Below are 123,141 nucleotides of genomic sequence, written 5' to 3'. Positions count from 1 at the left end.
ACATATTCTTTCCCTGTCAACTTTGTGCTGGGCGGGCACGAAGGGACAGAAGTCGCAAGGTCTACTGACATTATGTGCCTCCTTCTCCTCCTGCCCCGACAGGAAGAAATCATGGGGCCTGGGATTTTGTAAACATGAGGTTCTTGCTCAATGCCCTAGGGAAGGTAAACCCGAGCCCTGGCGGAGGGAAGACTCCTCCCAGTTTCCAAAACTGGACAGTCAGGCCTAGTTTGAACCACAGGATCCAGCTGCCCCAGAGTGAGCCTGGGTGGCCACGCTGTGGCCACATCAAAGCAAAACACACCAGCAGTTTGGGGACATTTCTCCTGCAAGTTTTGGGTGGAAATGTGAGCAGGAGGAAAGGCTGTGACGGCCCCAACCCTTACCCTCCAGGTTCCTGGTCACCTTAGGGTTCCAGGATAATCTGTCCCCCTACCCCCCTCTGTGGTTTCAAATTGGCTGTTGGAGACAAAGGGTGTGTTCAGCTTCACGCATGAATGAAGAGCATATGGAGAAGCAAGCCTCACTGACCGCTGGGAGCCTCACTTCCCCAAGCGATCTCTCCCACGCCCCTCACAGAAAGCCCTCCACCGAAAAATCAATCTCCTGGTCTTTAAGTCAGAGGTTGCCAAGCGTGAGCCATGACGGGGGCTCCAATCAGCAAACAGGGTCTGAGCAGCCGGAAGGAGAGAGCTGCTCTTTAAAAGCTTTTAAATGCTGTTATATTTTTAAAACCACTTACTGAAGAGGTGAGTTATTTCCTACTCCTCCTTCCCCAGAAGCACAGCCATTAAGGTTACCTGGAAACCTGTCCAGGAAGCATGTGGCAAACAGCAACCATGCAATGGAAACATCCCGATCCGTCCTCTAACAGGAGATGCTATCAGCAAGGTCACATGTGGGGGGAGGTGGGACAGGACTGTGAATCAGTGCCTGGCCTGGCTGGCTACTTGTGCATTTGGGAAGGGGCACCTTGTTGGTCGGAGTTGGAAATGAGAGAGAGAGCTGAAGACCACCCCATGGGAGAGGAGTCACGCGGCTGAGAAGGCACTGCATCTGCTCCGGGGGAGCTTCTCATCTGGTGGGCATGTGGTGTCCTCGGACAATGACATGAGAACAGTTTTGGGGGTTTTTGTTTTTAAGTTTCAGAAGCACAGTAATGTACCATGAAGAAATGTGTGGTAGGGAGACAAGAAGAGCTCACCGTGAAGGTAATTTTGAGTAAGGTCTTGAGAGACAATGAGAACAGCAAAGAGGACATGAAACAAAATAACTAGAAGATGCGTGTTGGTAGGGTGGGAAATTTAGTGTTGTTTATTTTGATATTTTAATTTGTGTGACTATACGAGTGGGAAGGGGAGATGACTTCTCTGTTCTCTTCATAACCTTAGCTCCAGACTTTTGAAAAAAAACCCTTCATGTTAGGAAAGCATTTTCTGCTGGGTTTGCTTTTTTTTTCTGTTTCTAATGTGTATTTCCAACCAACACCCTTTCTATGTCAGATGAGGTGATAAACTTTGTAATTATAGAGGAGATGCAAAGCTGTGACTCAGCTGTTTCACCGGCAGCTTTGCCACAGACGCAGGGCTCCAGGGCTCCAGCTGGCATGAAAGAAGCAGCCGGAGAGAAAACGGTGCATGAATATTGGCTGCGCCCATTCCCTTTTGCTTTACCCCAGAACACATCCTTTTCCTGATTCAGCACGAAGAAAGGTAACTAATGAAACACCTGTAATTCTGGAAGCTAAGCTATCTGCAGAACTTGTGAAAATCAGCTGCAGCCAATAAGGCAATCTGGGACAATTCCCGGGCTTTCCACTCAACAGTCACCAGTCCTACCGGGGCATCAGGGCGTCTGCGTGAGTCAGTAAAACATGGTCACAGATACTTGAGCAAACATGGAGAATTAGACACTAAAAATATAGACAGGAAATCGCCACAGTGCAAACAACCCCCAGGAAGGGGAGAGGGGTGTGTGATAAAGCCTGGCTGGCATGCCAGACGCCTCTCAAATTACGTAAAACCAATGCTGTCAACTGAGAATATTGAGCAATATTCTAGCCAGTCTCCCTGCCTGCGTGTTTCACAATTGCCAGATTCATCAGGCACCATCACCCCGGAAGCACACTCACCGAGCACTGGGGATCGTGCCGTGGTCTTGGCAAGCCTTCTCGAACCGTCGGAGGTACTCGGCCTGAGCATCTCTGAAAATGGAATAAGGCATTTATCAGACCTGCACCTGATCGTTCCCAGTTACCTCATCAAGGATAAGAGGCAGGAGTTTAAAGACATGAATTGGAAGTCAAAAACCTTAGTTGCACCCCCGACATGCTATGGTCTTAGAAAATTTACTGAAGTCCTCTGTGAGTCTCAGTTTTCCCATCTCCAAAATGATGTAAATCTGCCTTAACTCTTCTACAAAGTCAGATATTAAAAGTGCCCACCAAAGCAAGTTTCCTCATGTACTAGTGTCCTGTACAGATAACAGTTTGGTGGGGAGTTGTTCTTCCTGCGGGTTTTGCTTCACTGTCCCCTACCACCCTAATACGTTGGAGTCAGCCAGGGTCTGCTACTTAGCAAAGTTTCCATTTGCATTTGTTTCCTCTCTCACCTAAAACATATTACACGCAAACATACACACTCGTAAAGAAGCAGAATTGATTTCTTTAATCCCTGTATTGCTCCGAGTGAGGAAGAAGAGGATAGAATTTACATCACATGCCAAGAATTACTCATAACATTTCATACATCCACGAGGATATATTGCACATATGAGCATCATTCTTCCTGTGTGACCTGAGGGGTGGGGATGGGGACAGGGATGAGTTTAGTGGGACAAAGCTAAACTCTGCTAGACTTCGTTTTCAAAGTGTTTGGGGTTTTTTGTTTGTTTCTTTGTTTACTTGCTCAGCCACCTGAAACGTCCCTATCCTTGTGTCTGAAAGGTACTCAGTGCTCGTCAGTCCTGCTGGCCCCCATCCAGTTCCACTAAAGCAAGAGGTCAGCAGGGCAGCTGAGATCAACCCCCACCCGGGGGCTGGAAGGAAAAGAGGCCGCAAACAGTTTCCTCCCTCCCCTTCTTCAGGACCAAGACCAAAAGAGAAATGAAAGCACAAAAATGTCAAGCAGGCATTGGGATTTCTGGAGGAGAACTTTGCGGGGACAAGGTTTGAGATGTCACAAGGTGAGAAAGGGTAGTGGCTGTCAGAGGAAAGAACTCCTGGGGAAACAATTAGCTGAAACTAGGAATGGGAATGCGGGGAGCTGCTCCTGGGCCCGTTTCCCTCTAAAAGTGGCAGAGAAGAGTCGGGAGCAGCACATCAGACAAAGGCAGGTAAGAGAATCACCTTGTCGGGCCCAGGGACGCTCCCGCTGTGCCTTCCAGCTCAGGCCGGCCGCCATTCTCTTCCCTCTCTGCGGACGAACGAACGGACAGACGGAAAGCTTTCCCAGGCCCCCTTCCTCCTCCCAAGTGAATTCTCTTCAGGGGCTTCACCTGGTGGGAATCCAGGTTTATTCAGCCTCCTTCTTGCTCTCTCGCTCAAACCCTTCCAACCCCTCCTAGGACCCTGTTCCTTCCCAGTTCTAACTCCCCCGCATCGTCTCCCCCCAATATCAACGTTTTGACACAATTCTCAGAACAGATGGACTCCGGTCACCTACAGTGTTTTTTTTCTGTATAAAAAACTCTTGGCCTGGGCCAGTCTCCATTCACTTCCTCTTCACCTTCATGTCTTGCTCCCTTGACTGGTCCAGTCATCCTTTCCATGAATAATCCCCTCCGAGGCTTCCTGCCAGAGAAGTATTTTGCAAGTTTCACTTGTAAAAAAAAAAAAAAAATACATTTCTACACAGCATCGGTTTAAACATGTAAATAATACATACGGTTAACCAATGTTTACAGCCAAGAGCAGCACAAATCTCAAAGAATAAATCTGCCCCAAAGTGCTTGCGAAATGCTCCAGTCCCTTCAGTTTGCACACACACTTGGGCGACCTGACAGCTGGAGGAATGGCCCACAGGGAGGGGAAGGACAGTGCTGACGCTGGTTTACAGAAAGTGAATCTGAGTCACGGCAAAATCCTGAAATTTCACATGAACTCATTCTGCCTCTAAAGACCCCAGAATCAATGGGGAGGAAATGCGAACTCTCCAGGCAGGCAGAAGCCCTTGGCTTCCCAGGGTGCGGTGACGCCAGAGCCCCGCTGCTTCCGACAAAGACCCCCGTCAAGCCGGTGTGTCACCGCTGGCGTTCGCCTGGGCTCCGGCCCCGCGGGGGTGCGCGCGGCCGCTGCCCACTTCCCAGCAACCGGCCTCCTCGGGGACAAAGGCGGAGGGGCGCGGTCCACGTGGGGGCGCAGCGCCACCTGCTGGACGCCGAGCGACAGAGCAGCCGCCTGGAATGGCCCTCGGAGGCCAAGAAGTCCCAACAGGGAGTGCCCTGTTTGCTTTCGGGCAACACCAGGCCTGACTGGAAAAACAAAAGCAGTAGCAGATATATGCATCCTTTGTCCAAAACCGTCCGCAGCGCCGCACGCGGTGTGGTGTGTGTGCCCGTGCATGTGTGTGGAGGTGGTTGTGAAGTGGGGTGTGTCTGTATGTAACCTCTCAAAGGTAGGAAAAGGGACGCCCTTGTCATCCTCCTTGTGGGATGGGTAAGGAATTCTACAGTTGGCAGACTTGCACATCAATGATGCCGCTGAATTAAACCCCCCCTACTCTGTCCAAGTAGAGAAAACAGCCTCCACCAAATGAACTGGCAGCACCTTAGCTCTCCCAGAAGAATTACTCATAACCTCACCACCTTGGAGAATGACAACTAACTAATGAACTTTCCCCCTTTTTCAAAAGACTTCACCCGCAAGGAAACAGAGCCGGTCACAACCCCCAGCCAGGCAGACGGGCCATCGGTGTGGAGACGAAGGCTGTGTCTGCGATGAAGACAACGCCAGCCAGCCAGCTGTGGGAAGAGAAGTCTGAGATCAAACCTCGGTGGCTGCCTAGCAGCTGTCGTGGGCATGCCAGAGAACACACGAGCAGGCGTGTGTCGGTATTTGCCAGAACCTCCTTGGCTCTTTAGAGAGGCGCTCACGTGCGTCACAATCACGAGGTGACGTTCCCTGCCTGAGAGGCTACTAACCTACCACCAGGGACATTTCTGAAGCAGGAGGCTCCGGTGTTCAGTGAGAGGCACCACCGCTTTGTCCGCGTGGAAGTGTTTGCTGACAGTTCTAGGAACACCAGTGGATTTCCCTGACGATTGAGTAATAAAAACTACCATACGTGCCCTGACCGGTTTGACTCAGTGGATAGAGCGTAGGCCTGTGGACTGAAAGGTCCCAGGTTCGATTCCGGTCAAGGGCATGCGCCTTGGTTGTGGGCACATCCCCAATAGGGGGCGTGCAGGAGGCAGCTGATCGATGTTTCTCTCTCTCAATGTTTCTAACTCTCTATCCCTCGCCCTTCCTCTCTGTAAAAAAATCAATAAAATATATATGTATATATTTTAAAAAACACTACCATATGGCGAGGGCTTACTTTGCTAGGCAGTAGGCTAAGTGCTTTCCCTTTTTCTTTTTTTCATGTAATCCTCACAGCTGCTCCAGAAGATACGCCGTGTGATCAGCCTTCTTTACCGGCGAGGAAGCTATAGCCCAGGGAGGCTAAGGCCTGCCTGAGGATACACAGCTCAGCGGAATGCAACCAGGACTCAAGCCCAGGTCTCTTTGGCCCGAAGACTGTGCTCCTGATGTTTACTGCTTCCCACTTGTTTGTACCCTGCTAGGCCCTGACCTATGGTATATTTTACTGTTTATTTCAGGGCCCAAGTGACTCATCAGCCACATGACACCAGTTATTTTCACTGACCCCCTGAGTAGGAAAGCAAGGCTTCAGGACAGAGCTTTCCTTCACTTTGTTTTGAGCTAGGACAACAGGCGGGGAGTGGTTGGAACACACAGTTCTGGGTCAGAGGTCAGGGGACAGCCTGGACAATGACAGCAAAAACAAACAAGACCTGCACTACAGTAGCTCTCAGTGCTGCGTGGGGGCCCGCAGGCTGAGGCTGGTGCACGTGTCTCTGAATGGGGCGACGAGGTCTGAGGGCGGCCTGGCCCATCAGTGGGCAGCTGGGGAGGATGAGGAAAGCACGGTCCTGGATTCAGCTTCCGGTTCTGCCACATACCAGCTGTGGGACTGTGGGCAGACACAGGGAGCAGCCGACAGCAGCGTCATCTCTGAGATTGCCGGGCTTCTCCCTGCAAAGTGGCAAAAATGACACCTAGTACGCTGAGCTGTTGCGGGCAGCATGAACCAACATAGGGGAAAGTGCTGCCATGCTCCGCAGCTCTGCAGAGATTGAGCTGCATGGTTATCAGTTCCACGGAGAATAAAGGTGCTATTATCCTCTTTAATTCTGGGCTGTACTCACATGAGACATGACAAGGGGATATTATCCTCGCAGTCTTGCCCTCTCGTGAACGCTTTCTCAACAGATTTACATAGTTTGAAGTTTCCACGAGGCAGTTGACCTGAGCGGGTAATCAGTGACATGCTCAGCCAGCTGTCCTGTGCAGCCCAAAGTCATGCTCACCAACACCAGCGCTCTTCTCCCCAGTAAGCCAGCCGTTCTGAGGGCAAAGGGAACTCCAGGAGTGCCCCATGGTCCATGGAGGATAGGTTCCCAGTGGATCCCTGAAACCAGAGAGTACTGGGCCCTGTGAAACACAGAGTTTATTCTTATATTCTTATTTATTAACTAGTGGCCCAGTGCATGAAATTCATGCACAGGGCGGGGGCGGGGGGATGTCCCTCAGCCCGGCCTGCACCCTCTCCAATCTGGGACCTCTTGGGGGATGTCCGACTGCCAGTTTAGGCCCGATCCCATAGGACCGGCAGTCGGACATCCCTCTCGCAATCCAGGACCGCTGGCTCCTAACCACTCACCTGTCTGCCTGTCTGATCATCCCTAACCACTCTGCATGCTGGCCTGCTCACCCCCAATTGTTCCCCCCGCCAACCTCTTCACCCCCAGCTGCCCCCCTGCCAGTCTGCTCATTCCCAACTGCTCCCCTTGCCGGCCTGCTCACCCCCAACTGCCCCCCCCATGGGCCTGATTACCCCCAACTGCCCTCCCCTCCTGGCCTGATCGCCCCTAACCACCTCTGCCTCGGCCCTGCCACCATGGCTTTGTCCAGAAGGACGTCCGGAAGGTCTCCCGGAAGGTCTCCTGGTCTAATTAGCATATTACCCTTTTATTATTATAGATTATTGTGTTATTTCCATAGGAACAACTGTAAACCTAGTTTTGCCCCACCCTGTATATACTATTTTTCCTATGCATATGTATCTTCTTCAATAAAGTTTAATATGTTAGGCACAGTAAAAGATTAACAACAATAACTAATAATAAGATAGAACAATTATAACAATATGCTATAATAAAAATTATGAGAGGTTTCTATCTCTCTCAAAATATCTTACTTTACTATATTCATCCTTGTGATGTGAGATGACAGAGTGCCCATGTGGTGAGACGCAGCGAGGCGAATGCCGTAGGATTGTGACCTAGCGTTAGGATGGCCCTGACGTGACTAACGGGTCAGGGCACACAGCATGGAAACGCCAACACAGCGGTGGCTCAGGTCATGGGCAGGATGGAGCAGATGCCGCAAGATTTTATCAGGCCACTGTGACCAGCACACAATTTAAACCTTACAAATTGTGCGTTTCTGGAATTCTTTTTCATTTACTAATTTTCAGACCACAGTTGACCAAGGGTAACTGAAACCTCAGAACGTGAAACTTCAGAGAAGGGGGACTACTGTGGTACCCGGTTTACCTCTAAGGCCCTGAGGGGCACTGGATGGATGCAAGTCAGCCGGAGTCTCCCTGTAGGAGCAGAGACGCTATACCCCAGCCAACCTCTCTGGTCCCTGGCCCCCAGGGAGAGCTAGCCCCAGGGAAACTGGCACTTGCTGGGTGACACAAGCCTCAGCCTTCAGACAAAAGCCTTTTGTCTGGGAGGTGCTGGGGGGACACCACACGCTGCTTCTTCCTAAACTGATTTTTTCCTTAATGGAATCTAGACCCTCGAAAGCTATTTCAACTGATTTTAAAATATCCTGTATGACAGGTGAAAAAGCAGCCAGTCATATGAATGTCCATCATTAGGGCAATGGTCAAGTATAGGCTAGTGTATCTATGATGCTCATGAGTTTACCAGCATGTGCAGGAAGAGTGCAATAACGTAAAGGAAGGCTTGTGTGAGGCTTTGGCGTGAAAAATAGAGATGAAAGCTGCATGCTGAAGTGTAGGATCTGACAATAGAAAAGATAAATGGTAACCCTAACCAGTATGATACTGTAATGGTGGATGCATGGTCTTATTTATGCATTTGACAAAGCCTACAGAACTATACCACACAAAGAGTGAACCTTAAAATAAATGATGAGCTTTAGTTAATAATAGTGTTTCAATATTGATTCATCAATTGTAACAACTGTACCAACAAACTCAGGATCTTAATAACAGGATAAACTGTGTGCAGGAAATGAGGGTATATGACTAATATTTGTACTGTCTGATCAATTTTTCTATAAACCCAAAGCTGTTTTAAAATAGGAAGTCTATGCCGAAACCGGTTTGGCTCAGTGGATAGAGCGTCGGCCTGCGGACTGGAGGGTCCCGGGTTCGATTCCGGTCAAGGTCATGTACCTGGGTCGCAGGCATATCCCCAGTGGGAGATGTGCAGGAGGCGGCTGATCGATGTTTCTCTCTCATCGATGTTTCTGACTCTGTCTCTCTCCCTTCCTCTCTGTGAAAGATCAATAAAATATATTAAAAAAAAAAATTTTAAATAGGAAGTCTATTACTTTTGTTAACTAAAAATAAGTAAACAAACAGGAGGAAATAAATCAAAATGTTAATAGTACTATTTTTGGATGAGAGATTATGGCTAATTTTTTTTCTCTTTCAATTTCCTACATTTTAACTTTGTTTATGTTTATGTGTCACTTGATCAATCGGATCAAACAAATGTACAGTTTTATGTATATATTTTTAAATAATTTTTAAAATATATTTTTATTGATTTCAGAGAGGAAGGGAGAGGGAAGGAGAGATAGAAACATCAATGAGAGAGAACATTCATCGGCTGCCTCCTGCACACCCCTACTGGGGATCAAGCCTGCAACCCAGGCATGTGCCTGGGAATCAAACTGATGACCTTTTGGTTCATGGGTTGATGCTCAACCACTGAGCCACACCAGCTGGGCAAATGTATGGTTTTAAAATCTCGTCTGGGTGACTATTCTCCGAGGCAAAAACTGTATATGCTCACAGTGCTCAGCTGCCTAGTCCTTTACATACAGTAGGAACTTAATAAATTTGGGGAAGAAAACATTAGCACCTTTAAATGTCTTCAACTCCTGATCTGAAAATTAATTGCCTCATGGCTCAGGTGAAGGCAGCAGATTAAAGTAATAATTGTGAGAGGAAGGAAACAGAACCTTCAAGGAGTAGCTGGGTGCATCATTGTATATTGAAAAATCTCTTAAGTAGAGGCCTGTGTGAGCACCTTGACAAGCATCTATTAAATGGCATCGATAAGCAGAGGGTGATGGGTGCTGACATAAAATAAGAAGCATTGATTCTACTGTGTTCTACTGTGAAGAAGTTGCGGCAGCAGAGTTGGTTTGAGAATTGGGGATGAGAATTGTGCCTCAGCCCTGCAGCAGGAAGTGGGGCCTGTGTCCAACTCCTGGCGCCACCCACAGGCCCCGGAGCAGCACAGGTGGAGGCACTGGAACTCGCTAGACCAAGTGGCCTTGGGTGCCTCAGACTCATCAGAGGAGGGAGAAACTCTGAGCCGAGAGACCCTTCAAACATTCTCGTGGCAGCGATGTGAGCGTGTTTCCCTCTTGATTCTCTAGTTTCTTCAGTATTGGTTTGGGGAAGGAGCTGCAGCCATGCCAGCTGGACAGTTGGCAAGAAGTGAGATTCCAAGTGAACAATTAATTTCAACTAAAAGTACAGTTGGCAAAGGAGTAAGTCGCATGGGAAGCAGAGCTGGTCCCCAGCTTGTGTGGCCTGGACGCTGGCTCTACCTGAGTGACCCGCCCACCACCTTTGTCGTACAGTCCCCGGCGGTCTCCCACCCGACCTGCAGGAGCAGGTGCTCTGACCACGGAGCAGTGGCCACTACGGTCCCGAGCTCACCGACCCCATCCATGTCTGTTTAAAGTTTCTGCGGCATTTGGCGGCTAATTCAAAATTGCCCAGGACCTTTCTGAATTGCTCGGTTGAAACATGTGCTATGATTTCCCAGGCAAGTAGAAAGAGAGAGTGAATATCAGCTGTGGGCTAAGCTCCCCCGGGAAAGCCTGGAGCGGCTGCTGCCAGTGTCGCCCTGGTTGACCAGGTGAGCAGGCGCAGGACCAGAGCTTCAGGTTACACCCAGCAGCAGGTCTAGGAAACAAAAGGGCCTTGTTCTGTATCACCTACTGAGAAGTGTCCTCAATATGGTTGGGAACAAGGGCCCACTCTGTGTGCTGTGCTGGGAGTTTGCAGTGCGAGACTAAGGCTCTAAGCTTTTGAAACAGGCCTCGCAGACACTCATAGACCAACAAGCGACTTTTTAACCCTGTTTGCTTAGAGAGTTATAATTTTCAAAAGTCCATAAATTAGAGAGAATCAGAATGAAGTCTTTCAAACTTCAAAGTGTCTGATCCTGAACTTAGACTTGAATATATCAACCTCTTTCCCACTGGGAGGTTCAGAATCCTCCCAGCCATTCCTCTACATGCCAAATGAGGTGTTCCTAACCACCACACCCTTCTTACAGGCTGGGGTTAGAAACTCTATCATCTGAAGTCCATATATTGCCATATATGCATACTTTTATAGAGATATAATTTATAATTTTCAGTGACATGTTGTTCTTATAATGCACACAAGATACCAGTGAGTGAATAAGATAATAGCTATCACATATCAGTGCTTTACATATACTCATTTATTTATGCCCATTAACAAATAAAACAAAGACCACCAGAGCTAATCAGTGAAGAGATTGGATGGATGATGGATAGATAGATGGATGGATGGATGAGTGGGTAGATGGATAGATAGTTAGATAGAAATAAAAAGCTATTGATTTGCCAGATAAAGGAACATCAGCTAGTGAAGAAATTCACTAAGTAGAAGTTCATGACAGGGAAGAGTCAGAGTTTTCAAAGTGCTAGCTTGGGGGGTAGTGTTTTCTGCACTCAGCTTTTCTAGAAAGAAGATAAAAATGAAAATATTATGACTATTGTGACTACTGCTACTACAAATAATAATAATAATGGCTGCTTCTCATTGATAAGTACTATTAAGCACTTTATCTATATTTATAATTTTTATTTGTTTGAATATATAACACATTACTTGTCAGAATTCAAAGGGTATAAAAGCAACACAGAAGTAATACATTATATGTGTATGTACATATGTATGTATGTATGTATGTATATGGTAGTTTTCTTTCCCTAGGCCCTTGGTTCTCCCCAAAGGCCACCATTATTATTAGCTTCTTAGGTACTCATTCAAAGTAACAAAACAAACATGTAGTTATATACTGTAAATAACATAGGTAGATAGAGATATAATCACAGATAGATATTTTCTAATGTTTTTCTCACACAAATTGTAGGGTCCTATGATACTATTCTATATCTTACTTCTTTCAGCCAGTTACATACTTAAACCTCCTTCTCCCATCCAAGTACTAACCAGGCCCGACCCTGCTTAGCTTCCGAGATCAGACGAGATCGGGCGCGTTCAGGGTGGTATGGCCGTAGACACCTCCTTCTTCTTAATGGTTACACGGTATATATTTCTGGATGTACCAAATTTTTAAAAAATGGGATAGGAAGTTTCTTACAGATTTTTTCCAATCTCCTATATTTGTAGCACCCTGTAATAATAACCAGTGTTCATTATGATGACACTGACATGTCTTTAGAATCATTAAGAAGGGACTAAAAATTATTTTGTATAATTTTGCTTTATTTTCAATGGAACTGCTTTTGGAGATTGAAGATTCCTGAGTGCTTTTTATCTTACTAGCCACCCTTTGGAAAGATTCCCGACATTCATCACACGCACTCTCAATTGCTGCCGCTAGATGGTGCTCCAACCATGACATCTCTACCTGAGCCTTAGGAGCCTGCTTGTAGCATAGCATCCTCGGTCAGGCCCCACTGGATCAAGGCCAGTCTTGAATAAAATCTCACCACAAGAAGCATGTCTCTAAGCCCACCAAAGTTTACACAGAACCCCGGAGTGAGCATGACTGGCAAAGCGCTCTATTCAGGAAAGTAGAACTCTGCCTACGGAGGTAAGACCAACACAAGTGGAGGCGAGGGACGGGCCCAGTCTTTTCCTCTTGCTGAGGCTTTTAATAGTAACTTGATCTCCGAATCCAGGGGCTGGCCCAGTGATGCTGAAAGATGAGGTCATGATCCAGTTCACACAGATATCTTCCATGACTGTCCAGTCACCACGGCCTGGCAGCATGTGCACGAGGAAAAGAAGGCCAGTGGGGAAGGACCAAAGTGGGGCGTAGGCCTGCGCTGGCCCTGCCTGGTCTGTGCTCTGGGGTAGCAGCTCAGCCTGTCAGCACGGGCGACTTGCTGCAGATGCAGAGATCCAGACTCCCCCAGTCTCTGAACAAAGTTTCTCTCCCATTTCTGAGAGTCCGTTTAATTACTTTAAGTTTCCCAAGTAAGCTTGGAGCCACTTCCCCAAAGAAGCACATGGATGTGCACGCTTCAAAGGAAGACAAATGCATATCTAAGTCCATTTGCGAACATGGTGGGGCGGGTGATATGCTCACAAATGCTACAACGTACAGAAGAAGAAGCAATCCATGTGGGCCAGGGTAGTAGACAGGTTTCATGAAAGAGGAGGCACTTAGAATAACAGACTGTAACATCTGGAGCTGGAAAGGGCCATGGGGAAAACTGGGCAGGATGTTTAAAATGGCCCCTCGGAGTCCAAGTGTTTGGGGAGCTACCTCAGGAGCCACCCTGCAGTCTGAGCCAGGAGGAGGCCAGCCTGCCACCCTGCTTTCAGCCAAAATAACTCCAGTTTGGTGGGCTTCTGCACAAGCTATGTTTGAACAAGGAATCCTGATGCTTTGCTTTTTTTATTTTATTTTTTTAAACTGGAACCACTGATCTAGTCCAAACTGCTCATTTTGCAGTTGAGAACAGAGAAGCACACTAGGGACCTTCCCAAAGCCACACACAGTGGGGGACCATCTGGACATGCTGAAGAAGGGAGAGCAGTGTGTCCACACGGGAACATGGAAGAACCACATCTCATCACACCCACAGGTTAGCACAGAAACGCTTGTCAAACCAGTGAAACTAAAGAGTTTATGTTTGCCTCCCAGGTTTAATTAAGGAAGTCATTTTCTCTCACCAACGACACAGACATGGATCCTCACACCTATTGAACACTTACTAAATCCCAAACCCATATCCACAGAACTTGGCCCCAAATCCATTCTCATTGTACAACATGTATATTCTTCTCACTAACATTTGTTTCCTCCTTATTTTACAAAATGTGGAATTACTTTCAGACTAGCTTCAGGAGCTCAAGTCAGATGAGTTGGGAAAACCACGAGTGAGCAAGAAGAGATGAACTCTTAAAAAGCAGCAGAAAATGTATAAACCCAGCCACACGGAAAAGGACCCTGCTGCTTTTCTACTCAGCTGGTGAGAAGGAAGCTGGTGTCCCCTCAGTGTCATGCTGTATGGAGGCGAAAGAAGCTCACCTCTTGAGCAAACAGGAGAATGCAGCGGCCCCCGCAGCGGAGAAGTGCAGGCTGCCTCCCGCTCAGCCAGAGGCAGGTGCTGCGTATGGTGTCAGCAGGCCTCTCTCCCTCCCTCTCTTGCCTCCACTTCATTCTGATCGACTTCATCCTCACTGATCTCTCCTGAAAGGAAAGCAAAACTCCAACAGTTGCAGGCAAACAAACTCAAAGCCCTCCAGGAAGGCAGCCCCTGGGTCCCTGCAGCGCCAGGTGTTGGGGGCAGTGTCTCAATGGCTTGGGAGGTAGCATATGCTCCTCCTTTAATAGATCGATTCGGTTCTGATTGCTCAGCCTGTGCCACATGCCCAACCCGGGCACTGGGAGCTGAGAACTTACCAGAGGTCACATCCTGCTAGAACCGAGCCGTCAAAGATGGACCCAAAGCAAGGGCTAAGAGTAGGGGAGGAGTGGGCCCCCAAAAGGAAAAGATCGGTTCTGCTGCTCAAAGAAGGGCTGTTGAGACAGCAAAAACACGACTGTGGAATCCCCTCGTCTGCCCAGCAATGCCTCTCTCTGTGCTGATCGGATAACGCACACCTGAAGTCTTCAGTGGGCTGGAGAACAGCTAACAGAAACTACTAGTGAGCTGGCCTGCCCATTCAGCCGTGTGTTCATTAAACTAATGTTTATTTGAGGTAAGCCACACACTTGGACTGAGCCCATGGGTGGGGCTGGGGCGGGGGGGGGGGGGGTGTTATTGGGTAAACTGGCTTCCAGGAGTCACTGTGTCAGGAAGTACCACAGGCATGGGGCTGGTCACGTCCTCAGGGCCATAGTTTGAGCTTTGGCTGGTTGCCAGCTGCTTTCCTGCAGGACCCGGGTACCAGCATTTTTTTCTGTTTCCTGGGAGCTCCTCTTTTCCTAACTCTGGCTAGGCCTAGGACATGTCTTCCCAGCTACATTTGATACTCTTGAAAACAAGGAAGAAGATTTTCTTTCTAATTAGAACTGGAGATACACTGAGGATTGGAAAAACTTCAAAGATTCAGAAACCTTACAGTTCTCTTATGGCCATTATTCCTGATCATTACCCTTCTCAGGTTCCTAAACATAGGGGTTCCTGGACCCATGACATGAGGTGAGACTCCCCGAACCGCGATCCCACCATGGTGAATGGGCAGCACTGGCCACCACCTGGGGCGCCCACTTGGGGCCAGGCACCATGGGAAATGCCTCCGCGTTAGCTCATGTCACCCCCACCTCTCCTCGGCGGGAGGCTCCAATACCAAATACCACCCACCGAAGAGGAAACTGGGGGCTGGAGAGATGAAGTCACTGGCTGATGTCACACAGCCAGTCACTAGTGACCAGAGACTAGAACCAGGCCTGCCTGACCGAGGCCGTGCTTTGAGCTACGACACCGTGTCCTCCGTGGACCTCTGCTTCCAGCGTGGAAGCCTGAGGCACAGAATGATAACGACAAACAAGGTGCACCAGACACAGGCCCCCAAAGGCACAGGCAGGCCATGGGCACCCCTGACGACCACAGAGCTGAGGGATTTCAAAATGTCTGGCAACGCACGTCTCCAACCAACATACACAGAAGGGGCTACGATGGGGTTTTCTTCATGTGTTACCCCCAGTGGTACCTAACCGGAACCACCTCTCTGTTATGTAGTTGAGTGTCTCTCAACCTTATTCCATCCACGTGCCCTCTGATAAGAGCAAAATTCTTACCACCACCTCCAGAACCCTGGTTTGGTCCCAGTGGTTTCTTCTCTCCTGTTCTGCCTTTTGCGTTTCTCCATTTTGCCGAGTTTCGCTTCCTGTAGTTTGAATTACCAAAGAAACTCCTTTTTATTTTCCATATATAAAATTATTGTGTAATATTGAATATGATTTGCAGAACACATCCAAACATATTTAAAACATTCGACACCTCGGATGGCACAGTGCCAGCCAATCGAAACACTGCTGGCCCTGACAGCCTGATGCAAATACCAGCAGAACAGCGGTCCTGCCCGTACCCCAGCTAGGAGCCCAGCGGTACCTCCTGAGGCCCCTCCCACCCTTACCCCCCTGCCCCTCCACCTTCGCCTCAGCTGAGAATGAATGAAATTAAGTCTTAGGGTTCCTGCTGTTACTACAGAGCTCCACTGGGGAAGGAAGAAACAAAGATAGGAACTATGTAATTCTCTTTCTCCTTTCTTTTACATAAGCCTTCCTTCCTAACCGATTTATTCTTGTACAAGGGAGGGCGTTATCAAAGGTGAGTAACAACAGCCAGGTGTGTTGCTGTGTGTCAGAATGAGGTCCTGTACTCCATCAAGTTGCTATCAGGTGGCATCGCCCTACTGCCGAGTTTCTTAATGGTACTCAACTATTAGGAAACTCAGCAGAAATCTAGACATCAGCCACTCATGCATTCCTCCCAAAGGAATTTGCATTTGCTTTTCAGGTCACGAGGAAATGATGAGCTTGGTTTCGTAATCCCTGAACATCGACCCAGTCCTGGACGAAGAAGCCAACACCCACGCTTGACCGTTTCTGCCCTTGCGTGGGTGAGGAGCACGGGGACATGGCAGGAAACCAGCGCCGCTTCGTGGAACAGGGCACACAGCACAGAGCTCGGGTGGGATTAAAGGTGAGGTGCACCGCTCAGCCGGAAAAACAGCAGCAGGGCCACAAGGAGATGGAGCCGCATGTGGCTCGCGAGCCTCGGTTTGCCGACCACGGCTCTAGGCCAACTGTTACCTGAGCAGGCGAGGGCAGGACAGTGGGCAGATATTCTACTGTTTAGGAAAAAAGTACATAAACCATCTCCGTAAGTAAGAACCAGGGAACCATGGTTGCATGTGGAGAGAGGAACTTGAGGGGTCAGGAGTAAGAGGAAGCACAACTTTTCAGTACAGGTATCATCTTTTGTAACAATGACTCAGAGTTACTCCGAAAACATTTCCAATGAGGAAGCAGGGGGAGGAGAAGCCACCCACCCACAGCAGTCGGGAACAAGTGAGCCTCACTGAGGGTGTCCGCGGGAGGCAGAGGGGGCTTCCCATCCTCACCCACAGAAAGCCCAGAGATTTCTGTTCCCCAAAACCCTTCTTAACATCTGCTTCTAGGAGCTCCTCTGCTGGCCTTCCCCCATCACACCCTCAGCTCTGCTGTCTCTTTCCATGTGTTCTCTTTCTCCACACAACCCCATCCCCTCCCTTAAAGCCATTAGGTGGACACTCCCTTCCTCAATGTCTAGCAACAAGTCTCGCTGCGTGGTGGGAATCACTCCACTACCTGAGAGCATAGGACCGACCAGAGTTCTTAGTGTCTCCAAAGAAAATTCAATCTGACCCAGTCCCCAGCCACCTGGCCCCAGGGCCTCCTTTGGGGTCATGAAGAATTCTACAGTTTCCAGGCACAGGGGCCAGGGGCATGGGTGCATCCCAGTCATCATCCCATCTCCCTGCTCATGGCGGGGCCCTGGCTTCCCCTGCAGGCTCCTCTGAGAACCTCCACATCTGCCCGGCCAGCCAGGCCCAGGGCTCCCTGGTTCTCAGTGCTCACTCCCAGGTCTCCCTCACCTCCTTCACTCACTTCACCCCAGGTGTGGCCCAGCTTGGGGTGCTGGGTAATGAGAGGCACACAGAATCCGCTACTCAAGATCTGTCACCCTTTCTCTGCCATTGGAACCTGGCCATTCCCTCCTTCCCCCTCAAAACTCACATCCCATCCCCTCCTCTCTCAGCTCCTCCTTACATTTCAATTAATGTTTCCATTCTAAAGTGCAAAATAGCACAACGCTGGCCCCTTCCCCATCCCGGACAAGGGGATCCAGAACTCAGAACACGAAGGCCTGTTCATCTTGCCTGTATGGGGGAAGTTTCTGGCACCACAATAAACTCCACACAGGAGCCAGCAACCCACTGCTCTGGTACACACCCCTCAACAAAGCTTTGTGCTTCATAAGGGGAAATACGTCCCATAAATAATAGGGAGACTTTCAAAGAGAGGCAAGGGCCCTGCTTACCCAGGGACCTGAGCCCATTTGTGGGCTTAATGTCACTGTGAAAAGGCACCTCTTGGGATCAGTGAGCTCCCCCAGGTTGGCAGATGAGTCTGAGCACAAAGGGAATGTCCTGCTCTGGGCAAGAACAGAGAGGACAACTTGGGGTGGGTCTTCCTAAGGTGTTCAGCGGGAGCATGCATCCCAGGGGTTCTGATTCAGTGGGTCCAGGGTGGGGCCCAGGCAGGTATTTTTTTTTTAAATATGTTTTTATTGATTTCAGAGAGGGAGAGGGAGAGGGAGAGGGAGAGGGAGAGGGAGAGGGAGAGGGAGAGGGAGAGGGAGAGGGAGAGGGAGAGGGAGAGGGAGAGGGAGAGGGAGAGGGAGAGGGAGAGGGAGAGGGAGAGGGAGAAACATCACCGATTAGAAACATTGATCTGCACACCCCCTACTGGGGATTGAGCCTGCAGCTCGGGCATGTGCCCTGACAGGGAATTGAGCTGGGACCTCCTGATTCATGGGTTGATGCTCAACCACTGAGCCATCCCGGCTGGGCATACTCCTCCCCTTCTTCCTTCTTCTTCTCCTTCTCCTTCTCCTCCTCCTCCTCCTCCTCCTCCTCCTCCTCTCTCCTCTTCTTCTTCTTCTCTTCTTCTTCTTCTTCTTCTTCTTCTTCTTCTTCTTCTTCTTCTCCTTCCTCCTCCTCCTCCTCCTCCTCCTCCTCCTCCTCCTCCTTCTTCTTCTTCTTCTTCCTTCTCCTTCTTCTTCTTCTTCTTCTTCTTCTTCTTCTCTTCTTCTTCTTCTTCTTCTTCTTCCTCTCCTCCTCCTCCTCCTCCTCCTCCTCCTCTCCGTCTCCTCCTCTTCTTCTTCTTCTTCTTCTTCTTCTTCTTCTTCTTCTTCTTCTTCTTCTTCTTCCTTCTCCTCCTCCTTCTCCTCCTCCTCCTTCTCTTCCTCCTCCTCCTCCTCCTCCTCCTTTTTTCTTCTTCTTTTTCTTCTTCTTTCTTCTTCTTCCCTAGACTCAGCACATTCTTCTCTCTCTTGTTATCATTAACAACTACATCCTCTTTCATCCTTTGGATATCCAAAATTTATTAACCAGAAGCCCACTGAAGGAGATTTTTGTTACAAGTACACTTCGCATCTATAATTGAACCTCATATTCTGGAGGAATCATGGAACCTGAGAGCTGTTATGCAGGTAAAGGATGCTGGACACAAAGAAATGGAGGGAAAATTCACAGGCTAAGGGTATGGTGTCTCCTCTTGATTCATCACGTAACCCTGCTGGTGATGGTGTTCAGTTGTTACCGTCAGCTCAGATCTTTATTTCCCAGTTTTAGCTTCTTCCCGTTTTACCTCCAGCACTTGGGACAAGTCATTCCAAATGCCAGCTGCATACACACGTGCCCAGTGGCTGTCTCTGGGTGGGACAAGCTGTTCTTTTCCATTAAAGCTGTTCTGTCCCTGAGTGAATCACTTCCTTCGAGCATCTCAGCTCACATGTGAGGAATTTTTTTCACAACCAGCTGGGCGTACATGTGGCTCCCACTTCTGCATGAGGCACACTGCACGCCTGACGATCCAGAAGCGTGAGTGTCAAGTTCTGACTCGCGGGAACTCATTGGCCCGGGTGGGTGGCTCCTTGCTTAGTTGCAGGGTCATTTTAGCTAAAGTTCTGTTTCCCAAGAAAGGCCTGCGGCGGCTTTATGTTTTTCAGCCGTTGGTGCGTTCTTCAGAGCCCTGACCCCGCTGCTCATGTGTAGTCTTGCAGCCAAGCAGCCACCGAGGGCTTGGCTTGCTTAAGAGCCTGCATTGCCGTTCGTCGAGTGTAACTGCTTTCATTATCGTTTTTTTTTTTTTTTAATATATTTTATTGATTTTTTTACAGAGAGGAAGGGAGAGAGATAGAGAGTTAGAAACATCGATGAGAGAGAATCATCGATCAGCTGCCTCCTGCACATCTCCCACTGGGGATATGCCCGCAACCCAGGTACATGCCCTTGACCGGAATCGAACCCGGGACCTCTCAGTCTGCAGGCCGACGCTCTATCCACCGAGCCAAACCGGTTTCGGCTCATTATCGTTTTTTAATACCAACCACTGAGCCAGTTTTTCAGCTTAATTTTTTTTTAATATATTTTATTAATTTTTCACAGAGCAGAAGGAGAGGGGTAGAGAGTTAGAAACATCACTGAGAGAGGAACATCGACCAGCTGCCTCCTGCACACCCCCTACTGGGGATGTGCCCACAACCAAGGTACATGCCCTTGGCCGGAATCGAACCTGGGACCTTTCAGTCCGCAGGCCGACGCTCAATCTACTGAGCCAAACTGGTCAGGGCATTAATTTTGACATGAACCTCTCCCCCTTCTCTTTCATCTTCTGCTGCTTCACCTGCCTCCTCTCCAGCTTGGCGCTCACATGTGGCTGTTACAGCCACGAGTCAGAGTCTAGAGTCCTCTGTCTCCTGGCTTGTCCTCCTCAGCCCCAGAAGCCCCTTTCCACGTGTCCCGGCCACCCCAACCCTCCCTCTGAAGATGTTCTCCTCCTTCTCGCCAAGGTCAACACCGTGCCTGACCTGCTCTCTGTCCCCCACCCTCGGCTCTCTGTGACCTCACTCCATCAGGCTTCCTCTCTCCCACTTGTGTTTTCCTCCTTCACGTGGTTGCTACCCTTGCAAATAAAAAGTGCTCATGCTCCCTCATGCCACAGACCCTTTCTCAGCCTACCGCGGCCCCTTCTCCTGCCAAAGTTCTTTAGAGGCTGCTCTGCACTGGTTTCCTCCACCTCCTTGCGGCCCAATCACTACTTCAAATAAGTAAACAATTACATGCAAAACTCATACATGTACATGATAAAAATACACTAGAGAACGTACAACATGGGAAAGTGAAACCTCTTCCTGGGAGGGAGAGCTGAGTAAGCAGAGCGCAGAGGATTCTGAGGGCAGCCGCTGTGCAGTGTGGCACATGCCATCACACATGTGTTCAAACCCATAGCATGGTCTCCATTGAGAGAGAACCCTAACGTAAACTGTGGACGCTGGGTGATGGTGTGTCAATGTAGGTTCACCGATTATAACAAGTGTGCTGTCTGGTCTTGCTGGTCCAGAGAACCCAGGGATCAAGCACCCATCCATATGCTTCGGGGAGGGAGACCCCGGCCTCGGGGTGAGCATGTGAACCAGGTACAGCCCAGGAATATCAGGGGAATCTGCCAGGAAAAAGCATGGAGGAGGAACGCCCTGCTTGTGCCCGCCTCTGCCCACTTACTACCTTACAACACAGTGTGTGAGGACGGATGCTCAGCGCGGCTGCGGCCAGCCTGCAACCCCGAGGGAAGACCGGGAGAATCTCAGAGACACTCGCCCCGAGCCCTGGGCCACTGAGCCTCTCCCCACCTCCAGCCTCCCGACAGCCAGGAAAAGCAAACCCCTCTAATCACAACCAGTTCCTTTCTACCTAAGATATTTGAATCAATAAGTATGGTTAGAGGCTGGAGCAACAAAAACGGGTATTATAAGATGCTTGTTCACACGATGCTCTGACATGTAGGTCCAAGTGCTTTCCCTCGAAACACCCCAGGACCCCACCGGGGAAATCCAATCGCAGGCCCAGGGGAATCCTTCACCCTCCATCTCCCCCAACCATGCCCATCCCAAAGAAGACTGTCTGATGCCTGTGAGATGTCCTACCGAGGGGTGGGAGAGAGAACATATGCCACTTTCTTTGTGATGCCCCCAATAAAGAGGTTCCTAACAAATTCAAACTAAACAAAGGGCTTAGTTTGGTTTGCCTGATGTGATTAGGTGAAGGAGAGAAGAGGAATAGGGATTATTCCCTCCCATGCACCAAGAGCAAGAATAAGATCTGCGTGTGGTGGGACACCTAGAGAGCTCAAGGACACAGGCTCGAACTTATGTGACAGCAAGAAACCTCAGAGGGACCTGGGGACTTCAGGTCACCAGCATTAGTGGGTGACACACCACATCAAAACTGAGTTAGGACCTTAGGAAAGGAGGCAACAAGAAAGCCCTTCACGCCGAAACCGGTTTGGCTCAGTGGATAGAGCGTCGGCCTGCAGACCGAAGGGTCCCGGGTTCGATTCTGGTCAAGGGCATGTACCTGGGTTGCGGGCACATTCCCAGTGGGAGATGTGCAGGAGGCAGCTGATCGATGTTTCTCTCTCATCGATGTTTCTAACTCTCTATCTCTCTCCCTTCCTCTCTGTAAAAAAATCAATAAAATATATTTAAAAAAGAAAGCCCTTCAGGTATATGGGGGGCTCACTGGAAAGCAGCCTCCACCCCGACCTTGGTTGAATTTCGGGTCCTTCAAGTCAGGGACCCTCTCTCCTCATTCCTCTGGTCAGTTTGGGACCTAAAGTATCTACCATTCCAAGATGCCGTGAGGCGGAGAGAGGACGTGTGTAAGGCTCCTGGCCCTGACCCGGCACTCGGTGGGTGCAGAGTAAATGGTAGCTGTCAGTGCCAATGCGTTCGGCATGGAGCTCTCCCACCTAAAGGTGGGAGGTGAGGAAACAGTCTGACCAGAGTTACTACACCTGGGGTCATAGTCAGAAGTCCTCTGTGGTCGAATCCAGAGTTCAAATCTACAGGTAGGGTTGGGGTGGGCTCCTGGTCAAATCTGGAGAGGTCCAGAGAGAGAGCCTCAAGCAAGACCAGACTGAAAATAGACACAGCCACCAGCCAGCATCTTCCTGCGTCTGAAGGCTGCTGGCAACGCAGCTCATTCACTTATAGCAGCCTGCCTAAAAGGAAGAAATGGCCGCGATCATGCTAGAAAATCCTTAATTCATCTAACGTTAAATAGACTACAATCTCCTAATGACTGGACTGCGTGTGATTGATTGATCTTTGTGTCTGGCCCAGAATGGTGGGTTAGTAAGTGTGTGGGGGGTGGATGCATGGGTGGATGGATAAGGGCTGGTGTGTATCTGGCCTCTGATAATACCGGAATGAAAGTCCTTTCCCTGCCCTCAAGGAGCTCCGTGTATGTGCAAGAAAGGGAGTAAGAAAGAGCAATGGTATGGAATGAGTCAGGCACAGCATGCTGTGTGAGCTCAGCTGAGGGGCACCCCATCCAACAAGGAAAAGACATATGTATGCAGGGGTCCTTCCTAGAGGAGTCTGGATCCTGATGCACCAGCACGTCTTTGATGGGCCCAAGCCATCAACCCTCGCTATGCCAATACAGCAGGGCAGTCTACACTCTGAATTCTCCACGCAGCGGAAGCCACAGCATTTTCTGAGAAACGGAGCAGACACCCCGTCTGTTTGTGTTCCATGTCTCACATAGTCCCTCATGAAAAGTCCTTCTGCAGTGGTGTCCTGTGGCCCTCCACACCCAGCCTCTGTCCCAGGTACCCAAACCCTCAAGGGACCCTGTGCAAACACTCTTTGGAGGTTCACTCCGCCAGTTTACCAGGAACTCCACACCTACACTTCTGAGCTCGTCTGAGTCAGCACACTTGACTACAGGGTGATTTAGCATGATGGACGCTGGCCACAGGGATCCCAGCAGGAAGCATGAAAAGAATGACAGGCTGCACTGAGGGGAGGCGCGAGCGGGAAGCGAGGGAAGGCCAGAGAGCAAACACAATAGCCAACTTCATGAAACGTGTCTGTTAAGAAAAAAGAATGGAGGCAGGAAAGCAGGGCCCAATGAGATAGAAGGTGGTGTTTGTGGGTTTTAACAAGGGAGAGACTTGAGCAGTCACATGCTGAGGAAAAAGATCCAACAGAGAGGAAGACGTGAACCCAGACACTGAGGAGAGCAAGGCTCAGAGGGGCAGCCAGATACAAGGTGTGCTGATGACCGTGGCGGAGCGAGCAGGAGGAGGCAGCTCCGGGGGTCCTGAAGAGACCCTGGCCTCAGGGAGGGATTGGCCACAGGAGTCCAAGCTAAAGGGAGAAAAAGAAGAGGGAAGGCCAGACTCTCCCAAGAGCTTATTCAGGAGGGAGATGAAGCTAAGGGGTGAGAAGTCCCAAGCCCTGACCAAGAAGTGCCCTGGGCCTGCTGGCCCCACATGCTCGTTTTGTTAACAGAGATCTCGCTTCTTAGCGCCCTCTCTGTGATTCGGAACCGGCGTTTCCCATTTTTCCAGGTAATTCCAGTGATAATTAGAGCGGCTTGCAGGAGTCACTTTTCTTCCCTGGAGCAATCACACCAGGCTTGGGAGTCCACAGACAGGGCAGTCCGTGGAGAAGTCAGGTCGACCCACCACACCTCTCTGAAGATACTCTAGTTCTCAGTGTGAAACTGTTACTGGATGGGGACTGGGCCAGCCGGCAGGAAAGATTCCACAACACGAGTCCAGCTGGATTTAAGAGTATATTTCTTAAAGCTGGGGACAGTGAGAATTTCGGAGGAAGAACATAAAAGTTCACACCTGAGCTAAGGCCTGGCCCTGCTCCAGAGAGACCCCCAGCTGACATCCTTTGTCTTAAGGGCCTTTCTCTCTCTTGCAGGTGGGAAGGTTTCAGCAGCATATTCATCAGCTTCCTAGGCATGGTTTTTAATATGTTAATATACCAAAATGAGTGTGTAGAGGGACTAGGGTCATTTTCTGGTCAGCTTTGCCTGATCTTGGATTTATTTTAGTCTGATTGTTTTTGTTGTTGTTTATTCTAATGACACTAATGGGGTCTCTGTTATCTATCTCCGGGACCAGCTGTGACTTAAGCTATTTACTCTCTTGTTAGGGAGGAGAGGTGTAAATTATTTGCTCCCAGCGTCCTTGGTTAGGGAAAATAAGATCTATGATTTACTAGCTCAGCTGTAAATTGCTTAGCTTGTTTGTCTCTAACCATATGCCTCAGTTACCCTTTTCCCACTTGTAAAAAAAAAAAATTCTAACATCTAACTATTCTGCCTCAAAACTTCCTGTGGAAAAAGATGACTCACTTTGAAAGGAGATGGCTATTCTTCAGTTTGCTTATGTAACTTACCCCAAACAGAGAGGGGGTCAGAACTTACCTGGGCCAGGAGCCTCTGGCCCCCCTACCGGGGAGCATGGGCAGGCACCCCAGGGCAGAGCACTATCCTGCCCAATGTGGACAACAGCTACTCGGCACAGCTACTGCCACAAAGGAATGCAAGCTGTTTCGTCAGACCTGACTTCTCAGAGAACTATAAGACCAGACTCTTTTATGAAATCTCCAGATTTTTTAAATGTTGTAAATCATTCCATCGAAACACTCACCACAACAAAACACCCTGTGCAGGCTAAGAAAACAGCCCCGGGAGCAACCTCAAGACCAGTCACAATTTTAGTTTCACTTCCTGTAAGGAGATTTCAACCCGTCCTATTTCTTGAATGATTCTGTTTGCTCACTCGTTTTTAAAACCATCTGTCCCGCACGGCAAACAAAGATTTTACAGGAGGAGGGCACTGCCAGGAGGTCACTGGGGGCTCAGACGCCTCCCCGGGGCTGGTCTGTGCTGTGGGAGTGTTCTGACCCTGCTTCCTGCCAAAGAGCGGGCGCCACGAAAGCTCTGAGACAATGACACCCCGAGCCCAGCCACTGATGAAACGCAAGTATGCATTCCTTGGATTCACTGGCCGGTGAATCACCCCAGGGTGTAATGACTGTGGGGCTGTCCCTTTAAAATCAAGCAGGCTAGGCTAATTGGGCAAACTCCTCCTCCAGGGAGGTTCCTTTAAATGAGGGCCAGCTAGCTGCCTGGGCCTCCGTTCTTGCTCCGGAGCGGTACCTGCCAGGAGGCTCCCCGCCAGGATGCAGCCCACCTGCACGGCCCAGGAGTTTGTGGACAGCCACATCAAGCCTGGGAGGATGGTGCTGTTCATGAAGCCCACCTGCCCCTACTGCAGGCGGGCCGAGGAGCTCCTCTGCCAGTACCCCTTCAAAAGAGAGTCGTTGGTAATTGTGGATATCACCGTCACCAGGAACACAGAGAGGATTCAAGATTATTTCCAACAGCTCACAGGAGCCAGAACGGTGAGTCTGGGGTGTTGTTCTAAAAGGTCAGGTGGTGGGGGGCGGGGGGGCGGGGGGAGAATACCCAATTCCTTTTTCTTGTTAGGGCCCTGAAAGGGTATGCCTGTGCTTTTCTCTAGGACACCGCTAGGGCTCCGTCAGTTGCTTAAGGCTCCGGGAGGGGCACGGGGGTGGGGGCGGGCGGGGCGGAGAGAAGAAGACACTGCTCCCTTGAATGGGCAGCGGGACTGCAGCCAAGGGCCCAGTGTGCTGGGCGCCGGGTCCGTGGGTCCAGCAGCTGTGCTGAGTGTGAGGAGGGAGCCAGAGTCTTTGTTTCAAGCATGCTGCTAAGAGTTTCCAGCTTGCAGGGCTGGGGTGGGCAGTGGGGTGAAGGGGCCAAGTGTGATCTGTACATTTCTGTTGTCCACATGAAGATCTTACGCCCTCTTCTGTTTTCATGTGGCCAAGTGGGATTTGCTGCCCTTCGGTCTTTACTCTAGGCTCTCGTTAACATTAGCCTAACTTGCTCATTCTCCCTTATCTAACTCCACCCACTGGAAAAAATCTAATTCATAAAAATGGCTTATTATTTGCCCCTTGTTCTACATTATGGGGTGTTTTTAAGCCTCTCAGAGGAGCAAGTCCAGAGGCCAGAGTTCTGGCCGGGCCCTCTCAGTGGCTTGCTGTGTGATCCTGGGCAGGTTACCACCTCTGTGGTCAAGGACCTCCTCGCTGCAAGGCTAGAGCAGCCAACCTCTACAGTTCCTTTGCTATCAGTGGACTGAGGGGCCCTCTAAGACAGCGGTTCTCAATCTGTGGGTTGCGACCCCTTTGGCGGTCGAACGACCCTTTCACAGGGGTCGCCTAAGACCATCCTGCATATCAGATACTTACATTACGATTCATAACAGTAGCAACATTACAGTTATGAAGTAGCAACACAAATAATTTTATGGTTGGGTCACAACATGAGGAACTGTATTTAAAGGGCCAGAAGGTTGAGAACCACTGCAAGAATTGCTGTCCTCTATCTGAAAAGGCTTCTTGTGGGGTGCCCACCCAACCAGGCTGCCTATCTCAGTCCTGGTGCTGGCTGGGATGAATGGTGTCCCACCAGCTCACCCAATTCCCTTTCCAGATGCACATTCTAGGGCTCAGGGTTGCAGAAGCACATAGCCTAGTTCCATGTGAGTTTGGCTTACTGGGTTTTCTCTGGGCTCTCAGTGAAAATACGGAGGCCTCCTCCCTGCCTCTCCAGTGAGAAACCAGCGCTCTGGTGCAGAGGGAGGCGACCTGGGTTCCCCCTTGCTTCCAGGACCCCAGCTGTGGGCTGAAGACTCCCGTCTCTGGGAGGTCCTGGGGCACAGAGACTTGCTGCTTGGCTGCCTCCCTCCCCTCCCCCCTGCCCCCTAGCTGTCTAGGCAGCTGGGCTGTGAGAGGAAAGAGTCAGGCAAATACTGCCAAGGCCCTCTCTGTGCTGGGTTGCTCTTGGCCAGTGGTTCCCAAATGTTGCTACACAGTAGAATCACCTCAGGAGCTTTAATAAATAAAATCCCCGTGCCCACATTGTATCCCAAACCAATGAAATCACCGTGTCGGGCCTCAGTCGTTTTAAAGGTCCCTAAGTCAAAGGGTACAAGCTTTTAGTTATGAGTAAGTTCTAGGAATCTAATGTTCAGCAGGGTGACAAGTTAATAATACTGTATGTATGCTTGAAATTTGAAAGGAGATCTCACTGCACACACAAAAATGATAGCCGTGTGAGGTGATGGGTGTGTTGTAATCATTGTAGTGTCGACATAAGCAAACCATGACATTTCATACCTTAATATATACAATTTGTCAATTGCACTTCATGAAAGCTGGGGGAAAGTTTTCTTTTTCTAGCCAAAGAAAAGATCCCCAGGTAATTCCAATCTGCAACAAGTTTTGGGAGCTACGGCTCTCAGCTGGGCAGCATCTGTTCTTTACAGGAGAAACAAACCTCTTCAGGCATGCACCAGTACTTTTTTCACTTCTTCGTAATGCAATGGTTTTTCTCCTAGTGGTCTTTTACATTTGTTTTTCAATTAAAACAGTTTCTCACTGCTTCCTCCAAGGGGAAGAGCAAATCCCTCAGATTATGTGCTTTCTGATCCCCCACAGCGATGGGTCTGTGCTGGGAGAGATTGAAATCTTGGTAGCAGTTGCTATCTGACCCTGTACTGGCCCCAGGTGCTGTGCATTCAGGAAGAGCCCAGCAGGACTTGATTGAGTCCAGAAGTGTATGCCTTCAATCAGGCATGCACCTGGAGAAACCCATTTTGGTTTTGCTACAGCCCCTTCTCCTGGATCAGTGCCTTCATTTAGTCCTTCTCTGAAACTCTTCTTCACGTAGATTCAAGTTTCTGACCTCTGTCATTTTCCTTCTCTCTGAAGAACTTTAAACATGTCTTGCAAGGCAGGTCTACTGTCAACAAATCCCCTCAATTTTCATTTGTGTGAGAGAGTCTTTATTTCTCCTTCACTTTTGAAAGATAATTTTTGCTGGACACAACAAATATTTTAAAGCACCCATTACATACGAGGCACCTTTCTGGCCATTGGAAACACCTCCATGCACAGAACAAACAAAAACTTCACCCGTGTGGAACTTACACTCTAGTAAATACAATAAATAAAAGAGTATGTTGGAAGGTGATAGGTGGTAAGTGGTAAGTAGGAAAGGTAAGGAGGCTGGGAGCAGTAAGGTAAAGTTTTAAATGGAGCTGTTTTGACTAGATCTCTGAAGAAGGTGAGGGGGCAAGGCTCACAGAAATGTAGGAGTAAGAGTGATTCAGGCGGGGGGAATAGCAAATGCAAAGGCCCTGCCTAGGCCAGAGGTGTGCCTGATAGGGAGGCCTGTGTGGCTGGAGCACTGGTAGCTGTTGAGGCAGTAGGAGGAGCTGAGGTCTGAGAGGTAGTAATGACCCAGGCTAGTGGTGTGAGATGAGCAGAGGGGTGCCGGGGTCCGCCTTAGTTTTGGAAGAGCCGCTCTGGTGACCGTGAGGAAGAGACTGGAGGAGGGCCAGGCTGGAAGTTGAAATGCAGACATCTGGAGGCTACAGCTTTAATTCAGATGAGACATGACGGTGGCTTGTACCAAGGACAGCCTAGTAGGTGAGTGACTTTGGCTGCATCTGAGTAACCTTACAGCACAGACAGTACCTCCTAGCTGAGGCTGGTGGCTGGAGACACTTACTCCTCGTACCAAGCTTGCTTATGGTAGGAGTTGTCTTTCTCCTTCTTGACAGTAACAGACTCAAGTTCCCCAGAAACGGGAATGGGGCCAGGACGGGCTGGCACTGAGGGTGCCTCTTCCTTCCTCAGCTGAATCAAGTTTCCTGTTTTGCCACCACAGACGCACACACATACACACAGGTGCAGCCTGTAATTCAGCTCTTTTGGAGGTGCTGGTACTGGTGCTTTAAGGTGGTTTGGGGGCTGCGGACACTAGAGGGTGGGTGTAAGAGCAAGGGGGCCTTTTGGCTCTCAGGCCCACCAGCTCCCTTGCCAGAGGGTGGGCACAGAGCTCCACCCTGGAGACAGCTGATCGGGTTTCAGGCCTGTCTTGGACATCTGGAGGCTGCTGGAGGCCTGGGTGTTTTGAAGTCTCAGTTACCCTGGGAGGAAGGAACAGATGTTGTGTCAACCAGTCATTGCAAACACGATCCCTGCAGCAGCAGCAGCGTCAGCATCTCCTGGGAACTTATCAAAAAAGCAAATTCCTGGGCCCCAACTCAGATCTCCTGTATCAGAAATTGGGGGTAGGGGGTGTAGAGATCTGTGTTTCCACAAGCCTGTTGGCAGGTCAGGTGCACGTTCCACTGTCTGAAAAGAGGACTCCTGGTTTCTCAGGACTCCTACTGACTTAGCTCACACCCTTCTGGCCCACACCCCACTCAAAGGTGGAGAGGTGGTAAGCTGCAGGAGTGGTGACAACTGCTCACTTGTTTTTGCAAAGACAGAAAAACTCCAGAATGCCTACATCTCTTATACAATATAAAATAATCTAATATAAAAATCAGGCAATTTGTATTTCATTAGGCCCTGCCTGCCATGGGAGTTCTGCAATATATTAGAACTACATTAGGATTCTGTTCTATTTACTGTTACAACTGACCACAGCCGAGTTTTCCTGGGGAGACAGAAGCCAAAAGGCCCCAACAATTTGTGAGGGAAGCTTTATTTTCTCTGAAATAATGGTAGGTCCTAGGGGAACACTTAGGCTTCTGATCTCAACTCTCTGCGGCTATTCTTCTCTCAGCCTCAGAAAAGCAATGCTGCCTGGATGACACTGTCCACCTGCAAAGCCCCACCCAGGCTGTGCTGCAGGTGGAGCAGGCAGCACCCTCAGAGGCTTAAGAAGACAGCACCAGGCTTTCTCCCGGGAACACAGCTCTGAGTGCTCTTGCCCACTCTTGGGGCACAGGAAATATCTGGACTTCTTAAAAAATATTTGGCCTTAATTTTTAAAGCCCACTTCCACCCAGACTCCCTGCCCCCTTTATTATTTCCTCAAAAAAATTTTTTTTACTGTAATTTTATTGATTTCAGAGAGGAAGGGAGACAGGGAGAGAGCTGGAAACATCAATGATGAGAGATAATCATTGATTGGCTACCTCCTGCAGGCCCAGGTATCGAACTGTGACCTCCTGGTTCATAGGTCGACACTCAACTATTGAACCACATTGGCTGGGCCAGATCCCTTCTTAATAAACATCATGTAAGGACTTACCGGAAGTAACTCGGCCCCTTTTCTCATCTCTCTCACTTTTTAGAAAGTTTACTTGAATTACTATGGCTTCCGAGGAAAGCCGAAAGCTTTGAAAATATTCTTACTGCTTCTTGTCTGTCGCCTGTCCTGGCGTGTTCCTGGTGCTCAGGAAGAGGGCCACCACGCAGGTGGCCGATACAGTGCTCACTGCTTCACGGCCAGGCAGCCTTTCTGTAGCGGTGCCCTTGGCCTGGAAGTTGTCCAGGCCACAGTGAGAGGACTTCTCCCCCCTTCAGGATCCCCAAAGCCCTCTGGAATTCTGGAGCGTGCTGCTCCTAGCAGCAGGGAGGGAGCCTGCATGTGACTGGAGATGAACGAACTCATCAGGTGTAATGGCTGCATCAGTGTGGCTTGCCTTGTGTGACTCCCCGCTGCAGGTGTGAAACTAAAGCAGAGGAATGGCCTTGGCTCCCAGGATAGCAGCACTTACACATCCTAGGATGGGCCAGGAATTGAAGGAGACTTGACACCACCATGCCTTCCCCAGCTGAGGACAGAGCTCACAAAGGAGAGAGCTAATAAATGGTGGATCTAAAAATGAGGGGCAAAGACCTAATGCAAAGACTTTGCCAGCTGTATTTAGAAACAAATTCCTTCCTGCTTGCCATGCTCACATTAACGGCTCAGAAGTGGTCCCAGCTGCACAGACACCAGAATTCAATCACGGTGGTGGTCTAGCTGTAGCCAATCAAAATTCCCTCCCAGAAATGTGTTTCTGTTGAGTGAAAATTTTATTTCATTTTTAAAAAATATATTTTTATTGCTTTAAGAGAGGGAGGGAAAGGGAGAGATAGAAACATCAATGATGAGAGAGAATCATTGATCTGCTGCCTCCTGCCTGCCCCACACTGGGGATCGAGCCCGCAACCAGGACATATGCCCTGATCTGGAATCAAACCATGACCTCCTGGTTCATAGGTCAACACTCAACCACTGAGCCATGCCAGCTGGGTTGTAGAGTGAAACTTTTAAATCACTGACAAATTAGACAATCTCATGCACAGCATATTCAATCTGAAAGATATCGTGGTTTAAAAACATTCTTTAATGGATAATTTTATCCTCAGAATAAAATTTTGTCCTGTAAGAATACACTTGAGGAGATTGTAAAGTGATTTGAAAAGGTGGGATTGTGGGAAATATTTAGAGGGAGGGTAACATGTCATTCTCGCTAAGCTAATAATTAAGTTCCTTAAATGTCCTGGCTTGTTTGCTTTTTTTTAGGTACCTCGAATCTTTATTGGTAAAGAGTGTATAGGTGGATGCAGTGAACTACAAGAGATGGATAGAAGTGGGGAACTGATGGTGCGGCTAATAGAAATGGGAGCTCTAACGCCGTAATTACAGGTGAGTCACAGGTAGGATGCTGGACCGGGAACACTAAGAGATGGTGGAATTCTACTGCCATGTTTTATCATAATCTAGGAAGGCTAGGGAAAGGATGGTTTGGAGTGATCTGAGGAACTGTAATGTCATTTATTAACTTCCCTTTTTACAAAGGGATTGTGCCAACGGGAGATATCCTTTCACTCAACCTTCATTTCACAAATATTTTTTGAGCATTTACTCTGTGCGAGACACTATACAATGCAGTGGGAATATAGTGATGAACAAAAAGATAACATGAACCTTATATTCTAGAGAGGTGGGCAGATTAAAAATAAGTAAATAATTCCTGAAACAAATGAACAGACTACTGTGATAGAACATGGCAGGGGTGGGGGAGCTAATTTAGCTAATATGGTGAGGGAAGGTCTTTCTGAGAAGGGCTGGTTGGGTTGAGCTCTTGTGACCGTCATGTAAAGATGAAGCAGGAGAGCTTTTCGACAGAGGAAACAGCAAAAGCCAAGGCCCTGAGGTGATCAGTATAGAAAATTCAAGAACGAGAAAGCAAGGAAGAGCAGACTGAGTACAGTGCAGAGAAGGGAGAGTAGTAACAAATGTGGGCAGGGGCCAGAGCTCACAGGCCGTGGTAAGCAGTTCAGATGATAATAACTGCAATGTGAAACGAAGGTAATGTTTGCATCATCTGTGTTCACACTGCAACTCAATTTCAATCAAAGGGCTTCCCAAACACCAAAATGAAGTTTTCTAAAATGGTAGCCTAAAGCAGGGGTCGCCAACCGGTGGTCCGCAGACTACTGGTGGTTCATGAGGTCTGAAAGGTTGGCCACCACTGGCCTAAAGGATATTCTTGGCTGAACAGAAAACCATAGGGCAGTGAACCCTTTAGAAAGGAACCAGGATACTTCTGGGGTCTGATGAGCCCCCTTCCTCCTCAGCTCTTCTTAGTGCTAGCTGGCCTCCAACTAGTCCAGTTCACAGACTCAGACACAGACCTGGGGGTTGTTTTTTAGTCAAAGGAGACATTTATGGTTCTTAAACCAAAATGTTCTTTGAGGGGTATTTATTGCCCAGTAATTAATAACTTAGCCTTGAGCAATAAGTATATATACTTTGTGGTGGTTACTCAGAATAGCAACTACAACAAAAAGAGTTCTGAAAAAATACAAATGAAATCCTTTGAAATAAAAATCACTATTATAAACTTTCTAGACAATTCTTTGACATCATCACAGCAGGTGAATACTATGTTAGCTTTTCAGCCAAACCCCATATACTAAAGCTCTCAAAACTCAATTAATTGGGGTGCCAAATGTTTTCTATTCTAGAACACTTTTCTTTTTGTTTTGTTTTTTTTAGCAGTGTAGGCTTAAGAATGGAAGAAAACAAATGACTTTCCTGGGAATATGGGAAATACCATTTCCCCAACTATTAGGGTCCCCATATTCACAAGGCCTCTTTATGTGCATTGCTCTTCAGCGAGATATGCTCTCAGTATTTTGCTGACAGATGCTTTCAAGGCCACCTGTAATGGATTGTGTTTGAATAACAGGAGTACGTGCTCTGGTGATGAAAGAGAACTGAGGGGAAATCACCTTTCCAAGGAAATGTAATTCTTTGTATTTTTTTTTTCCTGGCAGAGCAGACCCAGGCTGATGTCTCCCTTGAGAGCTAGATGGCATTGTGAATGGTGGCAGCACTTCTGGTGAATGGATCTGGGGTGACCTTTACCCAGCAACTCATTACTTAATCTTCTGAAATATCTAAACCAAAAAAATGGGAGAGTTCTCAGCAAAAACAGGCTTTTCTTCTTTCAACTCTTGAAAGTGGACCCACTTGCCACAAACCACAGGTCTGAGATAGTGGATGGACATCTCGGGTTCCTTCCGGATTGGCCCGTGGGTTTCAATAGACAGCGAAAAGTTATAGCTCAGGATTCCCTCATGGACCCAAAAAAGTTCCTTCTCTTTGGCACGTGGTTCTCACTATCGTTCGTGTGCCAGGACTCCTACCTCTAAGCCAGTGTTTCCCAACCAGTTTATCCCAGGCTCCCTAGGATGAACTGATAGTTAATTTTATGCTACTGCCCAAAAATTATTTTGTGGAGTTTGAATTTGTAGTTTGTATTTTGAAGTCAGTAGGTATTTTGAATGTGCTTTTCCAAACTCCATGTGTCTCCCCCATCCTATCTTGAGAATCACTGCTCTGAACTTGTGTTCTTAAACTTGACAACTCACAGACGTCATAGGAAATGCCCAACAATTCTGGGAAAGGTCTGAGGGCCAATGTGAGAAGTGCCACATGAAACGTTAAGCACAGTGCGTCTTTACTTGGTCTACAGAGCTCAGAGGTACACGTGCAGATGCTGTGATCATGTGGCAACACTGTTTGGTGAGATGATCGCCCAGGTACTCCTGCATAAGTGTGTATGAATTTGTTTAGATGATGAACAAAAGTTAAATTTAAAACATTACCATAAAAATTTTGCAACCCCCCCCCCAAGAATGTCTATGAAAGTAGCTCTAATTGAGAAACACTGTCTTAAATGATTTTATCACCTTTTATCCCACACTCTACGAAAACTTAAGAATCCCTTATTATGAAATTTGTTCTAGAATTACAAGATTAACAACATCCTTTTGCAGTCTCTAGGGTGAAAGGTTAATATGTTTTGGTAATAAAAAAGCAGTTACAGATGACTGACTTTTTTTGTCCAATTCTATGTTCTCAAGTCCTTAAGGAATGATATTATTGTGAACACGTCAATTTGAAGCTTTATTCATGTTTGTCCCCTGCCATTATAAATAAAGGTACATGCTATTCACTGAGAACAAATGGTTGATGTGATTTTTAAAATTCATACTGAAATGACAAATAATTTGAGTATGTCAACACTAGCCTATTGAATAATGTTTAGGCTTCAATAATTCTTTTTCCATTTCACATTCCATGTTTCAATTTCTCACCAAATGTCCGTGTTCTTTTGGCTTCCCCTCCCTTCCCTTATGGGCCCTGGCCACTCCCTTCGACAAGACTGTGGTGGGAGGTGCACACTGTGCCGGTTACTCACTGTGCAGCTATGAATGCCACCCCCTGGAGGTTGTGCAGTGTGCAGCTGCACAGCCCTGATCCACTCCAGACCACTCACCTGCACTTGCTTTCACACCTCTGTGTTCTTGCTCATTGTGTTTCTTCTCTTCCGCTCTACTTTCAAATTCCTCCTTCAAGACCTCATTTACAGATGATCCCCCCTGTACATAACCTCTCTTCTCACTGCCTTTTTTTTTCCCACTAAAAGCAGCTATTATTCCCTCTTCTATAATCCTAAAGCACTGTGCATTTGGGTACCTGACAACTCTCCTCAGGTTGTATTGTAGTTGATCATCTGTACTGGTCTCCTGCCAGATTCAGAAATACTGTACTCAAAGGCAGAGCCTGGACTCTAACATTGTTGCATGCCCAGTTCCGAGAACACAAGTTCTGGGTTATCAAAGCAATAGCTGCATGTGGTTTAACGTGTCAAATGATACCAAAGTCTTTCCTCTCTACCCCTCCCAAACCTTAGTCCTTGCCACACATTTATCAGTTTCATGGGTATTTAATCCTATTTTAAAATATCATAAAATGAATTAAACATATATTAGAGTGCAAGCAGGCAGAGTCCTATTTAAATTAACACCCGGGTATCTACCTTCTGAGTTAAGAAATAGAGCAACTATATAACAGTGTTTCTAAAGTACTGACAAAGTACCTGAGAGGCCATGTGCCCCTTCCCAATGAATACTTGCCTTCCTCCACAGAGCAGTCTAGGTCGTGTCTGTTGTACTCATTCCGGTGCTTCTCTTTATAGTTTTACTCCCTACAACACCCCTAAGCAATACATTTTAGTTTTGAAAAGCACAGAGAAAGATAAGTATCACATGATCTCACTCATATGTGTAATTGAGTGAATAAAATAAACTGATGAACAAAAACAGGTCCAGAGACATAGAAGCATGGAACAGACTGTCTAACCTCAGAAGGAAGGCGGGGGAGGGTGGGTGGGAAGAGATTAACCAATGAACTTGTTTGCATGTATGCACAACCCATGGACACAGACAATAGCATGGTGAAGGCCTGGGGTGGGGGTGGGGGCAGCTAGAAGAGGTCCATGGGGGAAAAGGGGGACATATATAATACTTTCAACAAAGATTTTTTTTAAAAAAGAAAGAAAAGCAATAGCAAACACCACCATAACTGTAAGAAAAGGGCAATATCCTAACAATCAGATGAATGACCCTGAGAGGAGAGAAGTTGAGCAGAGGCTCAGCTTCCCTGGAATTGACCAGAGGGGTGGTCCTGAGTGAGTCCCTGGGAACACCGGGCACCCGGTTGGGGAGGCTATTGTGTGAGCAGGGAATATATGGTCAATGGAAGTGGGCTGCTCTGAACTCTGCTTCCATGGCCACCTCCAGCTTTTAGGAGCAGGTCAGAACAGGTGCCTCTTCTGGGGTGGGGGACACTCCCACGCCCCCTCAGCTGGCTGGTGCGCAGTGTGAACAGAACTGTCATTAGCACAAGGCAAGCAAAGTACAGATAAGGATCTGCTTCAGGCTCGTTTGGGCATTCTGTCCTCGTCCGGCTAACACTCAGGCAGATATACACCTAAAGAAATTAGGGGCAAATGAGCAGATTGTGTCTTTCTCTTTTTTAGTCTTTTTCATTTCAGAGGACCATATATCCACCATAGGTTTAAGAGAGAGGGAATGGGAAGTAAACTTTTTGAAACCTTGCTTGTCTGAAAACATTTGATGCTGGTTTGACGGCTCCTAGTGGGAAATTATTTTCCTCCAGAAGTCTGAAGACACTGCTCATTGTCTTTTGCTTTCAGCATTGCTGTTAAGAAGTCCGAAGCCATTCTGAATCTTAATCCTTTGTGGGTGACCTATTTGGTTATCTGGTTTTATATTCTAGAAGGTGAGAAAATCTTTCCTTTGAGCTCTGTGTGCTGAACTACCACAGTGCTGTGCCTTGGTGAGGGTCTATTTTCATGTATTATGGGGGCTACTTGGATGTTTGGAGGGCCCATTGGAAATTCTATTGGATTGCTTTGTGGATACTTCCCTCCCCTCCATTTTCTCTTTGTTCTCTTTCTGGAACTCCTAGTAATCAGATACTGGCTTTCATGGACTTGTCCCTGATTTTTGTTTCATTTTCTTTCTAATTTTATCTTTTTTTCCTGATGGGTTAACTCAGCCTTATCTTCTCATTTTTCTATTGAGTTTTTAATTTCTGATATCATGTTTTTAATTTCCAATAGCTCTTCAATGTTACCCAAATGTTCCTTTTTTATAGAATTGTTTTTGCTTCATGAATGTAGTACCTTATCTCTCTGGTGTTATCGTGATCTTTTTGTTTCCAATTATCATTTTTTTCTTCTTTCCACGAGTTCTCGTTGTTCTCAGTTATTTCCTTATTCATGTTTTATAGATGCAATCACTTATTTTATCTCTCAAAAGATATTACAGTTGAGGTTTTTTAAAAAGCTGTCTTCTGATTTCTGGATTCTCCCTCTTTTCTCTGAGTCCCTATTTTCTATGTCTGCTTTACATTTGAAGGCCTCCCAATGTTCTGCATTGAACACTTGAGATCTGGTTGTCTGTAAATATTTAAGAATGACACACAAAACACTGGTTGGAAGACCTGTATGTGTGGATTGGGCTTGTCAACTGGTGGGCTTCACCCAGAGTCTTTGTTGAAATGTTACTTTCTACGCAAGGCCTTCCACATGACTCAATTTAAAAATATCACTGGAATTCCCCATGCCTCTTGCTTATTTTTCTCTAATTTATTTACCACCTAATATATTGAATGCTTTAATTACTTATTTTTTTTACTGAGTGTCTTTACCCCTCAAATGGAGGCCCCTTGAAGCCAGGAATTTGTGTCTGTTTATTTACTGCAATATCTACAGCATATAGAAGACTACCTGCACACAGTAGGCACTTGTTAGGTGTTTGAGTAAATTAATGAATGAATGAATGAACAGTCAGGTGCAAATCCCCCAACTGTTAGTGCCTGGACATTTTTCAAGCCCATCAGTTTCTCCTACTCCTTGGCCAGAGGGTTGGGTCTTGGGTCTTCCTTCAGTTCTGGCTGCCAAACTTGGGGGGGCGGGGGGGGGGCGGGAGGAGGATTTTGGCAGCCCCTGGTCAGTGTACAGACTCTCCCAGAATCTTCTGTTTTCTGTCGGCTTCTTGCAAAGTAATGCCATGTGAAATACAGGGACAGAAAAGACTATAATCCAAGAGAAACTGGCATAAGAGATTGGCAGAGGAAAGCAACAAGAATAACAGGCAAAAAATGCATAGCCAAAGCGCCACTCCTGCTTACTTTAAAAAGCAAGTGACTCACTCCCCTATGCATGTCTCATTTTAGTAACTGCCTACGGTCTGCTGCTTCCAGCCTGGCCCCCAATTCAAGGTTGTCTGTCCAAAGATGGCCCTTAAGGAGAAACACAGCCATGGGTACTAAATGGGCCTGTGTGGCTGAGAGCAGTGAGTATTGCTGGCCACTATCTTGATATCTGAATGTAAGAGAAAGCCATGCTCCCTAATTCACAGCATCATAGAAAGTGTTAGTGGTTCTGGAAGTATTTGAAAGAACTGGACTCCTGATATATTTGAAATAAATTCCTTTCTTAAATAGGACTATTTTCTTGTTAAATACATTGAACATTGAAAGGGGCTGAATTTAATCTTACTAATTAGTGGAAAAGCATTCTGGCCTGGTCCCTTTAAGCACAAGTGGTATTTAAACATGGGCTTCTATCTAAGCAGAGACTTATATTTCCTGTGTCCAGGTGACTTTTCTGGCGAGCCGTGCAGGACTAAAGAAAGAAGGGGAGCCAACAAAAGCGCAGAAGTTTGTGTAACCTCTCTGGGCTGCACCTAGCACACCCGGGGTTTCATTCCCAGTGGCTGTTCCTGCCTAGACCTCCCTCCCAGCCAGCAGGACTGCCGCCTCGGGCAGCACCCACAGCTGAGCTCTCTGGGAGGGAGCAGAGCAACTGCCTTTTCACTTTTCTTTTGTGTGTCTTGTGAAACTTGCACTACTTCATACGTAAAATTACAAGTTGTTTTTAAGGTAGGAATTTTGCACTGTCTTTCCTTAGGAATCTTCCAGGTCACCCTGAGGAATGGGTATGGATGCTGTTTAACACAATCTGCCCCGGGTTCTAACTAGAGGTGTCAATGGGCTCTCCATTCCCAGAGGATCCATCTGGGGAATGGAGGGCCAACAACTCCTGGGAAGGCCAAATTAACTCAGCTCGAAGCTATGGCCACAAAGTTGTCCCCCAACAACTAAATGCATACAATTAGTGACAGCAATCATGCACGGACAAGAGGGAAGAACTAGGATAATTTTATTATTATAAGGTACTCACTACCTGTGAAGCAATGTATTGTTATTTGAAAGTGGACTTGTATTAATTGTAAATGTATACTGCAAACTCTAGGACAACTACTAAACAAATTTTAAAAGTTAAAAAATAACATGCTATGAAAGGAGAGAAAAATGTAATCATATAAAATTCTCAATTAAAACCACAAAAGGGAGAAAAAAGAATGAAACACAAAAATAGGAATAATGAATAAGGGCAACAAATAGAAAGCAGTAGCAAATATGGTAGATATTAATCCAAGCATATGAATAATCACTTTGAAGGTCTAAACACACCAATTAAGAGAGATTGTCAGAGTGGATCAAAAAATAAGACTCACCTAAATGTTGTCTACAAGAAATTCACTTTAAATATAAAATGCATATAGATTAAAAGTAAATAAATGAAGAAAGATACACCATGCTAACACTAATCAAAATAAAGCAGGAGTAGTTATATTGATTTTAGGCAGAGCACACTTCAAGGCAAGGAAAGTTACCAAGGATAAAGAGAGCTGTGCTACATAAAAATGAGGGAATAAATTCTCCAAGAAGACATAGCAATCCTTAACATGTATGTGCCTAACAAAAGAGCACCAAAATACATGAGGCAAAACCTGGTAGAACTTCAAAAACAATAGATAAATTCACTATGAGAGTTGGAGACTTCAACACCCCTCTATGAGAAATGGACAGATCCAAAAGGCAGCAAATCACTAAGGACATATTGACTTAACAGCACCTTCAATCAATGGGATGTAACTTTATAGACTATAACCAACAATAGCAGAATACACATTCTTCCCAAGCTCACATGGACTATCCACCAGGATAAACCACATACTGGGCCATGACAAATTTAAGAGGATAGAATTCAGACAAATTTAAAAGAATAAAAATCATACAATGTGTGCTCTCAGACTACACTGGAATTAAGCTAGAAATCAATAACAGAAAGATACCTGGAATATCTTAAAATACATGAGGATTAAACAACAACACTTCCAAAACACACAAGTCAAATAAGAAATCTCAAAAGAAAATTTTGATCTAAATGAAAATGAAAAGAGAATTTATCAAAATGTGTGGGATGTAGCAAAAGCAGTGCTTAGAGGAAATTTTATATCACTGAGTGCAGATATTAAAAAAGATCTAAAATCAGTCATCTAAGCTTCTAGCTTAGGGAACTATAAAGAGAAGAGCAAATTAAACCCAAATTAATTAGAAAAAAAGAAATAATAAAAAATAGAGCAGAAATCAATAAAATTGAAAATTGGTAGAAAAAAATAATAAAACCAAAAACTAGTTCTTTGAAAAGATCAGTGAAATCAACAGGTCTCTAACTAGGCTAAAAAAAGGGGGGGGGGGGACACACACAAATTGCTAATACCAAAAATGAGAGAGGATACATCCTTGTCGATCCATAAACATGAAAAGGAAAATAAAGGAACATTGAACAACTCTGTGCCCACAAATTTGATGACCTCGCTGAAATGGACCAATTTCTTAAGAGATACAATTTCCCAAAACTCAAGAAGAAATAGACAGTTTGAATAGGCCTAAACCTATTAAAGAAATTGAATCGATAATTAATAACCTTCTCAAACAGAAAATATCAGGCCCAAATAGATTCACTGGTGAATTCTAGCAAATATTTAAGGAAGAAATTATAACAGTTTTCTACTATCTCTTTCAGAGGATAGAAACAGAGGGAATACTTCCTAATTCATTCTATGAGATCAGCATTATCCTAACCAGAGAAGACATTCTAAGAAACCTACAGACCAATCTCTCTCATGAATACAGATGCCAAAGTTCTCAACAAAATATTAGCCAACCAAATGCAACGACACATACAAGGAATTATATACCTCAACCAAGCAGATTTATCTCAGATTTTCAGGGCTGATTCAACACATGAAATCAATTAATTACAACCATTCACATTAACAGGCTAGCCATATCAATAGATCATATCAGAAAAAGTATTTGATAAAATCCAGCACCCATTCATGGTAAAAACTCTCAGTAAACTAACAATAGAGGGATACTTCCTCAACGAGGTAAAGAATATCTACAAAAAAAAAAAAAAAAAATCACAGCTAACATCGTACTTAATGGTAAGAACCTGGAAGCTTCCTCAGGAAGATCAGGTGCAAGGTACAAGGCCAGAATGTCCCCTCTCACCATTCCTTTTCAACATTTCACTGGGAGTTCTAGCTAATTCAGTACAAGAAAAGGAAATAAAAGGTATACAGACTGGGAAGGAAGAACCGAAACTTTCTTTGTTCACAGATGACACAATCATCTATGTAAAAAACCCAAAGATTGAGGAAAAAAACCCTTCAGGAACTAATGAGCAATTATAGCAAGGTTGCAGCTGTACCACACCAAGAGTGAACCTTGAGGTAAACTGTGGACTTTGTGTGGTTCTGATGTGTCAATGCATGTTCATCAATTGTAACCTACGTAACCCTCCGGTGGGGGATGCTGATAATGGGAGAGGCTGTGCAAGTGTGGAAGCAAGGGCTACGTGGGAAATCTCTGTACCTTCTGCTGACTTTTGCTGTGAATTTAAAGCTGCTCTAAAAAAATAAATTAAAAAAAAAAAAACTTATGCTCTTGGCCTCAACAAACGCCACATGCATATAAACTTTGACACCTCTCCTTTTGCTGAGATATGGCAAAGGAACAACTGTGGATGATGCTGGGGAAACAGCCTCCCTGCGGGCATCTCCAGCTTGGAGGAGGATGTGGGCATGAATGATATAAGATCATAAGCAGGTAAGCAGAACCAGGCCCTGAACTCAGTTTTACTCCTTGGACCTTCCAGATGTACTAAATCAGCATCTGCGACACATTAGTAGAATTGAATGCTTGATTTGTGCTGGGTGTTAGTAGCAGAGCAGCAGCAGCCTGGACAGGTGCTAAGCTTGCCGAATTCACCAGAGACACCCACAAGGCTGGTGAAGGCTCTGCCAGGTCCAGCAGGCTGCCAGCTTTACCTGGGACCGTTTCAGAGTCTCTAATATGCCAGTGTGCATCGTGAGTTTCCAAAGTAGTCATGGTTAGGTCTAATCAAGTAATTGAGTCGATACCCCCTCCCCTGGGAACTGACCTTTCTCTCTTTCTTTTTAAAAAACAACTTTATTTAGGCGTAGTCTATGGCTCACATAACTCACCCATTTCAGTCGTACAATTCAATGAAGAACGTTCAGCTGAGCTGCACTGTTGCTCCAGGAACAGGACATTGCTGCTCCAAGGGTAGATTTCTATGGTTTAAAAGCAACATGGACTGAATTCAAACCCCGGTTAGGCTAGTTCCTAGATGTGTGCCTGTGGCTGTGCAAATCTCTCTGGTTTGAGTTCTTACTATGAGAATTAAAATTAAGAAAGCTACCCTTCTCTCTGACCATTTCATACCAGGATACGCTATTTGTTTCCAGTCACCAGCCTTGGGTTATTTATTACAAATATTAACCACAAAGGTGTTATGTTAGCCAGTCGTATCATTTGGAGAATCGTGATCAGATTAGACCTTGGAAAGGGGATGGCGGGAGTGGAGGAGTGACGACCTTGATAACTCCTTGACCTTGGCATTATCCTTGCAAGGAAGCTAAATGGTGTATCTCCCAGGACATGTCCAGTTTGCTCTTCCCACAGAGCCAGCAGTGTTGCAGCACCTTCAAAGGGAGCTGCCACTCCAGCCTTAGCTGGATGGATTTACACTTTTCTTAGCATACGCATGGGGGCTGTTTGCTGGTGGGTAGAGCACTTGGGTTTTGGAATCAGGTTCAGGTTCTTCCCAGTTCTGCCATTTACTAACTACATGGCCTTGGGCTTTGACTCACTGATCACTTTAGAATGGAGATACTGACAGCAACCTGGCTCATGGGACTGCTGGAACTATATGGTAATACTAATTAATACTAATACTAATACCTACAGAGTGTACGTATCACCCGCTTTATAGCAACTATGAGGTTGCTACATCCAGTAGCTCCATTTTACAAATGAGCAAAAAGCGTCCAGAGAGAGGCCACTTCATGTGTCCGAGGTCACACGTGAGAGGCGGAGCTGGGATCAGAATCAAACCAGGCAATATGGTTTCATCACCCTTGTGTTTAGTTACCCCACCAGACTACTCTCCTGCCCTCTACTGTCTCTCCTAAAGGAAATAATACATGAATCGTGCCTGGCATTAGTACCAGTGCAATAAGTGATAATGTTAAAATAGTAAATAATACCTCAATTTCCCCAGGCCTCCCCAGCCCATGGAGTTCATACCAACAGTAACGACAGAAATTTCACTTGATCACACCTCTGCTTGCATGACCCAGGTCCCTAAATCTCTCGAAGTGACTGCTGGGGTGTCTCACCTGGATCTCCTGCCCTCCCACACTTGCCCCTCCCTGAAGGTCCTGCCTTTTAAGTCCCTTCTGCTGTGAGTGTCCTCCGTCCCTCTTCACAGGGCTAAATGCCCTGGGCCCTAAGCTGAAATGGGCCATCACAGTCAACACTGTCATCTTGGAGACTAGCAACTCTTGTCAACTGTGTGCTGTTGCGTTTAGCAGACGTCTCTTAAGCAACTATTATGTTTTGGAAATGGTGCCAGAATACACACATACACAAGATACAAGCAACCAGTATGTCCAGACTGGTACCCTATAGCAGCTTAGGAACCCCTGACATCTACTAAGTCCCATATAAGATCAGCCTTTCTTACCATATTCATTAAAAATAGTGAGGGTTGTAAAATAGAAAGTTTTGTTGTTGGTGGTAGTGTATAGCTTAGGAAAATGCCTAGGCAATTCTTTACAGTATCGATTTACCTTATTTAAATGGTCTTTACATTTGAATTCTTGCCAAGGAAATGTCCTAACTTTTACTTCCATTTGGCCAAGCAAAGCACTGGAACCTCCCCTGGGCATTGCAGCATTGGAATCTGCCCTCCTAGCATCACCAGGGGTTCTATTTGTGGCCTCTCAGGTTTTGACATGTTTTAATTCACTTGAAGGCAATTCGCTCTTCGGAGGAAGTCTCTGTAAATTGAGAAAACCTCCCCCACTCCTCCTCCAACCAAGGGGACAGAAGACCTAAGAACAAAGATGTGTTGTCACCTAGCTGACCATGAGGCCAGACTCAGACATGAGATTTCTATGAAAATAAAAACCACCTACATAAATTTTATGAAAACTGGTACTGGGGGAATTGTAGTTATTTTCCTACAGCCCTAAAGTTACTAAAAGTGAAGGAAAAGCAAGATACTCCAATCAGGAGGAGGAAAGGAAAAGCGCTCCGAAGCCTGAAGCAGACCTGTGTGCGGGGCAGTGGCTGGTCAGTAATTTCCTGCTGTCTGTGATAAGAAGTCCTAGGGCTCACAAAACTGGTTTAACCAAACTTTGTCCTATAGGCCCTTTGGCTTAAAAGTTATTTACGACTGTGCTTCAATATTGCTTCCAATTCTTAAGGGCAGCTGAATCTTTTTTAAAAAAGCAGAAAACGAAAAGGTAGACAATTTTCAGGCAAAAAAAAAAATAGTGTATTCTGAGATAGTAGCAAAATCTGTCATTGTAAACAAGACAGGCACTAAGTCATAGATGAGAGCCTACGCTGCCTTTAGGAAAAGGGTTTTGGTTTGTTTTTGAGTTACAGTACTCCCCTGAGGATTTTTCAGGCCAGGTTTCCCACAAAGGAGGAAGGGCTCAGATCCCATCTCCTTTCCACCTAATTTTAAAAGTAATATACTGTGTCCACTAAATTGCATGCTGTTTTCCGAAATGGGAGCAAATAAGAGAGCTCTTTGCTTTGAACATGTAAAAGAGAAAATGTCAGTGACTCTCATACTAATGCTGATCATTAGCTCATTGTTGAGCATTTAGCTGTACAGTTGGCCAGACAATTAAGGTTTTGAGGACATAGCCTGCTGCATGCCAGGGGAATCATTTGCATGCAGTTATGGAATTGTTTGCATAAAGTCAAACACTATGTTTAACACTGGAAGCCATTTCTGCCTCATTGTGTCCAATAAGAACTCTTCTGCGCCCCCAAATGCATCTTGTTGCCCAATCTCCAATTGAGACTCCCAGGCAGGGGTGTCCCCAAGGAGCATTATTGTACATGTTCTGCACCCCTCTCAATGGCCCAACACTTAATCACTTTCCCATTCTATGGTCATCAACTCCCCAGGAAGCCAGCTGCTCTGGTCACCCCAGGTCCCATGACTATTAACTCAGGCTACTCCTGAGACAGGGCACACAGAGCTTCAAGTGTGAGCATACTTTTCATTTGCATTTGCAAGTTTTGACTATTCCAGCTGAGGCAATCTGGCCTTTTCAGTGCCATTTAACACACAGCCTGCGTCAGTCCCTGTGCTCAGTGGAAGGTTGGAGAGAGGTTCACTAAGAAAATCAAGACATGGCCCCTGCTCTCAAGATATTGCCCAGTAGTGAGCACCAATACCCAATATGCACTAAGTACCACAAAAGAGCTAAGAAAGTGCTAGCTGGTTTGGCTCAGTGGATAGAGCCTGCAGACTGAAGGGTCCGGGGTTTGGTTCCAGTCAAGGGCATATGCCTGGGTTTCAGGCTCGATCCCCAATAGGTGGTGTGCAGGAGGCAGTTGATCAATGATTCTCTTTCATCATTGATGTTTCTATCTCTCTCTCCCTCTCCCTTCCTCTCTAAAATCAATTTTAAAAAAAGAGAGAGCTAATAAAGACACATGTAGAAGCAACTGATTCTTCCTGGGAGAGTCATAGAAAGCAAAAGAGATATGATTTTTAAGCTGGGCTTTACAAGATATGCAGGAGTTTGCAAAGTAGACAGGGAATGGGAACCCAAAGCAAGCCATAGGAAGTGTACGAGATGTGCAAGATATAGATAATCTGGATAACAGTCCCGAACATCCAAGTAGAAAAGATGGGATAGGTTATGAAAGGCAATGAGGACTGTGAAGATTCTTCCATAGGCAATAGGTGCCTTCTAGATGAGTGCGTTCTCAGGTCAATTTTGTGTCAGGAACACTATTCCAAAGCAACTGTGGAGGACTTTATGGATATAGTAGCCTTTACTGACAATTTGGGAACCCCCTGGGGAGAGGTTGTAGTATATAGTACATAATCTATCCACGTGTTAGGGCTTCCTGGTCTCGGCTTCTCAGCTCTGGGAAGTTCCAAATTCTTCTTCTTTTTTTTTTTTTTAAACTCTTAAATAGCCCAGATAGCATGGCTCAGTGATTGACCGTCAGGGTTGTGGGCTTGATCCCCAGTGGGGGGCATCATGAGGCAGCCAATCAATGATTCTCAGCATTGATGTTTCTCTCTCTTTCCTTCTCCCTTCCTCTCTAAAATCAACAAAATATATATATATATGTATTTTTTTAATATATTTTATTGATTTTTTACAGAGAGGAAGGGAGAGAGAGGAATAGAGAGTTAGAAACATCGATGAGAGAGAAACATCAATCAGCTGCCTCCTGCACGCTTCCCACTGGGAATGTGCCTGCAACCAAGGTACATGCCCTTGACCAGAATCGAACCTGGGACCATTCAGTCCACAGGCCGACGCTCTATCCACTGAGCCAAACCGGTTAGGGCAACAAAAACATATTTTAAAAATACTTTTAAATATGTTTTTAAATTTTTATGTATTGATTGATTTTAGAGTTGGAAAAGGAGAGAAAGAGAGAGAAAGAAAGAAAAAGAGAGAGACATATAAACATCAATTTGTTGTTCCACTTGTCATTGACTGATTCTTGTATGTGCCCTGATGGGGATAGAACCTGCAACCTTGGCATATTGGGACTATGCTCTATGAGCTACCCGGCCAGGGTAAAAGTTCCACATTCTTAAGTCCATTATGCAGAGCCAACATTCAAGCCTGCAGAAGGCTCATTTTTATGCTAAAGAATTATCAAAGCACTTTTTCTAAATAAAGGCAGTTATATTGTTAGGAGAAATGGTGGTAACAGCTGCTAAATATAATTTTCTATAGAAGTTATAACATAAATTTCTTTCATCACATGCATATGAATCATCTACAATATCAGCAATAGTCTAAAAGTTTTACTCACAATGGAAATTTTCTGTGAAACATAATTATACTTGATAAACACAAGGCAGTATTCCCAAATTCATTCCAGCATTTCAACATCCAAGATAAAATAACGACAGAACACTGAGGTAAACTTATTTTTTAAAAAAAGGTTTATTTCTTACAAAATGTTAAATACTAAAGCTAAAAACATATAAATTCAGATCAGGCTATATTAAAATACACACATATCCTTCTTTGCAAAATTATTAAAGATTGAATTAAACAGATGCTTTAAATAAAATAAAATACTCTTAAGGACTTTTTTGTATATTAACTGTATCAGTGTAGTGTAGTTTTAAAAATAATAGTTGAAAAGTTTATCTGTCTTGAAAGTCAAATTTATTCAAATCTTCAGTTTTCTGCTACTGCCCAATATGAAGCCACCATGCTGGCTTGGACTAAATGAATTTCGGTTATGTTGCTGAAACTTCTGTATTACAAGCCTGCTTTCGTACAATATGACACAGAGTAGCCAGAAGTATACAAAGGGTTACATAAGGTGAAAACCTGGCCCAGAAAGAGAAGGCCTTAGCTCTACCATACAGTATCTTCTCTAATTAAAATGATTGGTAAATATATTGAAGCAGAGATGAGCACAGAACACACATTCATCTAGAAATAATCTCTCAATTAAAACCAAAACCAAAAGGGTACTCATTTTTCCAAGATAGCTTAAGAGTATTTTAAAATGTCTGGCTATTTTAAATTGAGTGAATTCAAAGATTTTAATCTAGATTTAAAAACTAATTTGATTACTATTCTGAACAGCTCTGAAGAGCCATGACATTTCATGTTTGAGTCGCTCACACAGGTGGTAAAGAACTTTTATAATAAAAACTACATGCTGAACACCAACACAGCATCAACTTCCACACTCAGCTCCAGTCGAACAACCTAAAACCTTATGTAGTCCATTTAAATGTTAAATGGTATTTGCAAGAATACATTTTGCTTTAGAACTTTTATGTTTCAATTTCCTAGATTAAAAGTTACTGATTTAGAATTTTAAGTGCTCTAATTCATATAGGGGTAAGAATATGCTTATGAAGAATAAAATGCTGTCACTTACTTCATTTTAAAAGTTCTTGAATGTGAATGAATTTCTGGAAATCCACTACAGTGCCTATTCTTTACCATGCTCGTGCATGCCCACTGGGGTTTGCCAATAGTTGGTTAGCTCAAGTGATTAAAATTCAAAAGACATAAAATGCATTCCAGTAATCTTCATCAACACAGTTCAGTTAAAATCAGGTTTCTTGGGAGAAATATGTAGAGAATTTTTATTTTTCCTCTCTGACAAACAACTGTATGTGATTCTAATACTATAGTATCAAATTGTTTAATCAAACCTTTGAACAGTTGGGAAACTATATGTATTCTAAAGTAATTGAAAATTAAAAAATATATATATCCAATACTGAATTGTATTACAGATGAAAATGATGTCAACAATAACACAGTAATCTGGTTTTCTCTCTCTCTCTGCTTGTGTAATTATTTCTGTTGACATGAAACACAAGAGAAACTAGAATTCTGTCCTCTATCCAAGTACCATTTTCTCTACATGGAACAAGTATTTCATTTATATCCTTTCTTTTAACTTACTGGGTAATCTTGAAGGACAAAACTCACGCTACTCCTCATCAAATAGCTTTGCGGTCCTCAAAAGAATTCAAATAATTCAAGCCACTGACGTCCTAATTTTAGTAAATACACTAAAACAAAAACATCTTGAGCCTTCGATAGCCAATTCTCGAAAAAGCATGTTTTTCTATGAGCATCTTCATAAATACGTATAAAAGTCATGCTGGTCAGTCACTTTTATCAATACCCTGGTCCTACAGAATGATCAAGAAAGTATTGGTTCGTCTGGGACAGAGCCACAACTGTGAGTGTCCTAAAGATAACACAACACAACGCATTTCTCACTCGCCAGTGGAGGTGGCACAGAGGCCCTGGGAGGAACAGATTTCCCCAAAGCTCCCAGAACCCCCACATGCCCTCTTCCCTCCAGAAAGCCTCCTTCTCTTCCCTCGATATCAGTGCCTCTTTTCTGCTTTCAGGAACAATGATGTTTGAGCAAGAAAACTAGTACATATCCCACTACAAGACAGACATAATTTTGGAGGCCCAGCACGAAGTGAAAATGCAGGGCCCTTCCTCAAACATTGTTATGAATTTCAAGAGGGAACCAAGCAAGGGCCCTTCTAAGCTCTGACCCTATACGGCCACACTGTGCCCTGGCCAGACAACCATCCTGCCTGAGGTTTCCTGCCCAATCTGAATCCCAGAGAAGAGACAAGGTGGCTCAGTTGGGTTGTTCAGACAAAAAACAGAATTTTTTTTTCATGATGGTTCAAACACTGATGTGAAAATAGGTGTCATTTCACATTCAAAATGTCAGGCAAAATTCGATTCCTAGAGTCTCTGACTGATCAGTCGGCCCCTAGATTTTTCATTATAGAAATAGTCACACTGGGTCTTTACATGCCCTTAATTTTAACAAAGCCATTAATCAGACACGATGAAATTTCTGTATTAATCCTACATGATTTCTAAAACATTTTAACATTTCTTAACTGGGAAAGGTATTAATATCGCCAAAGCAACGGGTCATCTTAAAGGGAATAGTAGCTGCACAACAGCTTTATACACTATGTGAAGCCTTAGATTTAGCCTGTGGTATATTTTGTTCCCTTTTAAGATCACAATCATAGTTTTTTCAAGGAGAGCTAGTAAACACATAAAGCTGTATGGTGACTTTCCCCCCCACCACACCAATATATATATTTTAACGCCCATGTTTCGGTCACGAGAATTTTACTGGTACCCAGAGGTATCCCATTCTTCATAATGATAATAATTTTAAAAGTGTGTGTACATAAAAGCGCCAAGTTACATGACTAAGCAGCGACACTTCCGGGAGTGAATGTACTTCCTGTATTCTGCAAGCTGCTTCAAGTACAGATTCGATGGCCATCTGTGCTTTTCAACAAAACTGCGTTCTTCCACTAAAATTTTTAGAAAGAAGAATGTTAATAGAATATATTTTATTTGGGATCGAGTTTAGGTATGAATTATTGGGTTTCTGTTGAATGGATGACATCCAAGCTCTTCTATATACTCCCTACTCTTCCCTTAAGCCTTTCAAAATCATTAAATACAATTTTCGTTACATCAGTCATCAGGATACATCTTTCCATTCATCAAGTAGTATTTGATAATGTTTTCTTTCCTTTTTTTTTTTTTTAATATGACTTGTTTTTTCCTGGAGATGAAAATGGACTTTTTTTTTTTAATGTAATTGTTTCATTTTCCTTTGTAACTAACACAACCTCCCAAACGCTTTCAAGTCCCCTCAATTCTATTTCCCACCAAGCCAGAGTTATCAGGTAGCCCACCATCCCTGCAGGGCTGGGGGTGCTGCCCTGGAGACCCTTTCCTCCCGAACTTGTACCCTATTGCTTCCTAGGCCTGCTTCATGCTTTCGTGCTGGTCCATACACTCCTGACGCCAGGTCCTGCCCTTGATTCTCTAGTTTTGGTGAAGCAGAACCTTTCTTAGCTTCTGAAAAGGGCAGGCACATAAGAAGCATTTCTGAGTCCTTGCTTGTGATGAAACCTCTTTCACCTCTTCACACAATTCGTAATTTGATTTGGTACAGAGTTCTAGGTTGAAAACTTGGCTCAGAATGCTGGAGACAGCACTTAGCAGATCTTTTCAATCTGCTGTCTCAAGGCCTTCACTACTGGGATAACTCCTTGTATTATTTCTTGATAATTTCTTCCCCACTGTTTTTTATTATCTGTATTAACTTCTATTATTCAGGTATTTCACTTCCTGGATTGAGCCTCCATTTTTTTTTTTTTTAAACCTTTCTTTCCAGTCTTTTTGTTTTTCTTTCTGGGAGATAACATTACTTTTGACTATTTTAGTCACTTGGTTTTTTTTGCTATCATATTTGTAATGTCCAAAAATGATTTCCTATTCTTGTATTGCTTTTTTGAAAATTGTGGTAAAATACACGTAAAAGAAAATGAACCGTCTTGACCATTTTTAAGTGCACGGTGTATGATAAGTGGTGCTAAATACATCCATGTTGTCGTGCAACCAAGCTCCAGATCTCTTCATCTTGCAAAACTGAAACTGTGCCCATTAAACAACAACTCCCTATCCCTGTCCCACCCTGCCCCTGGAAACCACCATTCTACTCTCTGTCTTGACAACTGTAACCTTCTATCCCTGCTTTTTATGGCTGCCTATCTCTTATGCTTTGAGGATATTAATTTTAAAGGTTTTTGTTCGTTTTCTTCTACTCCTTATGCTCTTGTGTCTCTTTATTCCTCTAAGTTCCTTCTTGTGAGATAATAGAAAATATACATTGATCTCCAGTTCTTGACACAGAGGCTCCAGAAACCCTTATAATTTCCTGGGTGGTAGTATTGTCTTTTATTCTAATTAGACAACTCTGGGTGGGCTTCTGATGAGGGCTGGTCATTGAAAAGACATGATTAGAAGTTTGGCCCTAGCTGATTTGGCTCAGTGGACAGAGCATCGGCCTGCGGACTGAAAGGTCCTGGGTTCAATTCCAATCAAGGGCAAATGCCCGGGTTGCGGGCCTGACCCCCAGTAGGGGATCAATGATTCTCTCTCATCATTGATGTTTCTCTCTCTTTCTCCCTTCCTCTTTGAAATCAATAAAAATATATTAAAAAAAGGAAGTTTGGACTTTCAGCATCCCCCCTTCCTGATCCGCACCATTCTCTTAAGAAGGAAAAGGACTGAAAATGGAGTTGATGACCAATCATGCCTACATAAATGAAGTGTCCATAAAAGTCCCAAAAGTACAAGGTTCAGGGAGTTTCCAGGTTGGTGAACACATCCATTTGCTGGGAGAGTGATATACTCCAATTCCACTGGACATGAGCTCCTGCACTCCGGACCCGCCCCCCCCCTCCACCCCCCAGACCTCACCCTATGTATCTCTTCATCTAGGTATTCATCTGTATCCTTTAATAAACTGGTAAACTTAAGTAAGTGCATCCCTGCCTTGTGTGAGCCAATCTAGCAAGTTAACTGAACCCATAGAGGGCGTCACTGGAACCTCTGATCTATACCAGTTGCTCAGAAAAACTGGACTTGGACTAGTGTCTGAAGTGGGGTGGGGGATGGTCTTGTGGGACTGAGCCCCAAACCTGTGGGATCTGGCACTCTCACTATCACTAGGTCATAGCTGGTGATGTGAACTGCTTGGTGTGGGGTATAAAACCCCACACATTTGGTGATCAGAAGTGTCAAAAGTGAAGTGTTTTGTGTTAGTAGTAAAGGAGACACAGGGGATAAGGACTCACAGGAAAGTAACACCCAGGTAGAAAGACTGTAGGTTTTTCCTATTTACTTCTCTTTTGTTTTTATTCATTGTGTCTTGGTTTGCGTATCTATCTTTCAGGTTGGACATTGCCTCAAATATCTGCTAATCCTCAGTTATCCTATATAATAAAAGGCTAATATGCAAATCGACCAAACGGCAGAAAGACCGGTCATTATGATGCACACTGACCACTAGGGGGCAGATGCTCAACGCAAGAGCTGCCCCCTGGTGGTCAGTGCGCTCCCACCGGGGAGCACTGCTCAGCCAGAAGCCCTGAGACAGGCTCATGGCTGGTGAGTGCAGTGGCGGTGGTAGGAGCTGCTGCAGCTGCGAGGGAGGGATCCAGGCAGCTGCCTGTGGCTGCGAAGGAGTGGCTGTGAGGGAGGATCAAGGCAGCTGTGGCTGCGAAGGCCTACTCTTGCACGAATTTCGTGCATTGGGCCTCTAGTAAAATACATAATACAATATTCAGCTAAATTAAACTAGCTGTGAGAATAATGGCTCCATAAATGCCAATGGTAACATATTCCTATGCACTGCTGTTTGCTTTCATGAGTCCAGTCTATAAAATGTCTAATACTTAATGAGCTATTTCATTGAGTTCTGATGCATTAGTGCTAGAATTGACAAGTGATCTTTTCCAGTCTCACCTTTTAATTTCTAAACACCCCTAAATAAGAAAAATTCTCAGTTAAAAAAACCATTTGCAGAATTCCAGTAATAATTTGATAATTTTTGAAACTAAAATAGGCGATTCTTTAAGAAAGCTCTGAAGTGATTGTGATAAGAATCCTGTGAACTTGAAGTGACCCTGTGAGGTGGGCCAGGTGTAAGGCAATATGGAGGAGAGGTGACTGTGACACTCGGGAAGACACGGCCTTTAAAGCGGCAGCCACTGCTCCGTTCCAGGCAGTTGTTGTGTGGGAAGATGGGCCAGAGTAGCCAGATCTTCAACTTTCCAAAAGAAGCCAAAAGTTTAGTTCTTTTAATGTAAGGTGTTACAATTTTTAAATGTTGACACTCAATTTAAAACAAACAAACAAGAAACCACGTGGTCCAAACAGACTACCAGTTTGTGACCATCTATTTAGATGATCAAATTCTCCCTTATCCACAGGGGGTTTCCTGCCCAACAGGAGGGTCACGGCAGCCCCGGACATAAGCAGGCACCAGGGATCCAGAGCACTTGTGACACCCTTTCCTTCCCATCAAAGGACACAGAAAATCACTGACACAGCCTCACCTTCCTGCCCCGCCTTTTCAAACTACACCCTCGGGCCCTGCTTTTCACTATGCCAGGAGGTCATATATCCTTTATAGGTAATTGTATAAGTAATAAAAGAAAATAGAAATTAATAACTCAAAGGATTTACAGAGCATCTTTCTCCTAAGCTGTAATAGCATTCTCCATGTATCTCATGCATTTATACAATGAAGTAAGTGGAAAATAAACCTTATTTTTGTTTACAAGTGAAGGTGACCTAAGGTAGCATAATGAAGGTAGTTCTAAAATCAAAATGTTCATTCATTTCATTTTAATTGACTTCTGAACAAATAACTGTATAAGAATGTCTATACTAACAGCAAGCAGAATGTACTTTTTGTTCCTTTCTTGCACAAAGTAGATGGTTTATGTTGTGCTGCTTTGATTTATTTTGTTACTCTACAGCACTAAGAGTTGAATTCTACATAAAGAGGCTTCCACTAGCCATTCAATGTTTGTTGTCTGGCTATGAATGTCTGTCAAGGCATCTGCCTAAATCTGACTATTTCTCGGTTTACTTAACTGTACAAGTAGTTGAATGAAACCAGGCACTTTCACTTTGTTTTAGCCGCAGATTCTCTTATACAAGTAAACTTTTATGTAGAAGGCTAAGATATAGAGCAGATAAAAGTGGAATTACTCTGGTTGAAGGTGGGAGGAAAATATCCAAGAAGCACAAATGTAGCCTTGTCTTCCCTCTACTTCTCTTGGCTCCCTCCTCTTTCCTCTCTCACTCCCCACTCTCCACCTCACCTCAGAAGAAATTCAAGCATCTCCAAGGAGAGTTCTCTGTTTAGAGTTTGACAGTACTTGATTAGGTGATCTTTAATTTCCTTTCCCTTTTAACCTGATTATTCCTTGAGTCTATTCTAGGTAATAACGTGAGCAAACCACTGTATCTAAGTAATCACCTACTCTGATGACTAGTCTATTTTCATTTTCTTTCCTCTTATGTAACGCTGAGAAGCTCAACCTTTGGTTTTGATCTTTATAATTTATCTTAAAAATCACACTTCACATACTTTCTCTGCACATTAAGTTTCACAACATTCTTTGATCAATAAAAAATTACTACTCCCAGGTAACACAGTGAACTCCTATATAGATAAACTTAATAGATATGGGTATTAGTACAATAGAACAATATATTATAAACAATACACAATAGATACAGTTCTTATATTAAAAAACGTTTTTCAGTCAATACTGTTTAAATTTTGCTTCTGACTTGGGTGGTTAAAACCAAGATCTTGTTTATCAAGACCAAATGCCAACAGAGGCCACTTTATGACCACACTTCAGGGAAAAAATGCATTTAAAAATGACGGGAGCTATAAAACAATCATTAGAAAACTTCTTGTGTAACACAGGTTAAGCTACTTACGTAAAGTGTCCTCAATGACCACACTGCATATTTAAAAGGAATGTATTACATTGATTTTTTAATTTTTAAAAACTACCACTCCTATAAATTACGTTTCACATCTAAGAACAAAGAGCATAAAGTTTTCTTTCAACATAGTAATTGCAATCTACCTGAAAGATCCTGAAATTCAGGCTTTTGACTGAAGATGAGGTAGTTAGTGGCAATGAAATGAAGTAGCCAGGTTGAAAGGCAATCAGAGTGGTGAAACTGCAAGAGAAATGGAAAGTGAAACAGTATTGTAAATAATGACCTTCAATACGATGATTAGATAAGAGAGAATGGTCTGGAGAACCCATGGAGAGCCCCAATCCATGTTTAATGTGTCTGTATATATGATGCAGCCTTCCGCCTACCCTGACAGCAGAAAGGAAAGGGAGCATTAATAACAAATAATAATAAAATCACATCAATGAAGAAACCAAATCAAATAAGTAACAAGTTACTGCTGCTGCAGTGGCTGAATATCTTTAAGCAGATGTATGGTTGCATCCGTGGTTCACAAAGGCTATCTGAGGTTCTCAAAGATTTAGTTTAAGCTTTCAATCTAAGGCCATGGCCTTCACTAACTGCACTTGTTTCTGGGCAAGATTATAGCCAGCAAAGGTATACACTTGGCCATATCTAAAGAAATTCATCTGAGGAGCAAACTAAAAATTATTTAGAGGAGGAAGTGTCATCAACCAAAGGTTATGGTAGCAATGTGTAAGTATTTCTGTGAGAAGGTTATGTTTGAATAGTTGCTTTTAACTCAGATGTACTGTTACACTGAGCAGGATTCCCAGCATATTTCTCATTCTGTTTCAATAGCTAATGGAGAGGGAACTCTGAGCAACTTGGCCATGACATCATCACCTGGTGCCAATCCAGTGACACTCACTGATGTATCTAACCACTCACTTCAGAGTGTGGTAACTTGGTGGCAGGAAACTTGGATATATGAGTGTAGTTGTAGTTCTTTTTATTATTATTATTATGGTAAATTATACACAAAATTTACCATTTTTAAGTGCAACCATCACTACTATCTATTTTCAGAATTTTTTATCCTAAACCCATTAAATAATAAATCCCCTTTCCCCTTAGCCCCAGTCCCTGGTAATCACCATTTTATTTTACCTTTATGAATTTGACTATTCCAGGTACCTCATATAAGTTAAATTACACAGTACTTGTCCTTTTTCTGTCTGGTTTATTTTACTTAGCATAATGTCCTCAAGGTTCATCCATGTTGCGGCATATATTAAAATTTCATTCTTTTTTTTTTAATTAATTAATTAATTTATTTATTCTTTCTTTCTTTTTTTTTTTTATTGCTAAAAGTATTACAAAGGGTATTACATATGAGTCCTCCCCCCCCCCCCCCCCTTGACAATCCCCTGGCCGCCCCTACCAAAATTTCATTCTTTTGAAGGATGAGTAATACTCTATTGTTATGTACATACCACACTTCATTTATTCTTTCATTTGTTGATGGGCATTTAGGTTGTTTCCACTTTTAGGCTATATATAGTTCTGTTAAGGACAATCAAAAATATGTAAAAAATAAGTAATACTAAATTGAAGAAAGATTTGTAATCTCAAATCTTAAGGAAGAAACTCAAGTATTGCTCTTTTAAAAAGTTATAATGTGGGAATGTGTTTTAACATTTCAATTCATAGGTCTCTCTGATTCTTATTAAACAACAGACTTTTTGAGTTGTATGAAACTTTATAGTTCATCTAATCCCACATCAGATTTTAACAATCTTTTTTTTCACCTTGTATTTTAGCAGATGAATGTGAATGATCTGAAGGGAATAGAGCAAGAACATGTAGCTATTTTAACAGAAGCCACCAACACTATTAGATGATTAACCAGAGCAACTAACCTACCAACAGAGTTCAGAATACTGCTGATGGCTGTGACTTTGAAAGAGAAAGGAGATCACAGAAATAAGTAGCTGTCTACAAAAACATAATTCAAATGCAGAATTTTATTTTTGACTGAAATTTTAAGTGTGGGCTCTTGGCAAGAGATGGAACCCTATAAACTACTTGTGGGCAAAAATGTATGCTGAACTGAGAAAATAGGTTTAAACTTAAATAAACAAAAGAATAAAAAAAGAATAGGCATTAAAAAAACAACCTGTAAACCAAATGCTATAGCATTTAACAACTCTGTAAATAATAATAATGGTGCAGAAAAATACCTAGAAACTCACCAGGAAAAGGTCAGAAACGAAACTGGTGGCCCGAAGCAGCCAAATATTAATGCACAGATTATAAAGAAGTTGAGTTTAAAACTTTAATATGAGAGTAAATAGGACTTCACAGGAATCACAAAGTTTGGCTAGAAAGGGTTAAAAGTGGAGTAGAGATAAGGAAATTTCTACCTCAATCCAAAGGAACTGGTCAATAAAGGGAAAGAAGCCTGTGTTATATGTTAAGAGTTCAACCTGATGGAAATGTATGGACCTAAAAAGTGGAAACAAGGTAAAGAATTGAGCGAGTTTAGGGACAAGTGGAAGCGGAAATGAGAAAATACCAAAACTGCTAATCTATATTGAAGGTATGAATGATGCTTTCCTGACACACAGTACACAGCTGGCAGAGATGATGAAAGGATTAGAAATTTCAATTACTCAGAGAGCTACTGGAAGTCTAAATCTGCTAAAACAATTTCACCTTTTAGAAGTCAGAGAAACAATGAGGAAAAGGTTAACTAAATTCTGACTGGCTAGTAAAGGAGAACCTCAAACTAGAAACTTCAAAGAGAACTTAGGAAGAAAATTATCCTGTTATCTGGAACCCATAATTCCAAACTAGGGACCATCAGGAATAGAATAGAGGAAAACTGATAAACATAGGCTTAATCTTAGCAAATAGAAAAATCATCAGAAACAAACAGTAAAATTTAAAAAGAATTATTTCAGAATTTTTAAATTCAAGAGAAAAATAAGTATAATCACATAATCAGAAACCACACAGTTGGGGAAAATAGGGCAGGAAGAATTTATGACAACGCAATCATAAATGATGCTGGTGAGGTGTGTGTATGTGTGTTTGTGTATGTGTACTTGTGGGGGAGGGGGCACTTAAAGGAAATCAATGCAATCATACTGGCAATTCTCTTACGTATAAACTATCTACTTAAAGGATATTACAAGAGGCCCAGGCCAGGTAGCTCAGGTGGTTAGAGCGTCATCCCAATATGCCAAGGTTGCAGATTCAATCCCTGGTCAGGGCACATACAAAAATCAACCCATGAATGCATAAATAAGTGGAACAACAAATTGATGTCTCTCTCTCTCTCTGTCTCTCTCTCTCTCTGTCTCTCTCTCTCTCTCTCAAATTAATAATAAGAAAGGATACTACAAGATAAGGAAAGAGGAGCTCCTATCCAGTTTTTTAAAGTATGACAGACTTGTTAGAATAGTCTGAAAATGATACATCAAAAATGAACTGAGATTGTAAAAATACTAGACAGAATAAAAGTGCATTTTAAAATTAAATCTAGAGGGTAGCTATTTATCCCACGCTCACTGTAAATATATTACAAAGAAGAGCAATCAGGGTTACTCAATTTTTTTATATTTGTGTATGTATGATCTTATGACTTGATTATGAAAAAAAAGAACTCCAAAATAGAGTAAGGAAGAACTGGATGCTTTGAATGAATTCCGTTGTATGCCTAGAAATACATGTTGATTAATGAATTCACCTCAGCACACATTTAGCTGTCTCAGAGTCTGTCCTTTTCCGCATTATGTGGCTCTATTTCAGCTACTTGGATGAAGACAAATTCATCATATTTTTCTAATTCTGGATGTCAAAGTTGATAGGAATAGCCAATACGTTGTATGCTAGATAATATTTCACAAAGTTTTGATAGTCTGTAATGATGGATTGAATATATTCCTGTGAAAAAGACCTAGAAGTTTCAGTTTACTGCAAGGTCAATAATCATCACTGTGTGCATGACTGCTGCGGGCCCTGAAACTGTCCCAGGGAGGGGGTGAAATGGAAGAATAGTTAAGGGCTGGACCCATCTGCATAAACTTCTTGCTCCCAGAGATAAAAGAGAGAGAGTGGGAGCCTGGCCAGTGTGGCTCAGTAGTTGAGCGTCAACCTGTACACTGAGGTCATGGTTCAATTCCCGGTCAGAACACATGCCCAGGTTTCGGGCTCCATCCCCAGTGGGGGATGTGCAGGAGGCAGCCGATCGACAATTCTCTCCCACCATTGATGTTTCTATCTCTCTCTCCCCCTTCCTCGCTGATATCAATAAAAGAAAACCAACAACATATTAAAAGAGAGTGGGAATAAGGAGATGGTAAATGTCTGACTGGGACAACAGGTGAGAGTTCTAGAAGCAGAGTTCAAGAAAGCAGACCTAGTTTATTTATAGACCTAGCCTGGTCCTTTATCAGGTTCATTTTCTAGGGTCTGTGTAACTACAATTAGTCACAGTAAGTTGACTGTGTAAAATCTACCTGTTCCCTAGAATGTGCAGCAATACAATTATTAAAAACAAAAGGGTCCTGAGCTTAGAAGACGCAAGAAATTATGAGGAGTAGGTGTACCACAGTGGTTCTCAATTCAAACATTTTTACTAAATATATTCCCTATACCATGATACATATCAACAAAAGGAGGTTTGAAAGGATTAATGAAGTACACCTATACTTCCTACAAACAACTGAAACTTCAAAACAGGTTCATAAAGTGAATGAATGGATGAGCAGATAAATGAGTTCAGCCTAAACATCCTATCAGTTTGCAGGGACCAATCCTGTCATTTTCCTTTCAGGAACCCTAAGATATGATCATTAGATGTGATCATTTGGGGGAAATTCAATGTAAATTCTATTTCCTATAATGCCTATATGACACAATATTGCGCCACACTCAATGGCTCTAATAATGGCCACCATTTAGTTGAAAATGGCAACTAAATGGCATCAGCAAATTCTATCTCCTTAGAAAGGGATTGCTCAGAAAACCTATCTCCAAAATTACCTGCCCACAGAAACTGTTGTGAGGGCACTTCAGCCTCATTTAGCCAAACTTCCAAACTAGGACAGGAACTAACATATCTCTTCAGAAGATTCTAAAAAATTCTAATAAGCAGATGCATAGGGCCAATTACCTTGGCTTTCTTGAGCAGGTCAACTATATCGAGGTTCATGGATGCCAGCTCCCTGCTGGGCATGCTTTGCAGCTGGGTAATGATGAACAGCTCACAGATGTGCTGCAGTCTGGACACCTGGTACATCTCAGCACAGATGAGGAGACACATGGCCTGGAAAATGCCAGCTGATGCAAGGAGGGAAAGAAAAGAAAATGGACAATAAAACCATTTATTTTATGGCCCAAAACAAACAGAAAATGCTGACTCTATCATTCAATGCAGAATAGAGTGTCCAGAGAAAACCTTGAAGAAGTCAGCATTCTAAACTTCATTTTAAAAAGGAATTAATTTAAGCCTTCATCCTCAGAAGAGAATCCATGTGTCGTTTTTGTTTTTTAATTATCCAGACACGGAGATTCTATAATTGCCCTTAATAATCAAGTCCAGAACTACGGGAGAATTCCTTCTGCTCCCTAACCTAAATCCTTGCAATTTTTCTCCTTCTGGCTGTAGTTCCAGGTTTGTTTGTTTTGTTTTAATTGTGGTAAAATAAACATAAAATTTACCATTAAGCATTCTTCCAGTTTTACAGAGAAATAATTGACATACATCACTGCTTAAGGGGTACAGCACGATGGTCTGTACATATACTGCGAAATGATTACCACAGTAGGTTTACGTAATATCCATCATCTCATTATAGATACAATAAAAAATAAAAGAAAAAAATGTTCTTGTAATGAGAAAACTTGGCATCTACAATCTCAACAATTTGCCTATATATCATGCAGCAGTGTTAGCTACAGTCATGTTGTACATTTCTAGAACTTACTTATTGACCACCTTCCTCCAACCCCCTCCAACCCTACCTTCAGCCATTTTTAAGTGTGCAGTTCATTGGAATTAAGTCCATTCACATTGCTGTGCAACCATCACCACTATCCATCTCCAGAACTCTGACATCCTTCCAAACTGAAACTCTGTGTCCACAAACAGTATCTCCCCACAGCCTCCTCCCCCAACCCTGGCCATTACCCTGGTTGTTGTTGTTTTAACACTTCCTTGTAAATCTGATTTTTGATGTAATTTTCTTATCCCTCCTTAAACTCCTTACATGCTTTTATAATTAGGAACCAAGAATGCTGTGCATGATATTTAACATAATGAATAGATTACCTTTCTTCTGTGATTGTTCCCATGTAAATATTCCAGTGTCTACCTTAACTTTAGATTATTCATTCCGACTCATGTCCCCCTACACCAGCGGTTCTCAACCTGTGGGTCGCGACCCCTTTGGGGGTCGAACGACCCTTTCACAGGGGTCGCCTAAGACCATCCTGCATATCAGATACTTACATTACGATTCATAACAACAGCAACATTACAGTTATGAAGTAGCAACGAAAATAATTTTATGGTTGGGGGTCACAACATGAGGAACTGTATTTAAAGGGCCAGAAGGTTGAGAACCACTGCCCTACACCTTTTACCAATTTGTAAAGTGCTCTGTCCTCTAGTTATTAGTGCTTCTCTGAGCATTTGTTCTAATTAAAAGGATAAAACCTGAAAATCAAAGCATCAATTACTCTAGTGAGGGGATGCCTGAGAAACCAAATTATCTTATTATTTCAAATCTGGTCGTTTTTATTTAACATACATATTTGCCAGTATCAATATAACATAAACAATAACACACACAAGATATCTTCCAAATCTAAATATAAAGACACCTCCATGTCTAGGCTGCCCACAGTGGCCACCACGCTGTTGGTGCTGGCGGGGACACCTGAACGTATGTCAGACCCAGAGCCCATAGAAGTACCCAATCACTGCTCTTCCACTTGAACTGACTGAAAAGTCATTGTCCCAACACTATCTCCACCTGCTTAGCACTTTCCATGACGTCACCTCTGATAAGCCTTAAGTGAAAACAGATCTCACAGAAAGCAATTCATTTAAATGGCTGACATTTCTAAAAGAGAGGATTGTCAGATATTACCGAACATTTATACTGCTCACCTGGGCAACAGGAGTCCGTGTATAAGTACTCTAAGAATGACAAGAACGTCTCTTTGGAAACGCCATAGACTGGAATCAGAACACTCTTTGCTTCCATATAATTGCCATTGAACATGGCTGCCATCACCTCACACCGAGCCACCAGGATGGCCCTGTGGGCTGGCACCGTCGTACCTGCACGGTTCAAAAGGGAAACAGCATTAAGTAAGATAAGCTTGCAGAGTTATTATTCTAGCAACTTTCCTTGTGATTAGACTGGTATTGCATTAGGTACAGCTAAGCTGATATATGGAAACCAAATTTGGGGGTGGTAGCCAGTATTAATTCAGAGACTTAATTTTTCATTGAAACATAGAACATTCAAAAGTTGTCTTTGAAACCAACTATTTCCAAGTCAGGCAATTATTTGTTACTTAGTTTATACTTCATGAAGATAGAAACACTGAAATGAAATATTTTGTTTCATCCTATCCTATATAATAAAAGCCTAATATGCTAAGTGTCTGGTCATCTAGTTGGCCAGTCAACCAATCAAAGCATAATATGTTAATGATAAGGCCACTCAACTGCTCGCTATGACATGCACTGACCACCAGGGGGCAGACATTCCCACCAGTAGGTTAGCTTGCTGCTGGGGTCCAGACAATTGGGACTGAGCAAGAGTGCCAGACACACCCTGGAGCCCTCCCACGGTCCCTCTCCAGCTACTCAACCTCCAGCGTCCCTCCCCAGCCCCGATTGTGCACCACTGGGGTCCCTCGGCCTGGCCTGTGCCCTCTCGCAATCAGGCTGAGGGAACCCCCCCAAGTGCACGAATTTCGTGCACCAGAGCTCTAGTATGTTTATAATGAAACATCTATTTTTTATCTTCTCCAATTGGCCTGAAATACCACTGCGCACCCTTGCCCATGTGCCTCCCAAGAAAACAATGCCATTCTTGGCCAAGTCACAGGACAGTCTGGCCAGACTTCCCTTATCAGAAAAAGGAAACAAGCCATCGTTGGCCTAAGCAGTCCATACATCACAAGAATGCCAAGGGAATCTCCGTGAAGCCAAGAGGAGCATTTCAGATCTTATGGAAAGTTTGCAAGGGGCCGGCCTAGTTCCCTGCTATCTCCCCAGCATGCTGCCTCCCAAGGAAACCTCTTTCCTAAATGAAGGATGCCTACTTCTGGGAGAGACAGAGCTACTTTAAAATTTTAAAGGACCCTCAGCCCACACCTCTCACTGACACTCATTAAACTAGACTGACTCTCTAGTAAAAGCCGCTTCTCCAGCTCCTGGCCACCACACAAAGCTCCAGAGGGACACATAACCCCGGGCTTGTGGGTGGAGAAGCAGCTCTCACCACTCCCAGCACAATGGGGAGCCATGGATCCACAGCCAGCCCTCAGATTAGTCTAGACCAGTTCAACAGTTCATTATCGAGCACCCATCACCTGCTAATCGCCGTGCTAAGTACTGAAGATACCAAGATGAGAAAACAAAGCTGCCTGGCTTAGAAGCCAAGCTTTTAGGTGGCAGACACCACAGCTAGTATGAGTGACACAAAGTAACTATGAGCCAAACCACCCCGCTATGACCACGAGTCTTCGCCATGCATCCTTCAGAGCTCATACTCTTCAGAAGCATACATTCTTCTCTAAAATATTTGCAGTCACTGGATTCTTTGCTCTCTGTAAATCCAAGCACAACATCTCCTGGCTCAGAAAAAGTTCCATCTAAGCCCAGTAGCTTTCTCCAAAGCCAATAATCCCTCAGGATTTGCAAGCAAGTCCCAACATCGCCAGTTCTGAGCTCACTGCTCGGCACTGTGATTCGCCAGGCACACCTCCCACGGGACAGGAAGAAGGGGTCACAGCCAGCACTCCTACCAGGTCACACACACCTGCTAGCAGACATCCTACCCTCTCGGCCCTTTCTCATTCCTGCCTCTTTGCCTTTAGACCACCTGCCCTCAATATTATCATCCATCTATGGAATGACCAGTCTCCATACTCAGTGCCTGCTAGGTATATTTGTATATAACAATAACAAAGAATTCAAACAGGTAATGCAATTTGACTTGCAATCTTAAGGTTTTAAAATCTTAAATAGGTTACTATGTAAACAGAAAAGAAAAATTTGAAGCATGGCTTACACAAATTAGATACCCTTTTATTTGGGTTCAGCAGAGGAATTTAAGATTGGCCAATCTGACAGGTGTGAGATGGTACCTCATTGTTGTTTTGATGTGCATCTCTCGGATGACTAGTGACTTTGAACATGTTTTCCTATGTCTCTCGGCTTTCTGTATGTCCTCTTTCAAAAAGTGTCTACTTAGGTCCTTTGTCCATTTTTTTATTGGATTGTTTATCTTCCTTTTGTTAAGTTGTATGAGTTCCCTGTAAATTTTGAAGATTAAACCCTTATGTGAAATAGCATTGGCAAATATGTTCTCTCATGCAGTGGGCTTTCTTGCTGTTTTGTTGATGGTTTTTTTTTGCTGTGCAGAAGCTTTTTATTTTGATGTAGTCCCATTTGTTTATTTTCTCTTTAGTTTTCATTGCCCTAGGAGCTGTATCGGTAAAGATATTATTACAACACATGTCTGATATTTTGCTGCCTATGGAGTCTTCTAAGATTTTTATGGTTTCCCACCTTACATTTAAGTCGTTTAACCATTTTGAGTTTGTTTTTGTGTATGGTATAAGTTGGTGATCTAGTTTCATTTTTTTGCTTGTATCTGACCCAGCACCATTTATTGAAGAGACTGTCTTGACTCCATTGTACGCTCTTGCCTCCTTTGTCAAATATTAATTGAGCATAATGGCCTGGGTCAATTTCTGGGTTCTCTATTCTGTTCAATTGGTCTATATGTCTATTCTTGTGCCAGTACCAGGCAGTTTTGAGAACCGTGGCTTGGTAATATAGCTTGATGTCTGGTATTGTGATCCCTCCAACTTTGGTCTTCTTTCTCAGGATTGCTGCAGCTATTCGGGCTCTTTTTTTTTTATTCCAGATGAATTTTTGGAGAGTTTGTTCTAGGTCTGTGAAATACAAATGACAAGTGCTGGCGAGGATGTGGAGAAAAGGGGACCTTCGTGCACTGCTGGTGGGAATGCAGACTGGTGCAGCCACTGTGGAGAACAGTATGAAGTTTCCTAAAAAAACTAAAAATGGAACTCCCATTTAGCCCAGTAATCCCACTTCTAGGACTATATCCCAAGAAACCAGAAACACTAATCAGAAAGGATATATGCACCCCTATGTTCATAGCAACACAATTTACAATAGCAAAGATTTGGAAACCGCTTAAGTGCCCATTAGCAGATGAGTGGATTAAAAAACTGTGGTACATCTATACAATGGAATACTATGCTGCTATAAAAAAGAAGGAACTTTTACCATTTTCAACAGCATGGATGGAACTGGAGAGCATTATGCTAAGGGAAATAAGCCAGTCAGAGAAAGATAAACATCACATAATCTCACTCATATGTGGGATATAATGAACAACATAAACTGATGAACAAAAATGGATCCAGAGACAAGGTGGCACTGAGCAGACCGTCCAACCTTGGGGAGAAGGCAAGGGAGGGGTGGGGTAAGAGATCAACCAAAGGACTTGTATGCATGCATATTAGCATGACCAATGGACACAGACACTGGGGTGGTAGGGGCTTGCCCTCAGGGGTGGGAGTGGTGGGGAGGTTAATGGGGTAAAAAAAGGAGACATGTAATACTTTAAACAATAAAAGTTGGATTTTGAAAAAAATAAAAAAATGATTGGCCAAAAATACCAAGTGGATAGTAGATGGGGAAGGAATTTGATAAGTAATCTTGGAATTTTAACAGAAAATTTCCATTGATAATGTGGTTACAAAATCAGCAACAAAAGGCTCAATACCTTAAAGCATTTTCAAGCTTGGAATTTAATTTAGAAAACCATTATACCTCCAGTTAAGGAAAGATCAACTTCTCTTTCTCACCTTTTCAAACTACTGTTTTGATGTTATAAACTGTTCTGTTGTGCAATTGTAATATAAGTACCTCAGTATAGCCACATTTCTAAACATTGTATATAAATTATACAAATACATAAACACTGCACAAAACTTGCTGAGCAAACATAATGCAGTGTTTATATACTAAACAACAGTAGATTAGAGCTGAAGAATTACTCAGGGAGGAAAAAAGACATCAATTTTCTAGTTAAAAGATAAATATGTTCTTTGAAAATGTCAAGGCCAAAAGTGTCTTTCCTGTAGTAACTAACTGCTGTTACAGTTTTAAGAAAGTTTTTTTTAAGGAAAAGAGTTTTAAGAGTGAAACAAAATCTAAACGCCCAAGTTTTCTAATAATTTAGCATAGATTATCAATGGTCTTTGTTTTTATTATATCCTAAAATAAAATGCCTCATTTGTAATACTTCTTCATATTACTTGCCAAGTTTCAAAAACAAAATTTTTTTAGAGATGTTTCTGTTTTATTCTGAAAATAGTAAACTTGCCTGCTCCAAGGGAGCGTTAGAATATGTACTACTTAAGTAAACAGGGACAGAATGTAAAGGTAGCTTTCATGAGACACAGCTTCCAATGTCAAAGGAATGTCTGATCTTTCCATGTCATGTCTAAATGTTTACCAAGACTAGTTTTAGAACTGCCAGGGTGGCTTCTTTAAAAATTATTTCATGGAAAAAGATACAAACCCACACAACACATTGGGGGTGGTAGTATTTATTTTTATTACTATCTACTGCAGGGATAGTAAATAGGTTTTATATCCCATGTCATCTCCAGCCAGTTGTTGATGATGGCTTAGAAGAGTGGTTTTCAACCTGTGGGTCGCGACCCCTTTGGGGGTCGAATGACCCTTTCACGGGGGTCGCCTAAGACCATCGGAAAACACATATATAATTACATATTGTTTTTGTGATTAATCACCATGCTTTAATTATGTTGAATTTGTAACAATGAAATTGGGGGTCACCACAACATGAAGAACTGTATTAAAGGGTCGCGGCATTAGGAAGGTTGCGAACCACTGGCTTAGAATATTTTAAAAGAAGGATTTTCTGAGGCCCTGGCTTCAGTAAGAAACAGCACAACAATCCATCATAGTTGGCTGCCAGTGCAGGGGGAGGGAAGGGGTCCAACAGGCAGGCCTCTATCTACACCTTTATACACACCGTCTCAATCCCTGTGACCACGCTACCAGGTGGAAATTGGTAACCCCATTTTATAGGCGAGGAGACAAAGGATCAGGAATGTAAAGTAACACAGCCAAACCTATCATATAGTAAATACGCACCCAAGTAATAGCCAAGCCAGATATTCTCGTCCTGCCACTATCACTTCATCAAGCTCACACTAAAAACGACCTTTTTAGAATCTATATGTTTTACCTTCTTCCGTTTGCAAATGAGAAGACTTAAGGCCAGACGTGTTGAGTGACTTGTCCAAGGACACACACACCGGATGGAATGCAAAGCCAAGGCCGGAGCTAGGGCTCCAGCATGAGGCCGAGGCCTCCTCTGGGAGACAGCACTGCTGCCCTCCACCCCTGCACGCTCCCTGCCACAGTCTTCAGAAGGGAGGCTTGCCTGTTCTCCAGATGACGTCAGAGAAACTGCCGCGCACCCTGCGCCCACCTATCCCTGCCTCTCTCTGCTCCCGACTCCCTGGGGGGCCTGGGCTTTGGAGCTGGAGAGGCTGGAAGGAGCCCCGCAGCTGCTGCGGGGCACAGCACAGGCACACACACAGCCAGCCCCTCCGGACCCAGGCTCGGACAGCTGGCCTCGCAGGTGCCTGCGGAAGGGTCCAGAGGAGGAATCATGGAAGAAAAGCAAGAAAGTATGAAGAGAAAGGATTCTCCATGTCACTGCCTATTCGTTTTCTTTTAAAACAACATTTTCATATTCCTTTTGAAAACCTTTTCAGTAGGTTACACTGACATAATGTTTGGTGTCAACGCCTCCTGTGCAAATATTAAGCAGGTGTTAATGACTCTTGTGTAAAGAAGCAAATCTGGTCTCCTGTTAGCTCTTTTCCCCCCGAAATCATTTTTCATGTATTTCAAGGTGACTCTTATTGTCCCATTTTCAGCGTCCCACGCTCACATTGCAGACAGTGCCAACGGTAGCTTCTCAGGAGGCACTTGGGAAAATTTCCAACTCACTGTTAGTCTTGGTAGGTGGCCAAACTGAAAAGTGAAACGGATCTTTCTGGGGAACATTTTTAAAAAGTAAATGACTGTTGGCTGCCACACATTTCTACCATAAAACAGAATTATATCTTCCTCTTAGTAATAGCCCACCTGACGTTTTACTTATTTCATTTAAAAACAACTCTTTCTAGCCTTGCATAATTAAAGGTATCTGACAATTCATTTTTAAGATTATGCTCTTAATCTACTAAAGTGACAAAATTACCCAAGTGAATAATCAATAATGGGCTTCAAAACAGCTCATCGTAATTAAAATTAAGTAGCATTACTTTCCTACAGAGATAAAAAGCAGCTCTCAGTTCTGGTGATAATTCTCAGAGTCCTTTTCTACAGACGCCTGATGTAAGCCAGGCATGACCCTCAACCCATGGCTGTTCCTTTTGCTCAAAAAAAAACTAAGAGAGCTGAATAAGAGAAACCAGAACTAATATAATTTTAAGGGGGCTGGTTTCAGATGATTAAAAAACCAGGGTCTTAAAGAAATACACAAACAAAAATATTTTATTTCATATTAAAGATCACCTTGCTGGTCCCTAAAAGTTAATGAAAAATAGGGTAAAGGGGGGTTGGGGGGGGGAACGAAGAGAAATATAAATTTCTTTTCTTATTTTAATAAAATCCTTCATTACCGTAGAATATTTTGTTGAAATTCAGGCAGTGTTAATATATATCCTGCAATAGAGAAAATTCATTCCTATACCCTAAATATTCAAAGCTGAAACAGAAAGGTAAGAAAACAGGGAATAAAAATGAACAATCAACTTTGTAAAAACCGAAGCATACCTTGTATTTCAAAGACAACATCAGCAAGCATTGGTTTATTAAGGAAAAACTTGAGGGAAGTGTTATAAAACCATAGAGGTTTTCTGGCTTGATAGGTTTTGCAATTCCTCAGGCAATTAATCTGTAAGGAAAAACAAAAATACAAGAGTAAATATTATACCAAAAGCTTTGATAACATATATGGGCTAATTAGAGAATTTGGAAAATGGTGCTAAGTGTTTAAATGATTACCTATGGCCTCTTTCATCATAGCTTTAACTGTATCTTCTACCTGCCAAAGAGCAACACTGCACTAGGCAGCATTCACAGCAATGAAATGAACTGGCTAAGTGAAAACTCAACTCTATGGCTGGGGAGCTGTGGGGTCCTGAGTCCCTGGGGGTCTGTTACCTGGGAAACAGACAACAACAATCCAACCTCACATGACTTCCTAGAAAAATATGTTTACATATACAACCTGCTCATCCGTTCACTAATTAAGAAAGTACATACACAAAATTCAATTTGTGATGAAGAAAAAAATACCCGACCTAACCGGTTTGGCTCAGTGGATAGACTAAAGCATCGGCCTGTGGACTGAAGGGTCCCGGGTTCGATTCCGGTCAAGGGCATGTACGTTGGTTGTAGGCACATCCCCAGTGGGGGTGTGTGCAGGAGGCAGCTGATTGATGTTTCTCTCTCATTGATGTTTCTAACTCTCTATCCCTCTCCCTTCCTCTCTGTAAAAAAATCAATAAAATATATATTAAAAAAAAGAAAAAAATACCCATTTCCCCCTCCCACCCCCCCCCATCATACCATGTTCTATTGTAGATCACTATGAAAATACCCAAGAGTGAAGAATTGGTTCATTGAAAATTTTATAATTCGAAGTATCATGCCCACCCACAGCAGGGACTGCTGAAACCTGTAACAGGTGGCCGGGATCTCCAATCTAGGGCCCCAGGACTTCTCCCAGGACTGCACTATCTGTCCTCCCACACCTTCACTCCAGCCCCCCGTCTCCAGGAACAGTGCCCACCTGGCCTAGTGGTCCCCAGCCTTCCTCGGCTCGGAACTTGGGCTTTTGGTGCTTTGTTTATCCTTTCTGCCATCTTCCCTCACCCTCCACCCATTTCCTCTGATGACTCTCACAACCTCACTCTGACCTCTGCTTGCCTAGCTGGGGAATACAGAAAGATTTATCACTAAGAAAATCATCGGGCGTACAATTTTAGTATTAAGAATAAATGTCACCGGCCTCCCACTCCGGATTAACCTACTACAGTGAGACTGTAAAAGATTTGGTGAGGAGGGAAAAAACATTATCCTTCCTTACAAGGAAAAAGAAAACACTCCAGAATGTTATCTGGGAGCAAGACAGGAAAGCAAACAGGACCATACCAATGCTGGTCCCACAGAGAGCGTGCTCATTCTGTACACAATGCACCTTCACACACACTGAAGGGGCTGATGGAGAGCCTTTAGGTGAGTGTTACACATGAAAGAGAGCAACAGTGCAAGCATCACAGAATTGGGGAGCTAGCAGGCCCCCAGAAACCACTCGCTTACCTCTCATTTTATAGGGAGGCCTGAGAAGACTTGCACAAAGCCACAGAGATCATTTGTGGCAGCACAATTTAAATGTACCTTTCCTGACTCCCAATCCCTCTGTCATTCTCAGAGAATGAGAGACCCTTACCCCTGGAAAGCACAGGAAGAAAGCACAGAAGACCTCTTCTTTCCTCCCAGGCCAATGAGGGGATTTAGTTCAAAATCACAGACTCATAGAGCCTCAGCCTTCTTTTCCCCGACAAGAATTCATTTTATTCTTAGTACTCAAAGGAATGACTGTGCTCAGGCACAAACCCAAGGGAGGCTTGGCTTAGAACCAACAACACCTCTGTCCTAGCCCCTCATATATAAAGGGTATGAGCGTGTGTACCATGAAGATCCCTTTGCCACCCAGGCCTTGGATGAGAGGGCAGAAGTTTGGATGTACATTTTCAAGGGTCCATAAACTAGATGACCTAGAAAAACTTTTGAAAAGTGAATGCAGGTTTATGTGCACATTTCTACAAAAGCATTAAAAACACATCCTTGGGTGGGGATTAAAAAATGTTAATAACTTAGATTGTAGAACTGACAAAGTCATCTGTATAAAAAAATTAAAGAAATAATAACGGTTCTTACATTTAATATAAGCCTATATTCTGCTAGGCACTGCACATAACTTACCTTTTTATCTACTGTAGCCAATTTGTTTATCACATAATCTGAAATAAGAATACACCGGCTAAATTGTGTAACGCAGTTGTTCTAAAATATAACAAATTTAACGCCTTGCAGACTCTGCACAGTCTGGATGACTAGAGGCTAAACGTGCACAGCATCTGGCCATACAGAAAGTCTGCATTTTTATAACCTTTGAATATAACTTATACTTTTGAACCTGTATTAGATGAAAAATAAACCTTTAACTGTTCACTTGCTCAAAGAGATTTCTCAGAACTCTTGAGAAAGGCCCACACAGAAACGGCCTTGTTCCTGAACATTCCGGAGCATCGGGGGAATGTTTCAGAGGCTAGAATCCACAAGTCAGCATTTTCAAGCAATGACTTGCACATATTTTAATTCTTACATGAATTAAAATGTGAGACGGTGAGAAATAATATGTTTACATTTAAAATACTTAAAAGGCAAGAATATACTTAAGGAAAACATTTGTAAATGACTGAGTCTTTTCATGACTCAGTATCATGTTCATTATAGTATATCACTTACAATTCAGAGAAAGTAAAAATAAACTTACAAAAAACGAACTTACCTTTCCCGGTGTTTTCAAAATGCATTTAACTTTCTCAATTACATTTGAAACATCCCCAGAATCCTTCAACTTCTTCCTGATATCTTCTTCCAATTCTTCCCATTGGAAAGCACCTGTAACAAATAAACATGCATATTGACTTTTTCTGTTAAAGCGGGAAGAAAAATAAATATCTTATTAGATATCAATGTTCCCTCTTTTTAGTATTCTAATTTTCCTTTACCAAATATATAGCCTCGTAGTTACACCAAAACATTGAAACAACTCTCACATTTAAAAAAAAATCAGTTTGCCTTCCCCTTAATTATTCAAAACCTAGTCTTCCTCTTCGGAGAGCTGCCACGTTTCTGTAGTCGGTGGTCAGCTGGTGATAGCAGCAATGGCCAGAAGATGAGTTACCATCACAAGTGGTCCAACACCCAAATTATTTACTTGCCCTGGCAAGGAGGCAGGCCTGGTCTTTCCTAAGGTTGAATAACTCATAGGATCATGGAGAGCAGTGACCGTCACCAGGTAGAGTGCACTCAGGTCTCATGCATGTCAGGGTCACATTAAGGTATGTTCCACAGCCACCTCTACAGACCAACCAGAAGAGGGGGAGCTAGATAATTTTCTGAGGAGCCACAGGACCGTGGCATTGGAGCAAAATCGCCCCACCTGGTCCCTCACTCCTCTGTCCTCAGTTCTCTTCCAAGTTCTCTCTTCCTGGGCTCGCTTCACTTCTGTCTCACACTCTGTCAGCCCTTGCCCCTCAATGTTTTGAGAAAGTCCTACTGTATGGTCAGCGTAAGTTCACCTTGTCCCCAAGCACTCCTCTCACTTGGCCTAGAGCAGCCTCCCTGCTCCCTAGTGGCCTTTCCCATCTGATCTGTCCCATGACTCAAAGCTGATATGTTTCAATTCTGACCATGATATTCTGGGAGATTATCCTCATCCACTCCATGGTTTATAGGAAGTCCTACCTCCTAAAAATGGAATTTAAAAAGTGGTGTGGGAGGTGGCATAGTTGGGGGACCCAGTTTCTAGTTCTATCTCTGCCATTAATTACTGGTGTGACTACGCAAGTAACTTGGGGTCCTATTCTATATGCTCTCAATCTATCTCTTCCGACGGTTCCCTTTATGTATCCAGAACTTTGCCAGGTGCCTTCATAGATATTGGGGACTGCGGAGGGCACATGACAAACATGTGTAGAACCATGAGGTCAGGCAATTGCAGCCAATGTGCCCCAACGAGATCCAAAACTAATCTGAAGAGCCAGATTGAGAGTCCAGCCGCTCTCGGGCCTCGGACAGCAGAGCCCTGCAGCACTTGGTACTCTAGCGTATCTTTAAACTTCTCCTCCCCTGACCTTTATGATGACTACAGGGTACCTTGGTGGGATGGGGCAAGGGAAGGGTAGCCCTGATTTGAGGTGTGTGCTATTTCTGGGTGAAAATACTCTCACCAAGGCTATATTCCAGCTACCAACGTGACACCTAGAACACAGAATTAGGAATAAACACAATGGGTTCTCACAAGCCGGTGCCAGCTGGCCAGCACACCATGCTACTTCCTACCTTAAATTGCTCCTTTTCTGACTTCACTGTTAGCTCCCCTTCCACCTCAAATTCCCAAAGGTGTGCAGTCCAGAACCAATCTATAGTTTTTGTTTTCCTCTTCCTGCACTAATGATTTTTAACTTCAAGGTCACACATACTCTTTTCACAATCTGATAAATTCTTTGCATTGTCTCCAGAAATTGCACATGCACAGACAGACATTAAAGTCTACATAAAATGTCAGAAGTAGAAGAAGCCAAGGGACGCCAGCCCAATAAAATTTATTCTATGCCAGCGATTCTCAGGTCTTTCCATGCATTACATTTACAAACCCCTGGTCAGTTTTGCTCAGTGGTTAGAGCGTCAGTGTGGCCCGAAGGCTCCCAGGTTTGATTCCTGGTCAAGGGCACGTACCTCGGTTGCAGGTTCCCCAGTTCCTAGTAGGGGCGCATGTGGGAGGCAACCAATCATGTGTCTTTTAAAAAACAGATCATTTATAAAATACTATTGTAGAAGGTCTCAGCCTCAGACCAACTGAATTAAAATTTCTGGTGCTGGGTCCCAGACATTGATTTTAAAAGTCTCCCCGTTTAATCTGATGTGTACTTCCCTTAGATATTTCACCCGTGACCAAACCCAGGGTTAGTGGTATGCAGCAAAGAGTAAGTGCAGGAACTTGTGATTGTTTATACTCATGCTATTAAAGGAGAGCACAGACACTGTCTCTTAACAGTAAAATTATATTAACTGAAGAACACCTACACAATATCTCTAGTCGGAAGATCATGTGAAAGAAAGCAATCGTCAAATCTAAATAGATGGGATCAGTGGCAGGTAAGTCCACAGAGGCCACGGGTCTGTTTAAGAACAGACACAGAGCCCTAACCGGTTTGGCTCAGTGGATAGAGCGTCGGCCTGCGGACTCAAGGGTCCCAGGTTCGATTCCGGTCAAGGGCATGTACCTTGGTTTCGGGAACATACCCAGTAGGGAGTGTGCAGGAGGCAGCTGATCGATGTTTCTCTCTCATCGATGTTTCTGACTCTCTATCCCTCTCTCTTCCTCTCTGTAAAAAATCAATAAAAATATATTAAAAAAAAAAGAAAAACAGACACAGAAAGATCCAATAACCTACACCAGAACAAAGACCAGTTCATAAGGGCACTCTTTTAATAATTAGAAATGCTAACTAATCATCTCTGACACTTTAAGGTCCTAATAAAGCAATAATCCTTAGACTGGGATTTGTTTTTGTTTTTTTTTTTTTTTTTACTTTGGTAAAACTATTTAACATGAACTCTCTTCCCAGAATTTTAAGTGTTCAATACAATCTTGTTAACAATGGACATGATGTTGTATGCACGGATCTCTAGAACTTACTTGTCTTGCATAACTGGCTGGAATTTTCTCTACTTAACTTCTCAGAGCATTTATTTACTTTACGTAGACTCCTAGAGAGCACGGTATACCTGTGTGTCTGAAGCTGCATTTTTATGCAGTGCAGAAAAGAGCGTGCCGCAGAATAATTCCAAGCGCTGAAGAATACTATGCAAACTGAAGAGGAAAATGTGCTTCCACACATTCATTTACCCTGACGGCATCTCAGTAAGTGATGTGAAATTCTGAGGGCCATCTGTGGCAGGAAGAGTTTAAAGCCAAATTCTTGAGGCTCTTACAAATATTTCAATTCATAGCATCTGAGATCGAGTGACTCAGGAATTTGCAAGCATAAAGACTGTTACCACGGGGCACAGTAAGACTGTAAGAATGTTACAGTTGTATGCCGTTTAAGGACTGCTCCATGAAGACCAGGAAACTGCTGCCCTCACTGTTCAGATCACTCCTTTTTTAGTGCTAGTAAGTACTGACACGTCATGCAGTGCTAGCTGTTGTCCGATGGAAAATTAACATCTACAGAACACACGTACTTTTACGGCATCTACTCAGAAATTTGAATAGAAAAATAAACTGAAACCTCATAGGTGTAATGTGTTAACTCGACTATTACACAGGCCCTTCCTAAAATAGAGCCCAATTGTTCTATATACAACATTTCGAATTCCTAAAGATAAAAAAGGGGGGTTATTTTTTTAAAATTGAGACAGTCTTTGTAATTTGGTTCATTAAAAATAAAGCTAGGAGGGAGATTTTATGTGGGTTTTCAGCCACGTTTGCTCAGGGCAAATACTCCCGAGTGTGCCACGCCACGGACTTCTACCTCCGCTTTGCCAACCCAGCTAACGGGAGTACAGACAGCTCCTACTAACGTAACTGTGGGCAGGCTTCTGCGAGGAAACCATTACATAACTGGGTCTCAGAACCTGTGCTCTGTTCAAAAGTTTTTAAATGTTTAACAAACAAGAAAAAAAAACAAAACTACAGCTCACAAACCTGGCCCCATTACCGAAGTCTCTAAAAAAAAAAAAAAAGGTAGGTTTAAATTTTTTGTTTGATAGAAAAATATAGTAAAATAAAACAGTAACCAAGTCAAAACAAAACATTAATAAATGTCTAGGCATTTGATAGTGGGAATCTGGTTGATTTTTTTTCTCAGTAAATTTTCTGCATTTTTAAAAAATTGTCTTTACTATGGAAATACAGCCTTAATATCTGTTAAAACACAACTCAGATAATATAACTTTCGCTTGAGTCTGAGGTTACACTTTGTAAATAATTAGAGAATAAGGCACAGGTACCTTCTGAAGCATCAGGGTCTCCCTACAGCCCCAGGTCAATGGCCTGTGGCCCCGCTCAGACCTGACACCACCTCTTGCTGGGCCGTGACGTACAGGAGAAATCAGAGCAGAAATGCAACAGCTCAGTGTCAGACTAAGAAGCCAGGGCACTGAACTGGTCAAGGGCCTGCAGACCAGCAAGCTCTCCTGGCCCATGGCCCGAGGCCCTCTCCTCGCTATTCCCAGGCTCACTTAGTTTCCACCCAACCGCTAAGCATCCACTCGCCCCAGCTTCAGGAAGGGACTACACCAGGGCACTGAGGGCCCCAGCTCCAAAAAGTTCTGCATCAGTCAGCCTTGCAGCTGACCCCGTTTTGATTTTGGCACTAAAAGTGAGAACTGGGCTCCTCTCCCGGGTCTCTGGGGTGAATTCTCGGTCCTTATCCCCTGGTTCCGGCTGGTACCCAGTTCTTCCAAGAGGTGTTGCAACCGCTGTGGTCAGTCACCACCTGGGAGACTTGGGAATGCAGACTCTCGTGCCCACCCTGGGTCCACTGAGTCACAACCTGAACATTATCAAGATCTTGTTTGCACTCTAAGGTTTGAAAAGCACCGGCCCAGATGATGGACAAACCGCAACCCCAATCCCCCGCTGTCAGGATGTTGGCCTTCTGGAGGTGGATCGCGAGTGAGGGGGCCTCGGGATTGGACTCCTGTCTTGTGTGCTCTATTCACTCCTCCCTCCATCACCAGAGATGAGTTTTCTAAAGCCCAGTCTGATCATGCTTAAAACTCCAGGACCGCTTGTAAGAACGGCAAACACCAGCCTGACCAGCCTCATTTCCTTCCAGCCATCACCTCCCACTCTGGCTCCAGCCACAGTGGTTCCTGGAAAACAGCAGTTACCAAAGATAACATTTTCATTAATGCAAATCTCCCAATATGTAATTTCTTTCAAACAGCATTAGGGTGAACATATGAAAAACCGGTAATAGGTCACTGACTCTGGGGAAAGAACTGGGGGATGAGGAGTACTTTTCTCTTTCCTTTCTCCCCCCACCTCCCACCCCTTTCCTATCTGCATGTATTAATTTTGCAATTTAAAAAAATCACTCCCTAGGAGAAGACAAGCAGGTCTGCCACTGGAGAGACAGCTAGCAATTTTACTGCTACAATATTACAGGATATAACTGACCTCAAAGTGTTCATGTGCCTTCAAAAGTATGCAGTGTGTGGGAAACTTGCTGAATAATTCATAATTACAACAGTAAAATCATTGAAAGGGACAGTCAACACTTCCTTCATAGTTTTCTAAATATATTATTAAAGTAATTTTTTTTAACATGTAAACATTTTGTTCTTATACAGTTAGTCTTAAATTATGCACTATGAGATTCTAGGTTTAAACATAAAAATCCGTAGAACTAAATGAAGTCTTTAGTCTGGTTTAATCATATGATTCCCTGCTACTGGAGCCTACTCATTAGTTTCACCAACACTAGCAGAGAACCTGCCACCATGAGAGAACCTGCTAAAGGCACCATGCTAGTGTGCCCTGTCGGAGTGACTATTTATGCCTTTTCCAAGTCAATATTCACTGAACAATGGGTTTAACACCTACCACCACATTCTACTCCAATACATATATATTTTTAACCCACTAAAATCTGTATGCTGCAAGTACTTTTCACAACTATTCATTCATTCATTCATTCATTCATTCATTCGTTTTTGTTAATCTTCACCTGAGGATATTTTTTTTCCATTGCCTTTTCAGAGAGAGTGAGAGGTAGGGAGAGAGGAAGAGAAGGAGAGAGGGTAGGGAGAGAAGAGGGAGGGAGAGAGAGAGAGAGAGAAACACTGATGTGAGAGAGACACATCAACTGGTTGCCTCCTGCACACACACACCCCGACTAGGGGCAGGGCGCAAACCCGCAACCCAGGTGCATGCCCTTGACCAGGAATCATACCTGAAACCCTTCGGTACCCAGACGGATGCTCTAACCACTGAGATATACAGGCCAGGGCCATAACCATTAATTTTTAATTGAAAATTATATAACTACTAGAGGCCTGATGCACAAAATTTGTGCACGGGGCGGGGGTCCACTCAACCCAGCCTGCACCCTCTCCATTCCAGGACCCCTTGGGGGATGTCTGACTGCCGGTTTAGGCCTGATTGGGCCTAAATTGGCAGTCAGACATCCCTCTCACAATCGGGGACCACTGGCTCCTAACTGCTCACCTGCCTGCCTGACTGATTGCCCCTAACTGCCCCCCCTGCTGGCCTGGTCACCCCCAACTGTCCCCCCTGCGGTCCTGCTCACCTCACATAGCTTGCTGCTCAGTTGTTTGGTCGCCCCTCACCCATCGCCCCTGCTGGCCTGGTCGCCCCACACAGCCTGCTGTTCAGTTGTTTGGTCGTCCCTCACTAACCCCCCTGCTGGCCTACTCACCCCACGCAGCCTGTTTGGTCGTCTGTTCGGTTGTGATGGTCACTTAGGCTTTTATATATATAGATAGCCACAATGAAAAAAGTAAAATCTTATTTTTAGCATCAATTATTTCAACTGAAGGCTACTCAAAACTTTCTTACCTATAGGAAACGATCCTTCTCTATTTCCAAACCTTTATAAACTTCTTATCTGTCCCCAATTCTGATGTCTAAAAATGGACTATAAATGTTTCTCCAGACACATTTGAGAGAAGGAGTGACCTTAACCTAATATTTCATCAGCATATGATTCTAACTGGGAAAAAAAATTAAAGAAGAAAGAAGTCCTCAGAATACATATATTTAGATGCTTTAAAAGTCATTTTACATTCGTTCTTTTCCATGGGACAACTCAGATGTGAGACCTTCAATTCAGTTGCTAAAATGACTGTGGCAAAACTTCTATTCCTTAAAATATAATTGCTACTGGGTTTTTAAAAGGATAAGGAGAAAAATAATGAATAAGCTAAGTCCTAAAAGAGTAAGAGCACAGTAAGAAAAAAGAAGTCTAAAATAGTCATAGCCAGTCGTAACCGGTTTGGCTCAGTGGATAGAGCGTCGGCCTGCGGACTGAAAGGTCCCAGGTTCGATTCCAGTCAAGGGCGTGTACCTTGGTTGCAGGCACATCCCCAGTGGGGTGAGTGCAGGAGGCAGCTGGTCGATGTTTCTCTCTCATCGATGTTTCTGACTCTTTACCCCTCTCCCTTCCTCTCTGTAAAAAATCAATAAAATATATTTTAAAAATAAAAATAAAATAAATAAAAAATAAAATAGTCATAGCCAAAGCTGATCAGATCTCAGCCTAAACTACCTGATAGTGCTATTTCCAGTTCCTAAACAGAATACAATGACCCTGCTAATTTCTCTCCTCACTCCCTTCCCAAATCTAAGTGTCAAACAGAAAGGGAAACATATGGCTAGGTTTTAAAATGCAGACACTTATTTTGATAAACACCTGGACAATTTTATTTCTTTAAAGTTAAACTGGACAATAACTTCTTGTACTTTCACACGAGGTATTTCTTGCTTAGTACGAAAAGAGATTATATTTTATACAAGAGGATGTAAAACCAGGCCAAATAAACCAGTAAGGAAGATGGAAAGCTTGAAACAATTCATGTGCATAAAGCCAATACTATTTCATGTATGATCTCCACTCCAGGTGACAGGAAGACGATAAATGTGAAAACTCTTGAGAACCACTGGCATACTTCATTTCAATAGCCTAAGAGAACGTACCAGAACCACTGGACAAGATACCTGAATAAATGAAGCGCAGAATGTCCGACAAACACGAACAGAAGAGGGCGTCTTTAACGATGACTCGGAGTGGTGGGTTGCCTGGAGAATCCTGGCTAGCACCTGGACACACAGTCTCCCGGTTGATAGCAAAGAGATCCTGGGCCGTGCGGATGATACTGGAATCCTGGATGTCAGCAGGACTCTTCACATTGAAAAGCAGCATGAACACGTGGCTCACGGCACAGAGGACGATCTTGTGGGCCTCCACCACCTCCTTTAGGTCTGGGTTGTAAAACACCACATCCACACACTGGCAGCAGAACAGCAGGTTATGCAAGTCAGAGTTGTAATGCGACGCTTCAGCCTTCAAGACGGGCATTTTTTCTGTTTTAAGACAGAAAATGAAACTAGTAAACTACTCTCTAGGTTGACAGACCAATCATTTCAGATTTACAAAGCATCTTTTTAAATATTATGTGGCTGAATCATGCAAAATTGCCGATATTGGCCACTTCTGACCTACAAAAATGGCAATTTTACATAGTTTAACCTAATTAAAAACATAAAATTAATTATCGAAGGGCTGTAAAATTTCGTAACACAGACACAAAAATGCTGTACTTTTATAGTGCAAACAAAAAACCTATTAATGCCATAAGGAGCAATAAAATAACATTTCTCATTATCTGTGTGCCCCCAAATAAAACACTGCTCCAAATACAGTACTGAATTTTAGTATGCTGATAGTCATCATTCTTTACTGTCACCTGCCAAAAATTCAAACACATTATTAAATAAGTCTCAAAAATGACATGGGAAGTCATTTTCCTCCTGGGACTAGAAACGGGGAAATAAATCATTAAAACTGCAACTTCTCAAAGCCAGGGCTCAGTGTCTTGGGCTTCATTGTTTAAAACCACCTTGACCATTTTGTGTTGATCCTAAAATTAGTATACTGTTCCTCCCAGTAAAGCAATATGCTTCCCTAGAATCAACTTTCCCCCCTCAGCACATCTGAGTGTTGGCTAGGCTCCCTAATTTCCAAAAGAGGAAACAACTTTCCATTCCCTGGTTTGATCACTAACAAAAATAGATTAGCCTTAAATCAATTCAAATATCCACACAGAGTCTGCACCCTAGGCTCTCATCATTGGCCTAATTGTAAAACTCTGCTAACTTTTATCCAAGCTGAGCTGAAGGAAGTGTTATCTGTGAAGGGTTGCCTGGAGGATTTGCAATCACCTGAGTCAGTGAAATTCAAACTTCTTTGGCAATGAAAATGTTTTATGCTAAAGCAAAACTCTATAAAATGAACAAACTCTATAAAATAACATGACTTTGCTTTCTCTGAGGAATCTGTGTGCTTTTTCTTCTTGATTAAAAAGGACTAAGAAATTATCTATCTGCATTAATTATTTGGCTACCCTCCACCCATCTTCTCATCCAGAAGTATCTAAGGCAGTGGTTCTCAACCTTGGCTGCACATTAGAATCACCTGGGAATCTTTTTAAAATCCTGATTTCTGGGCCTCATCCTCCGGAAATTCTGTTTCTTTGTTACTAATATTGTGGCCCCAGCCCATAACAAAGAAACAGAATTTCCGGAGGATGAGGCCCAGAAATCAGGATTTTAAAAAGATTTCCAGGTGATTCTAATGTGCAGCCAAGGTTGAGAACCACTGATCTAAGGCCTCAGTGCTTGCTACATAATAGACCATGTCTCTCCTTTCCCTGTACAATAGAAAGTTCAAAGCCAAGTATGTATCATTTATGGCAGCAATCTCCAACCGGTGTGCCCCAAGCACTTTTATTTTATTTTATTTTATTTTTTTTTAATATATTTTATTGATTTTTTACAGAGAGGAAGAGAGAGAGATAGAGAGTTAGAAACATCGATGGGAGAGAAACATCGATCAGCTGCCTCCTGCACATCTCCTACTGGGGATGTGCCCGCAACCCAGGTACATGCCCTTGACCGGAATCGAACCTGGGACCTTTCAGTCCGCAGGCCGACGCTCTATCCACTGAGCCAAACCGGTTTCGGCCCCAAGCACTTTTAAAACATGCAATATGTGACTATTTAGTCAGGCACTGACCTCTTTTTCCTTAGATTGTCAAAAAAAATGACAGCAGCTAACACAACAACAGCTCAAAATTACACCTATTTTATTTTTGTTAGATCAGCAAAAAATATATTTTTGGTGTGTCGCAGAATTTTAGTAATTAGTTTCTGTGTGCCAGGAGATGAAAAAGTTTGAAAATATCTGATTTATGGTGTAAGTACCTCTATATTTGTTTTTAAAACCTGGAATTGACTTCCCTTACTAATTTACATTTTCCTGATTTTAAATTTACATTCATTCACTCAACAAATACTTATCAAGTACTTACTTTTTATACAATAATATCCTACTACATCTATCACAAAATTATGCAAAAATTCTGATAACAGTTGATGTAATTTTACTAATTTTTTAACTTTATTTTCTTTCAACCTTTATTGTGAACATTTTCAAACATTTAAAAAAGTTGAAGTATATAATGAGCACACATATACCCTTCCCTTAAATTCCACAATTATTAATATTTTGTCATTTTTTGACTTATCTCTAGATACACACATACACTCTCACACTGCTGACCCATTTAAAAGTTGAAATCATCAGGATATTTTGGGTTTAAATACTTTCACATTTACTTCCTAAGAATAATGACATTCCTCTATTAACCACAATGGCATTATCATACGTAAAAAAATTAATGATAATTCCATTATTATCTAATGTCCAGTCCATATTAAAATTTTGCCCAACTGTACCATGAACATCTTTTAGATGTTTTTATTGAGCCAGTAGCTAATCAAGGTTCATGCATTGTATTTGGTTGTATATTTCTCATTAGACTACAACCTAGAACCGCAACACACGCTATGTTTAAGAATCTGTAAGTTCAAGTTTTAAGACAGTAGTCCTCAAAATATGGTCCAAGTAACACCTGCTTCCAAATCACCTGGGAATCTTATTTAAAAGGCAGATTATAGGCTTCATCCTAGTTTTACTGAATGCCAGGTAAGTCCTAAACATAGTGAAACAAATTGAGAACAATTGCTCTAAGACGTGTGAAATGATCTATAATAATTATCAACAGAATATCTGGACATTGGCTAATAAATGCACCTGGTTGTTCAAGCTGGGGTGGTCTAATTCCATGAAACGAGTTGCTCATTTTCCTTTTCTTCATTTTTTCACTTGTCTTCTGATTTAAGGCTTGAATCATAAAATACTCCAACTAAAACATGAATCAAATTTTAATTAAAGCTCCAATAAAACTATGTATGTAACATGATCATTTGTACCCAAATCACACTTGCCAAATGTTTTACATGCCCAGACCATCCACATGTGAGCTTTAGCAAACACTTTCAAACATTATTTTTTTAAATGTATCAGGTAAAACATATTGTGCCTTGTCTAAACATAAATAAGCTATCCATTCAAGAAGGAACTGTTTATTCTCTTGAATAATCAAGGAAGCCTAGCAATACAACTGTGTGTGTCAATAACCATCTCTCTGGTAACCATGGCCATTAACATTAGAGATAGTCAAGGCAGGAAGAGATATGCTATGTCACGTTTGCTCATATTAGCTAGGGAAGTTCATGTGCTCTTTTTCCTGAATAAATTACTTAGAAATGCATTCTTTATTTTATAAATTTAAAATCTTAATCACATGTACTTAGATAGCTCCAGGCTTATGCTTTACATTGTGAGGTCTGGGGCAAAAGTACAAATGCAGGTCTCTGTACCACATACCTAAAATTTAAACTATAGAAATCAAGAAAACGGACTGTTATGTAAAAATACTGTATCCCCTGCTTTGACAAATATGTCACCATAAAAGCCTGGAAGGCCAGGTTCGGCTTTGAATTCTGAGTCCTCAGAGTTTCACGCAGCACAGGGAGAGTTGGGCCCTAACTCGTGGGCCCTCAGATCACCCCTTCTTTTCTCAGCCCCCGCTCCATCCCATGCCTCGGGGAGGTTTATGCACACAAGCTACACACCCGAGCTCCATCCACTCTCCCTTCCCCAATCCTCTTACACAATACCCCCTCGGCCACCTCTCAGGTCCACGGGTGCACACACAAGCACTGAAGTCCACCTGGAGGAGGACGGACCCAGGAAAGAGTCCTGAGCAGGCCTGGGAAAGAGACTTGGGCCAGCTACCCAGAGAATTCTGGGGTCCTGGGTTTTGGAGCATGGTCAATACCACCCTCTGCTCTGTGCTGATGAAAATTTTCTGAAATATCTGTGCTAATCAGTACAGTAGCCACATGTGGCTATTATAAAATGTGCACCTGAAATGAGACAAGTGCACCCAAGGAACTGAAAATTTTAAATTAATTTAAATATAATTAGCCACATGTGGCTACTGTGGCTACCATATTAGATGCTGTGGGTCTGGAAGGGGCTACCAGCTCTAGAGGGCACATCCCTTTGGCTCCAGCATCTTGTGCCCTGTCGGGAGGGTGCACTGGAGGAGGGCTCAGGGGGCTCTCTAAAGCTCAAGGGCACAGGCCTGCCTTGCCCTGATCTGAGGTAATCCCGCACAGCTCTTCACCCCTGACTCTCAAACACAGGATTTCAAATGCTCCTTTCACTCTGACATTATCACCTGCATCCATATTCTTACAAATATCTTCGTTTCTTACACTCAAGATCTCAGCTGTACTTTACTTCTCCAGAGTCTGAGAAGAGACCACTCTGATCTTATCTCCATATTCCCATTGAGTTAAGGAAAAAACGAGTTAAGGAAACATTGAGTTAAGGAAAAAAGAAACTGCCATGTTTTTCTTCCAACCTTGGCCACATCTTCAATTCTCTTCATACCTCCAGCCCTAGCTGTAACACTAGTATTAGGAGAGGGGAAAGAAGAGAAAGTGAAAGCTGGGAGGTGGGAAGAGAGGGTTTCAGGTTCAGGAACTTGAATGGGGAACAGGAAGCCTGAGTACTCCCCAGCCCCCTATCCCCACCAAGAGAACCAGCCCCTCTTCTCCAACAAATGAAACAAAACTATCTTCCCCCCTCCCACCACCAACTCCATAGGTATTTCAGGAAAATGTAAGGGTATTAAACCAAATTAAGATTTTTTTTAAGCCACTATCATATCTGCTTGACAGGAAAATTAGGTTTCACCCCTCCCAGTCTTTCTACACATTGCTTATCAATATAATTAAATAAGATAAAAATTTCTCAGTCACTGATATCAATATTGTGAGTATATCTACCATAGCGGTTTATTATTAATGTTTCTTATATTACTGGATGAATAATAGCCATTATATTTGGTAGAAATCAGAACCATTTATACCTGGTCCTTATTTTAGCTTTGGTTCTTATCTGGAGTTTAGTGACTCCAGAACAAATGAAATTTCTATAGTTACCTGTGGAAACCTCAATGTCTCAACATAAATCTACATAATGAATATTCTGACATATTGGAAAGGGTACTTGATGAGGAGCTAGGGAACTGAGGGTCAAGTCCAAAGTGCTACTGCTTAATGCAGGATTTCCTTGGTGTAAACCTCTTATCAAGGTTGACTAAATTTGTCTATTCAAAGAAGCCACTTCCTAGAGGGTTGGAAAAGTTAATTCTCAAGTCAGTGAATACTTAAATGACACAACTCCACCGCACTCCCCAGGCACCCTGCAGCCCTAGTCGGTAGGTTAGGCGCTGTGTGCTAGAAGCTGGCCTCGAAGTGCCTGCAGAGCCAATCACTGTCACTGCCACTGAGCAACGAACCCTGGCTCCCCCGACATCCATCGAGAAGCTGATCTGTAAGTAGTCCTCAGGTTTGAGCTACACCAAGATCAGACGTGCATGGAGTCTCGCTGAAACACACACAGAGAAGGTAACTATTCTTCTCAAGTAGACAAATGAGAGAGAACTTCCCAGGCCCACCGGTTCAGGGTGCCAGGCTGGTTGAGCTATTTAAAGATGACTATTACAGCTGACATCATGGGTTTGTGTAAGTAAACACATTTTAATCAAGTGGCACCCAATGGAAAATTCCAAAACATCACACATAGACAATAGGAGATGTTTCGTTCGGAGAGAAAAATAAAATTACAATTGTATTCTGACAAAACCTTTTTTTCTACTTACACTCGTATTATTTCTCAAGGTTAAAACTAATCATGCCTTTAAAACTAAAGTTCAAACTGAGGTTCTGGAAAATAGCTAAAGAAACTCCCGACAAATGCGGTTCATTTGTGTAACAGGAATTTCCACTCACCACTCCTCCAAAATACTTCCCGATGTAGAAGTCATCCAGGCTGTGCAGCTCCAGGTAGGTGGCCCCTAGCTCTTTAGCAAGTTGGATCCCTTCGGTCGTACTGACACAGCTTCCTCTGTCTGAGGTGCACAGTGGGCATGTGCAAGGTAATTCTTCTGAGAAAAGGAATGTGAGCAACAAAGAGCTGTGAGTTTAAATGGGGTAAAATGTACAGACGATCTGAACATTAAACAACAAATTAAACGCTCATACCAGCTCAAGGACATTTAGTACATCCATGATCCACTAAGACTCTGAATAAAAAGTGTCAATGAAAAGTCCCTAAAATAAACAAGCTTTAACTGCAAGAAGAATAAACAGTATTCTAGAAAATAGAAGAATTTAAAAATAGGTTTATGGATATTACCAAGTATTACAGTAACTGTACCATGAGTCAGTAATGGCTGGCCTACTTCCTTTTACGCAACCTTGACATTCTAAGTATCAATACAAATTTAACAACTTGGTTGCCCATAGAAACCATGGAAAACAGTGGGTTCTCTCTTTTGTATTACATTTTAAATATATTCACCAAGTTTGAATAGACCTTACACTTTTAATTTAATAGAATCCTCAATTTGACCTGAATCTTCAAGACTGTAAAACTGCCCCCTTTGTAGATTTCATATAAAGTGCATATTCTTATTCATCAAGGCATTTCAATTATTAAATTCTAAAGCAGAGACCAAATTCAATCACTCTATCTTTTTCTTCAAGGTTGAAAAAAATAAAAAAAACTGACAGAATAAAAAGTATTTACTCAAAATGTGTACTGTCCCGAGGTCCATGTTTGTAACATGTATAAATCTATGACTGGGAAGGTGCCAAATTAACCTACTATGAAGTACACTCATTAATAAGGCTAAAAATGTATGTTCAACTCCATATTTGTCAGCTGGCTTCATTTTGTTTCATGACAAAACATGAGATATGTCACTGTTCAAAGGCAGCCAAGTCAAAAGAGGGTAAATCTATTTCTAGAAATGCATGCTGTTGTAGGTTGGCTTTCGACTTTGAGATGGAAATTGCTGTGCAGGTGGTTTGCTGGGGGGTGATCTTGTGAACAACTCTTCTTGGGAGTGAAGGAAGTAGGATTGGGCAGAGGAAAATTTCAAACTGCAATACAGTTGCAACGGAGACCTCAGCTGATCCTACAGGGTGTTCTGGAGCTTAACTGGCTCTTAGAATGGTTCCCCTTTGGGAAAAGGCAGCTGGACCTTTGTATCCCTAAATCCACCAGCACTCAGAGGAGGACTGCTGCGTGCAGGAGCCATAACCTTGGGAAAGGAGCCTCCATAGGCAGAGGGCAATGCCTGAAAGGGACTCAGCTATGTGGCATCAGCAGCCAATGAGCCCAGTAACAGGGGGAGTAAGAACAGTGGCCTTGACAGGGCATTTGGGAAACTCCCCACAGCCTACACAGCAAATTTTCTACCAAGGAGCTGCATACTGACAGAGCACACACGTGTATATATAGGGTGTATTCTAAGGATATTTAGTGCACGTGCATACTATGTATGTAATTATGCGTGTGTGCACAGATGAGAGATAATTTTAGCTTCACTGAAAGCATTTTAGAGCTCAGAGACCATGTACATACTCACATCCTCATTTTATAGAGGAGGAAACTGGGGTTCATAGAGGTTAAGTGACTTGTCCAAGTCTCCTTGTGGTAGAAATGGAGAAACAATAAAAAAGTGTTACTTGCTCCATCTGGTAAATAAAGGGAAATCAAAAAATAAGCTGAAAATTTAGTGTGAATAAAGAATTATAGATTCCAAACATATGGTGATTTAACAGTTAAATTTGGATTCTCTAAATTATGGTATAAGTTCTACTCTGAGTTTCTGCATTTACTTTTTCCAAGATCATTTTAGGTTTGAAGTAGATAAAGTTTTCACACAGAATTTAGCCTACTTTGAAAAACATTGGTATTTCACATTCTTTACAAATCGTTCATAAACAGCGCCTTTAATTTTCTGAAAACAGAAGGTTTCTTATGTCTACAAAGCTCTTGTTATGTCGATGGAATGGGGTGGGCAGGCATTATTTCTACACAAAAATAAAGCAAAGTCAGTAGTTTTTCAAGTGAACATAATTTAAAATACTTTTTAACAAATTATCTGACTTGAAGGAAAATATAACTAATTTCAGGTTTAATCCAGCTCAGTAGGGTTTCCCAGTGTGAGTAGCCATACATATCTTAGTGACACTAAAAAGCTCCTCCTTATATCTAACTAGAGGCCCAATGCATGAAATTCGTGCAAGGGGCTTGGTCCTTGCAGCCCTGGCTTCATCTGGAAAGTCATCCAGAAGGTCGTTCCGCTGTTTAGCCATCCGGTCTAATTAGCATATTATGCTTTTATTATTATAGATTCTTATATAGCCTCTTAGTCACAAAAGATATTTCTTTTTGCTCACACACACACAAAAGGAAAAATGTCTAGGCATTATGTGTTGGGTAGGAGAATCAACAAACCATTTATGGATTAAATAAGCCTTCATGGAGCATTTCATCAGAAACAATCGGAGGACCCAAAATAATTTTAAACTGTGGAGCCTTCTTCAGGAGCTTACTCCCACGAGCCTACCTCAGTCTCAAAGGGACTTTGTGAATAGAGTGTTATGCTTCCAGTTAACATTGTAGTTTGTTTTCTTCTATGTTATCTTTTTAGTTATCACTAAATGTCCATTATTTTAAAGCAAACACAATGTAACTCTGGAATTCAAATGAATGGCATCTCTTTCAAAGAGGTGGCTTTGTGAATCTTTAGGGTGATTCTTACAATGTTGCCAATGCTTGAAACTTCTAGAAACCCTTGTAATGCCCTGACCAGTGTGGCTCAGTTGGTTGAGCGTCGTCCCACACACCGAGAGGTCACTGGTCGGATACCCAGCCAGGGCACATGCCCGGTTTGCAATCTCAATCCCCAGTAGGAGGCATACAGGAGGCAGCCAATCTACGTTTCCCTCACATCAATGTTTTTTTTCCCTCTCCCTTTCCCTTCCTCTTGCTAAAATCAATAAAAACATATTTAAAAAAAAAATCCTTGTAAGAATTCTAGTACATGGCAATGTACTAGGCTATATCAGAGCTTCAGAAAGAAGATAGGATGCCAATTTTCAGGAGCTGAAGGCTATGAATACACCCCAGGCATGTTTGGAAGATCTTTTTCCTACTTTAAAGACTAATTCAGTATTTAGTAAAAGCCAAAAATGTTTTCAGAGCCAAGAACAATGAAGACGATATACACAGTCAAGGTTGTCAAAACATGTGTAACAAAGGAAAGAGATGAGATTGATTGTATTTGCTAAAGTAATTCTAAAAAGAGACCGAGAGAGGAGTTACCAGGAGTTTCATGAATTACAAGGGATTGGCCGGGGGAGGGGAGACAATAAATGTCCTTGAGTTGAATAGACAAATTTAGCTTTGTAATTACGTTGTGATCAAATCTTATATGGTAAGTTAATTTCATTTTGTCAGTGAAATTTATTTTTTTCACTCATGTATTATCGTTCATAAAAAGATTCAAGCATTCCTAAGCAAATACGTATTAAGCACCTACCACATCAAATACTAGGGATACAAGGACACACAGATAAAAGAAATTCATAATCAACTGAGCCAATATAGACATGACTGCAAACAATTATAATGTAAGTACCAAAATAAAGGTAAACAAATTCACCATGGAAATTGAATTAAATGAACTCTGCCTGAGGGATTATGGAAGGCTGCATAGAAGAGGCACTGATTTAAAAGATAAACATGAATTTGCTATGCAGGTAGGATGGGGGTATGCAGAGGGGCACTCCAATCAGAGGATGTGGCATTCACAGAGGCCTGGACGTGGGAGAAAAAATAGAACACATCCACTTCCAGTTTCAAGATGACAAGCTGAGCCCACACTGTAATCTCTTCTCCCTGCTGAATCACAAAATGATAAAATAAAGAGAAGGAGCAGGTAAGAAGAACGAGGGAGGAAGGAAGAAAGGGAAGACAGGGAGGGATGGGGGAGGAAGGAAGGGAGGGAAGAAGGGAGATATGTATATACAGCAACACAAAAAGCAGAGGAGAGATTCTCGCCCAGAAACTGGAGTGCATGAGAGGCCAAAGGCTGATGACACAGGACCCAAGGGGAAAGCTGAAGCTCGGAGTACTGGTGGGTCATGAAGTTCTGCACTGTGTCAACATCAAGAATCCTCCCTGCTCAATGACTGGGGAGGGAGGGAGTCCCAAGGGCGACCCAGTGGAGATCAGCCGAGTATCCTAGTGAAAGCCGCTAGGCCTGCAGATCCTGTGTGTACTTCCACTCCCACACCTACCCCAGAGAGCAGATGGGCAGAGGAGGAGAAAGGCGTCAACAGGGAATTTAAACTGAAAATGCAAGCAAATTAAGAACTATCAAACATTTGAGAAGCATCCATACCATGAAATAAAATCTCATCAAATGGAAAGACTTATAAAATGCCCCCCACTCAAAACCAAACTTGATAGAGCAATCAAGACAGAATCTTAAAATAAGTATAATCAATTGAGAAAGGTTTTTGTTGTTGTTGTTTTTTAAGTAGTTATATCCTTAAAACAGGAATAAGAAATTATGAAAGAGAACCAATTAGAGATCTTGGATATGAAAAATTGTTGAAATTTTTAAAAAAGCAAAACAGCAGAATAGACCCAGAAGAACTAATTTGTGAGTTGGGGAAGAAAAAGAAAAAAAGACCAAGAATTCTCCCATAATGTGACAGGGAGAAATAAGGGATAGGAAATAAAAAAGATAAGAGAAATGGAGGCAAGAGCCAGAAGTTTCAACATCAGTCTCCTAAGAGTCCCAAAAGGAAAGAATAGAGAAAATGAAGGGAAGGTGCTATCTGAAGAAGTCAGGAAGCTGGGCGTTCCCAGACCTAAGAAAGACATTAAGTTCTTCACATAGTTCAATGTGATGGGCATATGACACAGAGGATACACTTATCTTGTATTTTAGGCACAACTTTACAATAGAAAATTATGGAAATAAGATTAAAATATCGGATTAGAATAAGGGTATCAATGATTTAAAATATATATGCCTAGAAGCCCTGACACCTAAAGTAATGAACACCCCAGAGCCCTGATCTTGGTTTCTAAATATCATTACTCATTATCAGGAACCAGGGCTCCTGGAAGAAAGAACTGATTCCAGGCCTGGTGCAAGCAACGTGTAAGGTGATCCCAGGACACCTTGTGCCAGAAAATAAGGAAGAACTCAAAAATTAATTAGAGCTAGCTTGAAGAGGCCCAGGAATGTTCCTGCCACCCACTGTGCTGATTTATTTGATGCCATGACACAAAGATGCCAAGCTAAAAGGCAAACACAACACAAACTATAGTGCCCAGCACCACTGTGGACAGTGAAGAAATATACTGGAAGAAAAACTGGCTATCAATTTCTTCTCTCTATAGAAAACATTAAAAAGTGGTTATCACATAAAGAGGTTATCAAAGACTATGTAGCCCCCAAAATATAAGAAAAGTTAAAGAAGTGTCAAGCTGTTAAATAATAGAAACATTGTTTAAATATTTTGTGGTATTTGACAGCTGTTTAAGATTTGCAATCTGCTGTTGCTTTTCTCTTTCATAAATATTCACACTTGTGTACATATATGTATCTGTGATTTTGTAGTTGTTTTTCTTTTTCCTTACAAAGAACCTCTAAAATTGTGTAAGTTTCAGGTCCTACAAAATCTGAAACTGCCCCTTTAGGAGATCAAAAAGAAGGCCGCTATGACAGAAAATTAAATGACTAGGATCTGAAATCCAGTGAATATGGAGAACATGAGTTTGAGATCCATTTAAAATGTAAAATCTAGAGCTCCTCAGTCAACTGGATATAGGGGATGGGAGAGAAAGCGGATGACTCTAGTTTGGATGAATGTATAGATTTGAAATTATTCACCGAGACAGGGAATTCGGTAGAGTGAGGAAGATGTCTGGAGCTATGGGTCATGAGGGAGACTGGAGCCAGAGAAAGAGACTGGGTAATCATCAGTGTTGATACAGGACAAGCTGGGGCAAGGGATGAGCGGGTTCCTGGTCAGAGTAAAGAGCAGGAAAAGGTGAAGTCAACAGATGGAACTCTGGGCAGCAGCTACAGGATGTGTTGCTGTATGGGGGGGGGGGGGGGGGGGGGGGGGGGAGTGGCGGGGGGGGGCAGTAAAGAAGATAGAACTAGAATAATTACTAAAGTACAAATAACTTTATTAACAAAAGGAAGAGGTGTGTTTGAATAATTTCAAAGAGCGAATTATTATTGAAATGTATTACATTTGGCAATAAGCATATAACCTGGCAACCCTGAGTGAGAACAAACTCAATGTAATTATAAATGTCAAAATTAGACTGTAGCGCACTGAAGAATGAATGAGAAGATATTTTCAAGAATCATGGCCAGCAGTAAGCAGAAAAATAGAGAAATAGAGGGGATGTGGGGTCACGGAAGGGTCAAACCTACTTTATTTGTATCTACTAATGTTAACCATGTACCTACCCTATGACTCAACAGCCCCATTTGCAGGTAGAAACCTAAGCATCATCAAAAGGAGCATGGATAAATAAATCACAGCATAGTCACACAATGGAATATGCAGCAATGAAAAGAACAAATTACAGATAAGCACAACACAGATGAATCTCAGAAGCATTATGCTAACTGAAATTAGTCAGACACCAGTCATTACATTTCTATGAACTTCAAGAATAGGTAAAACTAACCTATGTTTTTAGAAGTCAGAATATCGGTTACCTCTGGGGAGGGGTGTTATTATAACTGGGAAGAGGAGAGAGAGCCTTCCTACGCGCTGCAGATGTTCTGTATCTCCATTAGTGTGATGGCTGCATGCATGTACACGTATGTAAAAATGCTGTACTCAAAGATTAGTGAACTTCATGTCCTTCACTCTGCTATATCTCAATAAAAATGAATAAACGAATAAAACTAAAAATTTAAAGACTGTTCTACTGAGAAAATACTAGCACTGCTAAGAAATATAAGATATCACCAAATCGCCGAAACCGGTTTGGCTCGGTGGATAGAGCGTAGGCCTGCGGACTGAAAGGTCCTAGGTTCGATTCCGGTCAAGGGCATGTACCTGGGTTGCGGGCACATCCCCAGTAGGAGATGTGCAGGAGGCGGCTGATCGATGTTTCTCTCTCATCGATGTTTCTAACTCTCTATCTCTCTCCCTTCCTCTCTGTAAAAAATCAATAAAATATATTTAAAAAAAAAAAAAGATATCACCAAATCAAAGTGATTTTTGAGTTGGCCCTGAGATATTTGATGCATGGTAATCATAGCAGTTTTTAATACTTTCCTTTGATATCTCATGATCGTATCCAATGATGAAGAGATAATAGCTGGCATCTGAACCCACAATCATGTAGGCTTTTTTTAAATAAAAATTATATTAATCATTAATAAACTTAGCTTTATTTAAAATTAATATGGTACTCTCATTATAAAAGAGAAAATGGAATACTTACCATTTTGTCTGGTACCAACAGCAGCGATGATTACAGGAACTGAATTTAATGCTCTTTTTATCACCGGAATATAATTATCCTTCACTTCATGGAATGAAAACTTGTCATTTACGTTGTATTTGATCACAATGATGTCGGCACCCCCAATCAGATTTCGAGAGCTGTACCAGTCACTGTCAAAAATGTCCTAAACCAAAATGCAAAGAGTAATCTTTAGTCTGTGCTCAAATCACTCATGTAACAGTAGTTTATTTATTTTTGTTATATTTTAACTTTTGGAATTCATTAAAAATTTTATTTTGCAAAAGTAACTACACAATTTTTGAAATGTTTGAAGTTTACCAGCTTTTTAATTACTCATTTAGCCTAGACAACTAAGTAGTGGTAGACAATCTAGAGAATTCCTGAGAATCTAAGGAAATAAACAACCTCTTTCAATATTTGTGTTTAAAAATAAGCACTTTGTTTTATAATGAGGCCTTATTCTCACCACCTAATAATTTTAAAGACATAACGCAATACATTAGATGCAAAGCATCAGCATGAGTAAGAAAGCTTCAAAGGATTTTCCGTGACCCAGTTAGACACTGCGGAATTACTCAGTGTTTTGAATTGTAATGCACTGTAAATTCTGTGGAGCTCCATATATTTTATTCATATTTTCAAAGTTCATATATACTTTCATGTATACTTTGGACAGCACCACATGCATACAGTGTGTACATGCATGTGCATGGTGGGAAGGGTGTCTCCATAAAAAGATACTGTGTATTATAAGATGCTAACATGGTAAGAACTATACTTGCAGTTCATGTATTTTGCTCATATAAACTAAAAACTTAGGCCCTAGTGGGGTAGTTTGGTTGGTTGGAGTGTTGTCCCATGCTCCAAAAGGTTACAGGTTTGATCCCCAGTCAGGGCATGTATTGGAGGCAATCAATGGGTATTTCTCTCTCACATCAATGTCTCTCTCTCTCCCCCCTTCCTTTCTCTCTATCAATGAAAACATATCCTCAAATGAGGATTAAAAAAAATTCAGGATGCCCTGACCAGTTTGGCTCAGTGGCTAGCAGGGGTGGGCAAACTTTTTGACTCAAGGGCCACAATGGGTTCTTAAACTGGACCGGAGGGCCGGAACAAAAGCATGGATGGAGTGTTTGTGTGAACTAATATAAATTCAAAGTAAACATCATTACATAAAAGGGTACGGTCTTTTATTTCAATAGTTTTATTCATTTCAAACGGGCCGTAGTTTGCCCACGGCTGGAGAGCATTGGCCTGTGGACTGAAGAGTCCCAGGTTCGATTCCGGTCAAGGGCATGTACCTTGGTTGCGGGCACATCCCCAGTAGGGGGTGTGCAGGAGGCAGCTGGTTGATGTTTCTCTCTCATGGATGTTTCTAACTCTCTCTCTCTCTCCCGTCCTCTCTGTAAAAAATCAATAAAATATATTAAAAAAAATAATTCAGGATAAGTCTTTCTAGTTTTGAAATATTTACTTTTGCATGAGATTTCTAATATTTACATTTAGAACTGGGGCCAAGAATAATTCATTATGGACTCTAGCCCTTAAAATTCAATGCTTTAATATTTTAAAAATAATTTTTCAAAGTTTTTGGTGTGCATAGTACAAAGAAAATATCTTTCTGTGTCTTAATACCACTGCTAAATATGCATAAATAATTTCATCTCAAATTCTAGTTAACTATTCATCATTATTTGTCCTGTCATGTGGCCTTTTCTACGTATTTCATGGATGTAATAAAGCTGGATTAAGAAAATAGACAGTGATGCAGGCAAATACGGCCCGACGCCTATTTTTGTGTGAATAAAGATTTACTGGAACACACTTGCACACACAGACACAGACACACACAGAAATAAAATAGGTAGATGTGGCTAACTGGTCCAAAAACTGTTGGATTACGAAAGTGTTCATTTTGACATAGGAGTCTAAAACAAGGTTAATAGTGTTTGCATCAATCAATCAAGATCTGTGCCTGTATATCAGGGCTCTTACCCTATGATGGAAAATTCTAGAGAAGTGTAACCCAGCAGTGCCCTTGGGCAGACAGCTTCTTCTCACCAGTATCTCCACAGCCCCAGCAAAACCTGTGTCGATTCCCTCACCTTCCCAACCCACCCATTTCCATTTCCTACAAGTACACTCAGAATAACAAGGATTACAGATTTTTTAGGTATGCCTACCCTGCTGAAAGTAGGATGAATACCACATTTTTAAAGGAAGATTAAAACAAAAAACCCAAAGGCAAAATATAGGAATATAAAGTGCAAAGTCTTGCACTTAGTAGAGGGTGTAAGATGGGGGAGAAGTGAAGTGGGACACAGATCAAGAAAATGTGAAAGCTTCCCAGCAGAGCTCTGGCTAATTTCCAAATCCCAAACCACAAAATCCATTCAGTTCCAGTTGTATCTGTTACAGTATTCAAACTCAAAGTATATCAGTATTAGAGGGTATGTAAGTTTAACAATGAAAAAGGACGTCAGAAGAGATAAACAAAAACTAAACATAAGTGGAATCAATAGTAAGCAGCAATTTAATTCTAGGAGAACAAAACAAAAGTAACTTGCTCTTTGCATTCCAAATAGTTCAAAATTCCAGAGTTACTGGAGAGATGTAAGGGGGCTGGGGGGTGGGTAGGGAGAGAAACATTTAAGGGAAAATGTCATGAGAAAATGGGCTTTGGTATCATTAACACTATGGTACTGGGAATATCAAGACATAAATCATTTTATTTTTAATACAAATCAGACAGAGTTTCAAACCTTGCACAAGAAAACTGTATGCATTACTTCACTGCTTCTTATGGAATTATTTTTGGTAAACAGGAAAATATCTAGAAATAAAATAACTGCAACAAAAAGGGTGGGTTTGAGGGAGACATACTAAATACTGAGCTACATAAAATGAATCTGAAGCACATATATTTTAAAATGCCAAGTTTATATGGCAAGGATCCAGAGTAAGGCTACAGATCTAGAGACGATAACTAGAAAAGAGAAGCACAGCTATCCCATTCTAGCTCCAAGAAAACACCACATTTCTTCTCAAAGAGAAAAATGCGCCACTGGTTCTAGACATATGAAGGAAATAAAAATTTCCCGCCCCTTGTAAATCAGTTCCCGGATTTCCTCTAGGAGGTTATGTAACACAAGGCTTGGAGTCACATTTGGAGAATCAAACTCATCTTTTTAAAACTAAAACTAATCTGAATTTTTACAGCAAAACAATTTTATTCCACTTGATTGTGGGGCTGCAAATACAATACTAAGTACTAACATTTCTGCATCGATGTATTGTATTTGTTTAAATCTTGAATGATGTATGGGAAAACTACTTTGGCTTAGTATAAGTGATACATGGCTACACTAAAGTTGTAATAAATACTCTATTATAGGAGCTAGCACTTATTGGGACCTGCTACATGCCAGTTTCTATACGAAGATCTTTACCTGAACTATCTCATTTACTGTCCAGCACAGCTCTAGGGGGCAGGGATTATTATATTTACTTTCTACATAGGGAAAGTAAGGCGCAAAGAGAACAACTGACTAAGTAGCAATGTGAGGATCTGAAATCAGGTCCTTTTGATATCAAAACCTGTGCTGTATCTGCTCTGTTATATTTAACTAGAGGCCGGTGCATGAATTCATACATGAGTGGGGTCTGGCCAGCACACCCCAATCAGGGTCGATAGGGCCAGACTGGCTTTGGGGAGGGACTGTGGGCAGCTGGCTGGCTGGCTCCGCCCCCTGTTGAACTCCTGGTCAAAGGGAAAATTTGCATATTAGCCTATTATTATATAGGATATTCTGACTTAGTACATGTCAAATATCAGCTGATGAATACAATCAACTTTAATATCTCTGATGTGCTTTTATTCAACACCAAGAGAAGAAAAGCACCTTATAAAGAATAACTCTACAAATGTATTCTACTATGTCTGCAAACCATTATAACCTAGAAAATTATACCTGGCTACAAATTCAGTCCCTTAAATAGGGCCCGAGTCTAACCAAACAAAAGGTGATTTTATAATAAAACATAACAATAAGTAAACGGCAGTAACAATCACTGGGGCTTATTTGAATCTATTTGTAAGATTTCGTTGGATCACAAGTACTGCTGTTTGCTAAATTAACAACATAAACAGGAAAGAGTTAACAGCTCAAAGAAAAAAATGTAAAAGGTAATCCTAACATCCTAATTCAGCTTATTTTATATTCCTGACATATTTCCTCTATTCCCTCAATGGTTGATCAAGTTCAAGTAGAACCAATGAGTTTTAAGACTGTAAAGTCTTTCACAATGAAATACCAAAGTTAAAAGCAGTGTTTTATTTGCTTGCATGGACTTCAAAGAATAAATTCTCTATCAATGCTTCTTATGATCAGCAGCATCTCTTTCATCACTAGGAGTTTAATAGCATCACTATTATTGAAAAGGCCCGTTTTTCATTTGTTTTAGTCTATTAATGTAAACTGCCTTTAATCACAAATTTATTTGGACAAGTGATCTTTTTCCACAATATAGAAATTTGTACATTCTATACATTTCCTTAGAAAGGTATATTAGTTCCTTATTGCCCCAAATTCGGTTTTTAAAACTTGCTAAATGTAAAAATCTCACATAATGATAATTTGTATTCTCTTTTTCAGACACTAAACTTTCTTCTGTTACAAAATCTAATCTTTAGTAGCAATGTAGCTCTAATACCAGTAAAGAATCAGGCATTTTCAAATAAGATTAAACGAAAACATTAAAAAATATGATGTTATTGTGTACTGAAAACATAAGTGTCAGGGAGTAGATTCCCTTCTCCCTCTATCGAACAGTCAAGAATCGAATTAGCATTTATCAATTTCATTACCATTGCTGTCAATTATCGCAAAATTTAAAGCTTTTAAAAAATTCCAAGCATATTAGTAGTATCATTTCTGATTTATGGATCACTAAAATCAAATGCCTAATATATCAAGAGTATCCGTATTATTAAAATTAAAAACACTAGTTAAAAAATGTCAAAGGTACATAGCAATATGAATGAGTTCTTTAAAATTAAGTCTCAGTCCCTTTCTTTCTCCTTCCAGGTCCTGTTTCTGACCTGCCCGGTGGAATGTATGTGTGCCTGCGCGGAGCTTCAGAGAGAGGGTTTATTTTTAGAACACTAATATTACGCTATCACTCCCAGGGCAGGCATGAAAACATTGCTCTCTGCTGGCGAAACTTGGTGACCCCGTCCCTCGTGGTTGGCACTCTCAGCTGTCAGCGTCTACCAAGGGACAGGGCACAGCCGCGAGGTGTGAGCGCTCCGCTTCCCCTGGGCTTTGCGCCTTCTAAGAGTGCGCTTTGGGCTGCTCCCTGCCCAACGAAACAAAGAACCAAAGGTTTCCTCTCAAATCTTCGAAAACGCTAGCCGGTGATCCGGTCACCTCAAATACATAAAAGGGGGGGAGGGGGGAAGGAGGAGGAAGAGGAAAACAATGAAAGAAAAGTGGTGTCCGCCTCATCAGAGAGCAGCGCCGCGCCTTACCCAGACGGGACAGTCGTGGACCACCAGCTTGACGTTCCCAAACGCGCTGGCCTGGTACTCGGTGAACACGGGGCGCGCCACGGTGCTGGTCGCGCTCAGCAACAAGCTGCTCTCGTCCCCCGAGACCAGCGGGCTCCTCCCCAGGTACGTGCGGATGAGCCCGGACGGCCGGCTGTCCTGGTGGAAGGAGTCCCCCTCGTTCCCCAGCGCCACGATGTGGATGGACCTGCGGGGCACAGAGGGGCCGAGCGAGAGGAGCGCGCGGTCAGCGCCCGGAGCACTCGGTCCGAACAGGAAGTGCGGGGCGGGCGCGCGGAGGCCGGGCACCAGCCCCTGCCCTGGGGCGCAGCACGCGCGCCGGGGAGAGACAATGGCAGGACCCCGCAGCGTACGTACATGATCTCAAATCCCAGGGCCGGGCGACGACTCGGAGAAATGCGGCTCCCCGCGGCCTCCCGGTCCGGTGAGCGACGCGCGGACCTGCAATCAGCTCATCCCCGGCCGCGACCCCCTCGCGTGCTCCACCGCGGCGCGGCCGACGCAGAGCGGGCCCCGCCGGGCAGCGAGCACCGGGTGGGGGGCGTGCGGGGCCAGCCGAGTGCGCGGGGCCGGCCGGTCAGGAAGTGCCCGGGAACATCCAGGACGGCCGCGCCGCTCCCCACCTCCGGCCACCGCCACCGCCGCCCCGGGAGCCCTCGGCGCCCCGGCGCTGCAGCCCGTCTCCGCCACGCTCCCTCGGCCGGGCAGCTGTCGCTGTCTGCGGCTTCTGCTGTTTCTTCCGCTGCTCCTCCTCCTGGCCGAAGGGGGTTCGGAGAAAAGCTGGGCCTCCGCCCCCTCGGCGGGGCGGGCGGGGAGGGCGCAGCACGTGCCGGCCTCGGGGGGTCGGGCGGACGCGGGGGACGCGCAGCCGGGGAGGCCCCGGAGCCCGGGAGGCGGCGGAATATATAAATGAATAAATGCACCGCCCAAGCCGGCGGTGGAATATAAATGAATAAATGCACCGCCCAAGCCGGAGCTCCCGATCGCCAATCCGCCCGCAGCAAGTTTGTTCAACTCGAAAGGCTGTAACCAGAGCCAGGGAAAGGGGGGTGGGGCGCTGAGGCCCCGCTCCCTGAAGACTGGAAAAAGGAGGTTAGTGAAGCGAGGGATTCACGCCCGGCGGCCCGACGTTTCCCCCGTGGCCTGGACCCAGAGTGTTTCACCGCGTCTGCCGCTTTGTCGTTTGTCAACACGTACTTCAGCTCTTTTCTAAATTCGCGCTTGCGGGGTGCGGTGGGGGAGGGCGGCATTCATGCTGGTGCAGAAAGGGCTCTTTGTTCACACACCAATTGGCTAATATCGCTCTGGGGGGGATTATTTACAATTTCAAGCTACGTTTGGCATATTTTACCAAAAACTGCAGGATATTAAGTGCTTGGGTTCTTAGTGCCGTGGTTTTAAACAAGTTATGCATGAGGTGTTCGACGCGTTTACAAGCTGAATGTTAGTTTTCTTGGAGATTTTTACCCCCAGCACACATTATGGCTACGTATTTCATAATAGACCCTGGACCAACTGCAAAAATAATGTTCATGCTAATGCAAGGATACTTTAGATTCCTTCATGAAAACGCACTGTAGCAAAGGATATGAATGTCTCTAAAGGGCCTCACACTACGTACCTCGGTGCAAATGAACACTGGAATAACTAATACCAAGAAGGGCCAGAGGTTACCCGGGGCTCAGCTTCTCCATAAACATGAACATTCTTACAAGTGCTCTGTGTTGAAAGAGTTCTTGTTTATTCCTTTATTCATTTATTTCGCCCAACTTTAAAATTTTACTGCTGCTTTTCTCAACAGCTATTTTGAGGGTATGAAGTAGGAAGTACTGAGTAGAGCAGTGAGAAGAGTAGGGTAAGAGGCCTTTGGGACGATGGGCCCTTGTTGCTCCCATGAAAAGAGTGTATTAGCATCTTATGCTCAGATAGGGCATGGTAGGAGGCATTCTTTCTGTAGTCACTGATTTTTTTTTAAAAAAAATATTTAATTTACCTTTGCACTTAGTATAATTTATCTTTTAGTCTCCAGAACCTAAGCCATCCTATAATATTTAAGTACAAGAAAACCTTTTCTCTTGGGTCAATAGAAAATATATTTTCTCGTAGCCCTTTCCAGTGACCACAGGTCAAAATCAAAGACACATAATGGATGCATGGATAAATAAAAATGTGATATATACATACAATGACATAGCCTCAAAAACAAGGAAATTCTGTCATATGTTAAAACATGAATGAATCTTTAGGGCATTTTAGTAAGTGAAATTAGCCAATCACAAAAGAACCAAATACTGAATTTTCCCACTTATATGAGGTAGTTTAAGGTAGTCACACTCTTAGACACAGTGGCCACTAAGAACTGGAGAGAGGGGGAAGGGAGGAGTTGTTTGTTCAATGAGTATAGTTTCAGTTGCAAGATGAAAAAGTTCTAGAGATCTGTTGCAAACAAGAGGCATATAGTTAACACTACTGTAATGTACAGTTGAAAATGGTGAGGATGCTAAATTTTCTTGTGTTTTTACCACAATACCAAAAAGAGGGAGAGAGATACTGGGAAGTGGTAGGAAGGGATACAGGATGCATTTCCCCTCAGTTATTAAGTGAGCCAGCCCTGTGCTGAGTAGGCATGGGAGCTACTAAGACACATAAGACTCAGTCTTTACCCTTGAGAAGCTAAGTCTACTACTAATGGTCACTATATTGTGAATATTAATGCACCCAATTCTTTTGAAAACATACTGGTTTCTTAAATAATCCTAATACAGGCTAATGAATCTAGTAATAGAAGTGGAACTACAAGAGTAAAGTCCAGTGAACATTAAGCAGAGATCATTAGAGCAAGTTCATAGAGAAGTAAACATTGTCTTAGGTCTTAAAGGATGAAGAGGAGATTTGGAGGAAGAAGAGGCTGGAAGGGAAGGAGTACTGGACATCATATGCAAATCACATGCAAAGGTCTGAAAACATGGAAGATTGGGACTTGTTCTGGCAACAAGAGCTGAAATGAGTGCTGTCCAGCAGATTCCTTTATTACAGCAGGTCGAAAAGAGAGTGGTAGAGACTTCCCAAGAGATTTCCAAAGGCAGACCTGGTGATGTTCAAGTTATAGATTGGGAATCCCTAGACCAACCTCTGAATGTATGACAAAGCCTGGCTAGATGCTAACCAAAACCCATTTTCTCTTCCAGGACCCATAGCTAAACCATATTTACCAAAGTTTTTGCATGTAGGTAGGATCATATGATTAGTTCTCACCAGTGGAACATAATCCCTGCTGAGCAGTTAAGAGAAGGTGTGCCTTCTGCACTCTTTTTTATCTTTCTATCTACAAACTGGATGAAACTAGGTCAACCTTGACACCAAATGTTTGAATTTGTTGGTCCTCAGTGTGGAAGAAGCTTGAGTCCCTAAATGACCAGTCACAGTAAAGCCTCCTCACAGCATGCATTGTACTGTAAGATGAATGAGAAAACATATATTTATTGAGTTAAACCAGACATTTTGGGGTCAGTTATTATGGCAGTTAGTGCTAATTATCTTGGTTAATATACTATAACAGATGATCCATTTCCTGATATCTTAATGATTTTTTTCATAATTATCTTAAAACATTTTTATAGTTATTTCCCTTTTATTTACAACTATGTGCCTGGTGCATGAAATTCGTGCACTGGGGCGGGGGGGGGGGTTTCCTTCAGCCCGGCCGGGGCTCCATGATGGATCGCCCCTGCAGAGGGAGGCCCAGGCTACCCGCCGCAGTACTGCTGCTGGATAGCCTGGGTCTCCCTCTGCAGGGGTGATCATGGAGCCCCCCGACTGATCGACCGCCCACCAGCCCGTGGACTGGGCCTCCCTCTGCAGGGCGATCATGGGGCAATGGCCAGGCCCCTGACCAATCGCATCACACCTGCCTTGGCTGGCCTGGCACCAGTGGGTGTCAGAGTGTGGTCGTCTGGATGGCCATTCCCCTGTTTGTTCAATTTGCATATTATGCTTTTATTATTATAGATTTTTATTTGGTTTATATATCTGTAGTTTCCCTCATTAATAGCATTAAATGTTTTTTAACCAGGGTGTAACAAATTGGATTATCATATGTTCTCCAAACTCAAGGTCACTGGGGAACACACAGGAAGTACCTCCAGCCCAAACAACATGTTTTCCGATTTTGTTGGGTGAAATGTCACCATTTTATATTCATTTTGATAGATGTCCGTATCCTCAGATTAAAGGTAGCCACAAATGAATGTAGGGAACATGGGAGGTAACTCTGAACTATTATTGGTCCCCAGCTCATGAATATTAATATTCCAACCTTTAAAAAACATGCTGGTTCCTTAATGCCTAAAGAGGAAGCAAGTGTTAGTAAGGGCAGGTCTGAGGAAGGAAGCCTGTCATAAGATTTTTCCTACTGTGTTTCAAAGAAACTAGATTTCCATGGAGGAATCTTCAAATCCATCTGAAGAGGTAAGGGAGAAAAATGCCTAGAGGGGTCTGAGCCCCTACTGCTCCCACATCAAAGTCCTATTGCCATCTATTTTTTTAATATTAGAGTTTCATGTTCATTTTTGTTAAAAATAGGGCTTTCTAATGTTACAAATATAAGACTGTTTATCTAGAGCAAGGGTCTCCAAAATGGGGTGCAGAAGATGACCCCTTGAACTTCTATTTACAAGCATATATTTGTGTGTGTGTGTGTGTGTGTGTGTGTGTGTGTGTGTAACCAAAAGAGGGAAAGAAACTAAATTTTACTAATATTTAATATGAGGCTTGGCGCTGGCTGGCACTGCTATTTGATCTGTAAGTGGGCAAGCACTAGGTGTTCTTGGGAGTGGGTGGGAGCACAGCACAAGGTGGGGGACAGAGGGCTCTCTCCTTTGTTGATTGTCAACATATTGCCACATGTTGCAGCTTTTGTATCTAAGCGGATTTATGGATGATATTTAAGTAAACTAATTGTTACAGCATGGACCAATGGAGATAATATTAATAATGCAATAATAGGCAAACACAATTGGCTAAGCTGACATTTCTGACACCCTTTGGGAGCCATATTGGGAGGTGGAAAACTAATGACTAATCAGATCTGACAATAAGTTGGCCACAATAATTGAAACATTGGTTCAGGTATGAATTTGCATCTTACTTTTGCTAACATCAACTTCACTCTAAGTGTGTAGTATAGTTAATAGATAACGATATGCTGAACTGATCACAATTAGGTAGCCATTTAAAAACCAGGCATCCAGACATGAAGATAAAACTCAACAATATTTGCAGGATATTTAAGTAAATTACTATTCAAACTGATACTCTAAAGAAAACTCACCAATTATAACTGCTATAAAGCCTCTTCTGAACTTTCTTTAAAAAAAGGAAAGTCAAAAAGCAGCATACAATTGGGAAAATAGTTTTCTTCTTGCCAAGATAAAAATGGCTGAAATATACATGGGACACAAATGGAACAAAACAACAACTGCATTCCTTTGACAGCAAACACCTTGAGAATATGGATATAAAATATTGCTCAGGACCCAAAGACATAGCTATTGGAACAAGGTACACAGTATGGGAAATTTATGATAAGGTTAAACCGAAGGCACAGGCCGTTTTTATATATATATATATATATATATATATATATATATATATATATATATATATATATCATGTTATGGTTTTAACAGATTCTGTTTCAGTGTGGTACTTATTAGATTGTGTTTTAATAATAAAATACATTTTAAAATAACATTTTTGGTGAGCCATTAAAGGAAAGTGATAGTTGAGAGGATATTCTTTCTCTAGTACATCTTTCAGTGATATTTTTAAAAACAATTGACTTAAAAAAATAAAAAAAACCTGTTGTATATAAAACATGTATAAGTGTAACCACTGATGGATTAGTTGTTTAGACTAAAAAAATATTTTTACATAAAGGAAGGAGTCCAAACTAAGATTACAATGAGAGCAACTACATTAAATTCATTCACGATATATCTCATAGACAGTTATTTTAGAGAAGAACCTGGAGCCAGAACACACACAATATAGGATATTATCAGTGTAGTTAGTTGTATGAAAGCAAGATTTGTATAGCTGAATTTTTTAAAACATTTCCTCATTGTGAAGTATCACACACATAAAGAAAGGTGCATAATATCTATGCACATAAGTTAATAAGTAATTGTAAAATAAACATTTCTAAACATCCTCCAGGTCAGGAGAATAGAGCGTTATCAGCACTCATGCAAGGGCTACAACACACGCGCACGCACACACACACACACACACACACACACACACACACACCTATCTGGTTGCCCTCCCTCAGTTATCTTCTTCTTTTTCTCAGAGATAATCACAAGCCTGACTTTTGTGATGATTCTTTATTTTTTCTTACCGTCTTAGTACCTATATGTGCATTCCTAAACTCATATTTTGGTTATCCTTCTCACTGAACTTTATAGAAGAAGCATCACAATGGATATACTCTTTGTGTCTGGGTTCTTATGCTTACCATCATTTGTAGGATCTTTCCGTGTTGATGTAGATATGATTTGTTCCTTTCATTTCTTTTTGTTGCTGAATAGCCTTCAATGTGACTATTCATTTATCCATTTCATTGTAGATGGACATGTGAGTTATTTCTACCCAGAAATAACTATTACAAACAAAGCTGCTAGGACTACTCTTGTTTTAAAACATAGTTTCTGCCCTGGCTGGTTTGGCTCAGTGGATAGAGCATTGGCCTGCGGACTGAAGGGTCCCAAGTTCGATTCGGTCAAGGGCACGTGCCTGGGTTGTGGGCTCGACCCCCAGTAGGGGGCATGCAGGAGGCAGCCGATCAATGATTCTCTCTCATCATTGATTTTTCTATCTCTCTCTCCCACTCCTTTCCTCTCTGAAATCAATAAAAATATTTTTAAAAATAAAAATGAAATAAAACATAGTTTCTTGGTGGGTATGCTGTCACAGGGTAGGTGTATGTCCTACTTTGGTAAATAATACCGAACTGATTTCAAAAGTGATTTTAATGATGACACTTCTAATTGCAGGGCACAAGAAATCTACCCACAATCCTTTATACACTTAAATATACTTACTATATGCCAGATATTATAGTAAGTGCTTTACAGATATTGACTTATTTTATTCTCATAATGACCCTATTCAATTAGGCTCTATTAGAATCCTAATTTAGAGGAGAGAAAATTGAGGCATAGGATGCTAAGTCACTTGCCCACAGCTACACAAGTAGTGAGTAGAGGAGTTGGGATTCCAATTTAGACAATTGGATCCAGGATCTGTGCCCCTACCCACTATGCTATGTTGATTATTGCTGTTTCCTTTGTTGGGTAATTTTTTATTGAAAATAATGCATGTAGCCTCTTTTGTGGTTGAAAATAATGAATATGGCCTATAAAAACTCTTATATCTTATAGGATTTTTTTTAAACCAACCTAAATATTTTTCAAATAAAATTGCTATGGATTTTGAAGTTCTTTGTGAACAATATAAAATGTACAGCACCGAATTAGTTTGCTGCAACAAATGAGTAATAGTAGGCAAGATGGAAATGTATTCATCAGATTTCAGCCAAAATCTTTACATAATGAGTGATAGGACTGAAAAATAAGTGTCATGATTTAGTAAAACAGCTAAGGAAGCAGTTCGACCATTTAAATCCACATATCTTGCTCAGTCGGCGTGGCTCAGTGATTGAGCTTCGACCTATGAAGCAGGAGGTCAGGGCATGTGCCTGGGTTTCCAGCTCAGTCCCCAGTGTGGGGTGTGCAGGCAGTAGCTGATCAATGATTCTCTCTTATCATTGATGTTTCTATCTCTCCCTCTCCCTTCCTCTCTGAAATCAATAAAAATCTATATATATAAAAGCCTAAGCGACTGTTCAACCATCTGACCAGTAGCTGTGATGTGCACTAACGACCAGGGGGCAGATGCTTAATGCAGGAGCTGCCGAGCTGTGGTGACTTGGCAGCTGCAGTTCTCAGGTGACACACCCAGAACCAGACAGGAGGGGGCCTGGTTCCGGGCTGTGTCACCTGAGAACCGCCCTCTCACAATCCAGGACCCCTCATGGGATATCAGAGAGCCCGTTTCAGCCCGATCCCTGCAGACCAGTGATCCCACCAGTGCACAAATCCGTGCACCGGGCCTCTAGTATATTATAAATAAATCTTGATGGGGGACCTCAGGCAATGCCCCCCGCCCCGGCGCCGGGCCAGGGGACCTGAAGCTGTGCCCCCAAGCCCAGCGGGGCTTGATGGGGGAACCCGAGGCTGCACCCCTCACCCAGCAGGGCTTGACGGGGGACATGAGGCTGTGCCCCATGCCCAGCACTAGGCCGGGGGACCTGAGGCTGTGCTGCCAGCCCAGCAAGGCTTGTCAGGGGTGGGGCCAGCCGGGTCTGGATCTCACCCAATGGGGGTGGGACCGGCCAGGTCTGGGTCTCATGCAATTTTGAGGCACATGTGGGTGGACGGGGACTTGACTCTGGGTCCCGCAGCATGCCCCAGACTCTGACAGGAGGAAGATTTTCATAAACATTTTACTAATTTTCTTTCACCTCTGACACTTCTATTATAGAGAAAGGGCAAATAGCAATATTAAAATATTTCCTCTAATTAATTCCCTTTTAATGTGCATGAATTTCATGCACCAGGCCACTGGTGTAATTTATAAAAATATTGGGGGTATACTCAAAATTATTTCTGATAGGACGCTGAGTCAAAAAGTTTGCAGATCACTTCGTAAGTTATATAAATGTCTAACTACTATGCTGAACACCTGAAACTAAAATAATATTGAATGTCAACTGTAATTGAAAAGTAAATAAATTTCCAGACCTACTGGTCTGGTGCCTAGGGCTGTGCTCTAGAGAGCAAGCCTAGAAGGAAGGACTCCGTGGCGGAGTCCTGAGCCACCAGAAAGCAGAACAGAGAATCTGGACTGGCTGCTGGGGGTCAGGGAGGCTATGAGAAAGGAAGTAAGAGAAGGCAACACAGATAGACTGCAGGTCTAATTGCCTAGAAATCAGCCAAGTGAAAAATGTATTTGTATTGTATTAACTAATCTTATGAGTGATAAAGTTAGCAAATTTACACAAAAATCATAAAAATCAAGATTAGCATTATTTTTTTTTACAAGAGCTTGCACATACTTCATAAAGAGTAACCTAAGCAAAGTCATGTACCGGGGTTGGTAGCCATACAGTTAGTCATAAGAAAAGTTGACTTTCCTCATTTTATTATCTGGGTAATTTTTACCAGATAAATAGCCAACAGTTTTTTTCTAAATTGTAGATTTTTTCTAAGGCACAAGGCTGAAATATCCTCAATTCTGTTTGGAGAAGCTAAAGTGGGAATCCAGAATGTTATTTATATGCAAAATACTGCTATCCCATGCTCTTTCAGAAAAGGATTTTTGTTACTAATCCACCTCTATCATTGTGCCCAGTCATGTTTTTAAAACAACTGTTCTGCTGTTTTGTTTTGTTTTTTCAGTTAAAATGTTACTTTAAAATACCAATATATATTTATTCCTTTGAACTAGGACTGCCTATTTCTACCAGCATTTCTCAAAGGGTTGAACTTCAAAACAGTCTGGTTGTATGGCCTTTAATATGTCTGTTGTGTTATTTACCCCTTGAAAAATATGTATACAAGTATCCAATCAAGCACTATTGGTTATATTATTTATTTATACATAATATTTTATGAAATTGTCCATTTGTAGCCAAACAGAAATACAGGATATTAGATTTGAATTCTTTGCCTATAGACCTTTTTGAAGAACTCAGATACATTTTAAAAATAGCCCAGCTGGCATGGCTCAGTGGTTGAGCGTCGATGAATCAGGAGGTCTTGGTTCGATTCCCAGTCAGGGCATATGCCCAGGTTGTGGGCTTGATCCCCAGTGTGGGATGTGCAGGAGGCAGCCAATCAGTGATTCTCTATCATCATTGATGTTTCTCTCTCTCTCTCTCTCTCTCTCTCTCTCTCTCTCTCTCTCTCTCTCCCCCCCCCTCTTCCTTTCTGAAATCAATAAATATAGATTTTTAAAAATAGATTTTTTAAAATATTACTATAACCTGGCTCTAGTTTTAACTGAACTAAAAGTTGTGCCATTTACAATGGTAAATTCTTCTGAAGTCTTCCCCATCATCTTTTGCACTCTTTCACTTGTCCTGTTCATGTGTCTCTGCTATGGCCAACCATGGGCTATCAACCCCACTGGGGCATTTCATGAGCATGCTGTGCAATGTTCTTCTTTTTCATTCAGCAGCTGACATAAGCCACTTAACCTGACTTCTGCCCTCACACAATACTTCTGATCCTTATTTTTCTCGACTTGCTTTTTACTTTATACTTTTGAGTCTATAATCCTGACTGCAGTTTAAAACTCTATTTTACAGTGAATAGCAATTGAAATTTTCTTATAGGTCTTCCCCCTTACCCCCACCCCTTCCTGAGGAAAGCCCAACTGATACCATTAAATATGAAGTTCGAAGGTTAGTTTCTTGGTGAGCAGTACTTTTGGCATTCTAACAAATCACCCAGCTGAAGCATTTAAATATTTTGGCTTATCTGAAGGACATTTTTTTCTCTTGTTCCCTGCTTCTCACTTTCTCCAGAGGTCTCCTTGGTCACATTCCTACTGACACTGATCTCCATGCTCCTCTTTAGAATCCATTCTGTTTTTAATCTGGGACTTGAGTATCACTTTTGACTGATATTCCCTCCTCTCACTTTTAAATTAAAAACACCTGGGCTTCTGTAATTATTATCATCTCTTCAGCTATACTATCAGTTTCTTTCTGTACTACTAGTATAGTGAGATCCAAACCCCTTTCTCAGCCAATGACTGCCCCTCTCCTACATGGCTGATAGTTTCTGTTAACCAAGGAGCTTGTTCCATGAGCTTCTCAAAATGTTCTAGTGTTACGGGTTCCTTCCAGTGTTAGGACAAGGGCAATTCAGTCCACACTAAAAGGCATTCATAGTTTTCTCAGTGAAGTGACAAGAAGGGAAAACAAAGCAAAGACGTTTCTGGACTAATCTCAGCAGCAAGCAGAGCTGCCCAAATTCTCCTCTAAAATAGCCCCAAAAGAAAGGCACTTGATCAAAGCCCCCAACATTGCATCCCTAACCCCCCCCCCTCCCCCGGTGGTGGCATAAGCTGCCCACTGAACACTCTGGACTTTTTGTTTAAGTCTTCCCAAGTTTTACCTTTGAGCCACAGTATATCCTTGTTGACTTAGTATAAAAGTAAGAATTAAATTGCTTAACAACAGGTAAATGATGGGCCTTGTTTATACTGTGACTTCCCTTTCACATACCTTGGTTTACTACTATGGAAATTGGCAAATCTTAAAGAGAATTTATGAAATTTGATGGAGGAGAAAACTCTTCTAGTGAAATCTGGCAAGAAATCACACTTTGTAGATCTGGCTAGTTATAAACTATCTTCTTGTAGGTGAACAGAAACAAAAGAGTAATCAGTAATTGTTATTGGAATGTTTGTCGAGTTGGGAAAAAAATCCTGTTTTTACGGATCATTATGTCTGTCTCTTCAGAAGGGGGGGAAGAGCCTATGATTTCTATAAACAAAAAGAATGAGACACTCAGAAATGTGCAACCCTGGCACAACACAAGAAGTGATGGAATACAAACAAACAAAACAGACCAAAAAGCAGAATTCACTGCGCTTTGTTGTGTTTTGCTACAAGCAGGTTAGAACTCACTCGCTGTAGCCTTAAAATGGAGCAGTCTGTTTCTAGGCTGCTGCCCATGAACAGTCACACATGGACACTATTATTAACTCCCATGCTAGACGCGAGAATTAGGAGGCATTTTCAGACAGTGTGTTTTATTAATTCACTGTGATGTCTAAGGAATTACTCAGCCCTCTTGCATTAGCTATGATTACAACAATGTTTTGGTAACAGCTTCATCATGGTCTCAAAGATTTTCATTGCGGGAGGTCAGATTGATTTAAATACAGTCACTGTTCTAACCAACCAAGCTAGACATGTCATAGGGAAAGGCCAGCTGGGCTGCTTAGGCAGGCCTCAGGGTATCATTGCCTCACTCAAGTCACATTTTCCAGGGCTCATTCCTTGCTTTTGCAAGTCCAGAAACTTTATTTTGTCAGGGTGCCCAGAGTTGATCTTACTCAAGGGACAAAGCTTGTGCTAACCCAATGCACAAGAGGCCAGTGTGTAAACTAGAATACTAATTTGCTCATTTATATTGAGAAAGGGAGCTATCAAAGGGCCTAGAAACATTTGATATGTGGCCTACATTTTCCTTTCTCTGTAGGAAAGCCTACATGGGAAGCCCATTATTACCCTTTCAGTTCAACAAACATTTAGTGAGCACCTAAGGTACAGGTCATGTTGATCTCAAGGATGTTTTTGCATAATAAACACTTTAATTAGAATTATGGGAACACTGAGTTGTCATAGAGACATTATTTTCCAGAGGAAACTACATTAAGTCCATTTATGCTTCGATAGACTTTTTAAAGTTTGCTCTTCTGATTGGCAGGTCCAGCCTTTTAGGAGAGACGAATACTTACCTGCCTGATGGAATTAGCCATGAAGATCACCCAGTAGGCACATTCAACACAAAGCCACCTTCTAAATATGGTCTTAACCCAGAGCTTCAGAGGAATCTGATGACCTGATGAACAGGTATGCAAACAGTTGTGTATAATGAGCATATGCTCTTTACCACTAGATTCTCCTGTCAGGGAGTGATCTAAACCTTGGAGTCTTCCAGAGCCAACCTGGGCATCGAGGCTACAGTACCACCCACTACTCGATATCAGGACATTTCTAGGCCAAATTCTTCTTTAAAACCTTGTAGCTGGCTTAACCTAACATGTCCCATTTCCTGGTATTCTCACTACAGGCCCAGCTCTACCTTATCCTGGTCCTCTAGGTTGGCCCATGCTTTGCTTCCTGCCCAAACTTTCTACTTCCAATTGGAGTGGAGGATGAGAGCCAGACCATCACTTCATCCTCCTGAAGAACTTCTGTTCTGAGACCCAAGAGAGACTATACTGCCCCCTTTCTCTTCCGTTGCTGTCAGTTAGCAACTTCACCGTCAACCCCTTTTTGGTCCCCCATAAACTGTTCACTGTTTTTCTCTCTACCCCAATATGTCTGTGGTCCTCCTTGATGTCAGAGTGGCATACGCCTTCTCACTGTTCCCCATCTCCGACTTTGACATCTCCTTCCTCATGTTTTCTGTCACAGAAAAAGGAAGCATCAAATAGGGAACTCCCCTGTTTCCCACCACTAAGCCCACAAATGTATATGCAGCCACATGCATGCTTTCCTTTCCTTCGGCCACAGTGCGATGAATGTTCCTCATCTTGTCCCTCTGACGGATTCCTCTGGCAGTGCTCTGTGTGTCCCTCTTGACATTGGAGGGACCGCACGCCATCTATTTCCCTTTCCTTCTCCTGTGTCTCCAGCACTGGCCTCTCTTCTGTTTTGACTATCAGCATTTAACATGTCCAAGACTCTGGCTACTATTCTTTCTTCCCCATCTGGTTTGAAGCAAACTTTTTTTTAAAATGAAAGATCTTTTAGTTACGAGTTATTTAATTCTTTCACTTGTCAGGACTTGTTTGCTTCTCTGTAACAAATTTTCTTGTTTTAAACAGACTTGTTTTAAGTGCTGCAGCCATGCTCATCTGAAAATTTATTATGACTTTTAGAATTCAAATATACAAGTTCTTAATGTTCAGCATTTTTTTTCTTTAAACTTTTAAATTATGACATATACAAAAAGTACAAAACCTAAATGTATAGTTTAATGAATAATTATAAAACAAACACCCATTTAACCACCACCATTCCGATTAAGAAGTTACCCCCCACCCACCCACCCATGTGTCCCTTTTGGATCGTTATCTTCTCACCCTTCTGGAGGTGACCGCCATTTGAATTTTATGATAATAATTACACAGCTTTTCTTTATGAGTTTAACTCTTTCTTTGCCCATCCAGGCCCACTCTTTTCTCCACCCTGCTCAGTATACTGGGAAGCTAGGCTGTTTGAACCATAGGGTGTCCCCAAAAATATATACATGCTTTAACTCAATTTTCACTCCTTTTCAGGTTTAACTGATTTGAAACAATAGGTGAAGCCAGACTAAACTTTGAATAAAGAAAACTTATCCTGAAGTGCTACTAGACTTTTTTTTTTAATGGGGATACATAAAAGATAAAGTTTACAGTACAAAACCGGCAATAATTGACAAATAGAGGGTGCACAAATACTGAATGAAATGATTCTTGATGTTTGCAATTCCATTGCTTTGTGTTTATCGCAGTGCCTGGACCAGAGCGGTCATCAGTTTGAAAACAGGCATTGACAAAAAAATTACTCATTTCTGTAGATTCTTTTAAATTTTGAAAATGAACTTTAAGTTAATAAACACTGACTTTATAATCATTCAAAATGTGTATACATTTCTTTGGGACACCTTATATAGCAACAGGCTCCTTCTTCTTTCTGGCTTTTGGTTGCATTTAGTCAACAGGGAGGCTCAAGGGAGCAAAATAAGATAGGATATTTCCCTCTCCTGGTGTCATCCCTACCAAGTCTCTCCAAGGGCTAGCGGGGCTGGATTTGTCACCAACTGTATTCGTCAGGGTAAGTCACAGAAACAGAACTACAGTGTTTCTCTGGCTAACCCTGATGAATATATAAACACTAGAGGCCCGGTGCACGAATTCGTGCACGGGTGGGGTCCCTAGGCCTGGCTGGTGATCAGGGCCAATTGGAGCCGTCTCACCCAGTCCTAATTGGGGCCGGGCCAATTGGGGCTGGGCCGATCGGGGCCTGCTGACCAGGGGGAGGGATGGGGGAAGGGACCGCAGGAGGTTTGCCAGCCGAAGAAAGAGACCAGGGGGAGGGACTGGCTGGCGGGAGGGACCAGGGGAGGTTAGCTGGCCTCCGGAGTTTGGCTGTGGGAGCTCACTGACCACCAGGGGGCAGCTCCTGTGTTGAGCATCTGCCCCTGGTGGTCAGTGCGTGTCATAGTGACTGGTCGAACGGTCAAATGGTCCCTTAGGCATTTATATCCTATATAATAAAAGCCTAATATGCTAAGTGTCCGGTCGTCCAGTTGGCCGCTCAATCAATCAAAACGTAATATGCTAATAATATGCTAAGGCCTCTCAACTGCTCACTATGACGTGCACTGACCACCAGGGGGCAGATGCTCTGACCGGTAGGTTAGCTTGCTGCTGGGGTCCCGCCGATAGGGACTGAGCGAGACAGGCCAGACATGCTCTGGAGCCCTCCTGCAGCCCTCCCTAGCTGGCCAACCTCTCGCATCCCTCCCTGGCCCCAGTTGTGCACAAGTGGGGTCCCTCAGCCTGGCCTGTGCCCTTTCGCAATCCAGGACCTCTTGGGGGATGTCAGAGAGTCAGTTTCGGCCCAATCCAGCAGACCAGGACGAGGGATTGGGCCGAATTCGTGCACCGGGCCTCTAGTATTAGTATATAGAGATAGACTTGACATACAAAATTTTGTAGTGTGTATTTTATATGACATATACCAAACACAATAAGCATTGTTGAAAGTTTTCATGATAAACTCAGAGTTTCTGGTTAGGTAAGTTTGAGAAAGAAAAATTTAGTGAAAAAAAGATTAGAGTTTTGAAAATCTGTTAAATGATTAAAGGAACAAGCAGGGAGAGGAAGACTTAGTTTACGTTTCCGACGTAAAGCAGAGGATCTGCCTGAGGCCTCTCTGAGACTGACCTGTGGAGCAGTTCCTGAAGGAAGGATGAATCCTCTCTTGGTTGGAAAACATCGTAGCCTAAAGGAATCAAATGGGCCATCGAAGAATTTGGTACTAATCGTCCTAAAAGAGGTCTGAGGAATGGATTTTTTCCATGAGGGAGATAAGATCAAATGGAGGTGCTTCAGGAATCAGTGAACCCCCAAACATTACAGAAAACGTTTTGCCTCTCCTCCTTTTCTTCCTCTGTGCCTTCCTTATTTTCCTTACAGAAATATAATAGTAAGGAAATAGATAAATGTTTCTATAATATTAAAAATAAATCTGGGAAGGTTTCTGAGTAGTAGGAACCTTAGACTATACTATGTTTGAATAGAAACCATGGACAAACACTAGAAATACAGTAGTCTGGGAACAGGTTTTCACTAACTCTTGTGTTGTTTCAGATTTAAATTAATGTTTGTGTGTTTCTTGACAGTTATTAGCTGTAAAAACTTATTTAAAATGAAAAGGCTTCTTACACTGTGGTAAAAAATTGGATAACTATTAGATTACAGTGAAATTCAATCTAGTCTACCGTCACTCAAATAAATGTGTAGTGTTGGGTTCAAAGCAGGCTCTCCATAAATACTCAATTAATTTTCGTTTTACAGAATTGTATTAGGAAAACATACTTCATAAACATTATTACCAGCTGACCTTTATTTGACTTTTAAAGAAAATGTTAAGCATTGGCTCTGGACATAATTGTAAAACTGAAAAAGTTGAGAATCAGCGACCTTTTTATTCTGACAAAACCATTAATATATTTATAAAATGATCATTGACATGCTACTAACATGAATGAATTCATGAATGAAGTATTTAATAGTATATATTTATATGAACTGTATTATGAGGGCTAGTTTTATCTCTCTATTGCCTTTTTTATTAATTGAATGGATACCCATATTTTACTTAAAACTATTTCCTATAGATTGACAACATAATTCTATACATATGAGTCTAAACAAAATAATTTTTAAATTAAATTTAAAAATTATTATCTTCTGTCAGCTGTTTCATATTAGTCTGTTTCTGTTTTGATTCCCCAAATCTATTTGTTATTATTTGATTTTATTTTATTTTATTTTTTTTATTGCTTAAAGTATTACAAAGGGTATTACATATGTGTCCATTTTATCCCCCCGCCCTAGACAGTCCCCTAGCCTCCCCTATCCCCCAGTGTCTTATGTCCATTGGTTATACTTATATGCATGCATACAAGTCCTTTAGTTGATCTCTTACCCCCCTACCTCCTGCCCCGCAACCCTCCCCGGCCTTCCTGCTGCAGTTTGACAATCTGTTCGAGGCAGCTCTGCCTCTGTATCTATTATTGTTCAAAAGTTTATAATGGTCTCTATTATCCATGAATGAGTGAGATCATGTGGTATTTTTCCTTCATTGACTGGCTTATTTCACTTAGCATAATGCACTCCAGTTCCATCCATGACGTTGCAAATGGTAAGAGTTCCTTCCTTTTTAGAGCAGCATAGTATTCCATCGTGTAGATGTACCACAGTTTTCTAATCCATTCATCTACTGATGGGCACTTAGGCTGTTTCCAGATCTTAGCTATGGTGAATTGTGCTGCTATGAACATAGGGGTGCATATATCCTTTCTGATGGGTGTTTCTGGTTTCTTGGGATATATTCCTAGAAGTGGGATCACAGGGTCAAATGGGAGTTCCATTTTCAGTTTTTTAAGGAAACTCCATACTGTCTTCCATAGTGGCTGCACCAGTCTGCATTCCCACCAGCAGTGCACAAGTGTTCCTTTTTCTCCACATCCTCTCCAGCACTTGTCGTTTGTTGATTTGTTGATGATAGCCAGTCTGACAGGTGTGAGATGGTACCTCATTGTTGTTTTGATTTGCATCTCTCGGATGATTAGTGACTTTGAGCATGTTTTCATATGTCTCTTGGCTTTCTGAATGTCCTCTTTTGAAAGGTGTCTATTTAGGTCCTTTGCCCATTTTTTGATTGGATTGTTTATCTTCCTTTTGTTGAGTTGTATGAGTTCCCTATAAATTTTGGAGATTAGGCCCTTATCAGATATGACATTGGCAAATATGTTTTCCCACACAGTGGGTTTTCTTGTTGTTTTGTTGATGGTTTCTTTTGCTGTGCAGAAGCTTTTTATTTTGATGTAGTCCCATTTGTTCATTTTCTCTTTAGTTTCAAGTGCCCTAGGAGCTGTATCAGTGAAGAAATTGCTTCGGCATATGTCTGAGATTTTGTTGCCTTTGTATTCTTCTAGAATTTTTATGGTTTCCTGTCGTACATTTAAGTCCTTTATCCATTTTGAGTTTATTTTTGTGTATGGTGTAAGTTGGTGGTCTAGTTTCATTTTCTTGCATATATCTGTCCAATTTTCCCAGCACCATTTATTGAAGAGACTATCTTGGCTCCATTGTATGTTCTTGCCTCCTTTGTCAAATATTAATTGAGCATATTGGTTCGGGCCGATTTCTGGGCTCTCTATTCTATTCTATTGATCTATATGCCTATTCTTGTGCCAGTACCAGGCAGTTTTGAGAACAGTGGCTTTGTAATACATCTTGATATCTGGTATTGAGATCCCACCTACTTTGGTCTTTTTCAGGATTGCTGCAGCTATTTGAGGTCTTTTTTTATTCCAGATGAATTTTCGGAGAGTTCGTTCTAGATCTCTGAAGTATGCTGTTGGCATTTTAATGGGAAGTGCGTTGAATTTATAGATTGCTTTGGGTAGTATGGACATTTTAATGATGTTGATTCTACCAATCCATGAACACGGTATGTTCTTCCATCTGTTTATGTCTTCCTCTATATCTTTTTTCAATGTCCTGTAGTTTTCTGAGTAGAGGTCTTTTACCTCTTTAGTTAAGTTTATTCCTAGGTAGCTTAATTTTTTTGGTGCGATGGTAAACGGGATTGTTTTTATAATCTCTCTTTCTGAAAGTTCACTATTGGTGTATAGAAATGCCTCGGATTTCTTGGGGTTAATTTTGTATCCTGCTGCATTGCCAAATTCATGTATTAAGTCCAGTAGCTTTTTGATGGAGTCTCTAGGGTTTTGTATGTATAATATCATGTCGTCTGCAAATAAGGACAGTTTTACTTCCTCTTTTCCAATTTGGATGCCTTTTATTTCTTCTTCTTGCCGAATTGCAATGGCTAACACTTCCAGTACTATGTTGAACAGGAGTGGTGAGAGGGGGCATCCCTGTCTTGTTCCTGTTCTTAGGGGAAATGGTGTTAGTTTTTGTCCATTGAGTATGATGTTGGCTGTGGGCCTGTCATATATGGCTTTTATTATGTTGAGGTATGATCCTTCTACTCCCACCTTGCTGAGAGCTTTTATCAAAAATGGGTGTTGAATTTTGTCGAATGCTTTTTCTGCATCAATTGATATGACCATGTGGTTTTTTTCTTTCAATTTGTTTATGTGATGTATCACGTTTATTGATTTGCGGATATTGTACCATCCTTGCATCCCTGGGATAATTCCTACTTGGTCATGGTGTATGATCTTTCTGATGTACTGCTGGATCCGATTTGCTAAGATTTTGTTGAGGATTTTGGCATCTATGTTCATGAGGGATATTGGCCTGTAATTCTCTTTCATTGTGTTGTCTTTACCTGGTTTTGGTATTAGGGTGATGCTGGCTTCATAGAATGAGCTTGGAAGTGTTCCTTCCTCTTGAATTTTTTGTAGTAGTCTGAGGAGGATAGGTTTTAGTTCTTCCTTGAATGTTTGGTAAAACTCCCCTGTGAAGCCGTCTGGTCCTGGGCTTTTGTTTGCTGGAAGCTTTTTGATGACTGCTTCAATTTCTTCCATAGTTATTGGCCTGTTGAGATTTTTAGATTCTTCCTGATTGAGTTTTGGAATGTTGTATTTTTCTAGGAATTTGTCCATTTCCTCCAGGTTGTCTAGTTGGTTGGAGTAGAGCTGTCCATAGTATTTTTTAACAATCATTTGTATTTCTGTGGGGTCTGTTGTTATTTCGCCTCTATCATTTCTGATTTTGTTTATTTGGGTCCTCTCTCTTTGCTTCTTGGTGAGTCTGGCTAGAGGTTTGTCAATCTTGTTTATCCTTTCAAAGAACCAGCTCTTGGTTTCATTGATTTTCTGTATTGTTTTTTTGGTCTCTATGTCATTTATTTCTGCTCTAATCTTTATTATCTCCTTCCTTCTGCTCATTCTGGGGTTTTCTTGTTGCTCTCTTTCTAATTCTTTGAGTTGTAGAGTTAGATGATTTACTACCATTTTTTCTTGTTTGTTGAGATAGGCCTGTAGAGCTATAAACTTCCCTCTCAGGACTGCTTTCATTGTGTCCCATAGGTTTTGGATTGTTGTGTTTTCATTGTCATTAGTTTCCAGGATGTTTCGAATTTCTTCTTTGATTTCATTGGTAACCCAATCAATATTTAATAGCATGCTATTCAGCTTCCAGGTGTTTGAGTATTTTGGGTTGTTTTTATTGTAGTTTATTTCTAATATTATGCCATCGTGGTCTGCAAAGACGCTTTTTATGATTTCAATTTTCTTGAATTTGGGGATACTTTGCTTGTGACCCAATATATGGTCTATTTTTGAATATGTCCTATGAGCATTTGAGTAGAATGTATATTCGCTGGCTTTCGGGTGAAGTGTTCTGAAGATGTCTATTAAGTCCATCTGATCTAGTGAGTCATTTAGGATTGCTGTATCTTTGCTGATTATTTGTCTAGAGGACTTATCCAGTGCTGTCAGTGGTGTATTAAAGTCCCCTACTATGATTGTATTGTTGTCGATGTCTCCTTTGATATCTTCCAGGAGTTTTTTTATGAATTTGGGTGCTCCTGCATTGGGTGCATATATGTTTACCAGGATTATATCTTCTTGTTGTATTGATCCCTTTAGTATTATGAAGTGGCCTTCCTTATCTCTTGTTATGGCCTTCACTTTGAGGTCTATTTTGTCCGATATAAGTATTGCTACCCCAGCTTTCTTTTCCTTTCCATTTGCCTGAAAGATATTTTTCCATCCTTTCACTTTCAGTCTGTGTGAGTCCCTTCTAATGAGGTGGGTTTCTTGTAGACAGCAGATGTATGGGTCATGTTTTTTTATCCATTCAGCCACTCGATGTCTTTTGTTTGGAGCATTTAGTCCGTTTACGTTTAAAGTTATTATTGAAAGGTACTTGTTTGTAGGCATTTCTGTTTTTGTGTGGCTGTTTTCTTTCTGAGCTTTTTATTTCTTATTTTTATACCAGTCCCTTTAGCATTCCTTGCATTGCTGGCTTGGTGGTGATAAACTCCCTTAGCCTTTTTTTGTCTGTGAAGCTTCTTATTTCCCCTTCAAGTTTGAATGATAGCCTTGCTGGATAGAGTATTCTTGGATTCAGTCCTTTGCTTTGCATCACTTTGTAAATTTCCGTCCATTCTTTTCTGGCCTGATGTGTTTCTGTTGAGAAATCATTTGACAATCTAATGGGAGATCCCTTGTATGTAACTTTCCGTCTCTCTCTTGCAGCCTGTAAGATTCTCTCTTTGTCCTGAACATTTGCCATGGTAATTATGATGTGTCTTGGTGTGGGTCTTTTTGGGTTCACCTTGTTTGGGACTCTCTGGGCTTGTGTGACTTTTTTCTTCCCCACCTCAGGGAAGTTTTCTGATATTATTTCTTCTAATAGGTTTTCTAATCCTTGTTCATCCTTCTGTTGTTCTGGTACCCCTATTATTCGTATGTTGTTTCGTTTCATGTTGTCCCAAAGCTCCCTTAGGCTCTCCTCCTGTCTTCATTTTTTTCTCCAATTGCAGTACGTTTTGGGTGTGTTTTGCTTCCTTGTCTTCTAAATCACTAATTCGGTCCTCCGCTTCTCCTAGTCTACTGTTGATACTTTCAATGGAGTTTTTCATTGCAGCTATATCACTCTTCATTTCTACTTGGGTCTTACTTAAGTTGTTGATTTTTTCATCTGTTTCTTCTAGTTTCTTGCTGAGGTTGTCGATTTTTTCCTCCATCCGGTTTATGCACTCTAGGACCCTTATTCTGAATTCTTTTTCTGTCATGTTGCATGCCTCTGTATTACTTAGCTGCTTTTCTGGAGAGTCCTCCTTCTCCTTCCTTTGGGGGTTTCTTTGTCTACCCATGTTTGATCTCACTGACATACCTAGACGTTGAGTCGTTCAGTGGCTGCTCCCTTGGTGGCAGTGACTCCTTGGTCTGCGGTTGCTCTTCGGGCAGTTGCGGTAGCAGCTGCTCTTCAGTTGGCAGCAACTCCTCTGGTGGGTGCTGTTCACAGCTATGGTGGCTCTTCTGGTTGGTGGGGGGAGGTTTCACGTACAGCTGCTGTTCCTCAGCAGAGGGTGTGGTGCTCAGGAGGTTGCTGTTGCTTGGATCTGCTGTGTTGATTTAAAGGCACAAAATACAACACAACAAGGCACCACGTACCAGGCACTATACACAAATATATTCACGATATTAATAACCCCAAATAAAGGTGACCACCTGAATTAAGAGAATTAGGGGATAAGGAAGAAGGAAGAGAAAAAGAGAAAAGAGCAAAAAGAAAAGAAAATTAGGGACCAAAAAAAGGAGTGCAAAAATGAAATTGGGAAAAAGGAGGGGGGAAAGTAAAAGCGAGAAAAGAAAGGAAAAGAAAAAAAAAGAGCGAGAAGAGAGAATGAAGTGGAAGAGGGGAAGAGACTTTTTTATATGAGGAGAATACTCCTATAGAACAGCCATTAATCCCAACAAATTCCAGCAACAGCTCCCTGGAGATGAATGCAAACTAGAGACAACCAATAATATAACGATGAAAATAGAATGGAGAACACTAATCCCAAAATAAAATAAAGAGAAAATAAAATGGCACTTTAAAAAAAAAATGGTAAAATGGTAGCAGTAATAATACTGGTTAAAAATAAGAAGGAAGAACTTAGAACACAGAACTTAGAATACAGAACCAGAGAACCAAGATGGCGGCATAGGTTAACGCCGGAGTTTGCTGCTTTGAACAACTACTTCAAAAGTGAAACCAAAAAACGGAAGGGACATCACCCAGAACCACAGGAACGCTGGCTGAGTGGAAGTCCTACAACTAGGAGGAAAGAGAAACGCATACGGACACTCAGAGGAGGCGCAGTGCTGAAGTCAAATTCTGAGGTGCGGAGTGTGCGAAGCGGGCTGGCGGCGGAGAGCGTGGTTGGCGTTTTCAATCCGGAGGGAGTCGCAGACTCTGAGCTCCAGATCCGGGCGAGTCTTTAGGGACCCAGACTCAAACGGGAGAAGCGGGACTGTCTGGCTTCAGTCAGAGCGAGTGCAGCTTTCTCTCTGAGCTTTGTAGCGGGTGCTGGGACTCAGAGGGGCAGAGCCCCTGGGGACAGGACTGAGAGCCGCCATAACTGCTCTCTCCGGCCCACCCTGTTGATCCTGTGCGACCCGCCCCGCCCAAGCCCTGCACACAGGCATTTGCCGGATAGCCTCAGGCAAAGGCTAGATTAGCACCTCCCTAGAGGACAGAAGTTCTCTCACTGCTGACACAGCTGACTCTC

The 123,141-nt window shown here is 42.7% G+C and overlaps 2 protein-coding genes and 1 long non-coding RNA gene across 9 annotated transcripts; 2 read left to right on the top strand and 1 right to left on the bottom strand.

Moving 5' to 3' along the window:
• The first annotated feature begins 25,424 nt into the window (after nt 1–25,424).
• On the top strand, nt 25,425–52,452 carry GLRX (glutaredoxin). 3 transcript variants are annotated; one of them, XM_036310727.1, is made up of 3 exons: nt 25,425–25,783; nt 31,782–31,904; nt 52,138–52,452. In XM_036310727.1, exons 1-2 carry the CDS (start codon nt 25,562–25,564, stop codon nt 31,896–31,898), a joined length of 339 nt encoding a protein of 112 aa, XP_036166620.1. In that variant the 5' UTR covers nt 25,425–25,561; the 3' UTR covers nt 31,899–31,904; nt 52,138–52,452. The 3 variants fall into 3 exon arrangements, with proteins under 3 accessions (XP_036166620.1, XP_036166619.1, XP_036166618.1); XM_036310726.1 differs by lacking the exon at nt 52,138–52,452 and adding an exon at nt 33,547–34,732 and having other exon boundaries at nt 25,444–25,783; XM_036310725.1 differs by lacking the exon at nt 52,138–52,452 and adding an exon at nt 33,542–34,732 and having other exon boundaries at nt 25,446–25,783.
• On the bottom strand, nt 42,471–100,560 carry RHOBTB3 (Rho related BTB domain containing 3). Of its 5 annotated transcripts, none has more exons than XM_036310712.1 (12): nt 100,155–100,560; nt 99,759–99,984; nt 94,205–94,391; nt 86,647–86,801; nt 83,531–83,642; nt 80,374–80,739; nt 72,406–72,518; nt 69,600–69,720; nt 62,610–62,783; nt 60,609–60,775; nt 55,591–55,687; nt 42,471–42,595 (listed from the first exon to the last, which is right to left on the bottom strand). In XM_036310712.1, coding segments are annotated over exons 1-12 (1,830 nt in total). In that variant the 5' UTR covers nt 100,157–100,560; the 3' UTR covers nt 42,471–42,485. The 5 variants fall into 5 exon arrangements, 4 of the variants coding, with proteins under 4 accessions (XP_036166605.1, XP_036166603.1, XP_036166604.1 ...); XM_036310710.1 differs by lacking the exon at nt 42,471–42,595 and adding an exon at nt 49,492–50,430; XM_036310711.1 differs by lacking the exon at nt 42,471–42,595 and adding an exon at nt 49,492–50,430 and having other exon boundaries at nt 86,647–86,798.
• LOC118656928 lies at nt 53,111–57,617 on the top strand. Its single transcript, XR_004967773.1, has 2 exons — nt 53,111–54,110; nt 57,250–57,617. It is a non-coding gene; the product is annotated as an uncharacterized LOC118656928 (long non-coding RNA).
• Nucleotides 100,561–123,141: the final 22,581 nt, after the last annotated feature.

This window comes from Myotis myotis, unplaced genomic scaffold, assembly GCF_014108235.1.
Source record: "Myotis myotis isolate mMyoMyo1 unplaced genomic scaffold, mMyoMyo1.p scaffold_m19_p_5, whole genome shotgun sequence".
In the NCBI taxonomy this organism is placed as follows: domain Eukaryota; kingdom Metazoa; phylum Chordata; class Mammalia; order Chiroptera; family Vespertilionidae; genus Myotis; species Myotis myotis.
Note: the sequence above shows the minus strand (reverse complement) of the source record. Positions and strands in the feature narration are given on the sequence as shown.

Excerpts from the sequence above, each read along its gene's own strand:
- RHOBTB3 (XM_036310710.1), bottom strand. Across the intron at positions 62,784-69,599 it reads TGTTGTCTTTGAAATACAAG|GTACGACGGTGCCAGCCCAC; the intron begins GTATGCTTCGGT and ends TGAACCGTGCAG. Across the intron at positions 60,776-62,609 it reads CACGGACTCCTGTTGCCCAG|CTGGCATTTTCCAGGCCATG; the intron begins GTGAGCAGTATA and ends TCCTTGCATCAG.
- GLRX (XM_036310727.1), top strand. The coding sequence starts at position 25,562 with ATGCAGCCCACCTGCACGGCCCAGGAGTTTGTGGACAGCCACATCAAG. Across the intron at positions 25,784-31,781 it reads AGCTCACAGGAGCCAGAACG|GTACCTCGAATCTTTATTGG; the intron begins GTGAGTCTGGGG and ends GCTTTTTTTTAG.